Below are 136,944 nucleotides of genomic sequence, written 5' to 3'. Positions count from 1 at the left end.
AATCGGAATATCTGAGAAGAAAAGATTAGAAGCTTTTGAAATGCGGTGCTATAGGAGAATGTTAAAAATCAGATGGGTGGATAAAGTGACAAATGAAGAGGTATTCCGGCAAATAGATGAAGAAAGAAGCATTTGGAAAAATATAGTTAAAAGAAGAGACAGACTTAAAGGCCACATACTAAGGCATCCTGGAATAGTCGCTTTAATATTGGAAGGACAAGTAGAAGGGAAAAATTGTGTAGGCAGGCCACGTTTGGAATATGTAAAACAAATTGTTAGGGATGTAGGATGTAGAGGGTATACTGAAATGAAACGACTAGCACTAGATAGGGAATCTTGGAGAGCTGCATCAAACCAGTCAAATGACTGATGACAAAAAAAAATGTTCATACAAACACGTAACTATATCCTTCTAGAATTTATCACTGCTAAAATTGTGGTTTTTTTTTAGTAAAGGGGGTCATTAAACGTCAACATCTGCAACAATCCCGACATGCAAAATTTTACCCGATTAGCAACCATACTTTCCCTTAGGTAGATACACCTTTACTTTATAACTTTACCTAAAAGTTACGCCTTAAAGTTAACTTTACCTTATAGCTTTTTAAACAGTATAATAATTACTCGTACGTAACCAGCAAAGTAATTAAAAAGAAAAAACCTTTTCCTTCGTGGATCTATTAAAAAAAATTCCAGCGGACATGAAAAAAGCTCCTCCAATATGAACGAAACTTTAAAATATTTATTTGCTCGAAAAACTTGAGTGCCGTATTAAACAAACGTTAATAAAACATTATTTGTTTTATATATTTACAAATAAGTTATATAAAATTATTATTATTTCTCCAGTCAGTTTTCCCGCTGCTGCCGGGTCTGGGTGTGTGTGTATATAGGTAAATGCACTTACAGCTACCGGCTTGTCAGGCCTGACGTAGCTGTTGATGTAGTGTAATGCAAGTATAAATATACCGGTTAACATGTAGGCTTGAACACTCAGGTCGATCACTCCTGATACTTGTGGTTAATATAATATTACAATTTAAATAAAATCGCATAGAGAAAACAAGTAGGAGATTAAAAAGTTTAATGTAGAATTTGATAGGATTTAAAAAAAAAAAATGTATCTCGATGAAAATAGAAATGTTTAGAATGCATAGATTCAAACAATAAGCATATTACAGTGAAATTTTAGCTAACTCGGCGTCCATGGTTTATCATACACAGCCCTACCACTATTGATTTCAAATTGCAAAATTCATCATCTGGTTCACACCAACAAAATATCTGGAGCAGAAAGTCATAGTTCAAAGAGTTCAATCCAGTAAGACAAAAGAAATGCACAATAAGGAGGATACTTTAACTAATATCAATTGGGGTGTAGCTGCCGATAAATTAAGTAAATTTTAGTTTAATAACATTCAAATGACTATAATAATGCAAAAAATCTTTGTACAGATTTTTTTCAGAACAAGAGTTCTCGATAGAAGGGTTCGTAAAACTGGATGCGCATTTCCATTATTAAAAAAATCGGGTGAAAATAAAAATTTATATAAAAACGCAAATATGGAATCGAAAACATTATTTAATTTTCAATTTAAAAAAAATTTTAACCCAGATTTCTTTGATACGTATAGATTGCGCGCGCACACATCGATAAGTGCGTGTGTGAATCTTTGTTCAAGAGACCCCAACGGAAATAGAATGTAATCGTGTAATAGGTTTCCAGACGAAGAATTTTTTTATATAAATACAGTAGTGTAGTTTTGTTATGTACATTAAATTTATCTTCAATTCTCAAAGCCTATCAAATAGAAAGACTTAATCAAATAGATAACAATTTTTTTCAAACACTAATCGCTTCTGTGTCTCCTTCAAACTAGTCTTTTTATCTGATGATCTCTCTCTCTCTCTCTCTCTCTCTCTGCGTGCGTGCGCGCGCGCGCGCAAAATGCATATAATAAATATTTAGTTAATTTTCTTTATTTTCGTACAGTTTTTCTCGTTTCTTTTTAATTTAGTTAATTGTCTCATTTTTCTTTTTTTTGGTTAATTTTCTTTATATATGTACGTGTGTATCTCATGTTACGTATTAATAATACATTTTTAGTATATAAATTACATGAGAATTGCATATTCTTTCCTGTTTGCGCGCGTGTGTGTGTGTGTGTGTGTATGTGAAGGATAAAAACAAAAAAAGAAAGGCAGCTGCAGTATAATAATTTTTTTTTAAGTTATAAAAAACACCATGTCCTGGCTACTGTTTAGACTCAAGAGAAAATAACTGTGTTGTATAGATGTAACAGTTTAAAACAAAAAATGCCCTTAGTTAATGTTCAAGGTTAAAAATAAGTACGTGCCGTATGAAATTAGATACACATACTATAGCTTACAATAAACAACATAGAGAAAGGGACGAGGGGGTAAAATGATAACGAATAAGTGGGGGTAGAAAGATGACTAGATAGACTGCAAGTTCAATTTTTTTAACTGTTTTACAGTAGCAATTGTTCAGTGGTGTGATCAAGAAATAAATCAACCCTTACACTATAAAAGGTAGCTTACGCACGTACATGGAAGAACGTACGCACACATATAAATTTTTTTATACGATTATCAGATTAATAATAATTAATGTGTTTCTTAAAAATAAATATCTGTGGTTATATTATACGGAAAAATAGTGTTTTTTACTTAACAATTACATTTAAAAATTATATAATTGTGTAATTAAATATAAAAATATTTTATGAATGCTGGATTATAGTTTACCTTAATATTTACTATTTTAGTGCAATTTAAACAAGAGGAATTCAGAAATCAATATTTACAAATTGTATACAGTAATTCTCAGATTCTGCTAAATTATTAAATACTCATAATAATGATTGCTAAACTGCACATCTATCTACATTGTGGTAAGTGTTTAATTAAATTATTAATTTTTGGTATATTTAACTGAAAATTATTTTAAATATAGACCATCTATATTTTTACATTTTTTGTAAAGTAGTGATACAATCATTATCGGTTCACTGATTGTATCGGGTTGGTAACGTCCAGCCTTTCACCCAGAAGGTCCCAGGATCGAATCTCATTCAGGTGTAGAATTTTCTCGTACATACAAATTTTCATCGCATAATCCTACGCACAAACTAATATGGTCTAACTGATATGGTGAATTAATCACCTTGAAATAAATAGAAAAGGTGACTGTTATTACAAGAACTTTCGAAATCGTTCTGTTAGGTTATCGAAATGGCTGAGTGTTTAAATTGTAATACTAAAACTGTAATGTACAAATAATCCACATTAAAAAATATACATGTATTTTTTAATGTACAAATTAAAAAATACAATTCTGTGTTCATTATAACACAGAATTCCAAATTATTCAATAGTAAACTTACGACATATTAAAATTTATTCTTAACCTAACTGAAAGTTACATCAGTCTATCCTACATGATTTTTACGATATGTATATAGTTAAATAATTTTATCAAATAAAATAAAAAACTTAAATACAGTCTTACCTGAAAACTGTACCATTACAAATAAAATAAGGTTATCAATACTTTCGTAAACCAAGTTTTAAAAAATCAAAACATCCAAGCGCGGATTTAACGAGTTTCTTTTAGCGGGGATAAACAGCTGACTAAACCATACTAATTCAATTTGAATTTTTCGAATTTCTTCGACGTAAGTGTTTCCATAAAATTTACTTTATGAATAATTTATTCTAACGTTTCAATTAAAAAGAAATTCTTTCTTGAAAATAATATATAACCAAATTCATTTTATACTTACAAATTTTTATTGGTATAAGTTGAACAAATGATACCTTTTTACGTCGTAGAGAACATTAAATAATATTCTCTTTATTACCAAATCTCTTACTTATTTTCCTAATTGAGAAAATAAATACCGGTACACAAAACAAAAGATTTGTGTATATTTATGTAAAAGATTACGGCTCAAAAAAAATGTTCGTTAATCTTCAATTACACTCTCAATTCTGAGGACGTAATCCTTGTTTTTTTTAATATTTTAATACAGGTAAAAATAAAATAAAATCATTTTGAAATTAAATTCTTCTTTTTATTTTAAAGTATATATTTCAAATTCAAATTTATATTTTAAACCAATCATTTATTGAAGTTTACTTACAGTTACGTTACGAGAGGGTTGTTAGACCGAGTAAAATGTATTGAAATTGACCAATCAGAAACACAGAAAGTTGTTTGTTACATCTTCTATCATCGTACCTATTGGAGACATCTCCAATAAGTCTTAGTCTCGTTGTAATCGCTTACTTGTGTACCCGTTATTTGTGTGGCAACTTGAAGAATTTTCTAGAAACGAAAACCGGTACAATTAGGACATTATTTTAAAGTGAGGAACATTTGATTTATTTTATTGTATACAACATAGATTTTTTTTAACTTCGCGATACCAGATTAAACTTTTTTTAAAAAATTAAACAATTATAAAACTATAAATTATGATTTCAACATTGTTTGTAAAAGCACGCTGCTAAAATTTGTATGATGCACTTTTTTACATGCGATCTTGTTGTTTTCACTAAGTTTTTTAATTTAAAATCTTTTCTAATAGCTTATTAAATAATAATAATAATCATCCGGTTTACAAAATTTATTTTATTTTAAAAAATAAATAATTATGAAGGGTGTTGTAATGTTTTATTTGATGTGGACGTTCAAAATGGCGAAATTTTGTAAAACTTAATTACTGATCAGTTTTATATATTGTCTAAAATGAATTTTATTCAGGAAAAAAGTATGAAATATACTAATATTTTTAATAGTTTTACAGGAACTGCGTAATTTTCCTATTATATCTGAATACATCATTTGTAAAAATAGTAAACGTAATTTATAGGTATTGAATAGATAAGTTTTTTCTTGCGTTTAGCTACCTTAAATGGTCGTTGGGAAAAGTACAAAATACCTTAGTACACTGAATATCTTACAGGAGCTATCTGAATTTTTTTAATATATATCTGACTAATTATTATTGCATTATAAACAGGAGAATTTTTATTATTTTAATTGCTTTCGAATTAGGAAAACTATAATGTTTAGTTATATGTCAATTTAAAATATATTCTTTTTTAATTAGTATGCTTTATTTGCATCATATTTTAATAATACTTCTGGAAATTTCCCACAACATTTCCAGACCATAGAGTAAAAAAAAAGAAAGTAAAGAGTTGAACAATGCTAGTTGCTGATAAACAGACCAGAATCTGTGAATGTTGCCTAATATAGCACCCTGAGAATGTGGGTGTCTTGTTCATTATACATCTATTATATATGCATTAATGGAATATCTGAAATTATTATTTCATAAAATTACTAAATTATATTATAATTTAAATTTTAAGTACTTTTTAACTTCTATTTTTTAGTTTTATTTAACTTTTGTTGTTTTATCTATTTTCAGACTTATAATAATATTGTAGTATTTCCTTACTTGAACAATTGAATTTTTTTCTATACAGTTTCATTGAACCAAAGCTTACTGAACATCCACCCAGAAAACTACATTGTCCAGATCTTTGTTAATACTTTTTATTGTCCAATTTCTTTTTCCTATTGTGCAATTTTGATTTTATAGAGAATTATAAAATAAAAACTAGTGACAATTATTATTACTTATAATATTTTTCATTATTACAAATACACTCTTCATTTATTTCTTAAAAGTTTATAATAATTATTATCTTTTAATTAATTGCAATAAATTGATTAATCAATTTTATTTAAAAATAATTAAAAATTTATTTTTGTTTCCTATATTTCTAACCTTTTCCTGAATTCAGTTTTAGTCAATTGCATCCATTCCAGGTTTCTCAAATGTAACCTGATATGAAATCTTTTGTAAAGTTATTTTAATAATCAATCAATCCTGATTTATATATTTACCCTAAGTTTTTTTTCAGTTCACTAATAGGTATCAACAGAGTATAATATACAAATCCAAATAATACTTGTTCTAATCCATTTTCAATATTCTGGTTTGATATATTATCATCAGATTAAATCTTAAGTGAATAACCCATGTGAACTCCAAATTTCTGAATATTGTAAAACATTTAAATAATTTTCTAATTATTTTCCAAATTTTCTATTTCTTTCTTATTACATGAGGATTTAGATAGAAAGAAAAAATAAGCGCAATTTTTTTTTTTAATTATCCTTTCATGTTCATTTTTTCCATTTTTTATAAATTAATTTTAGTCTATGCTTTTATATATTTTTTATGTAATTCTTAACTTTCGTGGATAAGGTATTCCAATGATGCCTTATACCTTGCTTACCACTAGGTTGATATCATATGGCTAGCCAATCATTTTAAAATTTTTCATTGAAATCATTTATAATTAATTATTCACTCTGCTTTTTATTTTCTATTACAGTCATTTTACCGTGTTTAATCCTTTCATTATGTTCATAGTTATTTGAGAATATCTGTTTAAACTTCCTAGAGGAATTGCATATTCAGTGAAAACATACAAGTCCAGTATATATATGTTGCTTAAATAACCATATATTGTAACAGTTCCTTTTATTTTCATAATATTATTTCAATTTCTTATGTCATTGTACACAAGTACATTTTATAAACTCTTACATAAATTTTATTTATAATGGTAGTACCAAACAGCATGATAAAATATAAAAATTCTTTAAAATTATTAACTATTAAAAAATCTCATTTAGAAAATATTGAAGCTTTTCCATTCAAAGGACCCCGTACAGTTAAATAGATACTTCTAGAAATATCTATCAGTAACTGCAGTTTAATTTTGTTCTTTATATGAATTCTCAGTCATTTTTAATTGTTGTAAATAGGGGTTTTCAACAGTAGTAATAAATGTTATTTTCCTAACATTTTAATCAAATATTTAATTTTACCCTCTTTGGGAGACATTACATTTACATGCTTTTATTTACTCTTATACAGTAATTTTAATAATTTTCATAAAATAATTATGTAGCTCATAATTGGATGTTACTTATAAATAACTTAAAAAGATAGCCTAAAATAACCATTCTAAAATAAAAAATAATATTAATTACTAACACTAATACTACCTTATTAACACTAATTGCACTAATATACTCTTATTAATTCATTCATCAAATTGATGATGGGTATTTTATGTATATCATTCATTCTGCTGTATTTGAGTTAAATAATATGTATATTTAGATGTAATATAAATGGATTATTAAGTAATAACTTAAAAATGTGTCTTCAAAGAGGTTAAATTAAAACATAATTGATATTAAGGAAAAGGATAATAAAAATTTATTATTAAATATTTATAAACTATTTAACAGGCTGTTTATACAGTTTCACTAGTTTTCTTTAAGTTCATTTTCTTCTTTATTGCAAGTTTATTTAAATAAAAAGAAATGAATAATTTTAAAATTTATAACAGCTTTTTTCTAATCATATTGGACCTGTTTCTGTAACAGCCTCTCATTTTATTTTTCTTGATGGTTGCTTTTACTTATATAAATATATGGATTAATTTAGATAATTGCTTAATTCAAGAATCACATTTATCAACAGTTTTTTTCTTCAAAATTAAATCCAATATGTCCCTTTGTTTATCTACTTATAAACAAATGTAAAAATACAAAATTCTATCAGATTTTTTAGCTTCCATCTAAAAAAACCTTTTATTCTGCCCTAATTACTTCAAAAATATTTTGCATTTTGTAATCTATTTTTGACGGCATCGAAAACAATATCTGAAAGTATGCTGGTCTTAATCGTAAAAACATCAAAGAACTATGCAGTATATTGGTTAGGAATTAATTTAGTTATATTTCTAAGCCACTTTACTGTTACTATTGATTCCTTGTATAGGAATTTTAAAACTAAAAATTCATTAAATTAAACCTTTTGTATGTATAAACTGCATAACTACTGCTAATCATAAAACCCCAAATTAGTCTTCTGGGGCACAAGCCCTATCTTCCCAGTCATGTATCCTACTGTAATTATTAGTTTATTTCTATAAATGCAGATATTTTATAAATTATTTCCCCATTTCATCTAAAACTGAATTCAAGCACCTTCTCTTTTATTATAAAACAAAAATTAGTTATTTAATCAGTATCTGTCATCTAATATTAATCATAATTCACCTACCTACCACTATTCAAGTATACAATTTCCTTGTAATTTTACTTCATATTTTTGTTGAATAAATATACCTCTAAATGTTCAACTGAATAATATTTATTTTTTTTCTATAATCTTACACATAAAGATAATTTCAATGTTATATATAATATTTTTTTATAATTTCATACCGCTACTGGATTGGCATATTATGCAGTAAAAATGCATTCTAAAGAGAATCTTATGGGGATAATTAAGAAGCTTGGATGGTAATTCATACTGATGTACTAAATAACTGAAGCATGGAAAATAAAAGTAAATTCATTTTGATTGAAAACTCTCTTGAGTATTTATTTCTTTTAAAAATCTGTATTTTCATTTAATTTTGTTTTTAATATCTGGCATAAAAGAAAAATACCCTGGAAGTTAGATATTTCTTCCAATTCCTTAACTCATTTCTATAGTATTTATCAAATAATAAAATCTGCTGAATTAATTTATATATTCCCATGATTATTATTCCCATGATATTATTGAAATTGTAGCTCAACAGGTAGCAAATGTGATATGACCTGACACAGTTCAGGGTGTTTTATTTTAGAGTTTAGCGTAACTGGTAGCAAATTTGATATTCTCTAGGATATTAAATTTTTGCAAGCAAAGTTGATATGCCCTGACATTGTTCAAGGTGTATCATTTGGATTCTTGCTTAACAGATACCAAATATAGTACACAATTTAAAAAAAAATATTTTTTCTATTTTAGTATTCTAAATATCTATGTTGTATGCAATAAAGAGTTCTCTTAGGAGTGTCAGATATACATAGCATTCATAATGCGTCAACCGCATCGCGTCTGACTTTTTTCACCCCTATATTGTTCATGGGGTCTCAGTTAGGGGGGGGGGGGGGGTATATGTGTGATTTATAAATATGTTAATATTGCAAATAGTTGTGTTAATTTTATTTATATTTATATTCTTTGTATATGTTTATTTGTCTTTGTTTTTTTCAGCTCATCACTTACCACCAGTGGCTCAAGCCCTCCCCTCTACTTTTTTTTTGTTTAGTTTTACTAAGGGCACTTAAAAATATATTTCTTAGTTTAAATTATTTTTATAGAATTTTATTTGAAATAGAATGGGTTTTTAAAATTGCTATTCTTTATAATGTTTTAAAGTTATTTCATTAAGTAACTGATAAATTAAGTATTTAATTAAATAGAAGTTCAAAAAATTTCAAATGTAATTATAGATGTAGTTTATTTCTTGATTAGATGTATATTTTTTAAACAAAGTAGAATCCAGTACTTTTAAAATCTCATGACTTAATCTTACACAATGGATATTATATATTTATAGAAATATTAATTGTTATAGTTTTTTTTGTTAAATTTCATTCAATTTTTATTTTTTTTTACTTTCATACATTTTTTTTTCATAAACCTTTTCATAAATATTTCTGGTAGGTAGTTAACCAAATAAAAAGTCAGAGCATACCTAAATTTATCTTAATATAATCTTAAATTTAACTGTCGGCCCCTTCATTGTCCGTAGTCAGCATTCAGCCACCTGTCATCTGCTTCAAAGAAGATGCATGCTTGCATGTTAGTTTTACTTTTTCAAAACCAGGTTCAGTTGATTCTAGAGGTGCCAAAATAGATTATTTCATTTTATACACATAATTTTTTTATTGAGAAAAGGAATTAACCTACTTGCAACATAGGCTATATTTTGCCATAATTTTATTGACAAAAACTTAAGTAGAATGATCATTTTAAAAAATGCATCTAGCATAACTGAAATCTAAATCAATTCAAAATTTAATCATTTTTAGATGTAATATAATTTGCCTTGCATATTAAAAAGGCAAACTGACCCTGGTTTTTTTTATAATGTAATTATTTTGTTATCTTGTTTTACATGTTTTAAAATTGGGGGGAAATAGTGTATATATTGTGTAATTGAAGTGTGATCAGTATCAAAGTGTAATCAACATCAAAGTGTGAAATTAACATTATCTTCCTCACTATAAAAATATACAAATAAAAATGTGTCGTAAATCTGTACTGTTTACTCCTTTATATTCAAGATCTCATCAACTTTTTATTTGGTGTACTCTTCAGCTTCATAGTACCAGATTGACTGATTATTTCAACTGCTCAATGGATTTGATCTTTGGATTAGCTGTGATTAGTGTAAAGCTGTGCAACCAAATCATTATAAAATTAAGGTACTATTAATAATTATTATATATTTTTATATATATATAAATATATATTGTGATAATATTAGTTGAAATAATTCATTGATTAATGAAATATTTCGTTAGCTTATGTTAATATGTTCTGCTTCATCAGAAAAAGCTTAAGCTTTTAAATGTAAGTTCAATGTTCATCAACATGCTCTCCACAATATTCTTTTTACATGCTTGCTCAAATGATTTAAAAAACAGTGGTGCTACACTAAGAACAACTGATATTTTAGAGAATAAACCTATTCTGGGGTTCATCATACACTTTTGGTAGAGCCATCTGTATCATGATGCAGACACTCACCACCAACCACAACTAATAATGAAAGTTTAGCTCCAGTTAAAGCAATCAACTAATGAAGCCACTCCCACTGTGTCTTCAACTAACCAGTATCTCCTACTTTGGGCCAGGGCCAGGGTGCTAGGTTAGACCCCAATTTACATTACTGGTAGGTAACTTTCTCTTTTCATACAGTAGTTACTTTTATTTCTATCTTTTAGACAGATCTGAAATTAAATGTCATATAATGTGTTGCCATACATAGAAATTTTGTGTGGTAAATTACAATATCAGTACAACAAAGCAATTTATTAGGTCAATAAAGAGAAGAGAATTACTAGTAGTAGTACACATCAAGAAATTCCCTCCAGTATCTGATCAATGCCTAATTTATATCTGATATATATATATAAAAAGTTTTTAATGAAATTTGTTAGTTTCTCCACTGAAACTTCATAAGCTTATCTTGCACATTTCTTAGCTTCTTATGAGATTTCAAGAAGACTGCAAATATTCATATATTTTTAATCTTTTTGATAATATTTTGAATACTTGTCACCTGATTTTTTCACACGTCATTAATAAAATTGAAATGTCATATATACTTATTATTTAGCTACATTATTCTCTTTGGCAGCAAATAATTATTTATTTACAGTGTAAGAATAGCCCAGAAAAGATTCTGATCTTGTGAGATTTCATCAAATAAAATAAATTAAATAAGGATCAAATTATGGCAGATAGTGTCTTTACATCTAGATACCCCTAAACTTTTAATTATAATATAAATGAATCTTCTGTTATAACTTTTACTAATAGAAAATGGGTATTGATAAATGAAACAAAGCAATATCTCCTATACTATATTGTTAATAGAAGATACAAAACCTGCAAATTTAGAAATTGTTTCAGTTGTTTTTTCCTTTATGTGAAAATTGAAATTTTGTTTAGGCTTCTGTTGCTTTGCTTACCATGGCAATAGAGTTAATGAATCTCTCAACTGGCATCAGTTTAAAAATATAATAATGAAAACATCCTCACACATCTTTGCTTAATACTGTAATAGAATATAGATACTACAGGAACGTTTCATTAATTTTAAACACCAGAGCAAACAAAGCAATTGGAAGCCTAAGTAAAATTGTAAAATTGTTTTAAATACAAGGAAAGTATACGATGGAGTTTATGTTACAAAAATTTAATTATGATGTAAAAAGAAAACAAAAAACATAGAAAACTAGTAAAGGGAAGATCAGGTGGTATAGAGATAACCAGTAAGTACCAATTTTTGTTATCCTTCAGTGTTGACCTTAGCTGAAAATTTTATAGTTTGGGTGAATATGTTTATATATCCATCACACATTCCTGGGGGATAAGGAGTAATTTTTCTCTTTTCCCCTCTTCTCTCTAGGACCAGGAAAAGGTGATACTACTCTAAACTGACCGTAGTATCTGGAAGTAAAGCAATCTGTTACCATCCATATCTGAGATGCTTAAATCAAAATAATTTATCAGTAATTTTTCTACTGCTATTCTAGGTAAAAGTAATCTGATCTCCCAAGGGACTGTGATCGTACAGCCTTAAAAGTGACCTAGAAACACTTTGAATGGAGTTGTTTGTCTTGTTTATCAGTCCTTCTGTAGATTATCCCTTTCTAGCCTCCATGTTTTTTTTTTATTCTTTCTACCTTGGTATATTCTATGTTTTGGCTAAATTATCAATGGATTTGAGATAATTTGATGTGGGGACATTGGAAATTCAAGGTCCATGGTATTTGTATAGTTAGGAGGAGGAGGAGGAGGTAGCTTTTCTTGTCAACCTATCTACTCATTCTGTTTCCGTAACAGTATTTGTATAAAGAAGTCTACTTCAGGCTTAAGTACTTAATAAGTTAAGGTGAAGTACCTAATCATTCCTGACACAATATAAGTAAATATTTTTTTTGTAAAAACAGTTCAATATTATGATAATTGACATGAATTTGATAATTAAAATATATATATATATATATATATATATATATATATATATATATATATATATATATATATAATATTTATAAATTATTATTATAAATATTATATATATATATATATATATATAATATTAATAATAATAATTTATAAATATTATATATATATATATATATATATATATAGTAATGTCATTGCCACTAATGGAATTTGTCTTATTTTCTTTTGTTTCAGGTAACTCAACGGTTCATTTAATAATCTAAGGGAGAGCTGCTATGTAAGTGGCCCTCCTTCCATTGTAGTACTCCCTTTTGCAATAGGATAAGTTTAAGGTAGTTTACTTACTTACTTACTTTTGTTATTGTTATTATTAAAATTATAAAATTGCATGTTACAAATAAGTTGTATAGTTTTAAGTTGATTGTATAATTTTAGATAAAATTGCAGAAGGGTTCCCAGTCCTAGTAGGGTTCACTAATCGGAATTCCCTTGTAGGGATTTTTTAAGTGTACTTTTGTGTATATTTTTGTTTCAGGTTCAACATAAATTTTATATTAAGATTACTTAAATTAAGTGCTTTAGATTAAGTTCTATGAAAGTAGACATAAAGTTTTGTATATTGTATATGCTGCTTTTCAGGTTCAACATAAATTTTACTTCATATATACTTAGTTAAATCGCGTCCACAGTCCCAACCCCCTGATAGGGCCCCAGTAGATTTCCCCATTGGTAGGATATGATTTTTTTTTGGTGTATTTTGTATGTTCTTCTTTTTCAGGTACAAATTATATATATACAAAAATTATTGTATATTAACCAATTTCCCCAGCCCTTTTCTCAATAGGTTGTATGTTTATAAATATTTTGTTAGTTTTTTTTTTTATTTCAGGTTACTAATGATTTTATATTTAAGATTTCTTAGTTTAAGTATATTTTGCAGGTTAACTTTTTATCATTCTAGGAATCTGTATTTTCATGTATGAGTAGCATAATGCCTTTCTTCGTTAAAAAAAAACATTATTTACATGAATCAAATTCTTTTAACAAAACATATTTCCCTCCCAAAAAAAATTAAAAACTCAACAAAATATCAGAAATAGAATTTTTCATGACATTTTGTTTGATTATGATGTTATAATTAAATGGTTATTTAAAATAGATAATCTTAATTAACTATTTTTCATCTGTAGTAGTGTCAAATTTGAAAGAATTATTGCCTATGACTATAGTTTTAGTAAGCAGAGGAAAAGTATATAACACAATCTTTCTCTATAGAAGGAGTAACTTAAGTTGTTGATTTACATAATCTGCCCCAATTTTTTTTATTGCTGTGATGCATATAAAGCTCAAGAAAGACACAAGTCACAGTTACTTTCTCTTTTTCTAAGAGTAATGATTTTCATTATACAGGCAGTTCAGTGGTGAACAAAATGAAAGGTCATTTGTAGAACTGAAAATCTCCTGGGTCTTGGTGGGGCTTAGCATACATAATAGTTTAGCTCATTAAAGAGATAACCCATTCACTCCTCAATTTTTGCCCCAGTAAGCCTGGCATGAAAGGTTTTTTCTTGAATATGGCAATGCCATTTTATGAGCGATTTGGCATTTTATCTCGCGTCATGTCACCCTTTAATAATTTTTTATGGCGGTTAATTAACATAAATTATTATTATTATTTTAAGTATAAGTTACTGATTTTTTTACTAAGTATAAGTTCATACTGAGTAAGTAAAAATAAAAAAAAGATTGTTCTCACAAACAACTACGGTCCTTCCAAAGATGTTTTCAAATAACTATCTAAATTTCAATCAGTTGTTTTACATCACAGTAAAAACTCATGTAGACCATGTTGAGAAATCCTATACCACCAGGGTTGCCAACAATAAACTCCTCATTAGTTTCATTATGCTGGATAACTGGCCAGATCTTCATTTTATTAAGATGGTATTCACATCAATTAAAGTTCAGATTACAGGAGAAATGATAAAATATCTTTTAACTTGAATTTGACAACTGAAGCTTTGAGTGGCCTAAAGGTAAGGTTATGCATATTCATGCAGAAAAACAATAGCCATTGATAGCATAGCAACCTACACCATTTATTTTGTCTGACCTTCAATTCACAGTAAGATTCTTATATCACTACATCCCAAGTTCTAAAAATTCTGCCAGGAAATTAATTTGTATACCCAAAATGTTGCAGCTATCATTTTTCTATTCAGTAATGTCACTTGAATTTGTTAGGCCTCGGATTTTCTAGTATAAATCTCATAGCAATGTCACTCATAATATAGCTATAAACATGACATTATCATTATGGATTTCACCTGCACTATATCCTTGTTCATAAAAATAATTAGTAAAACATATCTCACAGGAAACGGTGACAAATTTTGTGTTTCATCAGCTATTCCTTTACCAGCAACAAACAGAATGAAGAAGATAGGCATGTGGTTAGATTTCAAATAGATTGGTGACTACTATGAGATATAAGTGACACTTTATAGGGTTGGTTTCTTTAAAATAATGATGACACTATACAACTGATCTGTGTGTTGAACAGAGTAAAGAGATCAATTTCAGAGCTGAACATCAGTTATACTGTAGTTAGTTTAACATGGTGATGTGCAATAGTATAATCATTTTTGTGAAAAGATCATCAGAAATACCTTCAATATTAATTTTCCTTAGTAAGTCTAGCTCATGACGTTATAAAGACTGGCTAAGCCATTTTTGGGAATATATGAGAGTAACGTCGTATCAGGTTATCTGCAACTATTGAGTTATAACTCTTATAGACAGACAAAAATATTATTAATTGCTATTATTATTGTGAACTTGACTCTCTGATCCATTATTTCCAAAATAAATTCCACGAAGATCTGTTAATTGCTCTGATTTTGCTTTGAGGCTGAGGCAGTAGCTAGTAAAGTTGTATCTTTCTTAATGGTCCCTTTTTATAGATATGTCTGTGTACTTACAACCCTCTTGTTTCCAGGCTAATTATTATGTTAAAAGTAGAACAAACCCAGAATTAGATGTTTTAATGTGTTAATTCAGACTTCTTGTTCTTTTTATAATTTAATCTACCAAATTACTTCAAAATAACAAGCATAAAAATAGATTTTTCAATTTGTGTGTGTTTTTGTCTTTGTTGGTTTGTGTATACTTGTGGATTGAATTGGGTGTGTAGTACATCATTAAACAAAAAAATTATATTAACACAAAATATTGTAGTTGTTCTTTTGTTGTTTGTTTTAATATAATATTGATATAATTTAATAATAGCTCAATAGGTAAATATTTGTAAAGCAGTGTTCAGAGGAGTGCTGTTATGAGGGATTTTATTGTAGAATTTAACTACAAAGAGAATCTTCAGTTTTGTCAATTAAAATTGGAAAGAAAACAGTAATAAGTGAGTTTTTAATTCAATTGTTACAATACATAGCAAAAACCCTTAAAAATTAATGTAGGAAAGCGGTAACATCAGTTTATATTTAAGCAACATCCCAGAATGACCAGCAGTTCTTAGGTAGGGGAGATGTTTACTTTTAAGAAAAAAATAGAAGAGTTCTACTAAAAAAAAGTTCCACAGGTTTTTTAAGTTCAGAAAAAACATTTAAAAAGATTAGGAAGTCTTATTGGGATGCACACTCATCAGTCTTGATTCTACAAGTTTCAATTTATTTTATTATAATATTTAGAGGCTTAGTTCTATATTGAGGTTCATGAATCTAATTAAATTATCTTAGACCAAAAATAATTTATCTTGAAGAGCAATAGAATATTAATAATGAAGATATAATATATATAAGGTTAAACGTTCCAGGTTAACTTCCGAACTTTGTAGATTACCTCATATAAGAGATGGAGTATATCCTTTTGGGTTTTAATGTGTCTACCAAAGAGAGAAATGATCTGTTAATTTTCAAAGAAAAAATTTTTTTAATTTTTTAGCGTAGAAGTGACATCTATCTCCAATTTCGTTGTTGATAATCATTAATGTTTATTGCCTCTGATACTCTTGTGCAGAATTTACAAAACTTGCTGGACTATTATAACTATCCAGTATAAAAGTCAATCATGTATTAATGAAGTATTAAGAGAATAAATTTCATCAATATGAATCCACCTTTTAATCATTATATCACTTTCAGGCTTGATTTATTGCAACTTGTGAATAAATTATTGCGGTAAATAATATACTTGATTAATTATAAAAAAAATTTGTTCCTGTACCTGCAAGTAGTTTCAGACTTAACTTAATTGCTTGAAATTATATTTTAATAAATGATGTGTCATTTTGTTTGTAACAAAATACTTAACAGTTAAGGAGCAAAATATAATTTTAACAGACCTTAACAAGTGAAGAGATAATAAATAATGTTTTAAAAGTTAACATGTTCATTTATTGACTAGTAAATAAAATTCCTGTTTTAAATCCATCTTTTGGATTTTTGTATGTTTTTTTTTGGTAATTGTGATGTAGTTCCAGGAGAGGTAAACTGGAGGGAAAGTTCCAGTAGTCAAGCCATAGATTCTAAAAAACCATCTGAAAATCATCTGCTCATGATTTTAGTCTTATAAATTTAGTTTTTATTTCACCTTCAAATATATATATATATTTTTTTTACAAAAAAAATAAGTAGAAAATACAAAACTAAATGGGGATACAGTAGAACTAACTCTGTTATACTGCTTACAATGTTGTAACTGTAAATTACAAAACTTGTCATAACCATTTACAATCAATAATTTGATTTTATGCATTATTTTAATTTTTACTTCGCTTATTAAATTTCTTTTACAACAGAATTTGTAAATTCACGGCAAAATGAAGGTGTATTGTCACTGATCTACAAGTTTATCAAAGAATGTAACAAGTTTATTAATTATTATTAAAATACCACCAAACTATTATTGAGAAATAGATTATTAAAAAATAAAAAAACTTAAAAGGCAAACAGACAGATAACAAATAGATAGAACAGTTCATTGGTTTAAAATAGATTTATTTTTTTTAATTTTCATTTACTGAATCAGTTTCAAAAATGTGGCTACCTCCCTGAATAACAAGATATACATTTTAAAATATTTAATACATTGAAACACATGGTAGCTAAAAGAATGTGTGAGTATATATATTTATGCTTAAGCTTATTTTGTGATAGATGTTATTGTGTAGTATTCTGAAGGACAGCTTAACAGGTTACTATTAAATTGATAAGATTGTTTAATTTTTTTTTTATCTGATTGCAAACGCTTCTAATAAGATGTATAATTTACAAAATTATTTTTTTTATTTTATTATTTTATAAAAATATTTGAAAAAAATGAGGAAAATTTACTTACTTTTCTTGAAAAGTATAGCATTCATAACATTAATTAATCAGAATTAACAAACTTTCAGCATCATTTTAATTTAAAAATGTCTACTGGCACAGCCATTAATCATTTTTTGGAAAATATCTGTAATTCCATAGATAACTCGGATTCCATCTTCAATTTTTTGCAATCTCAGTAAACATTACATTTTTTGGTTCAACATTTTTTACTGATGAAACAGCTTAGTAGTTATGGTATCACAGGAGCTAGTTACAACTAGTTAAGTCATATATTACAAACCGTAAACAAGTAATGAAATTTCATCTCTTGATAAGAATACACATGTAAAATTTAGTCTTCACTTCAAGATGTAAAATGCAAAGTGCCATAGGAAGCATTTTTGATTGATTTTTTTATTGTTTATTAATAATCTGTCTCAAAATCTTGAGCAATTCACTGTAACCCTTTTCGTAGATGACACAACTTGATCTATGTCTGAAGATAATTATTCAAAAGGAATTCAAAATTGTATGATAGGAGCTCAAAAGGTTATTCACTGGATGGATTGTATCCATCTAAAAAAATATGGATAAAACCTTTATATTGTGCTTCTCAGGTAGACATAACATTGCTGATCGCATGGATAAAATTCCCGTTAATGCCAATGATAGTATTTCTGTTGCTCACAAAGCAAAATTTCTGGATTTTTTATTAGATGACAAGTTTCCTTTGGGTGATCAAATTGATTTGATCACCCAAATCAATTCAGTTTTTAACATATCAATTTTTCAGTTTGTAACAAAATGAAGCTATACTGTTCTTTCCTAAAGCGCCTTGATAAAACACTAAGCTTGTAATCATAATTAAATATTTATTATGCTTATATATATTCTTGCATTAAGTATGTCATATCTTGGGGGTTGCTAAAAAAAATCTGATATATACACTACATGACTTCCTTGTTTGCTTATTAAATTACATTTATACATTTTTTAAAATGAAAAGTAAATAAAATTTTATTTCATTAATAACTTCTGATATTTTTTCATATTTTTTTTTATTGCTATTATTGAATTATTTATCATAAAACTTTTTACTATCAGAAGTTAATAATTATTAATAAATCAATATATAAATAAAAAAAAGTTGAAAAAAAAGAAGAGATGAAGTCTGATTCAAGCCGACGTGCCTTCCCCTTGTAAAATTCAAATATTTCATTACTTAAAATTTTATTTGGCTATAACTCTGGAACCAATGAAAATAAGTACCACTTGTGATATGGCATTAAAAAGCTCTCAATGAGGGCTTATTATTTCAGTTGAAAAAGTCCATAATCCAAATGTTTTGGATTTTTGGCTTTTTTGGACACTTTTGGTTCAGTTGATTGCAATCAAAATGGGAGGTGTACCAAATAGATGTTACAACAGTCCTGAATCCAAAATTTCAACATTCTACGGCTAATTGTTTTTGAGTTATACAAGATACAAACGTATGTACAGATGTCATGCCGAAACTAGTCAAAATGGATTCAGGAATGGTCAAAATTGATATTTCTGTCAAAATCTGAAAACTAAAATTTTTTACGAGCACAATACTTCCTTTATTTGGTACAAGGAAGTAAAAAAGAAGCTGAACAAGTTTTTAAGATAAAAAATGGGCTTTCAAATCATTATCTGATGCCCATAATTTTGAATTGTGTAGACCAATGCTGTCTAACCTTTTTATAACTAGGGGCACATCTTAATGATCACAAAGGTTGCGCGGGCACTAGGAATCATTTCCACTATCTCCACACTACTGATGCTACTAACAAAATCAATAATTATAAATTATAATAATTATGAAAACATCTGAAACAAAGATTAATTATATTTACTCACCACATAATTACTGTGAAATTTGAAACTGCATGCTTGCTGCAAGTTGAGGAAAATCTGATGTGTAGCTGGAACAAGCTGCTCTTAATGCATTGTCAATGTAGGAGTCTGTCAGGCAGGATTGGTACTTGTTTTTGATGATGTTTATGATGAAAATGCAACCTCATAAAAATGTGTTAAACCAAAGCATGACTACATTTTCAGTGCAACACTAAAGAGATTATTTTCTCTGTCCGCCAGAGTATATTTTTAAATGTTGCATATGAGGATTTCAAAGAAAGGTCTTCTCAAAACTTTAAAATTTTGATTTCTAATTCTTCAATTTTATACCTTTTAAGTATTTCACACACCCTATTTCCAAGTTCAAGTACTGAAAACTGGCTAGAATGAAACCCAAGAGTTTCAAGATGCTTGGAATAAGAGGAAAGATCAGGCTTGCCGTCATTTACTGTTTCTAGAATTGAATTGAAATTTGGAATGTGTGAAAGGGAACTTCTGTTTAAACATGTAATCCACAACTTCACTTTCTGTACAAATTCATTTATAACACTTATCATACCTAAAATATTAGGATATTTTCCTTCCAATTTGAGATGTAGCTATTTTAATTTTGAGGTGATATCTGCCAGGAAATATAAATCTAGTAGCCATAATATATCATCAAGTTCATGATAATATGGTCCGGAAGATGATATCAAAAAATTCTCATATTTCTTCTAGCAGACAACAGAATCATTCTATTGTTTTACCCCAACTAAGCCACTTTACATACGCATGAAGAACTATGTGACCATTCTGAATATCCAGTATACTCAAAATATTTTGAAACAATCGATGACATGTAGAAGACAACCTGATATAGTTCACCACACGAGTTACAACTTTCATGACATGATCAAACTTTAAAATTTTTGCACATTAAGCTTCCTGGTGGATAATGCAATGATAAATAGATTTTGGAATGATTCATCCTTAGAGATAGAAATCCATTATTCTTATCAGTCACCAGAAAGTTGGTCTGCTCTCCACATCTGTTGTGGAGAGCAGACCAACAGATGAATGGCAATTAGGTAACTTGTTCTGTTGTAGACCCCTACTAGGAAGGTGTTATACCTACTTATACCATTACAAACATGGTTTGCATGGAAATAAATTTGTAAACAACAATGAAGAAATGAACATGTGTTACAAAGGCCAGCAGAATTACTTCTGTTGAACTCTGAAAAATATAGCAACTAGAATGTATTTTTTCATCCTTTTTAATATGTAAAATATAATGTTATTTTGAAATATGAATTAGTATTAAAAGCTGGCAAATGGGCATGGGACAAAAAGATGAAACGAAGGTTGCCATGGTGCCTGCAGGCCCCGGATAGGACAGGAGTGTGCTACTATAATACAAAATCACGATGGGACCTCTTTTTTTTGGCAGTTGTATTTTTAATTTTTAATAGTTATTCCTTGTTCTGTACATTCACTTCACCCTTTTAAAATTTTACAGTGTGATAATGGCAGTTGTTTTAATTAGATAATGTTAATTAGATTAACATCTAATTAATGAGTATTAATTAGATTGATGAGTATTATTAATGTATATCTTTATTTATTTATCAATTTTTATGTCATTACCAGAAGCATTCAGCCATAAGGCCATGTAGTCTAGGTTTTTGAATCATTGATAAGTCTTAAATTTTATACTTCACTGTTATTATTATACCATTTTTAGGTCCATTGTCAGCATGCCGCATCATACAAAAACAGAATTTTTCTTAAAGTTCAGTAAATTTATTTCTACTCTTCTCCTACTTAAAAATTTAATTGTACACCAAATACAATAGTTTTTTATTCATATTTTTTTACTAATTCTTGTTTCCTTGACATTTGTCCAATCAGTTTTACCACATGTCAGCCACATGTAAGTTAGCGAGTTGTCTCCTCAGACACGATTTGAAGAAGTTCATAATTAAACCCTCTTCAATCATGTCAAGATGGGAGCATGGCCCAATCTCAGCTGTCATATAAAGCAGTTCAATAAATCCAATCTCATTCCAGCAATACAACCAGCCTACAAGATTTCTCTGGTCTATTCTAAAAATTTTAAGAGTTAATTTTTGTAAATGTATATTTTTTTTAAATGTAAAAGGACTAAAACATAAGATAAATATTTACTTTTATACAGATTTGAATACTAGGTCATGGATGTTGTAGGTGTTCTTTGGTGGTTGGGTTTCAATTAACCACACATCTAAGAAATGTTCAACCTGAGACTGTACAAGACTACTTTTCATTTACACTCATACATATCATCTTCATTCATCCTCTGAAGTAATACCTGATGGTGATTCCCAGAGGCTAAACAGGAAAAAAGAAAGAAAGATTTATTATTTACAAAAATAAATTTAAAATTAGGTGAAATACAGCTATGACACTGGCATATAAATGGACTATAATTTTACTATCTAATTATTTCTATAATTTTGTTAAAAAATCATTAAAGTTGTTGCATATTTAAAACAGTAGACATATTTATTAAGTAGCCAGGTTTATTTTGGAAAGTATACAAGATAAATTATTTTTATTCTTCTTTTAACAGGAATAAATCAGACTCTTATGTAACTTACACAATGTAGATCACATGTAATACTATTCTTGTACAGTTTTTATGAAAACTATTTATAATAGGCAACCCATTCATGAGTATTAAGTGCTAATGTAAGTAGTGCATTATCAACAGTACACAATAAATCGAATAATTATTTCCATCTATTACATAAGCACACAGCATGAATTTACAGTGTCATCTTGTTTTCCACACTGGTATTATTTTCATTGGTTCTTAGTATAATCTTGAGATATAAGAGAACAAATATTCAGAAATCATATGTTATTCAATGTGCACTTCATTTAAGTTCTTTATATTATAATTTTTAATTTAAAAAAAAAGATAATACATATCAATCGGAATTACTGTTATCAATATTCACTAAAATAATATTTTTCCCATTTGTTATAGCTGATAAACTGGCTTTCAGAAAAGTACTTTTGCACTATGTTTAAATCTTTTTATTACACTATTATTATTCACCACATATTGAAGATATTTCTGATCTACGGGTTTGCCTCAATTAAAAGTTAATTTTCAATGATCATGTATATAGTATAATCTCCACGTCCAGAAGAAATCTTGGTTTGCTTCTTTGAGTTAGTCGGCATTTCCAGTTTGCAAATACCATCTTGCATCTTTATAAGACTATGTTTAGACCTATTCTTGAACATTGTGCTGTCATCTGGAATTGTGATACATGTAGTAATACATAAGCAGAACAGAAGCAACTATTTTTTATCTTCATTATGATATCTCTTCCTTTGAAAATTACAGGAATGATGGTGTTTTTGGAAGATGCAGTCACTCAAGGTCAGGGTTTCAGAACTTGTCTTTGCCCACAAAACTGTTAATGAGGTCATTGAATGTGATCTGAGAAATATTTATTTTCATAGGTACTGTCTGTTTAAATAGTTTAAAAGCACAGATTGATGGCCTCCACATCTCTTACAGCTATCTTAACCTTTGTGAATTATGATGACCTCTTCAGCAAGAACTCATTATATTGTTTGTATTGTTAGTGATTTGCATTAGTGTTTTTGGTTTGCTGCATTCTGCATTACCAGTTATTTTGTAGTATAGTATATTTATATACAGTAGTCTTCTGACGTTTCCCTACTTTATATGTAAGACTAGACCATACACCAAGGTTTTTTATACTGCTCTATGCACTTTCTTCACATATCAGTAGGTCATTCAGCTTCCCTGTAATTAGGTTTTTTCACCGAGGTTAGGGTAACCGCATTTTTTTTTTGTTTTTTTTCCTGGGAAAAAATGCTTCTGCGTTATCATCGCCTGGACACAATATATTTCTTGCACTAAACTAAGATATATCACATTATATATCTAAGGTAATGTAATAACAAACTGCTATACAGCAAGTGGCATTAACAGCTGAAACTTGCTACAGTAATTTAAATACTTCTAAATGGACTCTAAATGGGTGGTTCTAAGAAACTGTAAAACTAAAGATAGCAATATTTCATAATCTTCAAAAATTGTTTGTATGTTAGGCCCCAGATTAAACTTGGGATGCTGTGTCGCATAACGGATATAATCCACAAGGATGTGGAGCACTGTTAGTTTGCAGTCGTAGGGAGTACAAAAAGGTGTATCTGTTTGCATCATTAGATATACTTAAGCGAGCCTAATGTGCCCTATTCATAAACAGCAGATGATAGCCTCCCCTCAACTGTTATTTCTTCATGAGGAGTTCCACAGTGATAGGTGTTCTTAATTCAGCAAAGTTTATTGTTCATGGTAGTATTCCAATCACTTTGCCACTCATCTTGAACCATCCTCTTCAGGAAACATTCAAGATTGTTTAAAGCAATGCAATCAGTGAATGGAGGCTGGAAACAAACCTACTTTGCCGCACTATCAGTATGCTCATTGCCTAAAATCCCAATATGGCTGGTGATCCAGCAGAATCTCACCGTTGTGATATGTCTGGTCATTTGCTAAATAGCTGACTGAATCTCGCATACAACAGGATGACTATAGTATATGTCACTAATTACCTGTAATGCACTCAAGGAATTCAAGCAAACAAATACAAGTCAAAATGTAAGGCTAATTACACTTAAGGCCTTAATAGCAAGCAGCAATGCAACGAAAATGATGGTGATGCTGGAAGGCCCCAATCATTTATTGTCTATTGTGAATCACAAAAGCACACCCAATAGAATTATAATTTTTAGAGCCATTTTTATAAACCGTGCCATCAGGGATTACACAATACAAAATTTGTTTCGCAAAACACCAGAGATTTGTGTTCTTTTTATTATACTGATGAAAGATCAAACCAGTGATTAATGAGAGAAGACCGCCAAGGGTGGTAATAACATGGAGCAACAGTAAGACTGGAGGTATATTTAGCTGAGAAAGGCGTTGAGTTCTGATGCCCAGCACAGCAGTAGATTTAGGCTGTTCCTGGTAACGATTAACATGCTGGTTGGGGAATACAACATAAAAGGTTGGATGATTTGGTTGTGCTTTAATGAGAGTCACATAAGAGTGTATCAGTTGCTTCCATCTATTACAAAGAGATGGCTCGCCACTGAACACCAGCAAACTTACTATGGGGCTGCTCGACAAAAACCCACCGGTTGCAAGACGATGAATGAATGATGGACTGCATCGAGTATCTTTAGAGTGGTGGCCCATAATAACGAATAAGCTACGCAGCTGTAGTCCAAGCATGAATGGACCAGAGCTCGGTAGAAGTGCAACATGCGAATATGATCGGCTCCCAAGTGGGTATTAGACAGAATTGTCAGCATGTCTAACATTTTTAGATATTTTATGTCATCCTGACCCTGTAGGGAAAGACACCTGCCATGTAACGATTCTGGTTGTCATGTCACGCCCTTCCAGACCTGCCCCTGATGGGCTTTACCGGAGATCATCTTCAAAACCTCAAGTAAAAGACATCTTCCAGCCTTGTTCTTGTCTCAGTCAGGATGCCACCGATGCAAATATCACTTGTGACATTTATCTGTACAAAAAGAAACCTATCAATAAGTATTAAACAAGACTAGACCAATTGAACTGATTACAAAATGAACTACACTCTAATGGAAAAGATTGAGTTCAACACACAACACTATCACGAATAAAATATAACAAATCATAAAACAGAACATGTAAACACATATAAAGAACAACAAAAACACATATACCATAAAAAGAACATAAAACAACGAATGAAAAATCCAAGCGGGTTCCTACCCTACACACCTTCAGCAATCCGTTTTTTTTTGCGAGAAATCCAATCTATTCTTCAATGATAGTTCATTGATATATGGTATCAATGATAGTCCAAAACCGGCCTGGTTTTTCCAATTTTCATGGAGATCCAACATCGACCCGATAACATCAAGCCAATAAATCGCCTCTGTACGCTTCATATTCATTCCTAGAAAACATGAAAGGCATCGTCCAGCACTCCACATTGGAGACATAAGCCTGATTCAACCAGACCTAATTGAGCCAAGCTGCCCCGATAGAAACTGCGTCACATATTTGTTTAGCCATACCCAAAAGGTTCCCGGCAAACCAGCAACATCAGGAAACAGATCATGCATATAACGCCCATTAACTGTCTCACCCCCTCTCTTTTTTTCCTGTTTAGCCTCCGGTAACTACCGTTTAGATAATTCTTCAGAGGATGAATGAGGATGGTATGTATGAGTGTAAATGAAGTGTAGTCTTGTACATTCTCAGTTCAACCATTCCTGAGATGTGTGGTTAATTGAAACCCAACCACCAAAGAACACCGGTATCCACGATCTAGTATTCAAATCCATGTAAAAATAACTGACTTTACTAGGACTTGAACGCTGTAACTCTCGACTTTCCAAATCAGCTGATTTGGGAGAACGCGTTAACCACTAAACCAACCCGATGGGTTAACTGTCTCACCCCATCTTGCCTGCCATGACACGTAGCCCTGTTGCTCAATATCTTGTAACTTTTTCTGAAGTCAACTCTCCTGACTTCTTAGCAACATATTTCTGTTGCCACTCTGACACAATTAGATTGCCTCGCCTTTACTCCAGCAGTCACAAAGATTGCCTCGCGTGAAATAGTACGGTAGCATCCCGTTACTCTTGATTTGCCTAAACCAACCGCAGAAGCAATATCTCTCATTGTCGTAGAAGTGTGATCCTTAAGAGGAATAATTTTTGCATGCTTCAGAGTAATACACATTTTTAAACAAACAAAAGCAACACATATTACACAGAGCGGAAAAACTAACCCGCCACACTCAAAGTCTCATTACTGAAGCTAAGGTGGCGGTTTCAAATATAACTGGCAATTGCATAACAATTTTTAGAAAAAATAGCTCGTCCCAATTAATTTGCATAGTATAGTATATTGTATAATTATTATAATAATGGTGAAAATACTCTTATGGAATTACGATCCTTAACAATGTGGCAGTATTTACAAATGACGTGATATAATGTTCAGTACTTAAAATGACAGTTCATCAAGGCAGACTACACATGTAACCCTGCAAAGATGCACAAAAGCAAATCGAAATAAAACTACTTTAGATCTGTTATGAAAACAACAGTATCTAGGTTGATCTAACAAAGATGATTCAAAAATTCTTATTGATATATCAGATGATTTGATTTATGTTTATTTTTTTAATCTTAGATAATAAATGTAATTCAGACAACCTTTGGGTTTATTCTAATATTTGTATTTGTTTCATTCAAAAATAAATGATTAAGAAAATATTGAGTAAATACTTTAAGAGACAGTGTATTTAGTCTATTTCATTAATTCTTTTTTTATATTCAGAAAAATTAATTTGAAAAAAAAAAATACAATAATAACTATCAATTAAAATTACTAAAAACAATAATATTAATAAATATGTTAAAAAAAACTTTTAAATAAAATTATTAAAAGTAATAACTTTGTTAATATCAAATTGTAATAATAGGATTTTATACATTCTTGAATTATTAAATGTATGTTGTATTGTTTCACTTATCATAGGAAAATAATAATGTAACTGACACCATAAAAAGTAGAAAGAACAATAATAAAATAAAAACAAAACTAAAAAAACAATCTCAAAAAGCATCTAAAAATAGAAACCTGATAACTTAATGAGAATTTTCATCACAAGTAACATTAAACTAATCAATAAAGTAATATACTAAATATAGTTGTTTAACATAATTGTGCAATTTATAGTTTAACAAGTGAAATTATACCATTTTATATGGCTTGAAATGTAAAAATAAAAAAGGCATACATAAATGCAATAAAATATCCCTTCACATAAAAACAAATTAGTGATATTATGTTATTTGTACAGAAACAGTTCTAACATTACTTAATCACCCACAAATTACATCTTCCTGACTCAAACAAACTAACACATAATAACATAATCGGTAACATAATCTAAAACTGAAATGTAGAACAGTCATGCCAATGAGAGAGAGGAGTTTAAAATATTATGAGGAAAATAAAAGTATCTGTTTAATGTAAATTTGTTTCAGTCTGGCAAAAATACATTTCTTATCATTAACAAAGACAGTCTTCTATTGTAAAATAGTCCCAGTTTGAGCATGTATGGTACAGTTTAATTAAAATATTGTATCTCAGTTTATTAATTCAATTTTGATTACTTTTGTTCTCTAAATGAAAACTTAAATCTGTAATAATTGGATTGCAGTCTGGTTTATGTATTTTTTATTACTGTCTCTTACTATTAAACATTACTTACTATCTCAGACATTAAATACATCGTTTTTTTTTTTTGAAAATTTTAACCATTGAAATTTAAGTTAATTTTACACAGTCAATAAATACATAGTTGTGTAACATATTAAAGCAATATCACTGATAAAGATAATTTTTCTTTCCTAACATGTGATACATGACTTTAATCTGTTTTTTGATGTTGAATACGAATATGAACTCCTCAGAATCTTTCTTATACCCACAATTTTTGAAAACTTTTTAAATTTTAATTAAAGGATTTTTTTGATTTTTCAACATATAGTTAGCATTTTAAGCTCCTATGTTGTATTTTGTTAGCTCATTTTTTATTGTTTAACTTTGTTAATATAATTTGTAAGCTATAAATAAACAATACTAGACAAAGAATTAAATCGTATCACAGTCATATATTATGACATCATATCTAACACTGAAGAGTGAGCCTTCATGGACAAGATTAATCATGTCTGTGGAGATCAAAACACGTAGCTGAAAACACAGCTGTGTTGTTTCTATTAAGCATTTGATTTAGGAATGAATTAATATTGTTCAGTCTTATTGTCGTCTTACGTTTGTTAACAATGCAGTGTCATAATGCCTTGAAATTATGTAAATGATGTGGATGCCTTTTGTTATGTATGTGGTGAGTTTACTGTAAAATTAAATAGAAAAAAAATTACACCTTTAATTTAAAAAAAACATATCATTTGTACTTTCAGTGTAAAATTGGTGATCAGAATAAAATATGGGCTCCTCATATAGTATGCAGTAATTGTTCTGTGTATTTAAGAGAATGGCTGAAAGGTACCTGTAAGGCTTTGTCATTTGGTGTACCTATGTTTTGGTGTAAAACAAAGGATCATGTAACAGATTGTTACTTTTGTTTAATAAGTGTGTCTGGAATTTCTAAAAAATCTAAACATACTGTAAAATATTCTTCATTACAATCTGCAATCATGCCTGTACCTCACAGTGAAATTATTCTAGTTCCTGTGCCACATGTGAATATACATTTGGAAAGCAGCAATGAAGAATCGGGCAGTACTGAAGAAGAGAACAATGATTTTGATTTTGAATTATCTTCTAATAAGCCACATCTTATATCACAAGGTGAATTACATGACTTGGCTAGGGATTTAAATTTATCAAAATATCAAGCTGAACTGTTAGGATGAAGAGTGCAAGATTGGAATTTACTTCAAAAAATTCAAAATTTTTGGGCTTTCAAATCTGACAAAAAGAACTTATACAGTACTTTATTGATGAAAATAATTTGGTTTATTGCATTTTTTGGCTTATGTTGCACTTAGTCAAGTTCATAAACATGAGGACTGGCACCTTTTCATAAATTCATCCAAGTATAGTTTAAAAGTAGTTCTACTACACAACGGTAACAAACATTCTTTGATACCAGTAACTTACGGTATTAATTTAAAAGAAACATACAATGTGATGAAAGACATTCTTGAAAAATTAATTATAAAAAACATAGCTAGAACATATCCCAACCCCTGTAGGGGAAGTCGCCCACCTTGTGACGATTCCAATTGCCACACCACCACCCCCTTCATTCCTTACCCTGATGGGCATTAACGGGAAGCTGGAACATATGTGGTGATTTGAAAGTTATAGCTATTTTGTTAGGCATGCAGTTAGGCTGTACTAAGTACATGTGTTTTCTTTGCGAATGGGACAGCCGAGCTAGGGATGGATAAACATTATGTTACCAAAGAGTGGAAGAAGCGAGACAACTTAACTCCAAACGGGAAAAATATTATTCATGAGCACTAAGTTGGACCCAAAAAAAAAATTTTTACCTCCTCTCCATATCAAGCTAGGACTAATGAAAAAATTTTTGAAACCAATAAAGAAGGATAGTCACGGATTTTTGTACATCAGGCAGAAATTTCCGAATATAAGTGAAGGAAAAATTAAAGAAGGAATATTTGTTGTTCCACAAATAAGAGAGTTGGTAAAGGTGATGTATTTAACTCAATGTTAAATAATGTAGAAAGTGCAGCTTGGGCTTCATTTAAAGACGTTTGCAAAAGTTTTCTCAGCAAACAAAAATCCGACAATTATCATGATATTGTTTTCAATTTCTTACTTCATACAGATCTATGGGATGTAATATGTCTTTGAAAATAAATTTCCTCCACTCACATCTGAATTTTTTCCTGGACAATCTCTGACATATAAATGATGAACATGAACATTTCCACAAAGACATTTTGGTGATGGAAAGTTCCTACTAACATGCTAGCCGATTATGTTGGACATTAATTTGGGATGTGCCTGAGGCTATTTATAAAAGAAAAGCATCAGCGAAATCATTCTAACACAGGTATGGCCATGCAAAATTATAAATTTTACAGATTTTAACTATATTTTCCCTTAATTATGGGATTATAATTTTCCCTTAATTTTTTTAAGTGTAATTTATCTAAAACTAAGGGTGATAGAAAAATTGTATTTACAGATCTGTAATGTACGCATAAAAGCAAGCCAAGAAATGGTATCACGCTTAGAGAAACATTAACAAATTTTTTTTGTCTGTCAGTGTAATTTGTACTACAGAAATTGTATACATATTTTTTGATTGATGTAATTGCCCAGTTACCTAATGAGTGTGGGTATTTTATTTAAAAAACAAATTTTACTACAACTTTTTGATATAAAATATTGTTTTCTTTTTTTTAAAGTATTGTTTTATCTCAATGATTTTGTTTTTTTAGAATATTGCTATTGAAAAAATTGCGATTATATATCACAAGAATTATCACTTCTTTCCTTATTATAATGCGATGTATGAAAATAGATTATGCACAACATAATTTTCATTTCACATATGTAGGTGTTATTTTACTTTCAATAAGCAATATCTTCATTTTAAATTTGTTTCTAAATATATATAAAAGTAATCTTTTATTTTTCCATTATTATAAAAATATTTAACCATATTAATCTTAAGAAGGAATTTAATTTTCTTAAGTATTGTACCTCTGTTGTTTAAAAGCCTGCACATGTAATCATCACATTCACTCACAATTTAATGGTTTATTTATATATCTTTGTCACAATAGTTATTTATTATTTTTTTAAGGATAAATGTACAATATATTCAGTAATTTGTTATTTTAATAAATTTTTACTTAATTTCACTTTTGGATTTTAATATCCCTCTGTTTATTATAAGCCCAGCCCAATTATCATTGTAAAATGCCAGAGGAAAGCCATAATTTTGTGAAAGCTATCTATAATTTTGTTCACCATACAATCTGTGCTGCTTTTATTTCAATCAAATTTTAATTCTGATTTCCTTATTACTTTAATGTTTATTATATACAAGTTGAATAAGCAAACCATCATATCCAGTTGATCCACATAGATGTTAAGTCCTGTTAATTATCAAAACAGTGGTTCTGTATTTTTTAATTTGTTTTAAATATAGTGCTATGTATTATTTATTAAAAATATTCATATAAAGAACTAACTACTGCAGGTAATTTTGTGATTACATTCCCTTTGCATTATTTTATATATTAATTCACCCCAAGTATAAATTAATTTAACTCCTTCAGGTTCACACTAAACACCAACAATTACTAATACTAATCTATATTATATAATGAAAAGAACTATTTTTGTTCATACCATTATAGTTTTTCATGAACAAAATTTGGTGAAAATTTATCAGTAGCATAAATTAGGTTAGGAAATAAATTTCAAAATGAAATTCCAATTCCAAATGACAACCTTTGTGATGGTCTGGTAACTTCTCTGCCTTTCATCTGTAAGGTTCTGAATTCAAATCTCAATCAGGCTTAACTTTTTCATATGCTGCAAAATTCATCTAACACTATGAAACTATCTGAGCATCAGCCTGTTGTTTCTATACTAAACAAATAAATTAAAAAAATATTCCACTCTAAATTTACGTGTTAAAAGTGTTAATAAGCTTATTCAAATCAATCTTTCATTAATTTAAAAATAGGCTACAAAAGGAAACAGTGAAAATATTGCTTTTTTTCATTCAACAGTAAATAAAAATTTCATTAAAAAACAATATTATAATTTGAGGCGAACTGAAATCAGATAGTTGAGTACCACTACATGCTAAAGTAGTTAATAAGTAGAAACCCTATCAACTGAGTAAAATTAGAAACAAAGCATTAATACTTGAAAACAGGTTGAAGATCATATTTTTAGTAAATTTTATAATAATATAAAATGCTAAAAATAAATAACTTTTAGAAAAATAATATAGACACTGAAAATCTGATTAGATTAATACACTTGAATGAAGCTCCGAATTTTGAAAACCAAAAGTGTTTAAAAATTACTTTATGTTTAATAATAAATAAAGTAAATATTTATTTATTAAACTGTTGTATTCAAACATTGATTAATTGTAGGAATTTCATTTTACTAATATATTATAAAAATCAGAAACTGGGGAAATATTAATCTGAGATAGTTCTCGGTTATTTACAAACGAAATAATAATAGACAGAACATTAATAAAACGATATAAAGAAGCTAACATTTTTAAGAACATATAATGCTTAGAAATGAAATTTCATCTTTAAATTTATTACTGTACCACAAAAATACATTTTTATGCTACTGATAAAAATTCAGTGAATTTCTGTTCATGGCTTTTTTAATTACCTAAACAGAGAAAGTTCTTTAGCATTTTGTATGTATAAAATATCTTTGCTATTTTCAAAAAAAAAGAAAGAAATCAAACACGCTTTTAGTTATTTCTTTAATTTTTATTCTTTAGATTATCAATTGTATAAAACACAGAACATAAATGTATATTTTAAAGAAAATTACACAACAAAGTAGTAAAGATAAACATAAAAACAAATTCCTATGCTTTTTCAAGTGCAAACATTCACCATTCTTCAAAAGAAGAGTTCCATTCATATTAAAATTTTAAAACTTCATGAGGCTTAACTGGCTTTAGTATTAAATAGAATTAATATTTTACCCTTTTTCAATGTTGTATAAAAATTTATTATTTTATTTTTAATGACTAAAAACGTAAATCATGTTACTCAGCATTGTGTATCCCAGTCAACTGATCTAACATATTCTGTAATATTTAAGAATTTATCCAGTGTGCAGTGTGTTGTACAGTTTGGTATTTCTAGTTCAGTTGGTTCTACCTCAGCATTATGCATGTAAAAAATCTGCACAGAAAACATTAAAAAAATTTTTAGTAAATTATTATATAGTAAATTATTTTTCTATCTCTTAACTTATGAGTTAACTTAAATTCATATAGTTTCAAAATAATCAACAGAACCTCAGTAAATACTTTTTCTGTTCTTAAAATACTGTAAAAATAAAATTAATATACAATTAATCATATACATAAGTCATTTTTAAAATTTAATGTTACTCACAAAGGATGATTGTGAAGGTTCCAAAAAAAAATCATTCATAAAATAACACTGTTGATTAAGTAGATTCATTGATTTGCATATCATTAACATTTTATTAATAATAGATGTTAACAAAATATTTATATATAGTATAACAAAATTTATAATACATAGTTTTTTCCATGAAGACCTAATATCTCCAGCATTGTATCTTTAATGTTAGTAATTACATGTAAAGCAGTCTAAGGTAGTAATTTTTATAATTAATATAATGTTTACACTTATAATAAAATTTTTGGAATATAATTTTATGCTAATTGTATTTTCTTATCAGAATGTATTTTATCAATTTTGTGCAAAATAAAAATTATTTTTGTTACAATATATTCGAGTATATATAAGTATGAACTTTTTATTTCTTAAATATGAGCTCTGTATTTACCATAACCAAATAGTTGCATGAATTCTAAGAGAAAGCACATATCACTCTCAAAAATGAAAATGACAGCCACTTTTAAAAATAACAAGCATCTCTTCCCAGGCACATTAAGGAAAGTGACTGATCTAGCACCTTAGTTGATTTACACATTATCACATAAAATAAATGGCACAGATAGTGTAAATGTATTACTTTCTACTGAGAAACAACATATACATAAATAATTAATAAAAAACACATAAGTAATTACTTTATACACCGTATTAAAAAATGCTAAATTTCAAAGTTTAATTTCTCAAAAACAGTTAATGTGAGTAAAAAAAAGTACTTTTAAGATAATTTTAAACATATTGTTAACATAAAAACAGTCAAAATTTTAATGTGATTATTGTTTTGAAAAACTAAAGTTTTTCCATACATTTATAGCATTTTTAGAGAATTTCATAAAATTCTTGAAAATATGAGTGCAACAATAAAGTAATGAGACTGATTTTTTTTTTTAGCAAAATGTGGCAATCCTGCAGCCTTTATAAACACTACATCTTTAAGCTTGATCTTCCTGCAGCTAATAGTCTAAGCAGCACATCCATACAACCTTTACGAAGACTTTGAAAACAAGTCCTCCCTGTCCGTTTAAATATTGGTATGAGTCGAATTCTCCATCACAATAATGTGCTATCTCCTGCTCCATTGTCTGTACAGCAGTTTTTAATCTCAAAATGCATTTCGGTGCTATCACAGCCATCTTATTCACCAGATCCCGCTCCGAGTGACTTTTTTTAATTCCTGAGTCCCTGGTATCCCCTTGACCACCCAAATTGGTGGTCAAAGATACCATTTTCAAACAACAGAAGATGTACAAAATACTGTGAAAAGGGTTTTGGACAAAATTCCAAAAGAATTCCAGAAATGTTACCAGCAGTGACAGAAGAGTTGGAGTAAGTGTGCGTAAGCAGTCACTACTTTGAACTGCAAGCTTTGACACTAGGTGATTACATTACAGCTGACTAAAAAACTTAAATAAAAAGATTTTATCACATCAGACTCATTGCTTTATTGTTGAACTTTGTAAAATCATTTTTCACTTGATTCTTTATACTCAAGCAAGATTTCAAAATGCTTGAAACTAGGGTTCAACCTCACACGCAAAAGAATTAATATCCATCATAAAAAAATGCATATCATCATTTATAAAAAGTTTTCTTTCATAAAATAGTTTAGAATGATCATTAATTTAACAGAAACACTTATATTTCTGTCTAGTTTTGTTATTTTTTCTTTTGCTGTTATATATTTATACCATCATATTTCTGTTAGGTAACATTTGAAAGTTATCTCCTATTATTTCTATGTCAGTTTAAGATGTTAAGATCTCTGAAAATGTTTTAGATGATTTTTTTTGTCATTTGATAACTGATAGAAATTAATGGCATATAAATTAAATTTCCTTTTTACAGATTTGTTATTCTGTAACAGTTTACAATTTGAGGATTTTTCAAACTTTTATATTATTACAGATTATTTATATTTTTTATAAAACTTTAAGAAATTATTTTTATATTCTGTTTCTGTGTACTTTTATTACTAGAAGTCTTTTAGGGTTACTGTGCCCTTGTGTTTGTTAAAGGAGGCTTGCCTATGGAACTGTTCAGAGGATGTTTTCTATCTAATGGATGTAAAAATCACAATTATTAACTTATATATAAATAACTACATGCAAAACCAGTTATATCCACTATACCTTTTTTTTTTAGTAAAACAAGTTTTGTTCTACAAAACTAAAGAAAAAAAGAACCAATTTTCCCTAAATCTTTTAAATTTTCAGATTACTGAATAAATTGTAATATTAATTACCAAATAACTGGTAGGCAGCTGGATGAAGGATTTAATTGCGTTTGCAACTTATGGTTCATCATCTTTCTTTTTGTTCAAAAATGTTTTGAACTTTGGTTTTGAAACTTGAAAGTAAGAAGTGACCATGTTCTTCGTATGAATATAACAGCTTTCCCAACATTGAGCTGTCATTACAACAGTTTTTCATCTAAATCTATCATGGATATAGTAGGTTTTCCAGCTGCATGATTTCTCCCTTTACAATTTTTAATTGAAATAACAAGTTTTATACTTTCATTGTATGATAAAAATTGAAGGTGAAGTGATAAGAATCTAGTGATACCAAACTCCAAATTTTTTTTTCATACAGCTGGTTTTGCACATGGGATATTTATATTTAAACATTGATATGGTATGGGTTTCATTTAAGGGCTATACAAATGTATAGAACAGCAGGACAAATTCTATGCTGCCTCAGAGAATTAAATCTGTAAGAGGAAGGAAGCAACAACAGGTTTGAATCGGAAAACAACATTGATTACGAGCCTCAAAGAGTTGAATTTGATAACCAGTCTAGTGATTCCTGAATCATCAGGAATGGAAGAGTTGATGCAGGAGAAGGAATAGAGGTAGATGATTTTAAGTTTTATGCCAGTAAGAATGATGATATACTTTGGATTATGTAAACCTCTAGTTGGGAATTGTAAGATTACATCGAAAAATTTAATAATTTTTTTGAAAACAGTTTTGTGAACCAAGGATCCAACACATGTCACCCCTAAACCTATCGATGTGTTCCTAAAAATTATCAGTCTTGCCATGATAGATAACATCATAAAATACAAAAATATATACATTACAATTGTAAAGGAAAAAAAGCTAAAATTAAATAAACCTCTGAGAGAGAAGGACTAAAAGAGACATCTCAATCTGAAATTATGGGAGCATTATTTTTGATATCAATTAAAAGAGGAAACTGGTCTAATGTTTTGGTGCTGGGAGAAAGTGATGACACTGGAATGGTGATCCTCTGGGCTAATTTTAGCATTTTTGTTTTTGATGAGGTGTTGGCATTTTGATGTTGTCAGAACCAGAAAGGATCAGGAAAAAATTAGGGAATTTCATTCTAATTTTCATAGCAACTGCAAAAGTAGTGTGGGTGAATATGTCACAATTAACAAAATATTAATAAGATTTTGTGGCCACTGGAGCTTAGTACAATACATGTCACTAAAACCAGCAAGTATGGCATAAAATTTTATGCATTATGAGTTTCAAAACATTTTACACGCTAAATTTGGAAATTACTGTGGTAAGCAAAAAGACTGTCCATACAAAGTTTAAAATATAACCTTAGGATGTCATAAAACATTTCATTATTCCAATAGAAAAATCAAACAGAAATATGATGACCAACAACTACAATAGCAGTTTTGAGTTTGCTAAATATTTGATCAACAAGGTATAACATTTTTAGGAATGTTGAAAAAAAATAAATCCTCCTCTGAATTTCTCATGGGTCCCTCTTGCCTTGTTGAAATATTCTTTGGAATACCAACACGAGCACTCACTCTTGTCACACGTATCGAAGAGCAAAAAAAAAGTGCTATTACTGTCAACAATGCATGATAACAACGAAACAGATCCTGAAACCAGAAAGCCTGCAATGATTATAGATTATAATAAAACAAAAGGGCATCTTTATTCTGTTGGATCAATTGTGTTCCATGTACTCAACCTCAAGAAGAATGAGGATATGGCCTCTTACAGTATTTTTTCATGAACTTGATTTAGCCAGAATTAATTCATTTAAAATTTATTTCTTTAACCATCTGGAAATTGTTGAAAAGAGAATGGACAAGAGAGAATATCTTGCTGAATTAGGTAAAGAGTTGATGAAAAGCAACTTGCAACAAAGGATAACACTTCTGTATCTACTGTTAGAGATAAAAGGGCTTTAGAAAAGTATCGTGGAACCTCAATTACACAAAAGAGACTGATGTCTAAAAAAACAATTGTTTTATTATGGAACACGCAAAAATACAAAGACTGGTGATAATTGCCAACAGAATGTATGCGGAAGACATAGTCTATGCAAAGTTACCTGTGAGGTATGCAGTCGTGTCTGTGATTAAGAAAAAGTCTGTACACTCTTTATGTGATAAAATAAATATCAGTATTTTGAGTTGCCTAAAGTAAAAATGTTATAAATTGTTTTTCTAAGATTTATACTAAGTCTATTTCTCTAAGTATATTTTTGTATTTTGAGATGCCAAAGGTAAAAATGTTATATTTTGAGTATATTTTTAATAAAAATGAGTTCCTGTAATTATGTAATGTTTAGAATAAACCTGCCTAGTTCCTTAATTGTTCAGTTACAAGCTGCATTTCTAAAATCTTTTTGAAATTAGAAAGAAATTACATTTGGATCCAACACTGCAGGCCTGTTATGTTATAAGGTAATGAGTGCTTAATGTAAGGTTAATAAATTTGTTTTTGATGAATTCATCACACATAATTTTCGCTTTTTTATATAATTTATTGTATTAGGTAACTTTACAGACATGTATGAATATTAATTCTTGATTGTCAGATGAGGAAAATGTTGTTGTAACGGTGAATTTGCAAAATATTCTGATAATGATGTTAAATTTGAACAAGAATAGTGCACAAATCACAGATTCCAATTTATGTCAATAAAATGAAAATTTGTCTTAAAATTATTTTCTTCTTTCTCTTTATTTTATATTTATTACTTCTATTAACGAGTATTTAGCACTTATTTTAACATATAACATATTTGTAAGTTTTTTACGATAAGATGTAAATAAAAAATAATTATAATATTACTTACTTTTACATGATATTTATCATTTAATTTATGTAATTCAAATATTAATGATGCTCCAAAGTCAGGCATTAAAAATCCTTTAAAATCTAAAGCTCTCATTACACTTAAGATAGTGCTATCATGGCCTGAATATAATAATAGTTTCATATCTTTTAAATGGCCTTCACTTTTTTCATTAAACTGCCAAAGTATGTCTTTAATCAGTGGCCCTGAAATTTTAAGTAGTTTTATGATAGTATTTCAAATTTAAAGTAATATATATATATATATATTCCATATATCTATGATTTACACATGTTAATGAAGAAAAATGCATAATTATATGCATAACATGCTTTGTTTTCTGTCTTAAGCCTTTTTATCATATAAGAATTGTGTAACTACAGTTAATATTCATTTGAACAAATAACACTTCCATTCTCTTAACTACAGAGACTGGCTGTGTAGTGAATGTCACCACATTTCAAAGAAATAAACTCAACTAGTAATACAAGAGTACTATAAGAACTGTTTTTGTATCTGAGGTGCATTCACTAGATGGACACTACAGTAACTACTACATCACAATCGGTTACGTACCTGAGCTGCAGTTGTAATTATATAAACCATCATAACCATAAGAAAACATGAACAAATGATATAATGCTAAAAACTAATGTACCCCTTTTATCTGAGAAATGATGTACTGCTTCTAATCTGCAGGAATTTAATGTAAAAAATACTACTTAAATCCATCAGTATATTATAATAACAGCAGCAGACTAATTCGATATCTAAATTATTGATTTAATCAGTTGATAGAAGTTGATTCCACCAATTTTACTAAAAAACTTTTTTAGTATTTCAATTAATTACATAGTATGTGATATATGTATGTATTTCATCTTTTATAGTAATCGCTATGAAAGTGTTATGCAACATAAAAATGATTTAAGTAAAGCTAATTATGTTACCTCCAAAAAATCTTTTCAAGACATCATTCCAGGTGAAAGATATTGCACTTAATATAGCTTTTTCTCTTGTTAACGTAGGATAAACTTTTCTAGTCCATGTGGGTAATGGAAGTCCGTTACGTTCCTATAAAATTTTTAATGTTAATTTCTCTGATTTATTCTATTTCTTAGCTTTTTTTACATCTACTTATACAATATGTGAGAGTTTGGTATATGGGTATATGTACATGTGAGATCCCTGCGTATTTCCTACAAAAAAAGCCAGTCCACCTCTAACAGTGATTCACTGCTTTTCACTCAAAAGATGCACTCATGTTGTTACTAAGTGGCACTATCCATTAACCATCTAAACACTTTAATGCGTCAAATTTGGTCAATACAGAAGTATCACTTATTATTTGATACTATGAAGTGTTGTAATTTACAAATGAAGACTGTACATAGTTGAAGCACATATTCATATTGATTTCTTTAATTGATTTTTTTGTGCTCCCAACAGAGTGAAAAAATAAGGTATAGCAGTAATTTATTAAACAACTTGGCTAAATACCATACTTCTTGAGTATTGATTCTCAACCTTTTTAGCTTCACGAACCCCAAAAAGTAAAAAAAATATATAATGAATATTTTGTGAACCCCAACCCAATGAAACCTAGGTAAAACTATTTAGCGTTGATAATGACGGGTATGAACATGCATGTATGAAGTGTACAAACATGAGTAATTTACAGGTTCCAACTTGATGTGTACATGCTCCTTGTAATTTGGTCTACTTGCATAATATTTGCTGTGACAGCATCATGTTCTAACATGCATATGATATGTTTGAACATGTTGTGATCTCAGGAGTATAAAAGAAGTGTAAGAGATTGCAGAGCATCAGTTCAGTTTTGATTGCGAAGCATGCATATGATTCCTTTATTTAAGTCTTTAAAGGCATAATATTTTCATTGAAAATAATATATAATATAAGTAATATATAATGTAACTGAGATTTAGTTTTTTAGTGTCTGGTCAAACAGTGTAACTGTGTTTTTTAAAATTAGATTCTTATGCAAAATAGATAAATTTGTGCAAAAAAATTGACCATCTACATCCAGTGAATTGATTGATAAAAAGACAAGGTTGTACAGTGACAATTATTTAAATTATGGTTTTACCGTATTGGATGGAAAGTTACAGAGCATTGTTTGCTTTCCGATATTTTTAATCTTCAATGAAAGCATGAAGCTATCAAAATTAATTCCACACTTGGAAACTATACAACTGGATCATAAAAGCAAACCCTTCAAATTTTTTGAAAGAAAATTACATAATTTGAGAAATCAGCCACCTTGTATTTGTAAATCAAGCCATACTGATAAAAGTACACTTGAAGCACCTTACTCGTAGTATTAAGAGTAGTAGCTAAGATATGCAAAATGCATGCAGTCGCAGGAAACCTCATATTGACTGCTGCGATTTATAGTCAGTGTTCTAATAGGCATGAAAAAAGCAAAAAAAATTGTTAAAAATCAGCTATCTAATGACACAATATCAAGGTGAATTGATAACATGGCTGCTGATGTATGTGATCACATAATTCATCAAGTGAGTTCAAGTGAACTTTTTAGTATTCAATTTGATGAATCAACAGATGTGGCAAACATTTCTCAGTTTTTATGTTTTGTGAGATACAAATGCAATACAGACAGATCAATCAAAGAAAATATGTTATTTTCAAATCAATACCTGATCATGCAACAATAATGTCTTTTTGATGTTTTTTTATGAAGCTAATAAAACCTATAATACATATTGGACAAATGCATTGCAGTATGTAGTGATGGTGCAGAGGCGTAGATGGTGCAAAGGTGTAACAGGAAGTACAGTGGATTTCTGAAAAAATTAAAAGATCTTATTCCAGGGGTCGAATGGACACACTACTTGCTTCACAGACGTGCTCTTGCCACAAAAAATATGGTGGAAAATTTCAAAGAAATTCTTTATAAAGCTGTAAAAAGGGTTAATTTTATTAAAAATCAACTATTAAAGTTCTTTAATAAATTTCATATTTTTTTTTTTAAGTAATTGGATTCATCTGTAGTTAGTCATTGCTGGTTTTGTATGGAATGTAAAGTATTAATTGTATTAACATTGTTTTACTGGTCCTTTCTTTTTAACTGAAAAGTTAATACAATGGAATGTATCTGTTAAAGAGTACCACCATTCCTTAGAAGATTGACCTTTTGTAAAATTATGTCTTAATAACAAAATTCATTCTTTAGAAAAATAATGTATAATATATATCTTGTTAAAAAGTGAAGAAAAATGAAAAAGTGAACTTATGTAAGGCTATCTTTTACTTATTAGTTTAACATTTTATTCAACAAAAAGCTAATTTAGAATTTTTCTTGAAGGTTTTTGCTTGAAACTCATAATGCAATTATTGCTTATATGTTACTATATTTTGGGTAGTAACATTAGTTAAATTATCTTGGTAAGGATTAACTTCAGTATATTGTATGTGTTACTCTAAAAAATTTCAATACCAATTCCTAATACACAAGCTGCTTGCTTATGTGATAATTAATAAAAACAATTCTCCTCTTTAAACTACTGAATGGAAAGAATTCAATACACAATAATAATATGAAAAATATTATTTGTAATAAATATTAAAAAAAAACATTTACTTTTTATTCTTTTTTTGTTAATGAAACCCATGATATATATTAATGTAATTTAATGAGGAGGTCGGAAGAGTGAAATCAGAAAGTGAAAAATGCCAGAATCTTACCAGGAATTAAAACTAAGATCAGTTGATTAAGAAGCCAGCATCATACATATATCTGGATCACCAGTTAACTTTATATTGACAAAAACGACCCATTTCTACTACATTAAATCCAAATTATGCATTTATGAACGATGTAAATGAATGAATCATTCTTCTCCAAACTTCAGATTACATATTTATAAAAATACTTCAGTTACCTGATCAAGATCAATATAAAACTAAAGTACAAGAAAGTTCAGACTTCCCAAATAAATACCATCCCAGCTCAATACATTTTTGGCCAGTAAAGTAGTAGAATTTTTAAGTTATTAACTATCATTTTATTCTTTCACAAACTGAAACTTTTCACTCTTGAACATTATACGACCTTTCAATCTTTATAATATTTGTAATTTAGTAATATGCTTAAATATTTTTAAATTTATTATTACTAAGTGCTTGGAATTAAAATCTTACTTCAATTAGTAAAGTGTCGTGCAAAATTTCCACATCTCTAAGAGTACTTATATTCTGCCCTGTATTTTCTGTCAAATAATTATAAAGTGCTTTATCTTCTAATGTTTCATGACTAGCTAGTTCTGCGAGTACTCTGTCTAGTTCCAGAATGTATTTTGGACATGGAGCTTGTAATGCTATTACCTAAATCACATAAAGTAATAATATAAATAAAATAATTCTTCAATATTTTTAATTTGTGTATCTGTTAATGTAAAATTAATTGATAAAATGCCTGAAAAGACACTTTATTTTAAGATATCTTGTCAAGTTTATGTTATAATTTGCAACGCATCAAGTTTGTCTTACAACAAATTTGTATGGCATCCATTTATTGCGACTAGTGTAAAGTTTTTAAGATATTAATGATAAGAAAATCACGAAGTTATAAAAACTTTTACGTCAGAATTAAATTTGTATGTTTGTTTTATGATGCATTCATCTAAGTTTATTATGCTACGCAACAGAAATGTTTGTCATTCTTAAGAACAGCAAGTAACTTATGCCATGAAAATTAAGAATGAACTGGTTCCTGATGCCTTCACTGAGAAAAATATTATTGTATATCAGTATGTCAAGACCACTAAAAAACAGATGATATTCAACCCTACAAATGACATTTTCTTTTGATGATAGGAATCATCAATACTCATAAAAAGCAACTCTGATTGATACCTCTTGTATCTCAGGTGCTTTAGATGCATCACTCTTCAGAAACACTGAGCATATAGTGTTTTGCAACAGATTCCTCTTTCTGTGTGAAGCAATTCATTATATACAGTTTTCTCCAACCAGTTTTCCAGCTACTACTGGATCTGAGTGTATGTGTATAGTCAAATGCAATTACTGCTAGCAACTTGCCGAGGCCTGACATAGCTGCAAACGTAGTGCAGTGTAAGTGTAAATGTAAATGTACTGGTAAACCTGTAGTTTGGAACATGTCAACCATTCCTGAGACATGTGGTTAATTGTAACTCGAGCACCAAAAAACAACCGGTATTCACAGTCTAGTATTCACATCCATATAAAAGCAATTGCCTTTTCAAGGACTCAAACCTTAGAGCTCTTGACTTCAAAAATCAACTGATTTTCTGATGATGAGTTTAAGCACTAGACTAACCTGGTAGGTTTTATATATGTATACATTATCTCTATTCAGTAGGAGAAGAACTAAACTTACCAAAATTATGTTAAAGGAATTCAGTAAATGTCCTGAACAATGTTCTTTCTGTACTGGGGGGATTCCATACTTCATAGATAGTTTGATAATCATATTCCTTTAATGTGAATCAGTTGTCACTTCTGGATCTGTTTTTGAGTAAAGATTCTAAATTTTTTTTCTGTTGTTAGTTGAATTAAAGACTATAATTAATAATTCCCATTTCATATAGAGATCATAAAAATATTTTATTAAAAAGTGCAGGGGTTGGCAATATCGCGCCCTCAATGAGATTTTTATACACTCTCACTATATTACACACCTACTAAGCCGGTTTTTGGGCTAAGCCCAATTATTGGGTATCAGCATCGCGCATGTGTAAGACAATATAATTGTGCAAGCTCAGTGTCAGCAAATAGCAATTAAGGTCATACACTGACACACTTGCTACTTAAAAAGTAGTAATATTCTCGCTCCTGATAAATTTAGAAGTATATTACCATATTCTGAATGCTACGTATTGTGAGTGTTATTATTATTGACTATATTTTATTATTTTCCTATTATTAGTAACCATATTATGTAAGATAGTAGCGCTTTTCATTATCAAATACGTATTGTACTGGTAAACGGATTTTATAAATAGCTCATCATGAATAATTTAAAAGAAAAAGAATTTATTGTTTTAATGTTGACTGGAAAGAACAATTTTGTTTCATTAACTTTAAAGGCAAATGTGTCTGCTTATTGTGTAATAATAGTATGGCGATCCCCAAGAAAAGTAACATCGAAAGACATTTTAATGCCGTTCATTCAGATTTTAATGCGAACTATATTGTGGCCTCCAAAATAAGAAAAAAAGATATCTTCCCTAAAATCAGTTATTATCAAACAACAAAGCTTTTTTGCTAAACTGTTGGAACGGTCTAAAGCTGGCAACAACCACAATTTTTAAGATTTGACATTTATTAGCTAAGAAGAAAAAACCATATACAGATGGGGATTTAATAAAAGAAGCCATGTTAGAAGCTTCTGGCTCGTTATTTGAAGGGTTTAAAAATATATCAGAAATAGTTGTAGCCATAAATACTTTACAATTGTCAGCCAGAACGGTAACCAGAAGAATTGAAGCAATTTCAGATTATTTAGAAACACAATTATCAAATGATATTTAAATATGAATTTTCTTTTTGCTACAGTTGAATGAATCAACAGACGTATTAGATATAGCCCAATTAGCGGTTTGCATAAAAATGGTGTTCGATGATTTCTCTGCAAAAGAAGAGTTCCTTAAAATCCTTCTACTAAAGGGATGTACTCGAGAAGATGATATATTTTTTGCATTTAAAAAATGTACAATGACTAATAATTTACCACTGCAGAAGTTAACTTCCATTACAACAGATGGTGTATGTTCCATGACCGGTAAGAAGATTGGATTGATTGCTTTATGCAGAGGAGATTCTTTATTTCCTAAATTTGTATTGTACCATTGTCTTATACACCAGGAAGTACTGCGGGTGAAAACTATTGCTTTTAATGATTTAATGTCACTTGTAATAAAAAATTATTAATACTATAAGATCACAAGAAATGCAACACAGATTATTTAAATTACTTTAGAAAGAGGAAAATAACGAGTGTAATGATCTTCTTTTAGATACTGATGTGAGATAGCTCAGCACGGGTAAAATACTTGAAAGATTTAACCTTTTGCCACAAATAAAAGAATTTCTTTCATCAAGGGATGAATATTATGAGCAATTAGAAAATAGTAATTGATTGATAAATTTGGGTTTTTTAACTAATGTTTTGGCGAAGTTAAATGAATTAAATATTAAGTTACAAGGAAAAAATCATTGTATTACTAATAAGATTAGTGCAGTAAATGTACTTAAAAATAAATTAGCATAACTGAAATACCATTTAGAAAAAAATTTGTTAACGCATTTTCCAAATGTGGAATGTATTATTGAAAGTTTGGGTAATAAAACATTTAATGCTACATCATATATAAAAATTGTAGAGAATCATGCAGAAGAAATTTCTTCCCGATCTGCAGATTTAAAAAAATTAGAATCTGTTATTATATTTTTTGTTAATCTATTTAGTGTAACTTCTGATAATACATCTGCTGCAATTGTCCAATATTTTGAGCTTAGTAAGACAGATGAAATAGAATTAAAAATAATAAATCTGCAACTTGATATTGTTTTAAAAGCACATTATACTGATAGTATTAACATGTTTTGGAATTTCTTTCATAAAGATAAATATCATCATATTTCAAGAAAATGTGCACTAATAATTTGTTCTAATTTTGCAACTATGTGTAACTGCAAATGTCTGTTTTCAAATATGATGTATCTAAAATCAAAATATCGATTTAAGCTCATAGATTCTAATTTAGATAAATGTTTAAGAACATTTAATTCTAATTATACTCCCAATTATAACAAATTGGCAGATGATTTGCAATGTCAAGGGTCACACTGATTCAGATATTTTTCATATTTATATTGTTTTTATATTTTTTGAAATAAAGCCTTTAATAAGTTTTTTCATGCACCCCCAATAACTTTTGAATTTACTTTGCGCCCTTACTAGCAAAAAATTTGCCGACCTCTGATATAGAGTATGGTGAAAACTTCCAGCAATACTACCCGCTTGTAATGTATAGTAGAAAAGTAATTTGTTTGAAAATCTTGAATACACCAAGACACACCATTTGAACAGAGTTTGATGTATTTAAATACACCATTTGTTAGAAAAGATACACCTTTTTTTTTTTAAGTATATTTCAAATGACCCTACTCAATACACAATGGAAAACCAAAATGGCAGGATCACATAAGTTCAGATTTATCTACATAGAAAAGGTAACAATCCAGTGGTCACACTAAAAAGAATATACAGTCAATGTACAATTCAAAAGAATTTGCCATACAAATCAAAAAATAAAAAACCTTGATAAAGTACTTTGAAGATCTTTGTCCTATCCAGAGTATGACAGAATTGAACCAATGGTTTAAAAAGAGGAATCTTTCTTCTTTCATATTTTGTTGAAAAATATAAGAAATGTTTGTTCTAAGTGTACTATAATGTCTGAAGTTAAATCCTACTCGCTCAGATATATAAGTAAGTAATAAAAGTTAAGAGTTCTAAGGTTCAAATCCTTGTAAAGGCTATATACGGATTTGAATACTAGAACATGGATACCGGTGTTTTTGGTGGTTGGGTTTCAATTAACCACATATCCCAAAAATAGTCGACCTGAGACTGTACAAGACTACAACACTTCATTTACAGCTATCCATATCATCCTTATTCATCTTCTGAAGTAATATATTACTGGAAGCTAAAACAAAAAAAGAGAGAAGGTATAAAAGCTACTGCATCTTTGAAAGATTAACATAACCCATGATTGGCCATTACAATTCACCACCAGAACTAAATGCCTACTGATAATTTTCTATTAGAATTTAGTTTCTGTTGGTACTCTACTGTTGTTACCTCTTCTTGACATGATTTCAAACAATAGTGAAGTATCTAGAAAATGTTTTTCCAATTTCTAGTTTCTCATTTTCATAAAAATTAGAAATTCTCAATCATTTTGGCAATGAAGTGCCTCTGTAAAAATTATAATACATAGAATACATACAAAATGTTCAAAATATGTACAGACATAAGAGAATCAGTAGGTGTTGAAAGCCGTGTTAATAGTTTTTGTATCTTCTTGGAAACGTTTTGAAAGTTCTGAAAGAAATGAAAATTGGTCCCATGAACATGTTACTGATACTTCAAAATCATGTTTATTTCAAAATATTTCATTCTAGAATTACTTTTCTTATGCTAGTAGTAATCTTTGGGAATCTACAAAATCATTGAGAGATAGCAAATGTAGATATTAGCTACTGGATGATTTTATTAAAAATTTGAATGAGAATCAATACATCAAAAGTTACACATTAACATATCTAAAAATACTGAACAACAATGATATTAAAATATAATTGCAAATAGTATATGATGTTGATAAATGCTATTGTAACAATATAACCAATACAATTGTAGAATCAATGGAAATTATTTGTTAACTTGGTAAATTATTAATGGGGAGATCCATTAACAATTTATGAATTGATAATGATCATATATAATGAACTTCAATTTTAATCCCTCTGATGTTCAAAGTGATCAAATGTATGATGTTACATTTTTTCAGTACATAATAAACATATTTAATTATTATTTATTTTTAATGAAAGACAGTATGAATATTACCTTATCTTTAGTTATGGGTACTGAATGAATGGCTATTGGTTGCCATATCAGCTGATGACTCCAAATTTGATCAGTTTCTGGTGGAAATAGTCCAGCTAACAAAACTGCAGCACTCATATGTGTTCTATCATAATCACTGCTGTTAACTCGAACTGACTTTGATAAATATTTTGAAATAAACTTTTTGTATCGCTTTCGAAATATTTTTCCAAGGTAATACAGTTGCCTTTTTCCTTTCTGTTGATGTAAAGAATGAATAAAATTAAAAATATTAAATAAAATAGAATTGTTAGGTATTATAAAATTACAATTTTTCAAAAGGAATAGAATATGCAGTAAAATTTAAATTTAAATTCAGAATATTAGATGTTTAGATCCATTCAAAATTCCTAAAGTTCTAACAATAGCCTTTCCATTATTATATTTTAGAACAAAATAATCCAATAAAAGATTTATTATAATACTAAACTAATTTAAGTAACAAATTATTGTATTTTTAAGTTATTAAATCATTTTGAAAAACAGAAAAATTAATGTTGATAAGCAGAAAAATTTCAGCTTCAAAATAAAGGTTTTTGATTAAAATTTTAAGATATTTTATGGGGTTGATATCATATTGAACTTCTGTGTTGCCGTCTCAGAAATCTTGTTACAATATCAAATATGCAATATTTTTAAGACTGTACAAATTTTAATGATAAAGAGAAAGTAATGTTTTTAGCAAGTTGTAATAAAAATAATTAATATAATAAATTTGTTGATTAAAATAGATTTATATTATTTTACATAAAATTACACACTATATATATATATATATATATATATACATGTAGAGAGAGAGAGAGAGAGAGAGAGAGAGATTGAGAGAGAGATTTTCAGATCGAAATAGCTATCGTAATGTAACATTAATTATTATGAGTTAAAGATAAAATAAGCCATGAAAATTTCAAATAAAAATATAAACAATATCTCAGTTCTGATGTGCATTTTCAGACAGCATTTAAGTGTATTTTAATATGCTCTTTATTGTAAATATATGTATATGCCTTCTTAAAATAATTATTATCCTTAGTTATAAATTTTATTTGCAGTGAATAAATTTATATTAGACTCTGTACATGGTGGTTATGATTTGCAGAGGGTTGGGGGGGGGATGGTTGAACTTGGTCAGAGGTGATACATTCATGAAATGAAGTTAAAATTATCTGGGAGTGATGATCAGTGTTATGAATGGGGAAGAGTGAGAAATAAGGGAGGTGATTAAGCTAGGGGAATAGAGCCATGTATGCACTGATGAAGATGATGTTGAGATGAAAGGTAGTTTCTAGAGCCTCTAAACTGATAACATACGGGACAGTGTTACTTCTGATTGTGACTTATGGATGTGAAGTGTGGGCACTTCTTAAAAAACAGGAATATAGACCAGTAGTATTTAAGAATAGTCATAGAATGTTGATAAGAGGTTTTGGACTTGTGAAGGATCAAACAACAGGGGAGTGGAGAGTTAGGAGGAAAAGGGAGTTGAATGAGATAGAGTTTGGGAGATAATGGTGATAGAATTTGAGGATGGTGTGGATGAATAAGGCAAGATGGGTGAGTCATATGGCCAGAGCAGAGGAGGAGAGGATAATTTTTGGGGATGATGAGGCATAGATAAGAGGGGAGATGTAGAAGAGGAAGACCTAAATGGAGATGATGTGATGGTATCAGGGAGGATTTTGGTGAGGACTGGATGGATGTGTCAAAGGATATGGAGAGGTTGAGAACGTTTTTGTCACAGGTCATAGATGAACGAAATTTATCAAGATAAGGATAATGTAACGTAATGATAAATATTTGTCAGTGGTAACTGCTTAGAAATATACAGTTAATACTTTTATTCAGAAAATTATTAATAATTTATATGTTTACTTTATTATTGTATTTATTCAAAAATTCAATAAGATCTGTTTGTTTCTCTTTTCTTTAATGTTAATTTATCTCTACTTATATATTCATTAGCTGCATCAGATCTAAATGGAGTTTGTACTTGACATCATCATCATATGGATATTTGCCCTAAGGCAGTCCCAGTCTGTGGAAGGTAAATCTAAGTTTTACATGAATATATATAGTTGATATGTAAGTACAAATTAACATTCTATTTGTTTATTATTTCAGTGTTTGATTTTGTATTTGGATATTTCATAACGTTGGAACATGTTGCTGTGGTTCTTTTTTTGTGTATTATATACTCATATAAATTATATTTTGTATATAAATTCTATAATTCTATTTTGTATTTTATATAAACATCAAGGTATTAATGGATTTGTGATTTACATCTGTGAAATTTTTCAATTGTCAGCAGAGATATAAATTACAAATTCACCATCAACAACAATGTTGACAAACTACACAATTTGCAACAAAGACCACGTCTTTTTATAGTTGATATTTATGAAATACACACAACATAATAATATCAAATAAACATTTTATAATTTGATAATGACAATTCAATTTTGACACCCTTTTCAACTACATCTTAAATGCATTTCTTTTTAAATCAAGAAAATCATCAGCAATAATATCCATTCTGGCTGAACTGAACTTTCTCTACTTCTGGGCTTATTCTGAAACTTTCCAATCATTAATTTTTTTAAAATTATATTTGATTATTATGGGTTTTTAAATTATATTATTGGTTTAAATTCTTATTAGAAATTATTTACCTTTGTCAGCTGACCTAAACCAATTGGCCAATATTTTTGTTCATCTTTATAAGGATCATTTTCATAAGTACGTGTTGGTGTTCTATCACCATGACGATGAATCTGAAACAAGTAAAAAATTTTTGCTAAAAGAATTTTTAAATAAACTAATTTTATTTTGTATTTTTTACTACTTCAAGTGTTTCCACTTGTATACATTGAATTCTCATAACCAAAATGAGTTAACACAATTTTTCCATTGTTGTGGTAAATTTTAAATATTCTTCCTTGGTATTTGTTAATTTATAAATAATCTATACAACAATTACAAATGTATAGGTGTTAAGGCAGTATGTTAATGGTTTACTGTATTGCTTATGTATTTTAATGGGCTTAGAATTATAACTATTTGCAAATAATTTTTGTTTTAAAAAGTAATTTAACTTTTTAAAAATAATTATCAATTTAATATTAATAAATAACTGCAAATGTAATAAAATTTGCGTAAATCGTTAACACTGAACCTAAAATAAGAAAGAAATTTAACAGAATAGCTATGATAAAACCCTTATACAGAGTGTTCAAAAAGTGATGCAACCTTATGGGAGAATGTTTCCTTCTTTTTTTGTAGGTTTAATTGAGAAAAAATGGATTACACAATGCAGCAGAGAATATTCATTGAGAATATCCAATACACTAGATGTGCCAGTTATGCCCAGACCCAGAGTTTTCACAGAAAAGTATGGTGTAGATGCACCAAACAAGTCCTCCACCAAGCGGCTTAACATAAGCTATAAGAGACAGGGAATGTGGCATACAGCCAAAAGTGGTCAACCGGTGTTAACACCAGAATAGTTGATCAACATGCAAGTTGCATATTCTGTTAGTCCGAAGAAGTCTGTGCAATGTCTATCTAGTCAGTCTGGTCTCCCTGTTGGTAATGCCAACATGACATTTCACAAGTGTTTAAAGATGCATACACATAAAATTTGTATTGTTCACGAGTTATTCCCAGCAGACAGTGGGAAACTTGTAGCTTTCTGCCAGTGGTTCATGTCATCTGTAATGCCAGTTGGGGAAGAACTCGATGGTTGGTTTTGGTCTGACAAGGCCATCGTGATGGATATGTGAATACACTGAATTCACGCATTTGGTGTACGGAAAATCCACATCAGCTACCTAAGTCTCCTCTGCATGGACAAAAAGTGGGTGTTTGTGTGCAATATCACGTTGGTGAATCTTCATGATATTCTTTCATAGCACAGTAAACAGTGAGCATTGCATACGGTGCAACAATTTGTAAACACTATACCTGCAGACCAGCTAGAGTACACATGGTTTCAGCAGGACAATGCTATGGCTCATACAGCCAACAACATTATGACTTTCTTGGATCAGTGTTTTTAATGATGTGTCGCTGCTATTCCTCAACAATTATTGCAATATGTGTTTAAGAGCGTGCAATGCTGTATTCAATTACATGAATCGCATAATGTAGGTCACTTTCATCAACTCTTGTAACGTACTCATTTTCCCATACGGTTGTGTCACTTTTTGAACATTTTGTACAATTTAACAATCAGTCCATTATGTTATTTATTTTGACCTTTAAAATACCACAGATATAAAAATATTTCATTTTGAAAACAAGGGAAATGTAAACTACATGAGTCCTGCAACTTTATTTAGTTTTTTATTAAAAAAGTAGCTTGCAGTCTTTCTGTTAAAAAAAATTATCATTTATAATTTAAACTTTAAAAGTTAGTATTTATTGTAGCACCTTACTTCAGGTTTTTCTAACTAGTGTAGTCACTAACTTATTTATTTATGTGATATGGTTTTTTTCTCACCATTGTTTTGGCAAAATTGATTTCCACAATAAACTCAAAACATGTTTAATTTAATTCTACATTTTTTAATGATAAAAAAGTTAATAGCCACGGTACTGTCTGAGCTGCTTACAGTTGGTTAAAGTCATAAATTGGGAAATATAAACAGCTGATTGAAATTTCAAGTTTTTATAAGAGTACACATGTAACTGTAGATCCTCACTTCAAAGTTCAGAATATGGATTGCCATAGGAAGTGTCCCCAGTCCCTTGCTTTTCTTATAATTTTTTAATTTGCCCAAAATTATTCACTGTAATCTTCTTTACAGATGACACAACAGTGTCTATGTCTGAAAATAAATGTTTAAAAGGACTTGAAAGATTTATGTTAGCAGTTGAAAAATATTATTCACTGGATGGATTATAAACATTTAAGTTTAAATATGAATAAAACTGCTGCATTGTGCTTCTCTGATAGATAAAAATTGCTAATTGCATGCAGAGAATTTCCATTTATGATAATAATGGTATTTCTGTTGCTCATAAAAAGGAATTTCTGGGTGTTTTATTAGATAAAAAATTCTCTTGCAGTGATAGAACTAATTTTGTTTATAACAGAATTAAATCATACTGTTTTGCTTGATACAATTATAAATGTTTATTATGCATATGTATATTCCTTTGGGAAGTTAAGTATCATCTCTTGGGGGTTGAGATCCATCATTATGTAGGGGGGGGCCTCAAAAAGTCAGAATGGTTTTACAAGATACAAGAATGTGCTGTCCGATCGTAAGTGTGAATCAAGTACAACATTGTTAAAAAATTAAATATGTTTCCCTTATGTTTGTGTTTATGAATCTGGAATCTTTGCTAACAGAATAGTCCATTTATTCTTAAAAAGCAACAATATCCAGTTAACAGAACTACTCTCATGTAATTCAGTACAGTATTTCAAGATTCAAGAATGAGCCTCATTTTGCTTCCATTGTATTTTTAATAAATTACCAAATCGTTTTATAAATTTTCTCACAAATTTAAAAAAAATATGATTAAAAGATTTTCCTTTATAGAAACTATATTATTCTGTGAATGGATTTCTAAATAATATTAGTTAAATAAAAAATAAAATACCCTGAATTTTTTACACCTTTGTTCAATGTATAAATAAATTTATGCTGAAACAATTTTCATTAATGCCTTCTTAATTGTGATTTACTTGTCTTCTGTAGTTATTTTTTATATTTAGTATTTTAATATATTTACTTTAATATCACTTCATGTGTTTATATTTTAAATAATTAATTCAGACTTTAAACACATATATTTTTTACTTTATAAATTATTGTGTATTTAATGCTGCTTTAATCTAGGTACCACATTTCTCTTGGTGCATTCTAGCAGAGGCCGAGGTAATTCTCTTTTTTATTCATGGAATAGCATATCAACCCATTTCTCATGCGATCTATACACTATACTCATTTTATTATGTACTCATCAGAATAATAAATATATTTATAATAGTGAAAGTGTTTAATAGTAGTTAATTTTCTAAAACTATTTACTTTAAGATTTATTAAACTGTTTTTTTGTTTTTTTTTGTTTATAATATATTTCTTTCTTTTAGACATATATTCAACTAATCCTTTTTTTATACTTTTTTATATTTTAAATGTTGTGGAATACCAACAATGTAAATAAAGTAATGAAACTACGTTTAATACAACCCATCATTCGACCTTTACAAATAGACTACATCTTTATGATATGGCTAATGTAATAAGGGCATTTATAAAGAACTGTATACAGATTTGACATTGAATAACTTAATTTTTACTGAATAGTGTTTTTTAATATACCTTTTATTTATTTATAAAGGCTACTGCAAAATTGTCAATTGAGTCAAATCTCTAGTTAGTTATTAATAACGTAAATGGGCTTATTAATTTAAGATACATCTTCATTTTGATGAAGAGACAACTGTCAGTTGATCCTTGGATGAGGTTCTGCAGAAAGGAAAAATTTCCAACTGAAGGCTTAAGCAAAAATTTTGTTTAATCTGGAAAAAGTGTCATGCTTTGTCATACAGAAGCACAGCACTCTTCATGAGTATCCCATGCCATTTGTTTTGACTTGACTCAGAGCTTGTTCAGAGTGTTACAATAAACTTCTGATCTTTTATGAATAATGCTGATTATCAAACTATCAGTTATGGTTGAATGTTATCATTTCATCTCTCATCTTATAGATGTGTATGTGGCACTCTGAATCAATCATCAGTCTTTTCCAAAGTTATCACTCATAACAGTATTACCATTAATACAACACGGGCAATATGTGGAGTTTGGTGACAACTCACCACGTTTTATCAAGCTTTGTTTTATCAGCAATGAACAAATTGAACAACAGATAGATGTATGGTATGATTGTATCTTGTTGCAGTTGTGACATATGTTCCCGTTCCGTACTGCTAATGTAACTTGTTAATTTTCAACAATTAACTGGAAGTAAATTTTGGAATATCCCTCATACTTTTAGTGGCTAAATGACACTTACATTATTTTTTTCTCAGTAAGTTGTCTAAATAATTTATTCCTAAATAGTCAGCATTAACAAATTTTTACAATAAAAATGGAATTGCATTAATATTAGCATTATTTTTTAATATAATTTGCTGAAAAATTTTAAATTTCAGGTTCCTGATAAATCTTTTTCTGTGTGAATGATGGTTACAAGTTATTGTTATATAATTTCTGTTGCTGGTTTTTTAATTTTTTTTTGCATTTTATATGACATGATATGTGATGTTTTACTGTGTTTAATTCTAGACTAATGTGGACCCAGTCTAAAAAAAGTAAACTAAAAAACTCTTACATTATTATGTTTTATACATCCAGTAAAATTTAATTTGTATACATCTACACCATTCTACTTGCAAGGGAATGATCTGTTAGTTCATCATATGACAAGTATTTATGATAATATTTTAAAAATATAAGTAATTTTTTTTTGTATAACCTCTCCTACTGACCAATAATTGAACCACTAATAATAATATTAATAGCAATGATTAATTTTGGTAGTTTATATTTTGATTTCCTGTATTATAACATTATAATAATAAATATATATAATTTTCTTACTTACAATAGCAACAAGGTCCGGTGATTTTGAATCTTCATTAGATTGCACAAATGTATCTCTTGAAATATGTATCATTAAAATTATTAAAATGTTTACATTTTTTAGTAATAACCTCATTGTATTTTAGTCACAATATAATAAAGAATATGCAAGAATAATTTATAACCACCCTAACTGGAAACTGTATGCAAAAAAAATATATATATATCTATATATATTTAAAAATTTGTAAGTATTTCAGTAGCAAAACATAACTTTTAGCATAAGAAGTTATTATTTTTATTTTAAAATTCCAAATAATCTTTTATTGTATTACTTATTTAAATAAATGTATATGAATGTTTTGATATAATGTGTTATGCACTAATTATAAACATACAGTTAATGTTATCTGTAAAGACACTTAACAATTTATTATTTTATGTCTTACTTGATAAACTTTTTTTCATAAATTACCTGATGGTTGACTCACCAAATGATTTCAATAATAACAAGGTAAGAGAATATACAATATATATATATATATAAATGAGAAAGCTCTCACTGATTCACTTTCTAATTTTAGCATTCCTCAAATAGATTTTAATTTGTCATAGTTATTTTTGTAGGTAATCTTTAATAGAATTCAGCAAAAATAATTTGAATCATTATTTAAATAAGAGGATTTTTGCATTGTTTTGGAAAAGGTAGTAGTAAATCACACTGATCTACCCAGCAGGTAGATTGTTTTTTTTCGCATACAATTTTTTTTGTTATACTTTATTGCTTCTTGATTCTGCTAAATTCTCCCTATTGAAGATGGCAGAATTTTAATTCCCAGTGTGTCCTAGATTTATAGTAGGGGGCTGCCTATAGATGAGTCAGGGACTCTCTTGTTCAGAAATTGAAACAGCGAATATAAAACCAGTAGTAGAATTTGATGACTTGATAAATGTGTTAAGAGATGAAGTGAATTTTATGCATTCATGATTTACACATTTAAAAATATCTGCTAACCTTAAAATCAATCTATGAAAGATTAAAAGAAAGTATAAACTACTCAATAAGGCTGTAAAAAAAAATAATAAAATAAAATCATTTGGATTCTCTTGAAAGAAAACAGAAAATAATAAAAAATTATTAACTGTAACTTATAATGTTAGAAGCATACAACTGATACCTCAAAGCAATTAAACAGAATAGGAAAGAAGCTACAGATTATGCATTTAGACAAATCGAATATTTTGTCCCCCTATGTATCCAATAAAAATATATTGATCTGATAATAATGGCAACAGCTCCAGAAAGAACTCACGGAAAGGAAAACTTACTATTATTATTCATAGTAAAGGTTACATGGGATTAATTCTTATGCACTCTTAATTTGGCAGGCAGGGACAACATCTGATGATTACTATGATCAAATGAATTGTGAAAACTTTCATGCATCGAGTCAAAACTCAGTTAATAACGAATTTAATATATAGTTCCACTGTAGTTATTGATTATCTCTTGTACCACAATATAATAGAAAGTAACAACTCCCAAATCCAAATTTTTGAAACAAAGAAATAAAATGGCTGCTAGAAAAACAAATTCTGTATCATAGACACAATCTGAAACCAGAATTGTATGCATTAATAATACTTCATAAGAGTACAGATAAAAGATTTTTACTAGATAATTTAGTGGAGTCATAGGAACACATGATTTTTTTGCTTACAATTGTACACCCAAACCTCAAACACATTAATTTAATTTGGAATAGCAAAAAACTATATTACAAAAAGAGATGTTAGAAATAAATTAGAAGACGCTAAGAAAAAGCAGAAAAAAATCTTATCTCAAAGGTTGATGTTGAGTTTGCCGTTTGCAATGAAATAATAAAGACCAAAGAAGATTATTATGATCAGGGGTATATTCTGGACACCATTAGAATAGGTTTGTTATTAAGAAAGACACTCCATAAAGTACTGGAGAGATCAGAAATTGCCTTGCGGTCCTGATTTCGAAGAAGGGAAGTTCTGGACATTCATCTCCCTGTGGTAGAGAGGGGGCAAAGATTATACATACTGCTTATGATAGTATGTGTAAGCGGCTAACTAAAGGTGGGACCGAGCATCTCCCAGGATAAGGAGATCCCCTTCTACAAATACCGACAGCCTCTATGGAGGGTGGAGGAGCGATAGAAGGCAGAGCACCCTCTTGCCTTTAGAATAGGAAATCATCCTAAAGGCGGATGAAACCAAATTTCAACGACATAGGATACAGAAGGCTGGAGGAAACCACAGCTTTAAAGACCTTTATGGTATTTCTTTATGAATCATGAGATCTTACAGACGGTGAGGGGGCTGGAGTGCTTAGTGATACAAAATAGCTGGACTCCGATATGGTGATCTGTTTGAGAGCCAAACTAAAGAATGATTCCTGAAAGAGGACAGCAGCTCTTTCAGTAGTTGTTAAGGGCGTAAGTCAGGAAGACGTAAATGACCATATCACCATCACTCAGTCTTCTGAATACTGTGCAACTGAAAGCAATGGAAAACTACAGCTGTATCTTTTTCAAAGAAAATGTAGATCTCTGCATTTTCATGATGCAAATATGAAGGTACCTTCCTTCGTAAACTTTCTTGTTCCAATCTCCGGGTGAGGACTACTAAGAAAGGGGTCACCAGAAAATTAAAAAGTAACATCTATGAGTCAGAGTGTGGAATGATAGTAGTTTGAAAAAAGTTGGTTGGTTAGAAAATTTGAAGAAGGAATGGGAAGGTTAAATGTAGATGTAATAGGGGTCCAGTGGGAAGAGGAAAACGAATTTTGGTCATATGATTATAAAATAATTAACTCAGCATCAAATAAAGGGCATGCAGAAGTAGTTTTTATAAAGAATAAGAAGATAGGGCAGAGAGTAGAGTATCTCAAAAAGTTTAGCGATAGAATCATTGTAATCAGGTTAAAATCAAAACCTAAGCTGACAATGATTGTTAACGTCTATACGTCTACAAGTGACAAATGACAAAAAAAGAAGTTTTGTGGCAAATTAATAAAGAAAGAAGCATTTGGAAAAATCTAGGTAAAAGAAGGGACAGACTTACAGACCACATCTTGGCATCCTGGAATAGTCAGTATGATATTGGAGGGACAGGTAGATGGAAAATATTGTGCAGACAAGCAATATTTGGAATATGGAAAACAAATTGTTAAGGATGTAGGATGTTGAGGGTATACCAAAATAAAACGACAAGCACTAGATGAGAAAGCTTGGAGCTGCATCAAACCAGTCAAATAACTGATGACAAAAAAAAAAGAAATCTACTACCGTAGGTGTGATAATGATGATGAAAATAAAGAAGTGTTGATGAATTAAATATACTTTTTTTTTTTTTCAATGAGGCAATATATTTTATTGGTCTACTCAGTTACTCGTATTCAAAATAGCATCGAGTTTGTCTTTAAAGTTTTTATATTCAGAACTTCTCATTTTATTATCAGAAATGAAAAACTAAAATAAAATTTGGATTTTTTTAGATTTCTAAAAAAATTTTGAAAAACAGTGCAAATTTTATTTTCTTTTTCTTTCTTTTTACATAATATATAGTAAGATTTTTTTTTTCATAATAATCAATCTTTTACAGAACGCGATTATCCAAGATAACAAAAAATTGTAGTAGTTAGATTTTGAATGCTATAAAAACAATTAGAATTGAAAAAATAATAATAAATTCTCATTGAACGAAGAAAAAAGTTTTTTCAATGTAAAAATAACGTCATAGAAATTATTTTTAGATGGTAGAGAAATTGCGAAGTTAAAAAAAGAAGAGATTAAGTAAATAAATATGTAGGTTGAATTATTTCATTTCAATGTTTTTAAAGTGGACATTATAAATGACTGTTCTGCATCATTAAAGTAACTTTTATACAAGCCTGCCTTCTAATGTAGAAAGTACAGTCTCTCTCAAGGGACGGAAATTTTAAAAACCCGTTTGTAAGTCACCGGGCTATCTTTGTTTTTTATCTATTGCAAAAAAAAATGTTATTATTTTAAATACTCGAAATAATCTCTGAATAATATTTTTAATAAGACGCTACATTTTTACTAGAAAAAATATAAGAACTAGATTTCAGTTATAGTTATGTATCTGCTAACGTTTACGTTTAAGAAAAACTGTGTACGTATAACAAAATAATTACGGGTATATTATGAACAATATTATTATTATCTACGTTTCGTAGATAATATTTGTCTGAAGTTTATTCGCTATTATGTTTTTTCATTGATATAAAAAAAAAGAAAAAAAAAGACAGTCATTTGTTTGTCTAAAAAGCTAAAGAAAAAAATCACTAACAAATTTCTCTTTGTTATTATAAGGTTATCAGTGTTACATTACATGAAATGTTTTGCTTGCTTATCAGTGAAGCATTGTGACATTAATAAAGAAGTTCAAACGAAGAACTTTAAAAAAACAAACATAAATCTATTTAGCAGATGAGTAATTATAATAGTAATTAAAATATTATGTTGAAATTCAATGTAAATCACAGTTCAAACGCCTACATAAAATTACTACAGTTCAACTATACGAGATAATAACTATTATAAAACGAGATATAATTTCAAGAAAAATAAACTGTAAATAAATATATACGTATATATATATACCCAACTTTTCTATATAATAAAAATAAATTATCTGCTTAATATCTATTTTAGTTCTCAGCATTACAAACATTAGTTAATATGATTATTATTAGCTAATACAGTCTTAAAATTTTCGTTACCTTATTAATTAAATATCAAACAATTATGATTGCGAACTATCTTCGGAAACTACAAGAAAAGTCTTAAAATAACCTTTCCATTAATTTGAAAAAAAATATTGTTCTAATTTCACACACAACCAGATTGTTTAAGTTTTGTTATAAAACTTGTTTACTAGAGTTAAAAAAAAAAACAAAAAAAAAAAACAATAATTTTGATAAAATAACTAACGACAGAAAATCATTTTATTTCTTTAAAAGATCTATTATCATTAATATAATTACCGAAAGGTCCAGTAACTTTATTTACATTCGAGCCTCTTAACCGAATGGATATATTTGGTTATCTTTTTTAATTCTTTTGAATAGTTTTATTTGTAATCCCGTTATATCGTTTTTATCTCGGATAATTTAATTTGAAAATTGCAATTTACATAAATAAAAATTTAAAAATATTTTAAAATCTTTTTGTTGTCATCATCGCTTAGTATTGCGATGATGACATATAACGTAATCAATCCAATCTATAACGTAATGAATCCAATCTAATTTTTAAGTATTTCCATACAGAAATACAAGTAAATGATTAGTTAAAGATTATTCGTGTATTCCAGAGAATATTAGCTTATATTTAGCAACTAGTTAAATGTCTCTTTACACGCTTTATTTAATTTTATTAAAATTCAGGTTCCTTGCCTTTTAATTTCATGCGTTTTTTAGGCGTTAAATATTAATAAAACTAAAATATTTTCAAAAAATCGTTAAAAAAATTAAACCTACTTAAAAATCTGAAGTGGACAACACATAACTTCCTTGTATGCCTATTAAATTTCATATACACTTTTTTTTTTTTTGAGAATGAAAAGTATATAAAATTTTATTTCATTAATAACTTCGGATATTTTTTCATATATATTTTTTTAATTATTATCATTGAATTATTATTTACCGTAAAACGTTTTTTTACAATCAGAGGTTAATAATTATTAACAAATCAATATATTTAAATTAAAAAATGGAGATAAGTAATTCAAACCGGTGCTCCCTTGTAAGATCCAAATATTTCATTAATTAAAATTCTATTTGGCTATAACTCTGGAACCGATGAAAATAAATACCACTTATGATATATCGTTGAAAAGCTCTCAACGAGGACTTATTTCTGCAGTTAAGAAAAATTCCAAAATCGAAATGTTTTGGATTTTGGATTTTTTTTACATTTTTGGTAAAGTCGATTGAAATCAAAAGGGAAGGTGCACAACTAGATGTTACAACAGTCCTAAATCCAAAATTTCTACATTCTTTGCCTTATCGTTTTTGAGTTATCCAAGGTACATACGTACGTACAAACGTCACGCCGAAACTAGTTAAAATGGATTCAGGGATGATCAAAATAGATATTTCCGTTGAAATCTGAAAACCGACATTTTTCGAGATTACAATACTTCCTTTAATTCGTACAAGGAAGTAAAGATTGTTAACTCGTTTTCAGTTAGGTAGAAGTTATTCTTAATTTTTCTATAAAGCTAATTATGCAGTCTCTTCAGCAGCTGTGTTAAGTCAAACAACCTAACCCCAAAAGTATACATAAAATACACGATCACCACACTACGCTTTACGTAAAATTAATAAAACGATTTTACCACCATCCATAAATAATAATATTAGGCTTATCAGGATTATATTTAAAACTTCTGATCAAAAGGTTGCGTTATGGATGTTATGTTTTATTTGAATAATCGGAACAATGGTAGGTGTACGAGTAGTATTCATCTCTTCTGAAAGAAAAATCCCCATGTAATTTTAAAAAGAATTTTAATTTTTATTGTTATTATTAGAATTAATACATATACTTTCATCTACTTTTATCTACTTACTACTACGACATACTCCAAATTTGTTTCTGACCAATTCATAAATAATGGTTTATAAAAAATCAATAAAAAACCAGAAATCACACCGATTACAATAAGACTACCCAAAATAAGTAATTTTGTACTGTTATATCTATTCAGAACCATTGCGACAACGAATAGTTCTAAATGAAATAATCACTTCAAACTGCTACAGCAAAATATGAAATGAAAATTGTACGGACGATTAATTAAATTTATAACAGCAATCATTTTAAGCTGCTTTAATACTTATTATCTGTAAACTTTTAATGTTAAAGATTAAAAATAATAAATAGTAATAAAATGGTAGTAATTGTGAACAGACAATTAAAATGATGAAGAAATGACAAGAAATGACCTTTATTTAGTTTAATTAGGGTTATGATTTTAAATCTATCTTCTTCGAAATACTGATAATTCCAAGAAAAAATTATTTTCAGTATGATGTATGAAACGATAATTATTAATTTTATTAACAATATTTAACGTGAAATTCTTTTGTGTATTCTTTTAACTAATATATGCTGTTCACAACTACAACTTATTTTATATCTATGTACCAATGACAGTTTTACAAAAAATAAAATATTAGTTAACTTTTTAAAAGTTACTAGTGACTTCTTCCTGCTCAGCTGCGTAATTATTATAAAGTAGTGCTATATATTTAAAAAATCGGCTAAAAACCTATTCTATTTACAACACGTCTCACCCCCAACCCCCTTGTTTTTCTAGTTTCTTTCCTTTTTTTGAGGTGGAGGAACCCCATTTTGAGGTGGAGGGCGCCGAAGCAGTGTCGGACTTGCTAACAGGTTCCGCAACCTGTTACAGAAAATGCGTATGTATTCCTGCGCACTAAACCTCCACCCCTGGTGACCCCCACCTACTGGGAAACCGCTAATAAAGCATTATTTCAGGAGGAGGTAAGCGCCCATACACACATTCGGTCTCCATACCAAACCATTACAAGAATACCTAAAGAGAAAAAACATTCAGAAAAATAGAACACCTAACAGGTACTAAGACGTACCACACGCATTTATACATTCATACAATCAAGTTAACACAAGATAAGTGCACCACAATCAAGAAGACATGGCCACAAGACATAACTTATCCACCAAAGTACGAGTACACTCAAAAGTTAATTAAATTTTCACAATCTCACCCAGAGTACACAAAACACACACACATACACAACTCAACTCAACTACTCACCACTTATCTCGTACCCACGCGACCGTCAGCCATAATAATTAAAAACGTGAGCAACGCCCTCAGGCACCGGGAATGGAATGTCCACGGCCTCACCGCACTAAAGCGACTCCTTCGAAAGGGCCCCCAAGGCACTCAGTCGCAGGCCTGTCCAACCCGGCATCCTTCATTCCCTTGCAGGCCGCGCTAATGTTTGCCGTCTTCTACGAGTTTTTCTGTTTTATTGAGTTCTTCTAAAACTTTTCTATTATAATTTGCAATAATAGTTCACTGCTTCACACCATGAAACATTATCTGCTGAAAATCCTCAGGTCTGAACATGTCCACCCGACCCAGGGCATCCAGCATGCACCTCCGTGCATCTTGGAATCTCGTACAACAGAAAAATACATGATAAGGAGTTTCCTCCACATCTCAGGCCGAACAGCGGTCGTTTCTTTTCTTAATTACATTACAAAAATTACAATAGAATATTTTATTTAATTTAATGTCCCTCTGAGGACAGCATCTTTCTACCAAGTTTGAAGAAAATTGGTGTACGAAGTCCGGAATTATTAATCTTCAAACAGGCCAACGTACATAAAAAATCACTTATACAGAGTGTTTCTAAAATGGTGGGCTGGCTATACTTTTTCGGATTTTACTTGTAAAATTAAACAAAAAGGAAATTTTTCCTTAGGAAAAATGTCAACTTCCCCTTCGTTCAACCCTGTCCACCATTTCATTATTTTTATATAAAAGTTTATATATAAAGTTCGGATAGACGAATCACATTAATATTTAGTAAGCTCTGGGTAATAAAGTTTTAAAATTAGCAAAAAATCAGGAATGAAATACCTTTGCAAACTACAAAATGGCGGCCATGTTTATTTTTCAATTCATTATATCTCCGTTAATATTAGTTTTATCAAAATTTATGTTATTTGCTAAAATATTAAGCCTTTTATGCCTTTCAGTTTAATGCCTGATATTTAAGGAGGTGTGGGAGCCATGGTCATTAAAATTAGGAAAGCATAAGATTGATATCCTTAAGAATATAACAGATGGATGACAAAGGTTAACAAGAGAAAGAAAATTCAGCAGGCATAGTAGTAAAATTTGTAAAAAAGGATTTTTTGAAAGAGTTTGTATTAAAAAATTTGAAAGAAAGCATAAGTTAAATGCTACCTATAAGTAGTACGAAAATAGGAGTACGGCGCCAGGAAATGAGGTCATCTAAGATGGCGGACGGCCGCCATCTTGTCATAATGGTGGACAAAATGGCGGTGGCCGGCCATTTTGGATTTTGATGTCGATGGCGCCGTAGCCCGCAGTCTTTCCAACCTGTTTTTTTGGGGGGGGACGTTCCTCGAGGATGATCCTGGTCGTCGTAGATCGTGCACCGGGAGGCGGTGCCCGCCATCTTCACGACGAGAACCTTATCGTCGTCGTCGTCACCTCGACGGCGGACGTTCCTCGAGGAAGATCCGAGCCGTCGTAGTCGTTGCAGCGGGAGGCGCCGTCCGCCCGCTGACTGAAGAATTGTGAGACCGACGTGGTCTAAAGTTGTCCGATTGACCAATCGCAGCGTTGGAATTCGAATCGGCGTATGCGCACTAGTCGTTAGTGCGCACGTGCGAACTGGATCGTCGTTTCTAATAAGAGCGGATGCGATAAGATTTTTTTTTATAAATATCGAGTCACTAATACAAATGTGTGTGTGTGTGTGTGTGTTGTTGTAACCGGTTAAATCCAGTTGTGTCTGGATCTGTATGTTTTTGATAATTATCAGGTCTAGTTGTGTTTGTATATAAGTGAAAAAACATGTGTGATTTAATCATTCGCAATCTGTTATTGAAAGTGAATACATCGATCGCAGAGAGATCATTACTGGATGAAGGTTCCAAGGCCTGAGGTGTAATCCAATGTCAGATTCACCATCTGTTGTCGAATTACACTCGCGAATGGTGAGGAGAGTGTTCAACACATAAATGCATTTCATAACTTTTTTTTTATTTTACAGATCTAGACAAAACCGGATTTAACCGGTTACAACAACACACACGTTTGTATTAGTGACTCGATAATTATCAAAAAATTTCTTTATCGCATCCGCTCTTATTAGAAATGACGTTCCAGTTCGCACGTACACACTAACGGCTGGTGCGCATGCGCCGATTTGAATTCCAACGCTGCCATTGGTCAACCGGACAACTTTAGTCCACGTCGGTCCCACAATTCTTCAGTCGAGCGTCGCATCTAGCACGGTAAACACCTCTCCGTCACTCCGCTGACGCACACACGCAAACACACGCGCAGCAGACAACGCCGCCACCGCCTCCCGGTGCACGAGCCACAACGAAGACCTCGAGCGGGGCGGACGACGCCTCCCGCTGCAACGACTACGACGGCTCGGATCTTCCTCGAGGAACGTCCGCCGTCGAGGCGACGACGACGACGACGACGACGACGACGACGATAAGGTTCTCGTCGTAGAGATGGCGGGCACCGCCTCCCGGTGCACGATATACGACGACCAGGGTCATCCTCGAGGAACGTCCCCCCCAAAAAAAAAACAGGTTGGAAAGACTGCGGGCTACGGCGCCGCCGACGTCACAATCCAAAATGTCCGACCACCGCCATTTTGTCCGCCATCTTCCAAGATGGCGGACAAGATGGCGGCCGTCCGCCATTTTGGATGAAGTCATTTCCTGGCGCCGTACTCCTATTTCCGTACTACTCCCATATCGGTGGTTCTTTTGAAAACATAATTATATTGTGACGCGTAGTGAAGTTTACACCAGTGAAAAGTGTGAAAATAAGAAAAAGAGAGAAAACTAAGAATGTAATTCGACAAATACATTTAAAAAGAAAAACTCCAGAAACAACAACGAAGAGCAATGAAAAAATCTGTAGAATAGTACAAGAGGTTCGGAGAACATATATTTTGAAATCAGTACTTGAACGAACAAGAGAATGGATCACTATTGTTACGCAGGGAAAGTCTGAGGCTAGAGATATAAATATTGCCGAGATCCAGTAGCCTTCAGAAGACGAACTAAAGAGGAATTTAGCCGGAGAAAGAAGGCCTAAAAATTGCACTGTTGCAAATTAACAGCTGATAAGCAACAAATATCAACTAATATTAACACTGGAAGTTAATTTTTGTTTAGAAAATATCAGTTGATATAGACATTTAATTTGTTTTTAATTATTAGTTACTGTTTATTATTATCAATATTATAGCGCTGTTTAAAATTCATTATTGTATACATTATGATTGTAAAATGCAATAAAACTGTTCATGCCGCGTGTTTTATCACGTTTTATTTTTAACGCAATTTATCCGTCATTGCAACTTTGAATGCTTATAACTCGATAACGAAGTCATTAAGAAAAAAATAGATTTCACGATTGTTTTTCTTGTAAAATTTTAAATCGAAATCATGTGTCATATCTTCACCTTGCTACTTAAAAAAATTAAGTTTAATTCAATATGGCGGACAAAAATAAAAAACCCACCACAACGCAGATTTTTTTAAAAATATGTAGAACCCCATTTGCCTCTAAATACCTCTCAGATATGCAGAATAAAGCTGTTTCTATAGTTAAATATCACCTATATATATATATATATATATAGACACTCACACACACACACACACACACAAACCATTATATACACAAGTCTGTCTAATGTAGAATTTGTTTACTCCAGACTACGGTTGTCAGTAACTTTATGGGAACTCACTGAATAAATAAGGTGCTGCAAGTGCCTCTGTAAGGTCATTTAGAAAAAAAATTTCATATAATTTGAAAGAGTAGTTTACAATTTTTATATTTTTAAAGTGTTAACATGTTTTATCATGCTCTTCAATACATTATTTGTTTGTTTAGTATCTGTCAAATTAAAAAAAAAAATTAATAATTTTTTTTGTGTTACACCCATTTGTTCCATATTGTCTGGGGTTTATGAGGATGAGATTTAATAGAAATTAGAGTCCATTGAAAATATGGATAAATGGTTATTAGTTCAATTGGTTAATTCTTCCATTCGATTCCAGGAATGAAATTTATTATTTAAACAATTTTTTTTTGTTTTCAAATTATAGCAATTTTTTATATTGCTGCTCATCACTTTTGAAAAAATTACTACTGCTCATATTATGATTTGTTAGATAAGAACTTTAAATCACAGTGAAATATTAAACTGTTGCAAAATAAAGCTGTAGCTGCGGTGGCGTTAATACGTAAGTACCCAAAAGTCATTGTTTTGTTTAATTTTTCAGAGTGAAAAAATTATGACCAACTGATTTGGAAATTAAGATACTAACAATTATACCAAATGTGATAAACTATTAATGTCAGTAACACTGTAAACATTTGTCCCCGTTTCTTAAGATAAACATGTAAGGGAAAAAATTACAAGAAAATGTTTAATTACTACTAACACTAAGCTACAACAGATGAATACTGACAATAATCAACCCATTTTAAAATCCAAGAAAAGAATACTGATTAATGATGGATGTAATTCATCCTGTTATGAAGAGCAACATTCAAATTATTGCTCTTTTAGTGAATTACGACAGATGATAAAAATGTCAATCTGATATGCATAAGATATGCAGGCTTATCTTGATTTCTTTTTAACCTTTTTGATAACCCAGCATTTAGCATAAATTTTTTTTTCAATTACTTAGGTATTGCTTCTTTAATTATGAAAAACGTATATAAATTCTTCGAATTTATATTAAAGTACTATGAGCAATAATAAAATGTAGTAGTGTAGTTTTAATACAGTTATTAGGCTTTAATATTTCTGTGTTTTGTAACTTGTACATTGGACATTTTTTAAATTATCTGTTAAAAATATTTTATCATATGTTTAAAAACACTTCTGTATGCATGTTATAATCATCTTTTAAGAAAAAAAAAATTATAAAAACGAAGTTGTTGTGTAACCTATTAGTTAAAATTTATAATTATGTATATTAATTTCATCTTAAATGAATTTTTTTTAAATAGTTAAATTATAAAGTAAAATATAATCCCGGAATTTGATTTATAATTCCACAATAGACGTCACAATAAAATACACAAAAAACCAAACAAAAAACATTTAATAGCAGAATAATTTTTATTATAACTACTGAATGAATAATAATAATTTTCAAATAATTAGAATATATACATAATTGTCATAAAAGAATGTGTGATATTTCCGAATTATATGATTATTTTTATTTGAAAATTTTATTTTTTATATGAATAATATGATTATTATTTTTAACTAAACTAGTTTAAGATAAAAAATGTTAACAAAATTATCATCCTAAGATTATTGACCAGTGATGTGATATATAAAACACGATTAATTTATTTATGGAAATGAAAAAAAAACGTAAGTGATAAAAATAGAAATCACAATAAATTATGACGTTATGCAAATGAACGTAAATGCTAGAAATAAAAGCAATAAACTCAAAATGGATTCACTTGACGAGCGACTAACCTATAAACCATTAATGGTTTATAGGTTAATAATGTTTATTAATATATTTTCAAAATTAATAAAAAAAACCGTACACCTACTGTGTTGAAAAACGTAAAAATAAACTATACAAAAGGCAATAACATTTTATGATACTTGCCGCTCAATTAAAAAAAGAAAAAAAAACTGTAACTTTAAATACAATCTCAACATTCACATAAAACTTCGAATAATTTCGCGCTCCGACTATTCTCAACTAACAGCGATGAAAATTTATACTAGCAGCTTAACGATAACATTCAGTTTCTTAACTAAAACAAAAAAAAAAACTATAATTACATTTTATTCATCAGTAGACAGATGCAAATTAATTAATTAGTATTAAATTGCAACACTAACAGAATTTAAATGTAAGTTTAAAAAAGAAAAACTTGTACCCCATTATATATTAAGCACAAATAATAATAATAATAAATTACCACAAATATCTGAGCAGTCGTGATATAACCGATGTAAATAATTTAAATCTTGATGAAATGGTTCGGTCTCGGGATTTAGATGAAAAGATAATTATTTTAAAATTCTTGACCAAAATATTGAAAAAAATACCGCCAGTGTCATCATAGTGGCGCCATTTATAAAATATCGAATGAGTGGTTGATGAATTAAATTGAAAAAGTATATTAAAAATAAGTATTAAGTAACAAAAAAACAAAAGTTGCCATCAAGAAAAAACTTCCAACACCTAAGTAACTTTTAATTTGTGATGACTTAAACAAATTGAAGTTTAAAGAAGTAAGGAGTATTATTTTTAATATTTTAATAGTGTTTTTTTTCTACTTGGTTCACATTTTTAAAAAAAAGTTTGTTTTGTTTTTAGCTTTATTTCTTTACAATATGAACTGGCTTATAAGAATAATAATAAAAATAAAATGGGACCTGTGTCTTGATTCAAAGAAACTACATAAGCATGTAAATACTACTACAAAGTATTAACTAAGGTTCTCTGAAGTGCATAAATGTATAACAGTTTTCATCCTAATCTCTAATTAATTTTCTTGAATTTTCATGCAAAAATACTTTGAGTTTTAGAATGACATCTTGTCATAAATCATATGTTTAATGATTATTATAACAATCAAATGTTTCAGTAATGATGACAAAAAAAAGAAAAATTTATTGTAACAGCTTATAATGGTTTATTTTCTTCTTAATTTATCTGGAAAGTTATTTTTGCAGAGAAATATTTTCTACAAAATAAAAACAAATTCATTCATAATAAGTTCATTTGATGAGGAGAAAAAAAAATCTGGTTGTAGAATTGAGAACATTCTACTTTTTTCTAAAATTTATTATAAAACTAAGAAATAAGTGGCTTATTTTGACAATAAGCTGTGCTCCTGAAATTCTGTCTAGCTAAGAAAGTTGAGAACATTATTTTAAATTCATAAAATTTATTATGCAGATGAATTATTTTTAATATTACTTTAAACTTGAAATGCTATTTGTTTTTAATTGTTTTTCTAAAATCATACAGATAGATTTATAACTTTATTAACCATTACAATTTATTCTCTAGTTCATCAATAGTGACATGATATAGCATTTTAATTACAGCTTTGTTTTGATAAATCTTAGTATTGAATTTGATGAATTCACTTACGTCATAAGTAAACAACTAGCAAATAAATGAATACATTTGTATTTTTATATTCATTCCTTGACATGTGTACACATGTTTTGTACACTTGTATTATATTAGAATCACACATATTATGGTTTATTTCTCACACAGTTGTAGGTGAATATATATTTGCATACTTTTTTTAACAACTGAGCATGCACCATGTTATTAAATCAAGTAATCACTGATGTAAATGTTTTTCCCATTTGCTTTTTATTTGTTAAATTTAATATCATTAATCGTTCATTTAAACCTCTACTGTGTAAAGGTATGTTACTTCAAAATGGTGACTAAGCTCTGGTGTTTTTTAACGTTTATTTTTTATGTTGTTTCAATTACTGTTTACCCAAATGTTACACTAGACTCGACTTCACTGAAAGCAGTAAATGTAGTAAGTTAAAAATAATCCATGAAACATTGTTTTAGTTTGATGTATATAAACACATATCCATATAAATATTAGTATCGCATGTAAAACTTATATATAATTGTAAGTAGAATTATATATAAAATGTTTTAAATTTTACAGCCTTGCTTGAAAAATATTTCTAAATATTATTAAATCTAAAATAAGTAAAAATTTATTTTTCATTTATATAAAAATTATTTTTACTTCTGTAGAATAATATATTTTTGGCTGTTGATTTTTTTGTTTTGGTTTAATTTTGACATTATCATTTTTATTAATCTTCTTAACAGGGCTATGTCTTAATAATTTAAAACTTAAGCAATTTTAGTGCCAAGCAGTAAGATTTTATTTTCAATAAAATGAGTGAAGTTCCTCTATCATTATTTGCCGAGTTTGTCGAACACATATTTTTTATCACTCTGTGCCAATTAAATGCAAATCTACTGACCAAAAAGGAATTTTTACAATTCTTAACATCAAGAAAATAATAAAATTAATTCATAGAAAAAATTATTTTAATAAAATAGGAATTTTAATATTAATATAAAAATATGAACATGAAACATAATGTTAAAACACAAATGCAGCAAATTTTTTTTAATGAATTTTTATATTAATATTTAATATTACATTATTTTTGTTCTATTAACACCTCTTAAATTTTGAACTCAAAAAAAACTTATTCTGTTTTTGTTGTTTTTAAAAAAGAGATTAAGGTTATTGGACATCAATAATGAATATCGCATTGCTTCAGTTCTTCAGCAACTCTTAACTTTTGCTGAATTTTTAATATCAATATCAAATTATGGATTGATTATATAATAATACTTTTATATTACATTAATTTTTTTGCAAGTTTCTGTTTTAAGAGATGTAAAATAAAATTTCTAGTTCAGTCTTAACAATTTCCTTTCTGAAATATTGATTCTTAAAACTGGCTAAAGAGTTTCTTTTGTCTTCAGTCATTTGACTGGTTTGATGCAGCTCTCGAAGATTCCCTATCTAGTGCTAGTCGTTTCATTTCGGTATACCCCCTACATCCTACATCCCTAGCAATTTGTTTTACATATTCCAAACGTTGCCTGCCTACACAATTTTTTATTTCTACCTGTCCCTCCAATATTAAAGTGACAAAGATGCCTTAATATGTGGCCTATAAGTCTGTCCCTTCTTTTAGCTATATTTTTCCAAATGCTTCTTTCTTAATCTATTTGCCATAACACCTCCTCATTTGTCACTTTATCTACCCATCTGGATTTTAACGTTCTCCTATAGCACCACATTTAAAAAGCTTCTAATCTTTTCTTCTCAGGTACTCCAATCATCCAAGTTTCACTTTCATATAAAGCAACGCTCCAAACATATACTTTCAACAATCTTTTCCTGACATTTAAGTTAATTTTTGATGTAAACAAATTATATTTCTGATTGAAGGCTCGTTTTGCCTGTGCTATTCGGCATTTTATTTTGCTCCTGCTTTGTCCATCTTTAGAAATTCTACTTCCCAAATAACAAAATTCCTCTACCTCCATAATCTTTTCTCCTCTTATTTTCACATTCAGTGGTCCGTCTTTGTTATTTCTACTACATTTCATTACTTTGTTTTGTTCTTGTTTATTTTCATGCGGTAGTTCTTGCATAGGACTTCATCCATGCCATTCATTGCTTCTTCTAAATCCCTTTTACTCTCAACTAGAATTACTACATCATCAGTAAATCGTAGCATCTTTATCTTTTCACCTTGTACTGTTACTCTGAATCTAAATTGTTCTTTGTTAGTTCTATGTAAAGATTAAAAAGTAATGGGGATAGGGAACATCCTTGTTGGACTCCCTTTCTTATTACGGCTTCTTTCTTATGTTCTTCAATTATTACTGTTGCTGTTTGGTTCCTGTAAATGTTAGCAATTGTTCTTCTATCTCTGTGTTTGAACCTTAATTTTTTAAGGGTTAAATAAAAAAAAAGAAATTATAAAAAAGGCTTTAGAAATTGACATCCAATTTTCACAGAAGAAATATGATTATTGATGATAAAAGAATTAGCCTCTCTAATTCATCTGTTAGGTCCTGATTTGAATTAACTCTTATAATAATATAAACTGTAACCCCATAGGTTAGTCTAATGATTAAGCTCCTCATCGCAAAATCAGCTGATTTTCAAAGTCAAGAGTTCTAGTCAAGGTTTAAGTCCTTGTAAAGGCAGTATTTATTTTTTTTTTTTGTCTTCAGTCATTTGACTGGTTTGATGCAGCTCTCCAAGATTCCCTATCTAGTGCTAGTCGTTTCATTTCAGTATACCCTCTTCATCCTACATCCCTAACAATTTGTTTTACATATTCTAAACGTGGCCTGCCTACACAATTTTTCCCTTCCTACTATATCCACATTCACCCTATCCATTTCCCTTTTTAAATTTGTAAGCCTACCAACCTTATTTAAGCTTAAAGGCAGTATATGGATTTGAATGCTAGACTGCAGATTGGTGTTCTTTGGCAGTTGGGTTTTAATTAACCACAATTCTCAGGAGTGGTCGATTTGAGTCTGTTCCAGACTACATGTGTTCATTTACACTTATATATTCATACACAGTTCATTTACACTTATACCACAGCTACATTACTGGCCTGGTAAGCCAGTAATGGAAATTACACTTGCTTATACACATGCACCCAGACCCAGCAGTAGCTAGAAAACTGGTTTGAGAAAACAATAAACAGTGATTTTGGAAAATTATAAATTTATCTGGTTATATCATTAGCTCTTTAATAAATATTTCTTTAACGTAAATGTTAATTTACAAAATTGTGCTTTTGAGAATTTTTAATAGTAGTTTAAAAAAATATGTCATGACAATATAAAATATGTCCTGAAAGTACACTTCCAAGTTATAGGAAACAGATCATTTTTAAATTTATTTTTTTATGAAAGTTTAAATCATATTTAATTATACTATCCACACTTTTAACTAGTTTCTTTATCGGTGGTTTTGCAAGTGGAAATATTGACGATTCCTGGAATTTAATAAATCATGCATTTCATTGAATGGTTGGAAAGATGGTTTCCAATGTTTCAACATTGATTTTCAATACCTTATCACAATGCTGATGATATTAAACAAGGGAAAAGTTGTTTTTCGAACGTTTTCACAAACATGTAGGCTAGGAAAAGTGGCACTTTGTTTTTATTTATATGAATATATTTTGGGGCATATGGCATGTTCTGTAGGAATGTATATGAGAAGTATTATGACGAACACTTTGTATTGTTCATTTTTATTTTCATGGAATAGAATACTACCATTCTTGTGAAATCTTCATAATATATGATTATGATCTGATCTGGTTAAAAAATATTTTTTTATTTTTAGATTTTATGATTGGGTGCTAAGAGCACCTTTCCTTTTATTCCCCAATCAGCTCTCTCCTGAAATTCAAATTCATATAATCGGTTATATTTATTTTTATTAGCTAAATAAGAAAATGTAGATTGTAATCAGCAATATTTTTTTTTTTAAGATGAGATGGAATAGAATTTATAAACTTTTTTTTAAAAATAATTTGAGTGGAAAGAAAGATCATTTAACAAGCATTACAATTTACTCTACAGTCATGTAAAGTAGTTGTTATATTTCCATACTAAGTACAATATAAACAGTTGCAAATTTTCTTAAGTGAATAAAATTCACATAAATATACAGATAAATGTGGTTTCAGACCCTGCACTGCAGATATAACATTGACTCCTTATTTACATCAAAATATATCAATCTTCACTTTACATTAATTAGTACACATTACCGTAAATCTGTTATTATAAGGTTGTCATCAGATGAAGAATAACATGAAAAAATTTATCTTGTGCGTTTATTATTATTCGCACAAGTTTGTTTTGATTAAAAACAAGTATTAAATAGTATTAATTTGTAAACATATATCTCATGAAAACAAGCAAAATGTTGAGCGTGTGAGGGTTCTTGTGGGATCAGACCGTCGTTTAACAATAAGGATGATGAGTGAACAGTTAATAAGCATGAAAAGGCAATTTTATTTTGAAAATTAAAATTTGAGAATATAGTTGTTGGCAATGGTTAACTACAACAGACTAAATAATTTTTAAATGACAATATTAATAAACCTTTTTTCATAATAAAATGATTTAAATAGTATGTATCATTAGCACTACTTAAATGTGAACAGTTAAATTACCACTTAAGAATGGTAAAACAATATAAACAGAAAATCCAGTTTACTTACTAATTAAAAATTAGTAAAAGAATGAATATTTTCTAGATTGAGTGAGTGGTTAATCTCTCTTAAAAGTAGTTAGAAAATATAATTGCAATTTTAGAGAAATACTTGCCTTTCGATCACATAATACGACTCACTGGCAGTTGGAAAAAATACATAGATTTACATGTGTTTATGTGATAGGTGAGTGAAAGCACTGTTGTGACAGTAAGATGTGTGAAAAATGTTTTAAAGAGTATGTGCAGCATGAACAGATCATTGATATACTTTTTTTTAGCCATTATTGTTTTATTTCGATTTTCTATAAATTTGTCTGTATATTCTCCTAGTTAGAGAAAAAATACTCATTCTGTGTTTTTAGTTTAATTATTGTTAGTTTTATACATTTAATTTTTTTTTCAAAGTTGTCATTTTAATGGTTAGATAGTAGCGTAATAACTTTTATGATTTATAATATAAAATGCATTATCTAATTTTATAATATGCATTATATGATTTTTAGAAGAAAAAGTTTAACTGATGATGAAGGAAACCCTCAAAAGCGCCATTACGAAAAAACAATATGCATATTATTGAATTCTGTACTCTTGGTGATAAACTGTTTTTATACTTTTATTTTTGATATGTGTATATATATATATATGTATGTATGTAGTACGTAGTAGTGGAGATTCATCGGTTGAAGCAGTAACTTAGAACTTTAATGAACTGTGAACTGTGAGTCTCTATCACTGTGTAAGCTGGGTTTGAACTGAATGATTTGAATCAACAAAATGAATAATATTACAAAAATAATGGAATTAGATTTGTGTTAAATATAATAATATTGAATAAATTAAAAAAAATTCTGTTTAATAATTGTTAATAATGGGCTTCCTGTGGGAACTACATGTGAGGCTAGAGTGGTGAGGTGATGCAAGTACCTCTTCGAGGCTAGTACCATCAACTGGTAACAAACTGGGTGCCCATAGGCTGCTCTTATAATATCATCCGATTAAAATATCATTGCAAACAATCGTCCAATATTCAAAATTCAAACAGGGTATTTGTTAGTAAGTTGAAGGCTAACTTTTGCATGCATCAGATACACTCTCAGTCTAATAGATCAAGTTTATTCAGAAATGTTTCTAAAAATTAAAAATTATTTATTAAAATTAATCTGTTATGGTGCTGCACTTCTCATTCAGGCTGCTAGTTGGTGAGCCGCTAAATTCTCATGCTCCTTTCTTACAGTGAGGCGCTCTCAAGATATTTTTCAGTAGATAATTTCAATAGAGGTCTTACTGAAATTTAAGACAACATATTGATAGCATAATCAACACCTAGCAAAAACTACTGAAGATAAATTAATAAAAATTTCTGTTGATATTCTTCTTTCAATGTAACTGAACTAAGAAAGGATTTTTTGAAATTCCAAGTCTAAAGAGATAAATTGGAGTAACAATGAAATTTACTTTTTTTTTAGTCTCTCAGTAACAAATAAAAATAGCAGCTTGATTTTCTATATTGTGTAATCTTCATGTGAATATCTCTAAAAGCCAATTTCTAAATTTTTGAAATCTGAGTTTCAAGGATTAAAATGGTTTTTGAATTTATTTTTTAAATCCTGCAATTTGTTCTGATTCTGCAAATCTGATTTTTGGTGAGTGTAATCTTCATTTTAATAAACCTATTTCTAGATTTTTTGAAATTGGATCTTGGAAAGGACTGCAAAAAGGTAAAAAGGTTTTGAACAATGATTGTAAATTTTCCCAATCATGACTATATTAAACAAGATATTCAATAGATTTGGATTTGCAAATCTCTTCAGATAAATATTTAAAAACATTTTTGGGTTTTTGAATTACAATCTTTTTTAGGGGTTGCTAGGTATAAGGCACTGTGTCTCAACCAGCTCACCCACTGACTTCATTAGTATATGTGACTGGCTGCTCTTGCCTCTGGTTACTTTTCTAAAAAACATGAAATAAAAAGATTGACTGTTATTGGAAATGCAAGTAACCATTTGTGGCAGGAGATAATATATATATATAAAAAACATAATTACATATTGTGCTTTTATATGACCTCATTAACTGAATGTATGATGGTTACAAACCTTTTATCAACTTACCATCATTACATATTACAGTCTTCTTCCTTATGAATTAGTTAGCTGAAGAAATTAACTGGAGTATAATTGAAATCTAAATAAATAGATTAAGATTAAATGAAATTACAAATCATGATTGTACTAAAAGACCCAGAAATTTCTTAAGGAAACATATTTTTTACACAAAAAATGTTTTGTCCAAGCACTCACCCCCTAATCTATCAATCTGGCTTCTCCTAATTCTTATTGATAAAGTAGAACTGAAAATATAATATCATAAACATATTGGTAATATGAATCAGAAAAATAATGTTTCAATTAATCAATCAAAACTTCTATGCAGATAAAGTGAAGTTTTAGCCTTCAAGTATTGATCTAATGGAGATATATGGAAAAATAGTACTGGTTCTGCTGGAAACTGTAAGATGAATGTATTTAAAATGAAAGTAGATTATAAATATTTAAGATGTTTTTGTTTTTTTCTTTTCACTAGATAATTAATAGAACTTTTGTAGATATAATATAAAAAGAGAATGAACTGATTTCACATTTCTGACAGTTTGCAGAACTGTCATAAATTATAAATATAAACAATAAAATAATGATGTTAGCTGAAAATAAAAGGAAATAATCAGGTAAGTATATACTTCATTTTGTTAATAAATAATCCAACATCTATTTCAAAATTGATCTCCAACTGTAAAAATTAAAAATAAGAAAAAAATAAAGAAAATGATTTTATTACATACAAAAGTTACCCGCATGACTTCCACAATCGGAATCCACATTAAGGCACCTATCATACTATGATATAAACTTTAACTAAACCTTATCAAATAAATGCAATATCAGAGTACCCGACTAGTAATTAACTCCAATCATGGATTACCCATATATTTCAAAGCACTGTTTTACTAGCTAGACAAGAAATCTTGGAAAAGAGAATATAGTAATTTACTGGCATATTAAAGCTGTAGGAGAATGGTAAAAGCATCTCCCACTTTTAACTGCTTAAATAAAGCTGTTGGATCTACATTATCATGCAGTAGAACAGTACTCTTTGTGAGACTCCTTTACAATAATCAGTAAAGCTTGATAATTCTGTGTCCTTTCATTTGAAAAATCCAATCACATTAACCATCTAATTGTTAGTGGGAATGATAATTACAGGTTTCAAGAAGCTCGTTTTATCAATACTGGATGAAATGAAAGGCAGATTGAATAAGTAGTAAGATTGTAGATTCTAGTAGCCTACTGAACATCAATGCGTTTCACGGTTTTTGGAGTAGCCCTCATGTAATCAGTTAAAAAACAAATTAATAATATCTGTTTTATTTTTTCCTTACAGTTTTTTAGACATGGAGCTAGAACACCATTGGTAGTACCTGAATTAAAATCAAAATTTGGGAAGATCCATTGGTCAGATGGACCAGGTATTTTGACAAAGGTTTGGCATTTTAAATAATTTAAATTCAATCAAATACATAAATAATTAGACATATAAAACAATATATTTATTCATGTGCAAACTGTTCTGAAAATATTGTTCATTTTTTATGTTATAATGCATTTAAAATCCATTATATGTCAAGGGATCTAGAAATCAAGTAATAATCTAAAGAGCTTCTGTTGTTATTATTTTTTTTATTAAATGTTAAACTTTGTAACAGTAAATGTGATTGAGAGAGTGGATTAAATTCTTTGTAACCTAACAGTTTTAAATTTTATTATTAACAATATTTGAAAATTTTAATAATCAAATCTGTATTTGTTTATCAAAAACAGATTTTAATCAATAAAAAAAATTTGAAAGGGATAGAATTACTCCTTTGTGAAACCAATTGGCTAATTTTTTTCTACACCTTACCACTGTTTTCTTTGCAGTTCATAAGAACAAGGTGGCTGAGACAACTGAGGCAAAGCATATGTTAGGCTCTATTAAATATGACATTTTGTAGGTAGTTGATGTCAAGGAAGCATCATATATCAAATATTCTAGAAAGAGGATCACTAGTTGTCTATTTCTTTGGCCAATGAGTTCAGCCAAAACAATAGATTTAACCAGGTTTAGATTCAATATACAGCAAAGATCTGGCAATTACTGAATCACTTCATTAATCATAATAAAAAAATTAAGAAAAATAATTAATTTTGAAATCCATTTAAATTGAATGTAATTCATTAACTTAAATCATTTTTTTTTTTTTAAATTAGGTTGAATAAATAAAGTTTTACTGAATCTATTATGTTATGTTTATTAACATTTTTGTTACAGGTGGGAAAACAGAAAATGTTTGAATTAGGTAATGTATTAAGAAGAAGATATAAAAATTTTCTTAGTCCATATTATTTCCCAGGAGAAATATATGTATCATCAACACCAGTTGAGAGAACAAAAAACAGTATGAAGTCACTTCTCGCTGGTTTGTATAATACACAAGGATTTAAATTTTGGAGTGATAAAATTCCAGCAACTTTAGTTCCAATAGCCATTGATGACAATGTAATAGATAAATCAATGGTAAGTCAATTTCAATAAAAATTATTTATTTACAGATGATAGAATCATCAGAGAAAGAATCAAACCTCTGATTTACTATCCTAGTTGGATAATATGACTCATCATCTCTAACAACTCTGACAAGGGCAAGTAATATGTATTTATAAATGTCTAAAAAGAGAGAGCAGATATTTTCAAATTTTGGTATTGTTTAATTAATCTTTTTTATTAATTTTTATAACCATAATAAAACTGATACAGAAATTTAGGCAAATAAATTTTATTACAGTCACAGTAATTTTGATACTAATAGTAATGTAGAAATTAAACTGACTGTCAAGAATTAGATTAGATCATATTTGTAGTAGTATCACTATCAATTAAAGAGTTAAAAAAAATTACTGTTTACTGCATAATAAATGCAAAAAATGATAACTAGTAGTAACAAAAAAAAAATTACACTTCAAGTAAGCTTATTAGTGCAATATAATAAATTTACGAGAACGTAAAATATTACTGTTTTGCTTTGAAGTACCTTAATAAAATTCTAAGCTTATCATCATTATTAAACCTTTATTTTGTCTATATATATTCCTCTCTGAAGAATAATATCATCTCTTCTTGTGGGGTTCCTTCAAAAGTCGGAATAGGTTTTCAAGATACAACAATTTGTAACAGATCATTGTATCAGTATTTATCAGATCAATGCTTTGCATCCATAATTATGAGTCATATAAATCAATATATAATAAATAAATTATTTTAACGTATCCATCTGTTTATAATCTATTTATAAACATGCAACCTTTGTAATTCTACAGTCACTTAATTCTAAAAAAGTAGCAATATCCACTTTTTATCAAACCTGAAAACCAAACTTTTTTACGTGACAACGCAATATTTCTGTTTACAAAAAGTGCCTTTTTTACACTTACCCTGAGATTTTTAATAAATTATCGGTCCATATAACAGATCTTCCTACCAATGTATTTAAAATAAAATTAAACAATTTCTTTTAGAAACAATATTACTATGTTTTAAATAATATTAATTAAAAATAAAAAATAAATAAATTTGAAATTTCTGCGTCTTTGTTTATTATGCCTAAATAATATGTATAATGTGTATATGCTTAAATAATTATTATTAACAGTTTCAATCGTAATTTATTTATTTAGTATCTTTATATATTTAAATTATTATTACAGGTATTTATATATTAATTTATTAATGTGGACTTAAGAACTTCTATTTTTTATTTTATAATTAATTGTGTATTTTGTATGCTGATCCATTATTACTGGGGCAGCTCTTAAAAATAAAAAATATTTATTTATGGATAATTCAGAGTAAAGTGCTTCTATCACAATGTTTAATATTTTGAATTCTAATGAAATTAACAAGACTACTTTTAACAATTCTACTGTTAATGTTTTATTTGAAATTAAGCTGTGTAAAATACAAAAAGTAAGTACAAAAACAAAAGGTTATCAATAAAAAACTGGGAAACAAGAAAGAGATAAAAAAAAATATTTACAAAATAAAAATAGCTTACCTAAAACTAGATAGCTATTTCAATCATCATAATTAGATACTGAAGTATTAATAATATTTGGCACTCCCAATCAAAAGCATAAAACCAGCCTAAAAACAGTACAAATAAACTGTACAATAGCTGTACCTGTGGGCAGTATGAGATTGACTAGGGCAGTACTCCTTCTTAGCCCACCAGGGGTTTAGTGGTTAATTCATCATTGCAAATTAGCTGATTTTGAAGCTGAGAGTTTTAAGGTTCAAATCCTAGTAAAGGCTGACTAATAAGGAGACTGTACAAGACTATACTTCATTTACATTCAATTCATACATATCATCTTTATTCACCCTCTGAAATAATGCCTTATGGTGGTTCCAGAGGCTAAACAGAAAAAAGAAAAAGATGGACAATGTTTCTTATATTTTTATTTTCGTTTTTTTTATTTTTATTTGTGAATTCTATTTAAAATATTCATTTTTTAGGGTTTTGATACTACTAAAACAAATACTGTTCTCTTGTTAAATAATTATTATTTGAATGTAACATTAATTTATTTGTTTGTTTGTTTATTTATTTATTTAGTTATTTATTTACTTACACCCAATTTATTCATAATTTTGTAGTAATTCATATCTGAGAGTTTTTCTGTGGAGGGGATAAAGAAGATGGATTCTTCTTTTTTCTTTAGTCAACTGGAAAAGTAGTGAAATTCAATCAAGATTGAATTTCACTACTTGGTTAATGTGTTATTGGTTATGAATTAGAAAACAGTTGAATTAATTTTAGGAAAAATTGAAACTATGTAAAGTAAATAGCAAAATGATGAATTGCACTAATAAAAGGCTGTTCCTCTGTTAATTACCCCCTTTATCACCTTCTTTCTTTCCTTGATATAATTACCGTTACCATGAATACAAACCATACAATTATACCAAAAACTACCTTGGCTCTATTTGTAGCACCTTCTAGTAATTATTGGGAGAGACACTGTATTGTATTAAATATGGTAGTAACTGTCTGGGTATTGTAAAAAAAAAAATAAAAAAGTATCAGTCTGGTGGCTGAGATACTTATTGCAAACAGCCTGGGCTGCTGTTCCTACCAAAATCTAAATTTAATATTTGAAGGTGGTGGCTATTGTAACTAAATTAAATAAACTTTTAAAAAAATATAAAACCGACTTCAGAAAAAGTACACTAAAAATTAAGAAATTATACTTTTTCATTTATTGTTTAAATTTTTCAGAAATCACTGTCAAATTAAAAACTACAGGATTATGAAGAATTCAAACAAACAAAACAGTGGTGATGTGCACATATCAAAGCTAAATGAAATCAGGACCAAAGAAAATTTTTTAAGCAGTGAATCCACTGAGCCTGTTTACATCTTGCAAACAGCATGTTGTGCTATTATTATATCCTGTTTTACATTCCACAGATGTCTTGAATGATAATTCAATACTCCTTATTAGAACATACATACAGATGGATACACATTCTCATTAATTCAGCCAATACTCATTAAAACATTAATTTTCCTTGAATCCATATTCTACATAACTTTTGTAAATATATGAAACAGGTTTCATGAGATTCCTGTTGTTATATTTACCATAAATAAAGGTATAAAAAATCTATCTTCTGGACAGTTTCCAGGTCTCCTGGATAGCGATCATTAACTTGCGGATTATTCCATAAAATAACTTATTTCTAATTTTATGGGGCACTATTAGTTATTTTCACGGAATACCATTTTTTTTAAGAAGTTTTATTCTCAACTATCAGTTTTTATTTTAAAGTTCTGACCAGAAAATGTACATTATGTAATTATAAAACCTATTCATTTGATGGTAAAGGTAACATAATTATTTTATTTATCATATAAATAGTCTAATGAGGATTAGTTAATTATTTCTAAATCTATAATCGTAAACAAAGATTTTTGTATTCTTTAAATTATATTACAGATTATAAATTCACAAACTGCATGTCCATTGTTTAAAAGTGAGCAGAAAAAAGCAGTCAACACAGCAACAGCAAATGATAAAGGTTTTAAGGATGTTTACACATATTTATCATTATTTGCAGGAAAACAAATCAGTGGAATGTATGATATTTTTACAACTTGGGATATACTTGAATGTTTGGTTAGTATTTATAGAAGCTCTTTTCTTTATTTATCTTTATATTCAAACTACTGTTTAGAAATATTGCATTTACCATTATACCTGATTTTTTAAACAGAAAATAAATTCTTGACGATTAAACCACAAATATTGTTGAGGTGGATCATTTTTTATTTTGTAAGTAATTCTTGTTATCTTATTTATAACAAATTGGACAGTCAGTATGCTTAAAAACTAATATAGCATATTTTTATGTCCACTTATTTTGATACTGTAATAAGAAATCCATAATAATTTCTATATGACGAAAAACGAGATGACAAAATAAAAAAGCTTAATTCTTTCTTATATTGGAACAAAAGAAGAGCTTAATAAGTAACCAGAACACTTATACTAATACCCATCGGGTTGGTCTAGTGGTGAACGCGTCTTCCCAAATCAGCTGATTTGGAAGTCGAGAGTTCCAGCGTTCAAGTCCTAGTAAAATCAGTTATTTTAACACGGATTCGAATACTAGATCGTGGATACCAGTGTTCTTTGGTGGTTGGGTTTCAATTAACCACAAATCTCAGGTATGGTCGAACCGAGAATGTACAAGACTACACTTCATTCACACTCATACATATCATCCTCATTCATCCTCTGAAGTATTATCTAAACGGTAGTTACCGGAGGCTAAACAGGAAAAAGAGAAAGAACACTTATACTAATAAAAAATGTGCATTTAAACTAAGCAATCTGCTCTTTTCAGGTCAGATTTATTAAAGTATCCAACATGATCTCAAACTGAGAGTAAGCTGAATGTTATAACCATGCTATGAGAAAGATTATATCTTAAGTTTGTCATTGTAACAGAGAAACAACACTGTATATTTGACACACCACTCTTCACATGGAAAGTTTGTGGCTTACTTCAAATGGTTAACAGATTATTGAAACAAGTGAATAACACAACAAAAAATTTTGAATAAAAGAAGAAGGTAGTTGTATAGTGACTATTCGATTAGTATTAGATTTGAAGTTTAAAGGAAGGATATTTGGGAATGCAGTAGATGAGGGTAGCATAGTATACAGAAAAATGGGAAGAATATTAGCCTGATAGCTTTCTTTTATTATCACAGAAAAAGTTGACAACACAGTTGTAGAACTTTCCCATCATGCGATTTTTTTCTGATGCATGGCTTATACACATAACTTAATTTGAAAAATTTTAATATTTATCATTTTATTTAAACATAATATTTTTTGTTTATTAAATTTAATGATTCTAACTAAAGCGCGCGCATACCATATTTAATTCGTGAGGGTGTGGCGGTACTAGCGGCCACTTTAAATATTATTTAACTGTACTGCTCACCTGGTGACATCACCATATAATAGACGACTATAGTAGCTACACTAACGCTCCTTGTGGTGAGAGGGGATGCTATTGATGCTGTATATCCACTTTGCCAATAGTTTATTAAGAATATTTTTTTTGGGGTGGGAGTACAATTATGCAAAGAATTTTTTCTAGATATTATTATTTTTTAATTGTTAAAAATTTGCCTAAGAAAAATAATACCTTAATTAGGCAAAATTTTGAGATATTGAGGGTGACCTTGTTCTACAGTCTTATCCTCTTGATCTTTTAATTTTTTTAATTTAATGGCATCAGAACTGCAGTTTTCATTGTATCTTGACCAATTTGGGCCAAGCAATTACGTTATTACGTTCTTACTACGTTATTGCTTATACAACTAAGAATTAGATAAAAGTCTCCTTCAAGAGTTCTTTTATTCCTTTCAGTTTTTTCAACAACTGTACACAACCACAGAAATACTGAGCTATAGAAGGTAAATAAAATGCAAAGAAAATGCTCCTTTACCAGTTAGATTGAATGAATATTACCATATAAGTACAAGGCTGATATAAAGTTATAGAATGATTCCTTTACCATATAATAAATAGGTTTACTATGTAAATAAAAAATTTGAATGAAATAAATTTAATGACCATCATTTCATATTTTGTCAAATTTAAGTGTATTAGAAGCATTATGCTTTTAGAAAAAACAATTTTAGATCAATATTATTCTCAAAATATGTAAATCCAAACAATTTATAAAAGTTGTATGATAAAGTAAAATATTTATTATTACATTTTTTCTTTTTCTGTATTATTAATTTTTATTTTTAGGCACATAATAATCGTAAACTGCCATATTGGGCTTCACCTGTCTATCCAGAAAAAATGTCACAAATTACAGCAAAAGTACTTCGTTCATTGATTGTAGGAACAGATAAAATGTTGAAAATAGTTGCTGGTAAGTACAATATTATTATGCATCTTATATACATCAAAAAAATTTTTTTCTTGCATATTTTTCAATTTCTACATTTCACTATATCTGTTGACAAGTTGATTGTTGAAATTATAAAATTTTTGTAGAAAATGTAACAAACATCTTTACACATTACATTAGAAATTCTCATTGCCTCCCAAAGCTAACAAAGACTAAAACCAAGAAGACAATCTTCCATTTAACACTTATTCATCCTTGAAAGAGATGTGCATAATGCTTTTGTTTTGTTAATGTTTTTTTTTGCCGTCTTCTTTAATTCAGAGAAGGATGATATGGATTGATGAAGGGGCTGATTGAAGAATTAAAGGGGTGGCTTGTAAAAGATGATGCACTAGGTTTTTTAAATTTCTCAATAATCAATTTGTGATTATTGAAAAAAATCATGGATTTATGGTTTTTCAATAACCATACTTGCATTATGATAGCAGTTTACTAACTATTTAGATTAGCAAACTGTTTATAAGTGCACATATCAAATGTATTAATAACTGCTGCAGCAAAAAACATATTACACAGTATTTATAACTGCATCATGTGTTAATTGTTAGTCACTGAATTTGCAGCCTATAAATCTACTTTTTCCATGGTTAATATTATTAGGCTTTTCTTAAAAATTCTATTTCTTGGTAAAATGATGGACAAAAATTACATACTTTCAACAGAACAAAATCTGCTTGCATTTCATTTAGGTTGTTGTAGTAAAATTAATCTTATATCAACCAAAAAAATAAATAAAATTATTTAATCCCCTACTTAGATGACCATATGATATAAGTAATACATTTGAGAAAATTGGAAACTAAACGATTAAAGATCTTTGATATGTTATATGTCAGAACACATGAGGTGGACACAGCAATTAAAATAAAAATGGAATATGTATGTTCTCCAAATATTTCAACAGGAAAACCAAGTTGAAACTTTCATTAAAACTATTATTTTTCAAATGCATTTATCTCAGAGCTGAGAAACTATAGTAACTACTATAATTTCTTAGTTATGTAGTATTCTGGTATTCCAATAAAATTTTCTTCACAAAGAAGCTTGTGCTCAGAGCTGGTTCCATGGGACTATGTAAGTTACATTTCACATATCTTAAGAAATGTTAGTTAAATAGAGTGTATCAAAAAGAGCAGTTGCTTTTGTCAGTATGATGAATTGAAAGATATGTATTACTGTCTAAATATTTATAATAGGAATGGTTTTACAACTGACCTTGTGTCATACGAAATAACATTTAATAAAGTAATTTGTAAAAATGTATTTGCAGATTTTTATTACTATAAATTGTATGTAGCTTATATATAATTACTCTAAAGAAAATTGAACAACTTGTGATTAGAGAACTGTTGCTAATATTATATTTAAATAAAATAGGTCCTTATATAAATGAATTGCATAAACAATTTACGGAAGTAGCAGAAAAAAATTCATCACAGAGAAAATTTGTTATACATGGTGGTCATGACTTTTCAATGACTGCAAATCTCGGTGGATTAGGTACTTTTGAAAAGATTGTCAATCCAGGTGATGCAATTATAATGGAATTGCATGAAATACCTTTTGCAGGATTTTTTGTACAAGTAAGTAAAAATACTTAATTATGTGAAATATTTAATTATACAGTCAGTATAAGTAATTTTCTGGATTTTGTTTTACTTTAAGTTATGCTATTTAAAGAAGAATAGGAAAAGAAATATGTTATTAGCACTATCAAATAAGACATATTTCTAATAAAATTAGGACATTCTGTTTCATCTTTATTATTTTTTGGTTTGTAAAATTTTAAATGAATGGAATTTTATTAAAACATGTATAACTACTGCTTTTGTTGCATTTCATAATTATGATCATCTGTTATTGTCAATATTTCTTTTGTATTATTTCATTTATTTAACTTTTGTTCTTGCATTTACATCAATATTTACTCCTTCATTTAGTGATGATGACTATTAAACAGTAAGCAGAATTTAGCCCAGTACTTTTATTTTGTAATTTCTGCTCCAGAACAAGTGAATAAAAATTTGAAAAATTCCTAAAAATTTGGTGTTTGAAGAAGAAACTTGCTATAAAGTAAATGTTTGTTCAAATGTAGGTAAATTTTTTTATATAATATCACCTTTACAATATGCTCTAGTTGATTTTTAAAAAGTTTGCAATTTTTATATTTATTTTTAATTATTAAAACATTCTTAAATACTGATAAAATAATTTTAATATAGGCCTAAATTTTGGTTTATTGTCATGTGTATTCTACAGTAGTCAGGTATTGTTAAATTCTAATGAAGGTTGTATCTCAGTACTTAGCTAATTAACCCACCGGGTTGGTCTAGTGGTGAACGCATCTTCCCAGATCAGCTGATTTGGAAGTCGAGAGTTCCAGCATTCTAGTCCTAGTAAAGTCAGTTATTTTTACATGGATTTGAATACTAGATCATGGATACTGGTGTTCTTTGGTGGTTGGGTTTCATTCAATTAACCACCCATCTCATGAATGGTCGAACTGAGACTGTACAAGACTACACTTCATTTACACTCATACATATCATCCTCATTCTTCCAAGTATTATCTGAATGGTAGTTAATGGAGGCTAAACAGGAAAATCAAAGGAAAGTACCTAACTAATTAATTTTTAGGTATAAATTTTATTTTCTTCATTTCCATTTAAGGTACTTAATGTTTTATATACATAAATAATTTCAGATTCTAATAATATATATGTATGTGTATGTATAAAAAATTTTGAAATTTGGTAAACATTTCTTTACTTCTCTTACTGCAACAGAAACTATAAAAACAAACATATATATTGTTTTATTATTTTTTAAATAAAAATTAGATGCGGATTTCTGTTGTTGAACAATCATCAGTAGATACAAATGAATTAATAAATGATAATGTAAATGTAAGAACTAATTTTAAAATTAGTGCAAAAGAAATACAGAGAATAAAATATTATAATAGATAACCAATAATTATTAAACACAAAAAATGATTGTACTTGTGTTTACAAGATTCAGCAGAATAAAAATTAAAACAATTTTCAATTAAAAAAATATATTTTAAAATACAATCTTAACCTGAAAATGAAAAGTTAGCTTAAAAATAGTTTAAACCATTTAATCTTCCCATTAACGAAGTTCAATTGAGGAATAAAGCATACCACATTGTTTGTACAACAACAAAAAAACCTTATTTATTGTGAAGTGTGACAGTATTTTCTATTGTCTTGATTGTGATTAATGCTTGTAAGTGTTCAATTCCATAGTCCTAAACCTATGGGACTCATCTGAAACCCACGTAGTTTTATTTAGTTGCAGTGTTTTAATAAAACCTACATAAATTCTACTTTAAAAAAAAAATATAATGTGAATTTAACATTTTTAATACAGTATTTCAATTATTTCAATACAACATAGGCGTTTATTTTAAAACCAATTGTACACACATTTACTTTTGTAGGGAATATAACTATTTAAAATAAATTATAATATACTTTAATTAAATCAATAAGATAAGTAATTAAATATTGAAATAATTTACATGATGCTTACTATTAAATGCAGATGGAGTTGAACTTCTCCACTTATAGAATACATAATGACATTATTTTGAAATATTTTGTTCTATATTGGTTGTAAACATAAATAAAAAATGTTGTATAGTCTTAGACAATTGTAATATTTGTAATCCTTCATAATACTACAAAAAATATGGATTAATGAATCTACAGAATTATTAGTTTTTTTATTTATTTATCAACCAGAATATCATATATTTAGAATTAGAATTCTTGTAAAACTTCATAGTGTTAAAGTCTAAAACATTATGATTTTTTTTTTATATCCTGTCAGTATTTTAACTGAGGAAGCTGAAAATGTTTCTTATGTGTTTTCATAGAAATAACTGCAGATCTGAACAATGTTTTCTTTTTATTTTAAGTTTTCTTTCTTCAACCACAAGTATTATACTATAGTAAAGAGGAAATTATAATAATAAAATACAACGTAAATATTAAATAATAAGTTATACTTTACTTTTAATAAAGAAAATGCTTGATAATAGTCTCCTACCATCAAAACAGTATTTTTTCTTGCAATTCCATGTAGTCATAATTTTCACATTATAATTTTATCCCAATCCCTTCAATCTGAAACTACCAACCTTCCTACTTTCAAAAAAATGCAATTGCAGATATATCAGTAAAGTAACAAATGATATATTACTGATAATCATTTGTTTTTTTTTCAGATGCTGTATGCTGAAGCTGGAGGTTCAAATATATCAGTCATGAAAATTGGTAATTGTGGACAACCTTGTTCACTACATTCATTCATTGAAATAACAAAGGATGTTATACCTGCCAACTGGGTCAAAGAATGCACTTCATATTTATAGTGTATGTAAATTTAATATGTAAAGTAATAAATATAATCGAAACAAACCCAGATTTATACATTCATAAAAACCCATTAAAGTGGGAGTGTTCACTAATTCCCAAAATTAATGTGAAAGAAGGTCTGTAAGAAAGACCAAGAACTTAAAATTTTAAGGATTTTTATTTTATAATAAGGTTTTTTTAATCATAGTTGCTTCATCACAGAGTAATTATTTTCACAATATAATAGGTCTGTAAAATAAATTTTTCAAGAATTTTAAAATAAATGTATGACCTTAGAGTACATGTTCAAACTGTGTAGTCGCATTTTCATAACAAAAATAGATATTAAGAAACAGTAATGTGTAATGTTAGCTCTGGAAACAGTTCACAGTATCTTTTGTTCTGATGTGCAGTGTGTAGTTATAAAATTCTGTGCAGTACTTAAGATGTGAAGGTTTAGATTTGCGCATTTTATTCTCCCCTGAAGATAAGGTTGATGGATTAATCAGCCATTAAATACTTCCATACATTTATATAACAATAAATATTTTTCTTTTTTTAAATTTAACTAACAATTTAAAGTGTTCAAATTTGTTGTTCAATCAGTTGATTTTTTAAAATTAGTTTTAAACAAATAAAATAAATTTTTAATATACATAATTTTTAATTTATAGAATGTTTTATGTTAGGAACTGATTTCAGTTTCATCAGTCTTTATCATCTGATTTTAGTTAACTGTGGTTTTTTATTTTTTTTTTTTTAATATCAAATGGTAATCAGAATATTTCCAACAATCTTAGAAACTTTAAGTAGTTTGCCAATAACTTAATAGTTTTACTTTTTTAAAAACAATGAATAATCATGATTGTTGAACAGTAGACTGATAATTGAACAGTAGATTGATGACAGTTGATTGTAATGTTATTTCTACTTTTGACTATGTATTGCTTTTTAATGAATCTATTTATCAAATCCAATATGAGCCAATTTTTTTTCTTTAAATAGGCTTTAAAAAGTGTGCCGCATATGCATACATTTGGATCTAACATGTCTTGTCCCTTTCCCTTGCAGCCCCATCAAACAGTAGACATTGAGTAAACAAATAATGTAGCTTATAAAAAATAACTATAAAATTATTTTTTATACCAACTGCAACAAAAATTAAATCTTTCCTTTTTCAACTTTTAAAGATTTATCGAGGATACAGAAACTTTAATAATATATTGTATAATAACAAAAATCTATGGTACAATTGAATATTTTAGGATGAAGATCTAGTAAAGGCAGTTACTTTTATATGGATTTGAATACTAGATTGTGGATAGCGGTGTTCTTTGGTGGTTGGGTTTCAATTAACCATACATCTCCAGAATGGTCGACCAGAGACTGTACAAGATTAGACTTCATTTACATTCATACATATCATCCTCATTCATCCTCTGAAGTAATACCTTACAGTGGTTCTGGAGGCTAAACAGAAAAAGAAAGTACAGGATGAACACTAGTAAAATGTTCAGGGACTTTGAATTTATTATCAAGAATTAAATAAATATTTTATTATAATCAGTACTTAATAAAACATTTTATAAATTACATCAATAATGGGTAGATTTGTTATTCCAATGATAAAATAGGAATAGTCCCAGAATTTGACTGGATGGATGAAGGAAGACCGTGGTAACACCTCGATCAGAGCAGAATCATAAAATCCACAATTAATTATAAAATAAAATACAGTGTGAATGAAGTCCTTGTTAGTAATTTAAAATAATAAATACCATACATGAAATAGTAGTTAATTAAATATATGAAGATTATAAATAAATAAAATAACTTCAAAATAAATAACAATTGAGAAGGTGATAATAAAAATAATTTTGTCACCATCATATCGTCTGGTGTTCTGCCTTGTGGTAGGTACCATCAGTTTAAATTCAAGCCTTCATCACCTTGTAGCTTCCAGTCTTCATCAGATCTATTAACTTCATCATTCTTCCTCGCTTCCTTTTTCCTTTTTGTTAAGGTTTCATTTCCTCTAACCACATGTCCTAATCAGTTTTTGTGTGTGTGTGTGTTTTTTTTTGTGTATAATTCACACATAAGTGTTCTTCTTTAATTATGTTCATTAATTGCTCATTCCTTACTTGAAAAGTCCATTTTACTTTCTCCACATCCATAACTCAAATCCTGAATTCAGTTCCTTTCCTTTTTTTATTTACATACAATAGGATATAGAAACCTTAAAATTTTGTAATACACCCATAAAATTATTTAAGGATTTTATATTTTGTCATCAATAATATTTAAGAAAAACACAAATTTTGGAAACTGCAACTCATTTTATTGAATCCAAAAGAATAAAATAAACATTTTATTTGATAAAATAGAGGAATTATAAAAACATTATTTAGACTAATGTGGAAAGGTGATTAAACTCAATGATAATTACATACATGTAAACAATTATCAGTAAAAAATAACAGTTTTTGTAAATAAAATGAATTTGTTAAAATAATTTAATTTTAAAATTTATTGTTAATACTGTTTTTAACATTTATACATATTAAAATAAATATTCTTATTAAAACAATTTTAAATTTCTCTATAAAGGTGGAGATTTGATGTTTCCATTATTAAAATTCAGTTTAACATAGATTTGCCACTGTTTGTTATATTTCTTCAGAAGATGTGATATAATAATTACATTTATGTAAAATGGGGTGTACAATATTTGGAATACAGAAACCAGAATAAATAACTTTTCAAACTGTGCGCTTTGAAAATGTATTCAAATCATTAATTTTTTTTTATAACTAGATAAATGGTATGTTTTGGTAAAAAGGAAATATTTTCAAATTGAACAGAATGTATAATTTGGAAAAAAATGAGAGAAATTATGGTATCAGTTCTATTTCTGGCAGATGTATGCTTTGCGTATCAGGAAGAAATTATGTATAAATTCCTTTGCTTAATTACAAGAGTCTGAAATTAATTCAATAGTTTATGCTGTAAATGTAGTCAGACTGAAGGGGGAGAGGACAAAAAGACACAAAAAACTAATTTATAATTCTTAATTTTTTTGGCTACAGGTCTCCAAGTACCTTATTCATACCTACAAAAATAAAATTAAAATCAATATTTTTGTATTCCTATCTTTCTTGCTGATTAATGTTATGTTACTATTCATTAAACATTAAATAAAATGATTAATGATTTGACGAAACTGATTTAAATGTTGTAGAAGTGTTTTTTACTAATCTCTACTATGACTGATGCTGGTCACTAAACAAAACTAAATATGTTAATACACAATTGTAAACAGATATTACATTTATATTCTATCATTTGACTGTTTAAAAATTAAATACAGAATTGATTAGGTCGAAAACATAGTTATGTTTACTCAGAAAATAATAATAATAGTATTGATAACTCTAAATATGCTGGATAATAAAATTATTCTATAATGGCTGTTTTGAATCAGAATCAAATGATTTATAAGGAGTAAAAGGTGCCATATCTGATGTAATCTCATTTGTTTCCTCTTCTTCTTCATCTGACTGTTTTTTGAGTGGTTTTGTTGATCCACTGCATCTGGTTATGAATTTCAGTTCGGATAATAATTCTTCCTTTAGTGGGCCCTGGAAATAAAACATAAACAACGCAATATGTAAACTTTTGTATTAACAAATAAATTCCACTTTAATAAATGTGTTGGTCAGATTAGGTTAGTTTAATGTCAATAATTTTTTTTTACCGTAATCGGTGTTTTATACTTTTCCCATGAAATGTTTCCAACATAAAATTACCAATATGGCAAAGTAGAAGTGTGCCCTTCTGCATAAATATGCAGAATACCCCTTGTATATTTTACAAGACAGGGATACTAAAACGTATAATGTATATTTTAGTAAATAGATAATATAATACTATCTAGACTAAACAGCTGATATAGTGGTTAGCAAATTCGCTTATAGATAAAATGGTTTTGGGTTCCAGTCATGACAAGCATCTGATATTTTTCCCATTATCACTTCATCCATCATATCTTTTATAAAATGAAAGAAATAAAGAATAACTTGTAGAAACAATGCATGAAGGGGAATATTGGCTTGAATAATCAGACCATTATTTTTGAGGGGGTAAATTAACCATCTATTAGTAACTGTCTTTTGGCTAAGATGTACAATTGCTAATATAAAGAAGAAAAAACAAACATCTTCCAGGTTTTTAAAGACCTTTATTTGATCACAAAATCTATTGTTAATGTGGAGATTTTTCACTTTAAACCAATGTGTTGGGTGCAGTATGTTTAAATTGATAAACAAGTTATTTGTAAGCTGCATTATGGATTTTTTTTTCTTACTTTGAATTTATATTAAATTTACATGTGTAAGAAATAATTGTATTTTATATTATATAATACACTTTATGAAGTAAAATATATATCTATTTCTCTACTAGAATGTATAAAATGCATCTTGTCTATAATGATCAAGTACACACTAAACATTAAAAGTTTAAAGTGAGTATTTACACTCATTTTATGCTGTAGCTTATAACAATAAACCTAATTAATGAGGTTAATGTTTAATTATATTAGAGATAATATTTAATACTTACTCTATCTTCTTTAGTGCAAACACTATAAAAGAGTTCTCCAAAAGCAACTACAGAAGCTACACAAACACCAGCAACAAGAACAACAAATACACCACCAACATTTTGCAAACCAAGTTCATCAGCTCCACCTCCGCCTTCATCTTTTTTCTACAAAATATAAAAATATAATTAAGACAATTGTTCTTTTTATAAAAGTTAAATTTTGTCTAATTCTAATCTACTACAGAAATGTTATATATATATATATATATATATATAAAATCTTCTCCTATCCTCTCATCATCACTTCATTTCTATCTGTTGTGAGATGCAGCATCTTCTCTCCATGATTTCTTTTAACTGTTACTAGGAGATATTAATTATTAGAAGACATTTCAACCTTACCCTTCAGCATCCTCTGGCTCTTTTTACATCCATCCCTATTTCTTGTATTACTCCTGGTAACCTTTCCCAAATAATTTTTTTATACCTATATATTATAATCTCATTCCCTCAAACTTCTCCCATGAAACCCTTCTAATCAAGATCATTTCTTATAGGATTGTTTCTGACCTTGTCTTTTCTATCTTATTTTATATTTCTCAGTAATTTAATTTTTCCTAACTGAAGCATATTTCAATCCCTTGCCATCTTCCACAACTCTATCCACATGTTATTATATGCAAATATCTACATAACTTTTCTGTTACCTTCTGGTTCAGCAATACAAGCTAAATAGCTTGGTATAGATTCTGCCCCTTTGCAGTCAATTTGAAATTCCATTTATCAGCTTTCCATCTTCATATATATCTCTTCTCAAGTACATAAAATTTTTCACTTTTTAATTATAAATAAAATGGTGTTTTATTTATAAACCAAAAATCTGAGAAAATGAAATATCAGGCAGAAAAGTTTATAAAGAGAAAATTGATTCAATACGGAGTTTTCAAGAAAAAGAAGGAAAATATAATGGTGCCAAGAATGTTGAAAGAAAGAAAAGAACAGCAAGCTTATAGAATGAGAAAATGTTGAGCAAAGAAGGTGAAGATTGGAACATGGTTTTTCATAGGGCAAAATTAAAAAGAAAAAAAAATGGTGTTTAAAAGTTTTTTGAAGGTAAGGTTTATTACCTTGCTTGTTCATCCACTTTTGACTACTTCAGCAAATGTTAATTCAGACCACATAATTTTTTTATATATACAAATTAAATACTCTGTACTTTTGTTTTAAGTTTTTTTGCTATCTACATAAGCTGGCTACATAACAATCTACATAAATTGAACAAAAAATGATATTTTCTTGTATTTTGCTAATTTTTAAAAAATATTTAATCAGGTTTGATTACTGAATAACAAAATATTATAAGGTAATTTACCACAGAAAAATTATTCTTTTTAATTTTATAAGTACTATAAAACTCTTAGACCAATTAATGCAAATATAATATTAAAATCAAAACTGAAACAGATGTTATGAAACTGTCATTTTGTCAGTCTATCCTAAATATCTTTTACAATGCATTCACCAGAGTTTATTTCAGATGTCTAGGAAGTTATGGAACAGATGGCTTGTCTACAAACTAAAAGTATGATTACTGGATGAAAAGGTATATCTTCTCATTCTTTTAGTATTAAAAGTGTGCATTTAAGAAGAAAACAATAGATCATTTTTATAGCTCTTTTTCTATAAAATGTTTTGACTTAATATTAATCCCTAGCTGGATACTAAGAAAAAAATTATTATGTAACAGGATTTAAAAAAATTTGGAATAGTAAAATGTGCAAAATTAATATGTAATTAATTAGCCATCAATTTGGAAGGAAATGAAGCTTGTGAAATGAACTTATTTTTTATTTTTATCTAACCCTTTCATTGATGTCTAATATTGTATGTAAACATTCTTCACTAAATAATACCTGAATTTTATTTGCAAGAAGGCAATTTATTCTTTAGAAAATCACTTTATCAGAGGGATCTGGTCAAGGAGAAATTCATATGCCTGATTACATCAAATTTTCAGCACGAACTATTTAACTACAAGTAAACCTTAATAATTCTATTCAGAAAGTAATTAATATAAAATACCTGACATTTTCCTCCACCTCTTTTTTCTTTCCACCATTTATTTTTAAGTTTCGTTAATTTTCCAGTCTCCTGTAGACTGATCACACTGGTACTCAATTGATTACGATACCATGAATCTGTAAAAAAATTAGTAATTTAATAATAACAAAACAAAAAATATTAAATTTTTTTTTTTTTTAATAGTATATTGTTTTTTTAAAAACCTAAACAGTATTTCAATCTTTAGAAAAAGAAATGTAATTACAACAACTTGCTATCTAAAATTGTGAAAATGTAATTTCAGAGGATGTTTTTGGTGTTTCTATTCCGCTTCTCCATTGTAGATTAACTGACAAAAATAACCTTCATTATACAACATTATAAGCACAATATTTATTACTTGTACTATTAATCCATGTACTAAAAAGTATTTCCTGAACACTTCAAAATGGTCAAATATTGTGTTAGTGGCATTTAATTCAATATTGTAACATTCAAAATTCATGATATCAAAGAAGTTTAATCTGTTAATATTATAGTCATTTTTATTTAGGTTTTATAATGGATCTTGCTTGACAAACTTTTTTCTTTGTGGAATTACGATTAATGTAAATATGTTATGAAACTGAAAAAAACTCAAATGAGACAAAAGAAGAAGATTAATGTTTTTCGGGAAAATAGATGTTTTTTGGGGTAATAATGCTTGGCCTCTTACAACAAATAAAAGCTTTAGTTTAGCTGAATAAACAACTGAATAAACAACTCTAGTTGTGTTCCATATTCAGTAGAAAATCATTCTGCCAGTGAAGGGAAATAATTTTTTTACAACCACAATTTTTCTATGAGATTACCAACACTTTTACATCTTAAAGAATTTCCTATATTGCAGAACTTTTATAATGATAAATAATTAAATGACTTATTAATGGATAATCTAAATCATACAGTGAGAATTTTTTTCTGATCATACAGTCAGAATAAAGAAGATATTAAAAATAAAATTCAGCAGTGACTATAGGGGAAATATAATGCGTTACTGGGTCCAAAGTGACATTATAACTGTATAATTACAACTTGATCAACAAAAACTTGGAATATATCAGAGATTAGAATTTTTAAAATTGAAAAGTGTAAAGTACGAGGTAGGTGTAGTATGATTAAAGCTATATTCATTAAATTGTTTTTCATATCTCTTAAAAGTTGAATAATATTCTGTCCAGTTTTCTTGCATGCTTTTGGCCTTTTTTGGGAGCCACTAAGAACAGGAAGTAATGTCACTTAAAATATACACTAAGTTTTTTCAATACATTTTCAACCTTATATTTTTTTCTTGGGAAGGTGTTGAAGTCAAAAGATGAGGACAAAGCACTTCAGTCATTATTGCTTCATATGAATGAATTTTTTTTTCTAATCTGGTTGATAAAGACAATTAATCGTCTTTGATTTATAATAATGATAATTACTTATTATTTTATTGATGACAAAATGTGTTGAATACTGTTGATGCATTAGATTTAGCCAAAATAAAAAAAAAATTAAATTAAACAAACATTCATCAACTATGGTATGAGTATCATTAAAAGAACAATATAACTATTTTAAAACCAACTGAAAAGTGATCAATGTGACTATTGTACATGTAAATGTAGTACAGAGGTCAAACACAGTTTATTATCAAGAGGTTCCTTGTCATCTTAGTGATGCTAGTCAAAAAAGATTAGACTTAGAACAATGGAAATTGTACAGCATGAAAAAATAATAATGGCATAATCAAATATCATTCCAAAAAAATAATCCTAAAATTGTTTTAAACACTAGAAAAAGCCCTGGATTCAGTCAATTTTAACTTCTTGGAGTACATCTATATCTTAAAAAACAAATATAAAAAAATATATTTTTTAAATATCAATCTTAATTCTATTTCAAAATAGATTTTTTTTAAAAATAGGGTCCAAGAATATAAACATTTTTTTAAAATTTTAATGAAAATTGTTGTTATGATAAAAATAAATTGAAAAAACACATGAAAAATGTTACATTAAATAAATAAATAAAAGATTAAATTAATCAAATAAATTTTGAGAGTATAAAAAGATCTGTATTCATATATACTTGTATTCTATAAAAAGTAGTTATTATTTGTTGAATATTCAAGTAATTCAGTAACATTTTGACCATTGTGCTAATAAAATTTAGTTTTATATAAAATGTAAACCACCAGAACACAATAATTAAATAAGTTAAACTTTCCTTATTAATTTCCAATAACCAGTTTTCACAGTACCCATATTTTGAGTTTAAAATCAATTGTATTTTATTTTTTTTTTTACATTAAAAATTATTATTTTTTTTAATTTCTCAATTTTATTCCAGAAATTATAATATTTTAAATTGTCAAATTCTAGTACTGCACAGCACAAGTACATGTATATTTACAATATTATTTAAAATCTGACATTGAAAAATATTATAATTTCTGGGACAAAATTGACAAATTATTAAAAAAATTATGAATTTTAATGTAAAAAAGTAATTTTTAATACCAATTGAAGATGTGGGATACCACGAAAACCAGTTATTGGAAATTAATAAGGTAAGTTTAACTGATCTAATTACTGTGTTTTGGTTGTTTATGTTTTTATACAATAAAGTAGTAATTATATATCTGATGGCTGATACTGCTAAGAAATTGAAAAATTTTTCAAAGAATAACAAATGTATCCTTTGAAAAAAACCTTTTGAAGTTAATTATTAACCTTGTTATTGTACTTAAATTGGGCAATGTATAGATTAAACATAATTTTAAATCTCTAAGCTAATCGTCATTTTATATAAATTAAATGTTATTAGTTTAATGAAACATTCGTTAATTAATTTAAAAATTATATTATGAAATATCATCAATGTTCTTATGACCAAGAGAAGCTGAATCTGAAAAAAATATCCTTAGCAATGCATTACAAGTGTTTGATATGACTGTTAGTTGACAGGAAAGTGTTAGGCCAAAAACATGTAAATGTGTTAACATATTGTATTTTATTTGCCATTTATTCATAAACACTTTTCATTACCAGTTATTAAAGTATTTAAAATGAAATAGCTATATACAACAAATGTTACAGCTATATATCAGTAAGAAAATCACTGCAGTATTTTTTTTTTTTTTTTGTAACTCTGGGACCACCGTTACGTATTACTTCAGAGGATGAGATGAATGACAATCTTTGTAGTGTGTGAAAATGCTATATCTGACCAGGATTTGAACCTGGGACCTCCAGATGAAAGGCCGAGATGCTACCATTCATGCCACAGAGGGTGGCATTGCAGTATTGGATTTATAACAAAGGATTTATGTAACAAAGAATATATACAAATTAGAAACCAACCACACTTAGACAAAAAATAAGGTTAAACTATGTTTTATATATTTGAAAAAAAATTCTACTGAGAATCAGTGGGATTCAATTTAGCAATGAATACATGTTGGATAGCATATGACCAAACATAGCGCTCTAAAGCATTTTCAGTATTAGCAATGAATTTATATATATATATATATATATATATATATATATATATATACAGAACCCTAACAACAGAAGAATATTATTCATATTGCCCTTCTTACATAATCTAAGTAATAATGTAGTATATGTATGAATGATATATGTTATGTATGTATGATGTGTATGAAATACTTACTTTTTCTCATAACAATACCATAACCTTTATTATCAAGCAATCCACCAACTTGTGTCAGTTCACATCTACGTTCAACTTCATATTCTATAGATGTAGATTCCATTAAAAATGCATAATCATCATTTAATACCCTCAGTACACCCTCATCGTTAGAACTGGTCATCACCTCAGGATGGGAATTCATATATTCCCACATTTTTTGATATGTAGAATGATTTGAGTCCTGTTTATGGAAAATTAATTTTCATGTATAAAATATCCATAAATAATTATTTTTTAAATTTTATTTACAAAAATTACATTTTATTAAAAAAAGATTCTTTATAATTTTATAAAATTTTGTTTAAAACTTTAGTTAACAAAAAACTGAAATTTTGATTAAATTTGCACCTTTAAAAAAAAATTCTTTTTATCATTTTGTAACACTCATAGTATCACTTTTTATATCAGATGATACAAGTATTTTATCATGTTTTTACTCCCTTCAGGTGTTATGTAATGCTGAAGTTTATACGAGGTGTGTGAGAAAAGTAATGAGACTGACTTTTTAGTTACTGAAGTTTTTATTTTTTTCAAACAACAATATTATCCCCCCTTCAAAGTAGTTCCCTTGGGCAGCTATACACTGGCGGAGTCGTTGTTCCCACTCAATTGGTAGGACTTTTAACTGGTCGGTCAGATTTCTAAAATGACGTCCTTTTAAGACATGTTTCAATTTCGGGGAAAGGAAAAAGTCAGAAGGGCTCAAATCAGGTGAATAGGGGGGTTGAGGAACCGTAGGAATGTGTTTTGAGGTAAAAAATTCCCTGATGAAAATGGCCATGTGACACGTGGCATTGTCATGATGAAGCATCCACTTGTCTGCAATGTCTGGTCTCACGCGAATCACTCTTTTCCTGAGCCTTTCAAGGACACCTTTGTAAAACACTTGGCTGACAGTTTGTTCTGGAGGAACAAATTCTTTATGCACGATACCCTTACTGTTAAAAAAGCAAATCAGCATGGTTTTGATCTTTGATTTGCTCTTCTACATTTTTTTGGTCGAGGAGATAACGGAGTGTGCCATTCTTTGCTTTGCCGCTTAGTTTCAGGATCGTACTCAAATATCCAGGATTCATCACCTGTGATCACACGATTGAAGAATTCTTGGTCACTGTCAATCCTCTCAAGAAGATCAACGCACACCTTTCTTCGATTGTCCTTCTGTTCCGTTGTGAGGTTTTTCTGCACCAATTTCGCACAAACCTTTCGCATATCCAAATCGTCTGTCAAAATTTGATGTACGGTGAAAGTGTTTAAATTTAACTGTTCACTCATCATCCTTATTGTTAAACGACAGTCTGATCTCACAAGAATCCTCACATGCTCAACGTTTTTGTCAGATTTTGAAGTTGAAGGTCTCCCTGAGCGAGGTTGATCTTCAACATGTTCTCGACCTTCCAAAAATGATTTGTACTAGAAGAAAACTTTTGCTTTTGATAAGCAATGTTCCCCATAGGCCTGTTTCAACTTTTCAAATGTCACATTCGCGGATTGCCCAAGTTTAACACAAAACCTGATTTCACAATGTTGCTCTAAATTCCGATGCTCTATTTTCATAACACACAACAAAAACACAACTTCACTGATGGCGCTGTCAAAAATAATGTGTTGGCTGAATGGAGTTGAAACTCGTACTGAGCATGTGGAAGGGATGAACAAACCGGTCTAGCACAGACCGGTAGACACAGCGTTGCCAGATCGCTTGCAGTGTTACCAATCTCATTACTTTTCTTACACACCTCATATATCCTTGAGTAAAGATTTAATAATTAATATTGATTAATAATTGAAATAAAATTTAATCTAAAATCAAATCTAAGTAAAATACAGCTGCTGTCTTTCCGCTAGAACAGCATTACCAAAATCTCATTTGTGAACAACTCTTAAGAAAATAATCTAAAAACTAAAGGTTGATTCTGCTGATATTCTGTAAAACTGATTAATTTAGTACAATGAGGCACTCATAATTTCTCTAAATTATGGATATTATTTTTCTTCTTTCCCTTCTCCAGTATTCTGGATCAGGGGATGTTCAGATTGCTGTCTACTTCTATTCCTCCATCTCTCATCCACTATGGGATGAATGTTATTTGAGTGGTTTAAATTCATTAATTATGTTTTATAAACAAAAAGAAACTCACTTGAAATGATTTTTTTTCTTCCTCATAATTTATGGACTACATTTATGAAATTCTTAAACAGCCATAAAATGCCACTTTGTTACTTCCATTTCAGAGTAGAACTGTAATTTTCAGACAATAGACAATATATAATTTTTCTAGCATATAAACTTTTAGTGGTACCAGGAGACTTTTATAATTTAACTGATGACAATGTGATAAAATCATAAAAGTTAGAAAAAAAAAATTTTCTTTTGTTTTTTTTTAAATTTTATTATTTACATACCCTGAAAAAATTAGCTGTAGATCCTCCTTTCTTAGCACCATATTTTAATGTTTTATGATTTGCTAATTCTTCAACATTTCTGAATGCTGATACTGTACTCTCAATAGTTAAAAAAGCAGCCAGATTAGCAGTATATGATGATACCATAATTAACGTAAAAAACCACCAAATACTAGCTACCATACGAGTTGATACAGCTCTGATAATAAAAAAAAAAAAAAACATGTAAGTAAAAATTAATTGTATTGTAACTTAGTAATATTAATATTAAATAATTTTCCTACATTTGACACTTCACCAGTTAGCCTTAACTCTTTGAGGTTAACAGTTATAATAATTATTTTAGTTGAAACACCCATTTCTTTCAGCATATATTTTTGTAAAATAGAAAATATACACTTATATACAAGAAACTGAGATATACAGCTTAGAATATAAGTTGCATATCTTAAAATATAGACTGATCTTAGTACAGAAAATTCTTTCATCTTACAAATGAAATATGGCTTCAGCCAATATTAGCTGTCAGTGATATTACTGACTGAAATGCAAGGGCAGTCTTTAACACTAATTACAATTGGATGACTTTACTAGAAGGTATGGAATTGTCTTTTTTCTTCTCATAAGCAAACCTGAGATACTTAAATGAAACATAGAGAGTTAAAGAGCAGATAAACTAATATATGATGATGCAGACATTACCACTTTATTACATAAATAAATTTATCTAGTTACATTAAGAAAGGATTCATCTGTTGAATAGAATGTTTTATTTTTGTTCATTGCAGTTTTTGTCAAAAATTATTTACTATTTATGAAAGTGGGAAATCACCTGTTTAGAAACTGTCTTCAGTAAGGATGAAAAAGTCTTCAGTAAAAGTGAAAAGTGGAGGGAATCAGAGAAAGAGAGTAATTAAAAAGGATTGCTATGATTGTAGACATTAGTCAAGGAAAAAGCTATTATGAGATGAAGGAGCATGATGATGACCATTAAAAATGAAGGACGTTCAGTCTGTCAAAAAAATTTACCAAAGAACAGTTTCACACATATATAAACATGCAACTGTTAGTACATCTGGTAATATGAGTTTTTGATTGGAGGTTTATATTTGTCTCACATTCAATAAATCTTAATGAGTGCTTAGCAACAAAAACTCTTTGTATACTAAAACAAGATGACATATTTCATAAAGTCAGACCAAAAAAGGTCATAAAAAATATTACATGCTATGTTTATCCTAACAATTGGTCTAATGTAAACAAGGGTAATAGTATAAAAAAGTGACATTTACTTCACTGAACCTTACAAAACATCTATTAATAACCTTAAAGGAAAGTAATTGCAAAATTATATGCTTATGGTTTCCAATCCTTTTTATAATAAAGAAAGAAAGAAAGAATGTTTATATATTTTAAATCATGAAAAACTGAATGTAAAACAGTAACAGTGAAAAGCAAAAACAATACTGCTAAAATTAACAAGTTTAGATATTTTTGTTAAATTTCTTTAGCCAGACTTTTGTCTTGATTAACAGATGGTAGTCACACTGTGTCAACCAAACTGTAGATAACTGTTGATAATTTCCCACATGATCTGCTAGTTTTGTAACATGATAAATGCAATTATAGATTGTCATGATACCAGCACCAATCACTTCAAGCACTATCATTCATAATGCTAGTATATGAACAAAACATTGTCATTAATTTCAACAGATCTTTATTCTCAGACAAACGATCTTGGTAGTGTGTGTCGTTCTGTTTCCTTAAAATATAATTTAACAGTTGCATATCAATTACACAGATGTAAATGTATTCATTACAATATATATCATTCCTAAGAATTAGCAGGAGCAATACTGACAGGTAGTTCATTGGCTGTTGCTTTATCAGTACTGAATTGAATGAATGACAGAAGAATCTTTAATGAGACCATAGAATACAATTGCTGGTATTGACACACATCCAACTTTGTGCTGTAGCTGGTTTGTCATTCTGAACTCAATCGAGGACTGTTCAATTACAATTTTTTCTATGATATTTACATATAACCCTGACATGCAAGATCATTGTATGTTGACATTTGCAGAACAGATGGCTGATTCTTGCTGTTCCATTTTAAATTACATATTCATATTATGGAATCAGTATACAAAATAAAATAACTACTGAATGTGTTAGCACTAAATAAAAGTACATTTTTGAAAAGTCAATGTAATGTTTTCATTTATAATTATTGTACGTATTAAGCATTCAATGCTTAGAAATTTCAGTTTTCTCTTTTTAACACTTTCTTTTAAACCCTAATATCTCTTCCATGAACATGTAATCAAACAGAATAAAAAAAATTGAAACAGCACCTAAGAAACTAATAAATGGATTTTGACTATATAAACTTTTAAACAACATTATTTACTATTCATGGTATATGAAGTAAAAAAGAAGTTTAATGACAGTTAAAAAGGAGTATACATAACAGATATAAAATTATAATGGCTGCCAGATTTAACAGAGGAACTGCAGAATTAACACTATGTTATTAAGAAACAACAACAATAATTCTTATAAAAGTTCTGATAAAATGGATAACTGCAACCTCTGCAATTTGATGTTCTGAAATACTTGGAATATCTCAGGTAGATGCATTCTGGAAATTAAAAGGTGTTAAGTAAGGATAATATTAGTGGCTGAGGCCACACAAAATAAACTACTTCTTGTAAATCACCAAAGTTCAGCAACAGTGGATACACTTTTACTAAATTTTTTTGTACATTTATATTTATTTCTACATTTTTACTTTTTTTTCTGCATTTAGCTATTCACAGAAATTAATGTCACTTAATGCTCATTTACATGACAGAAGAAAAACAGATTTATTCTGATTCCTAATATCACAAGTGTTTTTTGATGTCATACAGATATAATAAGTTTTGAAGCAAATCCAGTGTGAAAAATATATTTATATTTGAGGAATACTTATAAATTGAGAGAAACATTCTATTTAAAATAGTTACAAACAAATTGTATAAAAAAAGTAATGTTTTTTTAAGAAAAATTTAGTTCACAACATAAATTACTGCACTTTTATAAATCCCCTTAATACTGTTGTGTATTCGAAGCTCGATCAGAATATTGAAAAATTGAGAATGTTTATATAATTACAATTTATTGGTTTAAAAATATAAGTAAATCCAGGCAAATAAATAATAATGACAGTAGTAGTAATAATAATAGTACAACAACCATAAAACAAATAATAAAAAAAAGTATAGTAATCATAAATGTCAAGAATAATAATAAACAGAGATTACATACAAAACAGAATTTAAAGTAATTGTCAGGATTTATTCACAAATAGATAAATAATGAAAACCAGAATTCAGTGTTATTGACAAAAGGCATAGAATGACCACTCTAGTCTTAACACTTTTAGCCACTAGTCTCGTACTAACAACAATAGTACAATATACAATGTACAAGTATAACGTTTTTTTACTGCAAATACCATTGCTGTTCACAAATTAAACTACCGTAACAGTTTATGAATTAAATTTAGTACATTATCTCTTTCACATCGCAGGCTTCATCTCACAGACTCTCCTCATGGAACTGATTTTTAACTGGTCTTCCCTGGACTATTTATACTCCTAGCTTCTTTACCTGCCAGACCATACCCAACTCGAAGCATGAGAACAATCGACCAAGCCCTTTTGTTCCCATGCATTCCTAACCTTGGTTCAATAACTCTTCTCACAGAACGAACATCTGTTTAGTGTGTCAGTAGGCAATATTACAAATGACGTCTATTAAACAGACCTGTTACCTTTACTAAAAGGGTTTCTTTTAGCCCCTTTCTGGATTCCTCCCATTATTATATTTTCTACTTACTTTCTTCTTAATTGGTAGGAATCCATTACTCAGGTCCGCTATACTGGTCTTGTTACAATATGAAGTACTGATAACATAAAGCACAATCTCAGTCTGATCATTTCATGTTAATAATTCTACATAGTATTAACTCATTCTCTTTAATAAAGTAAATCTATTAAAGTATAAGTCTTTAAAGTAAATCTATTTTAAAATTGGTATTAAATATAAGTAAATAGAGATAATTTTATTACAGGGGGGCAATTTCTGAACCTTGTTGCATAAGAGAGCCAATAGTGAACCACAGGGAATTATTCAAGCTGAACTGGTTTTCCAAAGATTCAGGTTCTTCAATGCAAGGATACGGATTAGTCCATTCATACGGACTAATTCTGAAAAAAGAAAACAATAATATAGTCAAATCACAATACACAATATACTTCTCTTTAATAAAATATTATGTATATGAACAGTTATTATGCTGTGAGTTAAGAACAACAATAATAATCATAATGTAAATGTAACAGCATAATAATGCTGTTTTTTTTTATTGAAAAAAAATAAAAATAAACACCATTAAAAAGTAAGAAAATACCCACTTAATATGATTTCAGTTTTTCTTTAAAGTTAGACAATTAGATGTAATATTAAAAACTTATATTAATAAGGCATATATATTGTTAATTTGTACCAGTATCAAAAAGTCCAAATTTAAAGAACTGAAAACTATTATTTTTAGTATCAATTTTTTATGTAAAGTTTTAATTCTTTTAGGAAAGTTAATTTTGTTTTTAGTTACATTTTTATTTAAAATATGGATATGGCTATAAAAAACAGATCTGATATTAAAAACATCATTCAAAGGAAATTTAAAGGTGAGAACATGTGTCTTAAGAAAAATAAGTAATGCAGATAAATCATATTAACCACTACTGAGCCCCTCTAGAATCCAGGAATGTGTTATTTTTTCTCCTATGTTTTGTGATAAATACTTTTTTCAAATTTTTGCATGAAAATATTTTGATTATCAGAATTACACCAGGTTATGATTAGACTGTAAAAAAAACAATAGTAAGCAAGGAAACAAATAATTTATTGAATCTTCAATATAGGTAATTTACAAATGTAATTTTTTGTTTAAAAAATAAATGTCTTCTATGTTATCTGGATAAAAGATTATAATAGAATTTATAAGAGGATTCTCTCAACAAAATAAAAAAAGGGTAATCGATCTTGGCTTATTTAATTAATAGTAAGGCTTGAATTTAGACAAAAAATGCATATAGGTTGAGCTTTTATTATGTAAATTAAAGAAATTAAATATGCATTAAAATAAATTAAAGATGTACAAAAATTAAAAGGAGACCAGCAGAAAATGTTAGGAAAAAACTGTAGTGGGATAAAATATATAAGTAACAAATTCAAATGAAAAAAAATGATTGAATTTAAGTAGGTTGGTTAGAATAATCATACAGCCATAAACATATTTGATGAACCCGTCCTGTTTCAATAAGTGTGAATAGTGTTAGTATAAAACAAGAAATGAAGATTATGTATAATTTTATAAACTCTTAATGCTACCTTAGTCATTTTCTGTATTATACTCAGGCAGTTTGTGTATTTAACACATTAAAATGTAATACTTAGTAAAATAGTGTGCTTATACAAAATATGTTATATATGCAATGTTTAACATGCAATTATCAGTAAAAAAAAAAATCACAAACTTATAAATATTATTTAATTTACTAGCATTTTTTAAAATAGAAATAAGAATGTAGTAAGTATTAAATATGAATATCACTACTACAAACTTAAATTATTTATTTATAAAATATGTAATTTAATATAATTTGTAAAATTCATTTAAATTTAATAAAGAAAATTAACTCACTAATTTCATAAAACTACAGTATATAAATTTAAAGATTTCAATTATTTACCTTGCCATGACAAATAACAACAAAGAAACTCCAACATATGCAGCAATCATATAAATCCAGACTTCTTTGCTGAACGGTGACAAAAATGAAAACAATTCTGGTGGTGCTTTCATTGGTTTTTTATACAATATACTGATACCTTTAATTACAAACAAAATTTTCAATTCTTAATTCTCCTGACAATAAAGAATATTTAATTAATAGACACAAATAAATATTTAATTAAAACTAAATTAATAATTAAAATAATTAATTTTTCATTTCTGACTGAATAAATAGGCAATTTTCCTGTGTTTGTACATGTTCAAATTTAAACAGATACATTTCTTACACAGATGGCTTGATTTCAATGTGATTTTCTAATAGCAGTATATTTTATACTAATGATTTTACTGTAACTTTTATTTAATTTAATTCAGCAGTTAAGCTGTCTCATTGTATCCATTGTGTTGAATCTCCTTAAAAGTGAACAGACCGAAGTAAAACTGAAAATATTCATTTAGTTTTGAAAGTATATCATGGATCAAGGATAATATTGATTATGTCAACCATACTAACATATTTTAAATTTTAAACTTGTACACTTCCAGTCAACAGTTAATGAGCTGATTGATTTGGTTATAATATTTTTTATATAATAGTGTTAGTAGGGCTTTTTTTGCTTTCATTACATTAAACTAAACTCTGAATTTCTGGTAATCTTTTTTAATAGCCAACCTAAAAAGGAGGATATAACTTTTATATAAATACATATATATTTTTTTCCATTAGATCTACTTTTATCAAAAGTTGCTGGGTTTAGGTAGCAAGGATTTGGAGGGATCTTATAAATTATTGAATGTCCTTGGTGAATAAAAGTTTCAAAAACTTGATATTATCTTATCTTATGTTTTAATTTTATTTTCAAGGAACTAGTCATACAGGCATTCCAGTTGTTGCAGGATGATTACTTTTTGAATTGGCATCTATAAAGTTGTTAACTTGCACTGTTTCTGTGATATCATGAGCACAAATAGTTAAAACTACCTGTTGATACCCGACTAGTTGTAATCTAGCTGATAAAATATAAAGTTTAATAATGTAAACATTTCAGAGAGATTAGGTTTCATTTTATTTTCTTTTGGTTGTTGAATTCTAAATTTTTGGATATTCCAGCATGGGCAAATAAGATTTTGAATCCTAAATTTCAGAAGGTTTCATTTTATTAGGTACATTAAACATTTACAACAGTATCTTTCATTTCCTCAATGGTACCAACTGTACTGTATGAGTGATTTTTGTTATATTTATGATACTGTGTGTCCGGAGATCACAAAAATTATGAAAGCGTTGTAAGAGAACAGACAGTTTTATGTTAAAAACTGGATTAAAACAAACATTGTTTATCCTCATCTTTGTTATTATCCTTATTGTGAGTAATATACATCAAGTGAAGAGAAAAACAGAAAACCAAGAAAAAACTATAGTTATTTGCTAATAAAACATTGTTATCATGGGAGAAAAAGATATAGTCTAAAATTGTTACTGCTTGAATGATGGAATCAGAAAAGTGCAGGGATCCAAACAAGCATGGAGAAGAATTAAATATTGCTAGTGACAAGTAATGATTGAAAACAAACAGGCAGACTGAAAGTACAAGAAGCACAAGAAATTATTTAAACGTTTTATGTATTTATGGCAAGAAGTATCTGAGGGTGGACGGATTAATCAAGAAAGTTGGTAATGGAAAATAGATGGCAAATGTAAATTGGATGTGAGAAAAGGAAGTAACAGTAAAATATAAAAAAACAGCAGCAATATTAATGAGTTACTATGTCTTCATTCTTATATGATTTAGAGTCTTGGGTGACTAAAAGAGAAAAATACAATTAAATACAGTTAACTGAGATAAATTTTTTAATAATGACAATAGGAAATGTGAGGCTGAGTAAGAAGTGCAGCAGTAAGAGAAACTATAGGATGTAGAATACTACAGGAGTGAATTGAACAGAGAAGATTAAGATGGTTTGGGCGCTTACAGAGAACACTAATTGAATAGTAAAAAAAGAGAATTTTAATTTAAATACAACGAGAAGAAAACCTAAACAAAGATAAAAAAAGATGTTAATTTGTATGAAGAAAATTCTGTAAAAGAAATTAGAGATGGAGAAATTTTTCAATGAGGTATGATAGAAAAACTGAATTAAGTGTAGGTGTATGTATGCTGCCCAACCCAATAACTTCTGGATAAAGTGAAAGGATGATTTTGATAATGATGTTTTTGGGAGTGAATGAACCAAGTACATAGTTTTTAGGGAAAGGCTGAATAAAGGATTTCTAGATAAAATTACAAGTATGAAAAATATTATCGTTCTTTGATGGTTGTTTGGTTTTAAAACAAAAAAAAAAAAATATGATTTTATGCTAAGACTTTACTAAGCCATATTGTAAAATCCCCAAAAAAAAGTATTCTTAATGTTCTTTATTATATGTTAACTAATATTGTTATCCATGAATATTACAACGTTAAAGTATCAGCAATAGCTAAGGACTGAATAATAGTTTGCAATAAGCAATAATTCAGGTTATCTGTGTTTACCTTAATTATTTTTTTAAAAAGTATTTAAATAATATTATAATAATACTGATATTTTACAGTATGATTATAAGTATATAACCAGTGTTTCTAAAACCCCTCAGTGTAGATTCTACTCTAATAATATAATTATGTAATAATAAACAAAAAATGAATATAACTGACCAAGATTCATAAATGGCATGGTAAAATCAGCATCTTGTTCTCTTTCTCTAGTTATAGTAATATCAGCTATAGCAAGATCTGCCCTCTGAAATAGAAAAAAAAGATTGATGATGTTGTTTACTGTATGTTATTGTATGAAACATTTAAATAATATTCTTTTGCTTATATCATAATTTTTCAATAGTCAGAAAATTTATTATTTATTTTATTAACTTTGTGGGTTGAATGATTTTCTAATATTTTTCATTTTCCAATTTTGCTGACATTGTCATTATAGTAAGATCTTTATTAATTGAATAGCTGCCTGGAAGAATGTTGTAAGGTACAAAACTGTCAAAGTTGCTTTTATTGTTGAATAATGTTGTAAAAGACAAAAAGAATCATTAGCTGCCATCTAATGGATAACATTTGTACTACTTTGGTTAGTTTTCTTAGTTTACATTTTTTGTTGGGTGGAAGATGGCTGATCAGTGTTCTGTGAATATGAGTGAAAGCTTAATTATAAACTTAAACGGGAAAAATTGAAAACTTAGAATGTAAGAATGGAAAGACAATCAAAGAAAAAGACAAAAAAAATGAAGGAATAGAATACATAAACTGAAAAGACACATTAAAATCAGCTGTTCAACATTCCAAAGTGGTAAGTGGAAAAACATTGTATTACCATAACCTTATATTATAGACTAATGCATTATATGAAATTACTGTAGTCTACTGATATAATTAACTTTGTACATATTTTTATTTTATTAAATTTTAAAAAAGTTAAAAATTAATATTATTTAATATAAGATTCTTTATCCTGGTTATTAAATTGGTTTTTATTTCATTTCTGTAATTGAATTAGCCAATTTTTTTACTGGCCCAAAACATAATATTATTTTGTTTATATTAAACTTTAAACATTTTTAATATTGAAACTAATTCACCAAAATAGTACTTATAGGTGTTAAAATTTATTTTTTTAAAATCTTATTCTAATTTTTTATTTGTTCCTTGCAATAAAATAAAATAAAAGCCCTAGTTCTTAGATTTTGAATTTAATATTGTCTGTGATTTTATTAATATATAATATACATTCACTGATGATGTTTATTATTATATGTGCATAATATATATTATCATTTTGTTATACAATAATATTACTTTCAATAATATTAAATAAAAATATTTACTTTTCATTTTTGCTACTTGTTATTTGTTTCAGATTTGTTTGGTTGTTTCTCTGTCTTAGACAGGATTTGTAAATCTGACCAGGAGTGTGAAAATATGCAGTTTGAAGAAAAAATGAATATATTTAGACACTTCAGAAATTTAGACACTTTAGAAATTTACCTGTGAATGAGGAAAACACTTACTTAGTACAATGCATGTAGTTAGAAAAACCAAAGAGACATAAGATTACGGAGAATACTTCTAGACGACATGCTTCATTTAAGTATTTTTCAAATACAACATCAACTGGTCAAATAAGAGTGTGTTTAAAAAATCTGTGAGACATTACTGGAATAACACCTTGTAAAATCCAAGTTTTACAAAATAAAATGAAATATGGTTTGACAGATTTCTCTGACTGTAGAGGCAAACACAAAAATAGACCCCATAAAATTGAAAAGGAAAAAAGAGATCTTGTTAGCCAACATGTTATGAGCTTTCCTAAGCAAGAAAGCCATTATTCTCACAATAAGACTGCCAAAGAATGTCTTCCAGCTAATTTGTCAGTAGCAAAAATGTATATTTTATTTACAGAAAAATATCCTGATTTAAAAATGTCTGAATTTTATTATAGACAAGTTTTTAATGATGATTTAAATTTATGTTTTGGGCTACCAAGATCAGACTTGTGATAAAAATTTTATTGTTCTTACTGCTGTAGAATTGGATAGCGAATGAAATAGAATTGCTTTGAAAAGTAAATTGCATCACAGAAAAGCAGAAAGCATCAATAAATCTTTAAAACATGACAGAAGCAGCAAAATTACTTAAAAACAATAATGTTTTGTGTACTGACATGCAGCAAGTTTTATTTTGTCCTACACTTTCACATTCAAATATATTTTACCAAAGACAGCTATCTGTCTACAGTAGTTGCATCCATAACATTGGAAAAAATAAAGTAACAATGAATGTATGGGATGAAACAGTGGCCAAAAGAGGGTTAATGAAGTAGCTTCTATGTTATTAAGTTGTGTTAGAAAATATTAAACATTTAACTGCTGGCTAATATTGGAAGTTGACAATATGGTCAGACTGTTGTATTGGTCAAAATAACAACTGGCAAATTATTGATCTTTATCAAATGTTGGTGAATAAACCATCTTTTTGACAAATTGACCAAAAATCTATAGCAAGTGGACACAGTTTTATGCCTTGCAATCGTGATTTCTCTTCGATTGAAAAGAAAAAATGATGAGTTTCTGTACTCTTTGAATGGGTTGAAATTATTGCATGATCAAAACAAAGTAAACCATTTGAGGTTAAGATTATGCAACATGAAGATTTTTAAAAAATTGATATTATTGAAAAAAAAACAAGATAAACCATCAAAATTACAGAATCTGTATGGAACCAAATAACAGCTGACGATCCTGTTTCCATTAAAATACAGTCAAAACACAATACCCTGTGTACATCAAAGCTTTTTCCATTAACTAAAATACAGCAAGGGAAAATGGACAAAGTTACAGATGTAATGCCTAATGATTTACCACCACTTTATACTGGGCTATTGCCTCTATCAAAAGAAAAGAAAAAAAATCTTTGCGGTATGATTAAATACTTACCTCCCGACAAAGGATATGAAGAATTTTATTTAAATTTTACTTAAGTGTGATAGTAATAAATAATATTATATTATCTTTAATGACAAAAATAAAAAAATAAAAAATGTATTTTTTAATTTTTATATTTTATAACTTTATTTTCATCATATTTTATTTTATTTTTTTATATTTACATTGTGAGGAATAATCTAAAAATATATTTTAACTGTTTTTAACTTTTAAATGATTAACAAAGTTATTATTTTTAAATGGATTAATTAAATCATTTGATTTGTACCTTACAACGTTTTATTGTCTTATACCTTACAACTTTATTTCACAACTGAAATCCAAAAGCTTCTGGTTATTATTCTAGTGAGGTTTTTGTAGCACAAAATATACAGATTCATGTTCATTTTGTCTAAACATATCATTTAAGATAAATAAAGAAGAAATATATTTTAATTCTGGTAAAATACATTTTTTCAGTTCTTGTAAAAGTTTATTTATATGCCTTACAGCATTCTTCCAGGCAGCTATTCAATTAAGGAGAAATTGTCTTCTCGTTCATAACAACACTTTTATGATTGACTGTTTTATAAATTTTATGAAATCAGTTGATTACTAACTACATAGAATGTTGTGATCTTCACAAAACAAAAATCTTTGTCACTTATTCAACATCCTATGTTACTGAACATTTTTATAGTGGTTCTAACAAATTCTAACTGAAATTTTCAGATAATTCCAGGATTTTCCAGGACTAACTGCACATCTTCAGGTTAATTTAACAAATAATTTCAAAAATTAACAGTTAGTAGTTAGTAGCTAGATAGTTAGCAGTTAGTAGTTTACATTTTGAACAGTTAGTTAAAAAATTAAATAAATCATAGAAAAACATCTGGAAAGGAAAAAATAAAATTTGAAGTTTATATAGTTAATGAATACTTAATAATGTAATTTTTATCTGTATAATTTTTTTCTCTGGCAGATATTTTCAAAAATTTTGGTTATCATAAGAAATAACATGCAAACATCAAGATGAACAAAAAAGAAATATATATATATATAATGTATGGTAATTCTAGTTTCATATATCAAGACCAATATATTAAAATATTACTAAAGCACATTTTGAGGTAGACAATGGTTAATTATTTAAGTTGAAACCATAGTTTTCAATTCAGTAAGCCCATTATTTTTGTAAATTGGAAGTAATAATACAATCATTATAAAAATAAATCTGTTAATTAATTTACAAAAAAGGAGGTAATTAATTCAACCTATATATTATAAAAATACTTTTATTCTTATTAGCTGTATCCTACTGAAAACAAATTAATTTTTTTTAGTAATTAATTAATAATTATTATTAATAGAAGGTAATTTGTTACTACAAAACAGACTAGGTGTTGATAAACAGGAAGTCAACACCTTTTACAATTGTTAGGATGCAAATCTGAATAAATGCATTCTTCACTAAGTGGTAGTACACCAGTGTAAATGTATCAACCCTTTTAAACTGAAAACAATTATTATAATTAATATAAAAGTAAAACACACTTACCCCAGCTAATACTTCACCAATCATACCACTCCATTTACCAGTTTTGGGATCTGGATTACCACTGCTTTTGTCAGCTTGTATGTGAAATGTGTAATTAAAACCACATATTAAAGATAATTCTTGTATTAAATCTATACCAAATCCTTCAAATCTGCCATTACCAGACAATTTTTGACTAGTTTCTTTTAACATTCCATAAGGATGTGTCTGAAAATAATTACATAATTTATTTGAAAAACAATTACTACAATAACTTACTGGTAAATAATATCATCAGCTTAAACCAATTAAACGATATTTTAACTATATATAAAAATTTATAATAATAAAGAGTCTATCATAATTAATTAATACATTAGCTGCAGCCATTGCTCAGGATTCAGTGGTAAAGAGCAAGTGAAGGTTAACATTCTTCATTAGCCCTATCTTTTTATTTCAATTGTTATCACGTATATAGAATTGACCAAGAATTTTTATCATTGCAATGAGTGATTATTTTAAACTGATCTCCATGTTAAAGTAGTAATGTCTTAGCCTTTCACCCAGAGGTCCCGGGTTCAAATCCTGGTAAGGCATGGCATTTTTCATATGCTACAAAAATTTTATTTCTATATTCCATGCACAAGTTTCATGCTTATATGGCGATATCATAAAAAAGAAGAACCTTGCACTTAAAGTTACTTCAAAATACAAGCAATTCAGAAGTGATACCATATTATTACAGGTTATCAATTTCAGAGCCCAAAATTTCACTTTAAAAAAAAAATAACTATTTAACCTAACAGTGCTTGAATACAAAAAACCATCAAAGTAGTGAGGCAGGTGTACCAGTAGATATTTTTCAACAAATATGCATAAATAAGGTGTCATCAGGGAATGATTGATTAAAATTGAGGAGAATTTTATGCACAGACCTAAACCTCAATGCATAAATGATTTGAGTTTCTGATCCATCTTTAGGAACTCATTATTATAGTTTAAAATATTTTTATAAATACAAGTAAAATCATTTTTGAGGAAAATATGATTCCATTGAGACACAGCTCAATGGTTCAAAGGAATAGTGTTATCACTCTCAAGTTAAGAGGATCAAGGGATTCCTAAGAAAAATGTTTTTAAGGAACATCATCTTATAACTAGTTACTTCTTTCTCTACAGGCAAAAAGGTCCCAAATTTTAAAAATTTAATTATAATTAAATTAGATAATTTCTTACAACATTGACTATTAAGTTATTCCTCTCACTGTGTGAAAAATACTAAAAAAAACTTATACTTCCTACAAAAATGTATACAGTACAAAGTTTTGGATTAAGTACATTCAGATCAAAGTAACTGAAATTTACTACTTACGTAGTCTTTCTGTAAGCAAATGGAAGTAGTTCAATAATGAAATTGACCTTTTACCAAAAATGTCTTTTTGAGAGCCTTTTTCAGGGCAAGAAGTATAAATAAACTAACGTACATTACAATTTTAATTAAAAATTACAAAAATTCTACATACATCTGAATTAGCTTTTGCTCTAAATCAAACCTCTTCAGAAACTGCTGCTGGAAGCACAGTATGTTTTTATATTATTCAATATGATTGATCTCTAGACACTGCGAAAATATTCATGAAACTTAAAAAAGCAGTAAGTTTTCTTCTTTATTTGATTGATAGTTATAATAATATTATTACTACTCACACCAAAAGATATCATCAAATCCTTTAAAATTAAGTAAAATAAGCAGTGATATCAAAAAGTATCCCAATACTAGTCACAGAATATAGAATACAGAAAGGGTAAGATCAATACTTTTTATTAGCAAAAATTGAGTTCTTGGACTAACTACTTGATTTAAATGAGTATGTTTTTATTTGTACCGACTCTTCATAATGCCTACATACTAAACAGTACCAACAGCATATGGAATAAATGTATATAACATCACAAACATGTGTAATTCACAATATTTAACACACACTTACAATTGCAATGAGTACAATGAATGTCATATTTCGAAGATCAGGTTTATCATTTAGACTTGTATCTCCTGAATTTGCCATAGCTGTTAGATTAACACCTTCTGTTGTATTCCATGTACCCTTTCTACGCAGGCCATCTCTGGTTAGCTCTATTATATCTAGTTTAAAATTTGTGCGAAATCCTTGGTGATCAAATTTTATAATACCAGACATTCCTTTCAATTCACTCTGAAAAAACATCAGAGGAAAATATTTAAATTACTGTGCATCTTAAACAACATAATGTGTTTTTAGTTATTTGCTGTATATTTAATATCCAAAGTAATACATTAAAAAACTGTACAAAACAAATTTATATACAAAGTATACAGTTAATGGTGGTAATATTGAAATAAAGCAAGGGATTGTATCTTTTATAAAAGTTTAATTATTTACTTATGAAACAGCAAAGAGTCTAGTTATATGTGTTTCTGAGTTTGCAAATAATTCAATTTATTATAAATATGAATCACTATAGAGAAATATTACAAAATTGACCAAGCAAAGTTTTTTTATGTAAAAATAGGTTTAAAAAGTCTAAAATAAGTTAAAAATCTTTTAAAAACCTTGTCTTTACGTTGAAACAATCTGAACCTCTGTCTCTTTACAATTTCCCAAAAACTGGAAAGGTTGAATATTAGACAGAAAAAATACTATTGCAGCTTGTGTGCACTATAAAATAAAAATTTGTCATTCTTAATGCTAAAAAACTAAGGGAAGTAATAAGAATTTTTTAATCTCTCTCACTCTCTCTCTCTTTTTGTTTGTATAACTTATACATAAACCTTTTTTATTTAGATTGCAACCTTAAAGTAATATTAAAATTTTCACATAACGAGGGTTATTTTCTGCTAGTTAATGAAATTATAATATATGTATTTATTATTATCATTTTTAGAAATATATTCTTTGTAACTGCACATTTTTACATTTCTGATAACCTAAGTTTAGACATCTTAACAATAAATTATTAATTTTTTTATAAATTTATAAGATCAGTGTTCTTATATTTTATTAACAAAAAGATTTTTCCACTTAATTTGTTTTATAAATTATTCTGTCAACATTTAAAACCATGCAATTTGCCATATATAAAAAATAGGATATATCATTAATTTGTTTTGAAAATTGTACACTAGAAAACTTTAATCGCGTTTCATTTTTTTACAAGAAGTTAATTTGTTTCAAAAACTTATACAATAAAAATTCAGAACCATAAATTTTAATTTTTTTATATATAAAAGGAGAATTCATTTACTAATTTGTTGAATAAAATTTCATATTCAAAGATTTTACCCCATAATTGTTCACTATAGTTCAATTTAAAGTAGTAGTATTTATTTTTATTATTTCAAAAAAACTTTTCCTCAACTGGCGATAATATTGTTAAGTTGAAACTATCAAAAATATTTGTAGAATATTGCAATATAAGGTGTCTATTAAAAACAGTAAAATCTTACTAATCTAATGGCATAACTTATTATATTTTTTTAATCAACTGAAATTAATAAAAATAGAGTAAATATTTTAATTTCGGTTGAGAAATATTTTTTCATATCTTTTGTGCTCCTTGTTGCATTTTTCAGCTGCGGACAACAGTATTATAAAAATAAGTAATTCACTATACAATAATTTCAGATATAATGCAACTCCAACCTTCTTTTTTCCAGAACCATGGACAAACTTTATTGATAAATTTTATTTAACTGCAAAAATATGTTAGATTTTTTGCTAATGCAAGTTGATACTAACTTAAGGATACAAAATTTACATACCACTTTCATATAATTAATTATACTGTAGCCGTGATCCCATGATTTTTCGTCAGTACAATTTAAACTTTTCACAGCAATTTGACTTTCTTCTAAGTGACTCAGAGCTTCAGCAAATAATGCAACTGCATCAAATATCAACAAAGTTTCAACCTGGAAGAAAAATTTTATATTGTGCAATTAATTAAAATATGAACCTATTTTTATATTTTAATTTTTCAAATTTTGGATTATTTTTTTTTCAATAATGTTTAACATATTCATCACTTTGTATGATAATCTGTGTAATATGAATGGGAGTAGTTTTAAAAAACACTTTAAATATGTACCTAAAAATTGCTGGACATAAAAATAAAAAGTAAATGAAAAATTCAATAAATCAATAAGTCCGTTTTAAATAATAATTTACGTAATGAAAAGTTAGTAGAAACTACGAGTAACTATAAATTATCATACAATGCTATTAAATTTCATTTTAGCTGCCAATATTTTATCTGTAGTTAAGTTCTTGATTACTATTGCCCAGAAATCAGAACCATATTAATACAGGTGATGCCATGACTTAATAAAATTTTATTTTATTGTTTTTCTTGCTATACTTTTTTAAGTTTTTGGATAAAATTTACAGTTTATTTGTTCAGTTTTTCATTTCTATCAGCATAATAACCATATGAAATACTGTGTTCTTTGTTTTGTAGCAATTACAACTTCTGTCTTTCTTCTTTCTTCCTACATCATATATGATGATGAACCAGTGAATTGAGAAAATCTTCATTAAGGGAACTAAACAAATTGAGTTTAGGAAATATACAAGTTGTTTATACAAAAAAAAAGTCAAACTCCAGTTTACACACATTTCTGTGAGTGTTTTTTTACATTTCTGTGTGGAGTTATAAATATAATTTTTGTCATTATGAAAAACCTGCAATTTTTTTAGTGGAATAAAGAAAGAGTAATTACTTAATTATTAAAGAATTTAAATAATTGTTATTGAAAAAATAATAATATTTAAATGATATGCTTAATATTCTGATGAAACATCAGAGCTGTTTCATGTTGATTGAATCATATTTTTTAATTACAAGTTACCACATGCTAATGTATTTTTACTGGCATGTTTGCCTATGACTGTTTTGCTCATAGTTTATTCTTTTTTGGTTTTGTACTCGTAGAATAATTTATATCATTTCAGTTGTTTTCTTAAAATATTTATTTCAGTAATTAAATGTTAATGATATGAAATTTTTGTATTATACATTAGTTTGTTTAATTAGAGTGTTTTTATTTATTTATATATTTCCATTTGGTGTTGTGTAAAACCTGAATATTTATAAAAGCATTTTTACGGGTCAAATTTAATTTTAAATGAACAAACAAAATTTCAAATAATCATTAAATCGGCTTCAAATTTTGAAGAAAAAAAATATAATAAAACTACAAAAAGATGGAATTCTGAGAAATTTACAGACAAAAATTCACTTATATAATTTTAATGCAAACAGTGTTTGTTTGGATAAATTTTGTTTTCCCTTAAAAATAATAGTTGTACTTACATGAAGATCTGACACATCTTCAAGAACATAAGGACAGTTATCTTCATTTTCTGAATCTTCGGAACAGTTTCTCCAGTTAGCCATTAAGTGTTTGATATCCTCATCATCTGGATCAATCATTCTTATTCCTGTTATATTTGTACCACCATGCATAAAAGGTTCTAAATCTATAGTATGCATATCCTGAAAATAATTTTTTTATTTTTTCTGATAAACTGTTAATGGAAATAATAATTTAAAAAAAAACAATAAATAAATCTAATATAAATCATACTTATTAAATACAATCAGATGTATCATATACTAGAAGACTACAGCTTGGTAAGTCTAGCATGCAGGTAGAGATAGTGAATCCAGTGGCAAATCATCTGATTTAGTTTTGGAAAATCAGAAATAAAGATAGAAAATTGAGATAATCTAGTAATTATTAAGGATTCCTTTGAGCTTTATGAAGGCGATAAAGGTGGGATTGTTTGTAGTCCTTTTGGACAAATAAGGGGCATTATTACGTCTTTGTAAAGATGTACATTACAAAACCATCAGATTTATGCAAATTGCATATTAATTCATCTTTCTTTATTTCAGAAATTGAGGCAATAGATATTTCCTAGGTGGTGTGTTAAGAACTAGTAGAGTTTCAAATAGGTGATATTGAAAAACTTTTGAAATTCAAGTTTCTTTCTATAGGTAAACATTTAAATGTTATTACTGTAGATAATTTTACAGTACTAAGATGGATAGACAATAGTCCAGCACGTTCAGTATATTCATATTATGAAGCCAGCTACTGTGGATATTATCATTTATTACATACAATACATAAAAAAGAAATAATTGTTTTATTACGATCTTATAGTGTGAGTCCAATATATCCATGCATGGTGTGGGTCTCATAGGTTGCATGATTGACCATTACCCACATGGCTTTGATTACAAATGTTGATAGTCACGAATCCTTAATTAATATAGATCTAAGTCATACCAAGAAAGTTGGAAGGCTACATTAAAATGGGCAAATGTAACTGACAAAAAAGAAAAGAACTGTTTTTCTAGTAAACTTCATGCAAATTAAGTTGTAGTTTCAAATTTATAGACTACATTAAAAGATACACTGAAAATAAAATGTGATAAAGTACCTAAATGCTTTAATCATTGTGATGGCATGATGGTTCTTCTTTTTTAATAATAAAAATCATAATTTATTGTCAAATGAACATATACTTTTATTAGAAAACTACCACCTTAATGACATTTCTAATTTCCCTGAAGAAGAAAATTGATTACAGGCTTGAAAATATCTTCTATTTGTTGGGGAATAGATCATGATTATTTTACAATACTATTAATGGTTTATAATATTTTATGTTGTTTAATACTCATCTAAAACACTTATTTTGATTTGGATCAGATCCTTAACATAACAAAATATGAATTTTAAATAACATTTTGTATAAACATTTAAGAAATGTATAATTTCTTAAAATTTTAAAACCTTATGGCACAGATAAAAACAAAAACGATACTGCTTTTTTGAACTACACTCAGCTGATTAATATAGCTTAAAATAATATTTATATCAACTTAATAACCTTCATAACAAAGGTGAATAAAACATATTCAACAAATTACTGTTGTATTACTCACCAAATCTGTAATAATATAATTCATATCATCACCCATTAATCCAACCTGGAGTGCTTGTTCTAAAACATCATATAGTTTTTTAGTTGAACAATCAAGAACAATATTTTTCTCACCAGCATTTTTAATCCTTCGCAAAAGAGGCCTACATAAAAAATAAAAATCAACCATGAAAATATTTTAAAAACTAAGTCCATTTATTAATTTGCAACCATGAAATACTAATAGAGAATAAGCCACGTGAGAATCACTAGTGATGTAGTTGGTTATTGCTGATCAGATTCCATTAGTAAGGCTATTCTTTAAAAAATGCAAAAAAAACCAAGCAACAATTCATTTTTATTAAACATACAAACAAAATCTAGGTGTGAAATATAATATAACTAAAATGTGTCAACATCATTTCAATTAATTATTAACATTCTGTGGTTAAAAAAATAGAAAATTAACTAGTATTGATTAATCATTTTTTATTATAAATAAACCCCAGACAAAGTAGGATTAAAAAGTTCCTTCAAAAAGATGATGAACATCAAAGATTCCCCAGACTCTAAATTCAAAATATGAAAAAATCAACAAAGTCAATAAATATCTGGGAAAAATAATCTAAATTGATAGTTTAGATAAAGAAGCCATTCAAACAATAATGAGAAGAGTGAAATTGATCTATCAAATAACAAATTTGATAAATAACAAGTTTGAATGAGATTGTTTCTCCTATCCTTGCTTCCCTGTTTAATTGGAGCTTGTCGTCTTCTTCTTTTCCGTCCCTATGGAAACACGCAGTTCCTTACTCCTATACCTAAGCCTGGTGTCCCTTCCCTGGATAATTTCAGGCCTATTTCTATCATCGGTACTTTTTCCAAAGTCTTCGAGAGGATTCTATTTAGACATGTTTATGACCATGTTCTCCCGATGTTGTCGTCATTTCAGCATGGATTTATTAAAGGTCGTTCACCAGCTTCTAATTTGGCCGCCTTTTTGCAGGATTCAGTTAATGCAATTGAGCATAGGGGTCAAGTAGATGTGATATATTTTGATTTTACCAAAGCTTTTGACAAGATACCCCATCATTTGTTGTTAACAAAGACCAAGGGCTTCGGCTTCAGCGATCGTTTTAATGATTGGCTATCCTCTTATCTTCGTGACAGGCGTTTTTCGGTTCGTTTTGGTGGACAGATGTCTGAGGAATCCTTCTTGGCTAAGTCTGGAGTGCCGCAAGGCTCTGTTTTGGGTCCCCTTCTTTTTATTATTTTTATAAATGATATCGGGCATCTTTTGACGTGCAATTTTCAGATGTTTGCGGATGACGTCAAAATATATTGTCCGACCAGAAATAGTATGGATCACCTGTTGCTACAATTGAATATCAACAAGGTTGTTGAGTGGGCTGACCGCAATTGTATGCCCTTGAATTTTCAGAAGACCAAACATTTGACTTTGTCTCGTAAGACGTCGAGCTCTGTTTTCAGCTATAGGATTGGTACGCACGTTATTGTCGCTGAGACATTGGTTGAGGACCTTGGGGTTTTATTTGACGCGAACTTGTATTTTCACGAATATGTTGCTCGGATTGTCAGTAAAGCACGCCGGGACCTTGGTCTTGTCCTTTGGATTTGTGGACGGTTTAGCAATATTTCCACTTGTAACCTGCTGTACAAGTCTTTGGTGAGGAGTCGCTTGGAGTACTCGACCGTGGTGTGGAATAGTACACAACGTTTTGCCTCTGATCTGGTTGAGTGTGTTCAGGATAGGTTCTTGAACTGGATGCGTTTTAAGTTTGGAGATTGTTTTGTTGGTGCTAATAGAGAGGATATGTTGAGGCAATTAGGCCTTTCCAGGTTATCTGATAGAAGAATGTACTTTGACTTGGTTTTCTTTTATAAAGCTCTGCACAACAGACTTCCGACGCATTATCATGTTGTCTTGCGGAACCAGGCCAGGTCAGTGAGGTCTTTTAGGCAATTTGTGACGCCGATTGGTTCCACCGTGTCTCCGATTGAGCGGTGTACCAATATGGCAGTGGAGTTCCAGGATAAGCTAAGCTTTTGGGAAAATGAGGCAGCCTTCGTTAATAATTTGAGAGGGTTACGTGGCGATGGATCATTGTTCTTGGTGTGATGCTCACTTTCATGATTTTAAAATTATTGTTTTTTTTTTAAGGATTATTGCTTATAACTTGTTTTATTTGGAATGTATTAGTAATGTTGTCTTTTTGTTTTTGGATGTTTTCATCTATGTGTTTTTATTATCACTCCGTAGCTACCGTTTTTAAAGTTCTAATTATTTTTTGTATTTGACTGTATAATTGTTATTATTATTATTATTGTGTTTTGAATATTGTATTTTTAATTTATATGTGGGTTGTTGACTTGTGGCTGTTCTTTTGTGACTTTATGTGATATTGTGCGGCATACAAAGGTTTTGTAACTGTTCTGTTGCACAAACAAGGCAAATAAAAAAAAAATAAATAAATTTAAAAAAAAAAAAAAAATTATCATCATTATTTAAAATTCATCAACAGAATGGTTTTGTTTCCATAAACTAAAATCATTTTATTTATACTTACGTAAATTGGTTGGAAGATTTTTCAAATGCTTCAGCAGTTTATTAAAAATGACAACGGAAGAATAATAAGGCCGTTAATTGTAAGTTAAAGTTCTCTGTTTTGTTAAAAAAATGTAGTTCTGTTGACTGGTAAAGGTGGATATTGTTAATTTTTAAGAATAACTGGTCGTTCTTTTTAGCAAAGATTCCATATACATAAATATAAACATAAAAACACAAAAGTTAACATGTTTAATTTTCTTAATATAGGTATACATGAGTTAAACTTACTGGTGCTAGATAATGATCTTACAGCACATTTTTGTTCTTAAAAACTAATTTTGACTTTTTGAGGAAGGCCCAAGAGATACATTACACGGTACTTTATATGAGAATATTTATAAGTATAATTAATATTTAATAGCGATTAGAAGCTAAATATTTTATTAAAGTACTTCAGAGCAAAACAGTATGGCTTGATTTTGTTACAAATGAAATCAAATGAATTATTAAATGAGAACTTCTTACCTAATAAAACAGAGAAACAATACATGACTACTACTACTATACATTATACAGAATGTAAGAAACAGAAAGAATTTGAAGACATTTTCTGCAAGAGAACATCTGAGCTGTCTAACAAGACAATCTGAATACAGAAACAGGTTTCAATTGTTTTTTACTATATTTTACATTTTACTGTCTTAATCTTTATTATAGTTATTGTAAATTTATTTTGGATGAGTTAAATGCACATTATTATTATATGAGATTTACTAAAAAAACTTCCAGCTGTTCAGTGAGAGATATTTTAACCCAAATTGTTTCATATTTATCATTACAAGAGTTACCTTTTGTAATAAATAAAGCAATTTTATTTGTTTTAATTACCATTGCCTGATTTCAATACTGGGTTATGTTGAGTAAGAATTTAATAAATATAAATCCTGAACATCTCAACACATTTGAATAATGCTTTTTATACATGAAATTCAAGAACTGAACCAACAACATATAGATTGAATACAAGTACATTATTTGTTACGTTCTTCAGTTATCCTAATATTTTTAGGATTTCCTTTAATTCTAAAAAAGAAGATTAAAATGAAAAATGAATAAAGATGCTTCTAATTTGTTATTTAGGAAGTGAGTTATTTAATTACTTTAAAGTATTATCAAATTTTGACATGCTGCTCAAGAAATTTTAGTTGAATCATTTTATTAAGAACACAATTATAAATTAATTTTATTTCATTTACATATATAACTTTCTTACCTGTTATTATCACTTGTTTCAAGTTGTCTAACTGTAACTGGATACCCTTTTTTGTCATAATATTTAAGTAAATTACTAAGTCGCATTAGGCCATCATTATCTTCATAAATTACAGTAAAACTTTTCCACTGGTTGATTTTAACTAGCTCAGCATAAACCTGTGCTTAGAAATTATTAAATAATTATTTATATTACCTGTATATAAACAATAGAAAGGGTTAACAATATTCAAAATTTAAAAGACTTAATATGAAAATCTTGATTTTTCAAAGTGAGAAATTAGAACTAATGTGCAATCCTTAATCAAAATGTCTGCTTAGCACAAACCTCTGTAACAGTGCAAATAAATAAAGTACCCAACAAAAATAGTGCAATTTTTAAAATATGAATTAAGATTTATTAAATAAATCCACTTTTTTTTAGTTTTTAAGGTTTTCTGTATTAATAATGTTAAATCCTTTAATTCAAATTTTATTTTGGTTAATTTGAATAATTTTTATTATGATAAAATAAATTAAAAATAATTTTTATTTAATATATTTCAAGTCAAACACAAAAAGTGTAAAAACATAATATAAAATATATTTTTATTTGTTCTTTAAAATACAAAATTTTGTAAGGAGTTGACAACTATTTCCAATATACAAACAATATACAGTATACATAGTACATAAATTATTTTGCAATGAATCAAATTAATCATAAAGAATAACTAACATATTCACTAATCAAAAGAAATAAATCTGTACACTTATTATCAATGTATCATAATATAACTATAATTAGCATATATATTCTAATTATAAATAAATTTATACTAATATAAAATAAATAAATTCATACTAATATAAATTCGTATATATATATATATATATATATACACCAATTTATTGTCATTTAATGTCCAATTAATAAAACTGAAATAAAAAACAATACCAAATAATTGCAAATGATAAAAACTAGAATACAGAAATTATATTTATTATTATATTATATTATTATATTTACTAATTATGCCTGATCACTCATTTAAAATAAATGATCTGATTTTTCAAGTAAATAATGCAAGTTACTTGCATGATTTTATCCATAAAATATAAAATGTTCTATATTATGGTGTTTTTCCTTAATCTCATCTATGTAGCATAATAAATATTTACTTTTACATGGGTGATAAAATGGACTTTCAAAGAAAATGGGTCATGTTTTTATGAAGCTATAAGAAGGTACATATTGTACAGTTGTCATTAATTCAAACTTATATAAGATATTTTTCCAGTATAATCTAAAAAAAACATCTTGCATGATATCCTAATTTGCGATTTAAATATTTTTACAAAACAAAAATATGGCTCATCCAGTCCATTTGTGCTGATTCTTCTGTGAATTAAGAGTTGTTTTGAATCCAGTAAAATTGTTAAAAGCCTCTAAAGTATTTCCCTGTTTTGAGGCTAATATCTGTTTGCCATTCCATTCTGCTTTCACTAATTTTTCTCTTAGCTGAGTGTATCATTGCAGAGGAACTCATTACCACATTGGTTATTCAGCATCACCAACTTACCGTAGCATGTTTTAGGCAACTTTCAAATTGACATTTTTTTTTAATAAACCATGATAAGATTCTTTTAAATATTATTTTGCATTTTACATGTGGTATCCTTCCAATTCCATTCTAATATGATTCAGAGTAGATCAAGGCCATTGAAATAGAGCTTTGAAAATCTGTACTTTGTAGTTTCCAAATGTTGATGCTATAAATATGCCCCAGTTTCAGATGCATATAAAAAAACTGATTTCACCATCAAACAAAAAGTTGTTTTTTTTTTCCATTAAACAGGATTATGATTTCACTCTAAACAGTATATTTCTAACAATCGCCACAGCAAGCCTGTCTTTTTGAATCACACCATCACCATTTTGATGAAGCATTGTTGATGATACAAAGTGACTCCAAAGTAATTTTGCCATTTTTATATATTATTGTCTTCATGTGTTTGGTTTTCCCTCCATAAAAACAATTGCTTTAGTTGTCTTTTATTCACTTCTAAATTGTTAATATTATAAAGTACTGTGCTAACAGCTGCAACTTTTGATAACCATCTACATATGGGTTAGGTAGGATGACAAGATCATCTACAAATAATAAAGAATTAACCTTGTTTTCATGATTAATGTATACTCCTCTAGCACCACTCTGCTCAAACAATTATACTAAATTTGAAGTAATGACAACAACAAAGTGAAATTGAGTCACCTTCCAGGTGACTCAATTTCAAAGTTTTGTTAGCTCAATTTTGCTACCATTTATACAGTTTTTTTATTTAGAATAATCACTTTTAAAAATATTATTCATTTTGAAACTTATACCTATGCTGAATAATTATTGAAATAACATTATGATTTATAGTAGAAAATTCTCATTTGAAGTCAACAATTGCAGTAATTAACATTCCTGCCATTCGCCTAAGGTTAATACTAATTAGTAAGCTAAGTACAAAAATATTATCAATGCATTCTCCCATATCTAAATACTCTACTCCTCTGGCAAAAGTTTCCTATTTTCCACCCACTGCATCAATCTACTATTTAGAATAAAAGAAAATAACTAGGCAATAATGTTTATTAGGGTGATCGCTCTGTAGCACTTAGGATCGGCCTCATCTCCAACAGGAGTAAATATGTGTATATTGATTTCTTTGTGGAGTTTGAGTTAAAAAGAATTTCTCATCAAGATGAATACATCTTAAATCATGTTAATATAGTACTTCTGAACCCAGTCAATAATGTGATTAAATAAAAAACATAAGTAGGAATAAGGCATTAACATAAAATTATTTCATGTTACCCCAGATATAATCTGAATAAATCATTAATAAATAAAATCAATACCTTTGACAATTGAGAGGGATGTGGATAAAGATTAATTAGGCATGCACCTCGTCTTTGTTCACTGTCAAATCTCATTTCAATGTGAGGAATTTCCATTGCATCACATATTGATTGCACATAATCTGTTGAAAGAGATGATTGTGGTCCAAATATTCCCGCAACACCCATTGACAACAGATCACATACTGAAATAATTACAAACTATAAAAATATTGTTGTAAATGTACCTTACAAAACCTACATGATAAATATAAATAAAGAGTTATGAGTTGTGAAAGGAAAGGATTTACCTGAAACTAAATTAAGGATCAATGAAAAAACTATTAGGTTTATTGTAAAGTAGTTACACTGGTCAAGAAACAAAATTAGTCCATGAGAATTCTTGGTCACTGTCAAGTAGATCAATGCATAAGTTTCTTTGATTGTCCTTCTGTTCTGTTGTGAGGTTTTTCAGCACCAATTTCGCACAAACCTTTCAAATCATCTGTCAAATTTGATGTATGGTGAAAGTGTTTAAATTTAACTGTTCACTCATCATTGTTATTGTTAAACGACAGTCTGATCTCACAAGAACCCTCACATGCTCAATGTTTTCATCGGATTTTGAAGGTCTCCCTGATTGAAGTTGAAGGTCTCCCTGAGCAAGGTTGAACTTAACTTGTTCTCGGCCTTCCAAAAATGATTTGTGCCAGCGGAAAACTTGTGCTCTTGATAAGCAATGTTCCCCATAGGCCTGTTTCAACTTTTCAAAGGTCACACTTGCAGATTCCCCAAGTTTAACTCAATACTTATTGTACAACGTTGCTCTAAATTCCGATTTTTCATTTTCATAACACACAACAAAAACACAACTTCACTGATGGCGCTGTCAAAAATAATGTGTTGGCTGAACGGAGTTGAAACTCATACTGAGCATGTGGAAAGGATGAACAACTGGTCTAGCACAGACCGGTAGACACAGCTTTGCCAGATCACTCACAGTGTTACCAATCTCATTACTTTTCTTACACACCTTGTATGTCAACTTTTCATTTCAAAAGTTCTAGCTTAGTCAAACCTTCACATTTCCCTAAGTTTCCACAGTTTAATAATTCAATTACAGACACCAAATTTCACTATATTCAATCTCACAATAAACACTTCTTGCAATCCAATACTAACAACATTTACAATATTACTGAATGATTCACTTATATTCTCTGTACATCCATGAAGAACTACTTTAATAGTGATGTATCTTTCTTTTCTTTCTTTCCTGTTTAGCCTCCGGTAACTACCGTTTAGGTAATTCTTCAGAGGATGAATGAGGATGATATGTATGAGTGTAAATGAAGTGTAGTCTTGTACATTCTCAGTTCGACCGTTCCTGAGATGTGTGGTTAATTGAAACCCAACCACCAAAGAACACCGGTATCCACAATCTAGTATTCAAATCCGTGTAAAAATAGCTGGCTTTACTAGGATTTGAACGCTGGAACTCTCGACTTCCAAATCAGCTGATTTGGAAAGACGCGTTCACCACTAGACCAACCCGGTGGGTCAATAGTGATGTATCTGCCATGCCTTTAAAATTGGCTAACATCAAAGCCTTGTTTTAACCAACATTTTAAACATAGTAAACAAAAATATACACATATTTTTTTCTGCTGGAATACTATTTTCTTTTCTCCAAGATATGCCATAATAATCATAAAGAAATGTCCAGCCAACTCATAAAGATGTTAACTAGCCTTTCAAAAATCCCGTTGGAAAGAGTTCTTCTGGCTGATTTTTGGCAGATGATTATGCCTTATGCTTATTGGTTAGATAAAAGAGTCATTTGTGAGTCTGCTGTGAGTGAATTACTACATCATAAAATACAATTAAACCAGAGTAAAAAATAAGAAGATTCAAAAAATTCTATTCATCATATGCACTAGATAGAGTTATGTTGATGGGAATAAAGCAGAAGGGGTGAATGCTAAAGAAACCAGAAGTTAAGGAGGCTAATAAAGATAATTAATTATTACACAAAATGATAAGTTTTTTCAAATGAATTAAACTAGATTTAGAAAATAACACAAATTTATTACCCACATAACTGTTATGTTACATTTGGGATCAAAATTGAAAATATTTCAAGGTAAGATAAAAATGTTTTAATTTGGTTAGTTTGACTTAAAACAGAATTTTTTGGATAGTTTTAATTTTCAAATGTGATAAACAACAAAATCTTGATGATAATAATATTGTATACTAGTTGCTCTAACTGAATTTTTTTTAATCAGTGAATAATAAAAGTAATAAAAATGTATTTTATTTATTATTGCACTTTGAATAAATTTTATTATGTGCTACTCCATATAGGAAAGAGGACTGCTGATTTACCATTTTATGACTCATGTTATGGTGCATATTAAAGGATACTGGTTGTACTTGTTTACAGTGTAGTTACAGGTTCGGGTAAGATCGTTATTGAGAAAAAAAAACACTCAAAATAAATGAAACTATATTAAAGTTTTTTTTTTATTCAGTTATTTACTTTTGCATTACATAATAAATCATCAAGGTGATTAGAAGACTGAAAAAGATCAAAAAGTGGATAGAAAACTCCAAAATATATTGCAAACAAGACTTGGATGAGAACTATTGCAATTATAAAAGAATGGACACGTTAGGGAAAAATTATTCAAAAACAGGAACACAACTCTCACTTAGACTTTAACTTCATTAGCAAGTTACTCCTAAGAATAAGTTATACTTTATATTACATTAATATTAAGCAGTAAGATTATAGCTAACTTACCTCTAGTGCCAACTTGAAAACTGTCATCTGCTTTAATTTGCTGTGTAAGTGCTTTCAGATTAGTATCAGGTAAAATTCTATCATTTTCATTCACCAAATCAACCGCATAATGAAATGCAAGTTCATTTAATCCAATATCATCTTCATCATAGGTATACAGTAGGCCCCCTTAAAAAGAAAAAAACAAAAACTGAATAAATCATAACTTTAGCTTCCTGAATTTGTAATGGACTATTAAATAATAAAAATCAAGCAAAATAGGTGAACAACCCATACATTACACAAAAATGTGTAATTATTGTTACAGTAAGTAAAATAATTTAAAGATGAAATTAAAATTCTTTCTGTAATTTACTTGGATTTTACATGTATTTTTCAGCACAGCTATTAATTATAATTTAATTATTACAGTTCTTTTACTCCACAATTACAATATTAATGTTTAACTAGTCATTTCAATTTATTATTACCCAACTGTTTGTTATTTTCATTGAAAAATTATTTTGGCAAGATTCAATTGTTAGCTCAACTTTCATGCTCTCTTTACAAATAGGCTCTGTTTTACCATGCATTAGCACTCATCCATCATATTTCCATAGCTGAATTGTTTAATTTTGCATTTCTTGATCTTCTTTTTTTCTGTGGTTTATTGGCCACCTTCCATCTCCAGTAGCCTGTATTAATTGCCTTGTAACTTTTAAATCAGCCCTCTCTCAGTCCTATTCATTACACAAATTTCATATTTTTTTTATTACTATTTCTTGAATTTACCTTTTACGCATGAACATTCTAAAAGAAGATGCAGATTTCTATTAAGCGCTCTCAATTATTTTTTCTTCTAATACCACTGCTATTTTGATCATCAATCAATAATAAACACTAATACTTATTACATTTTATAATAGTATTTTATTTTAAGGTCAATTCACATCATGAGAATCAAAATTGTGTAAGGTTAAGTTAGTTAACTGCTACCCGTACAATTTCAAGGACCTGCTTATCCATTAATAGAGCAAGTGCTGTAGAGACAAATTTATTTCATATTTCTTTACTTAAATTAACTTAAGTCATGATCATTTGTTAATCTTATTGTGTACACACTCCTTATTCTTGTAAGAATTGTTTGCAAGACTAAGGATTGTATGTAGCTAAGTATTACTTAGTTGATCCTTTATGCAAGTAGATGTTAGAGATGGAAATAGATGTCATCTTCCTTATGAATTATCTGTTGTATAATCCCTTGTTTTTAACAAAAACCTTTGTTAGTAATTTTCCAACTTGCTCGTAATAAAGTGACAATTATAAAATCATCTCTTAAATTTTGAAATGTTAACGTAACACGTAAATAGGCTGAGCTAGTAGCCTATTTATATTTTGCTTAAGCCCAACAAGTATAATTCAATTTACAAATAATTCTATAAATAGACTGACTGAAAGAAATTGTACTTTACTGTCACATCATAATGTAAAGGTGAAAAAAAACGTATAATTTCATTGTTATAACTATATGATTATAAACAATTACAAACTTTACTTTGTTTTTTTAATGAAATAGGCTTCAAATAAGCTAGATTGTGATGGTAAGTTTATGAAATACATGTAAGCAAATACTATATGTATTCAACTTAGGTACAATATACTAATCTGTACATGCTTTTAATGTTAAGTATGCAAATTTAGGTAGTTGAAATTAAACTATAATTAATCTTTTGTAACAGGTATATAATTTAATATAGTAAATTTTTATTATAATCTATTTAATGTATAATTATGTATAAATATGAAAAAAAATGATCTAGTGATATATTAACAATTAAAAAAATAGTTAATAAATTTAATACTTTTAAAAAATTAAAATTGTTACTTGAAAAATTGATACTTACCTATAGGTATTTCTTCAGGTAATCCTTCAATTGAAACACATGATACGAAGGTTAAAATTAATAAAATCGTTGTTTTATTAATCATTTTGAAAAAAAGAAAACTTTTTTATGTAACTGATAGATGTTTAGTTTTGCTAGGTTGACATTGTTTAAGAAAGAGAAATGTATATAGTACAAAAATAATTCACAATAATAGATCTTATAACTATAAAGAATTAGCAAACTTTAAAATTACCATGATTTTAAATCTACCAATGAATTAACTTATATTAATAAACAATAATCATATTAACATTAAGTTGCATTTTTTCTAAACAAAAAATTGATGGAACATTAGAACTCACTGTTCTGTCTGTATTCTTAGCACACAGGAAAGTCCAAACTGTTCTAATTTTAGAAGAACGGTATGGCAACATTTCAATATATTTGTTTATTTTACAGCATTCAATGTTTAATAGTATCTTGACTATACTAGTAAAATAATTCTCTGTTCATATTGAGTACATAAATTTATTGTTTTATGTACAACAACATTGTTTATTATAAAAACCAATTATTATTAAGATGAATAAATTTATTTAATTATAAAAAAGTTAAATAAAAATAGCTTCTTGATTGAATAAGATTGGGCTAGCAGATTGACATGATTAAAAATAAATAAATAAATAAAAGTTAGTTATATCAGAAAATGTATTAATTCATATTATTTGTTTTTATACATTATTGAACTGTGAATGAAACTTATTCTTAAGAATTATTTTTTTTTTAGTTTATTATTCATGTTTACAATATATTTCATTTTATTAAATTACCTAGATTTTTTATAGCTCTTAGTTGGAACAACTTAATAATTTATTTAAGATTTATTAAAAGATTATTCAACAATATAGTAAAAAATAATTAACATGTAACAGATTAATAAAAAATTGAAAATAAGATTTAAAGACAAAAAATTAAGAAACACAAATATAATAAAAAGAGTGAATGAGCTCTGAGAAGAAAAAATACTAAGAAAGATAAGTTAAAGTTAATACATTAGTTATCACACCAAGTTAAATAACTTTAACCAGTAACTCGCCTTAATATTTCTATGCTTTTTTTCACCGTTAAGTATTACTTCAGAGGATGAATGAAGATGATATGTGTGAGTGTAAATGAAGTGTAGTCTTGTACAGTCTCAGGACGTCCATTTCTGAGATGTGTGGTTAATTGAAACCCAACCACCAAAGAACACCGGTATCCATGATCTAGTATTCAAATCTGTATAAAAGTAACTGTCTTTACCAGGATTTGAACGTTGGAACTCTTGACTTTGAAATCAGCTGATTTGTGAAGACGTGTTTACCACTAAACCAACCTGGTGGGTATTGTTATTTCAATGCTAGTAATCCAGATCTATTCAGATGTTACGTGCTATATGGTATACATGATAAAACATAAAATAGTTGTTACATACAACATTTTATGTAACACTGTATCACCTACTTAAGTAGTTACAATCAGATGAAATTTTCTTTAAATTCTAACAAATTTAAGATTTGAATCAAAAACTAAGATTATTTATAAAATCAATTCTTTTTTAAGGTAAACTGAATTTATGAATCATGGAAATATTTAATAATTTCTACACAGAGTCTGTTACTACAATGAGATTCTACATTCAAAGGTATTTTATTCAAAGCTGTTTTATTCCATCCTTACAATAGGGTATTCCTGAAGCATTATCTTTAGGGAAAATATACAAATAAAATTTTAATTTAAAAAATAAGTAAAGGTGAGTAGAAAATATTTATTTATTTTTTTCTGTTCATCACTGTAATGGATGAGATGAATTATAAGCATACAAGAATGAGAGCTTGGTTGTTTTTTGAATGATTGAGAAAATATAAAGTTGAAAGAGGAAGGTATAAAAGTACGAGTTTTTTTTAGAAGTGGTGATTGTGGTGTAATGAAATGAGCATTTGCAGTGATTAAGTTCACTACATCCCCTGCTAATATAACATTTACGGCTAATAGGTGTAAGGAGATATACAGCTATTGAGCATAAACAAAGAGCGATAAGAAGGGCAGAAGTATGCAAAATAAAACTAGTAAACTGAAATTCTGAGGGCATGTTCGAAAAAAATAAGAAGGAACAGGGTGAGAAATAGAAGTAGGATTTTGAAATTAAATAAGGCAAAAGATATTAAGTTGAAA

At 28.3% G+C, this 136,944-nt stretch overlaps 3 protein-coding genes across 11 annotated transcripts; 1 reads left to right on the top strand and 2 right to left on the bottom strand.

Moving 5' to 3' along the window:
• Window positions 1–32,975: 32,975 nt before the first annotated feature.
• On the bottom strand, window positions 32,976–69,697 carry LOC142327835 (testicular acid phosphatase homolog). 5 transcript variants are annotated; one of them, XM_075371175.1, is made up of 8 exons: window positions 69,546–69,697; window positions 56,072–56,249; window positions 51,121–51,222; window positions 48,407–48,643; window positions 42,925–43,107; window positions 39,690–39,813; window positions 38,740–38,945; window positions 32,976–33,418 (listed from the first exon to the last, which is right to left on the bottom strand). In XM_075371175.1, exons 2-8 carry the CDS (start codon window positions 56,183–56,185, stop codon window positions 33,284–33,286), a joined length of 1,101 nt encoding a protein of 366 aa, XP_075227290.1. In that variant the 5' UTR covers window positions 56,186–56,249; window positions 69,546–69,697; the 3' UTR covers window positions 32,976–33,283. The 5 variants fall into 5 exon arrangements, with proteins under 5 accessions (XP_075227290.1, XP_075227291.1, XP_075227292.1 ...); XM_075371176.1 differs by having other exon boundaries at window positions 69,487–69,637; XM_075371177.1 differs by having other exon boundaries at window positions 69,481–69,622.
• Window positions 69,698–71,270: 1,573 nt separating this feature from the next.
• LOC142327272 (testicular acid phosphatase homolog) lies at window positions 71,271–107,772 on the top strand. 5 transcript variants are annotated; one of them, XM_075370162.1, is made up of 8 exons: window positions 71,271–71,460; window positions 79,165–79,263; window positions 80,092–80,337; window positions 83,817–83,996; window positions 86,154–86,280; window positions 87,697–87,902; window positions 90,572–90,719; window positions 107,641–107,772. In XM_075370162.1, the coding sequence occupies exons 1-7, from the start codon at window positions 71,353–71,355 to the stop codon at window positions 90,716–90,718; spliced, it is 1,113 nt and encodes a 370-aa protein (XP_075226277.1). In that variant the 5' UTR covers window positions 71,271–71,352; the 3' UTR covers window position 90,719; window positions 107,641–107,772. The 5 variants fall into 5 exon arrangements, with proteins under 5 accessions (XP_075226277.1, XP_075226278.1, XP_075226276.1 ...); XM_075370163.1 differs by lacking the exon at window positions 107,641–107,772 and adding an exon at window positions 93,312–93,494; XM_075370161.1 differs by lacking the exon at window positions 107,641–107,772 and adding an exon at window positions 91,967–92,291.
• LOC142327271 (glutamate receptor ionotropic, kainate 2-like) lies at window positions 93,217–135,118 on the bottom strand. Its single transcript, XM_075370159.1, has 17 exons — window positions 134,749–135,118; window positions 132,866–133,033; window positions 130,081–130,265; window positions 127,192–127,349; window positions 123,372–123,513; window positions 121,728–121,910; window positions 120,178–120,327; window positions 118,367–118,591; window positions 116,397–116,603; window positions 112,068–112,152; window positions 109,328–109,466; window positions 107,639–107,776; window positions 103,518–103,716; window positions 101,070–101,292; window positions 97,389–97,504; window positions 95,325–95,471; window positions 93,217–94,342 (listed from the first exon to the last, which is right to left on the bottom strand). The coding sequence occupies exons 1-17, from the start codon at window positions 134,831–134,833 to the stop codon at window positions 94,163–94,165; spliced, it is 2,730 nt and encodes a 909-aa protein (XP_075226274.1). The 5' UTR covers window positions 134,834–135,118; the 3' UTR covers window positions 93,217–94,162.
• Between the last annotated feature and the right edge of the window lie 1,826 nt (window positions 135,119–136,944).

Source organism: Lycorma delicatula, chromosome 7, assembly GCF_047948215.1.
Source record: "Lycorma delicatula isolate Av1 chromosome 7, ASM4794821v1, whole genome shotgun sequence".
NCBI classification, from domain to species: Eukaryota; Metazoa; Arthropoda; class Insecta; order Hemiptera; family Fulgoridae; genus Lycorma; species Lycorma delicatula.
This window is presented reverse-complemented; position numbering and strand designations above follow the sequence as displayed.

Coding starts and splice junctions, on each gene's coding strand:
- LOC142327272 (XM_075370162.1), top strand. CDS start 71,353: ATGGTGACTAAGCTCTGGTGTTTTTTAACGTTTATTTTTTATGTTGTT. Junction 71,461..79,164: donor CACTGAAAGCAGTAAATGTA/GTAAGTTAAAAA, acceptor TTTTCCTTACAG/TTTTTTAGACATGGAGCTAG. Junction 79,264..80,091: donor GACCAGGTATTTTGACAAAG/GTTTGGCATTTT, acceptor TTTTTGTTACAG/GTGGGAAAACAGAAAATGTT.
- LOC142327271 (XM_075370159.1), bottom strand. CDS start 134,833: ATGATTAATAAAACAACGATTTTATTAATTTTAACCTTCGTATCATGT. Junction 120,328..121,727: donor AAGATGTGTCAGATCTTCAT/GTAAGTACAACT, acceptor TTTTTCTTCCAG/GTTGAAACTTTGTTGATATT. Junction 95,472..97,388: donor GAGGTGGAGGAAAATGTCAG/GTATTTTATATT, acceptor TATATTTTGTAG/AAAAAAGATGAAGGCGGAGG.
- LOC142327835 (XM_075371174.1), bottom strand. CDS start 62,826: ATGGTTCTGAATAGATATAACAGTACAAAATTACTTATTTTGGGTAGT. Junction 38,946..39,689: donor CTTGAAAAGATTTTTTGGAG/GTAACATAATTA, acceptor TTAAAATTTCAG/GGCCACTGATTAAAGACATA. Junction 33,419..38,739: donor ATGATAAATATCATGTAAAA/GTAAGTAATATT, acceptor TTTTCTGTGCAG/ATTTTTTACATGCATAATGC.